Source organism: Notothenia rossii (genome assembly GCF_949606895.1).
Source record: "Notothenia rossii genome assembly, chromosome: 9".
NCBI classification, from domain to species: Eukaryota; Metazoa; Chordata; class Actinopteri; order Perciformes; family Nototheniidae; genus Notothenia; species Notothenia rossii.
In genome coordinates, this window is record NC_136907.1 from 27,237,616 (window position 1) to 27,359,511 (window position 121,896).

At 42.0% G+C, this 121,896-nt stretch overlaps 2 protein-coding genes and 1 long non-coding RNA gene across 4 annotated transcripts; 2 read left to right on the forward strand and 1 right to left on the reverse strand.

The window, feature by feature from the left end:
* Window positions 1–44,867: 44,867 nt before the first annotated feature.
* Window positions 44,868–46,891, forward strand: LOC307017810 (uncharacterized protein; the record flags this gene model as incomplete). Its single annotated transcript, XM_079647617.1, has 4 exons — window positions 44,868–45,813; window positions 46,056–46,133; window positions 46,381–46,468; window positions 46,568–46,891. Coding segments are annotated over exons 1-4 (492 nt in total). The 5' UTR covers window positions 44,868–45,811.
* Window positions 46,892–47,011: 120 nt separating this feature from the next.
* On the reverse strand, window positions 47,012–51,010 carry LOC307017813. Its single transcript, XR_013802261.1, has 3 exons — window positions 47,548–51,010; window positions 47,239–47,434; window positions 47,012–47,146 (listed from the first exon to the last, which is right to left on the reverse strand). It is a non-coding gene; the product is annotated as an uncharacterized lncRNA (long non-coding RNA).
* Window positions 51,011–61,539: 10,529 nt separating this feature from the next.
* ar (androgen receptor) lies at window positions 61,540–120,092 on the forward strand. Of its 2 annotated transcripts, none has more exons than XM_079647608.1 (8): window positions 61,540–62,613; window positions 82,628–82,779; window positions 82,883–83,002; window positions 103,131–103,409; window positions 106,060–106,204; window positions 111,475–111,605; window positions 111,695–111,846; window positions 114,267–120,092. In XM_079647608.1, exons 1-8 carry the CDS (start codon window positions 61,568–61,570, stop codon window positions 114,423–114,425), a joined length of 2,184 nt encoding a protein of 727 aa, XP_079503734.1. In that variant the 5' UTR covers window positions 61,540–61,567; the 3' UTR covers window positions 114,426–120,092. The 2 variants fall into 2 exon arrangements, with proteins under 2 accessions (XP_079503734.1, XP_079503735.1); XM_079647609.1 differs by having other exon boundaries at window positions 82,886–83,002.
* The last annotated feature ends 1,804 nt before the right edge of the window (window positions 120,093–121,896 follow it).

Sequence of the window (121,896 nt, forward strand, 5' to 3'; positions counted from 1 at the left end):
ACACTAGGCAAGGTACTCAAAACCACCTCTGTGCGTCTTCAGGACCACATTGCCATGATGACACACACATGCAGACTCAATCGGTGAAAACAATACCAGCGTTGCTTTAGCAGCTGGTAATAATGTGCTCTGAATTAGCTAAGAGTGACAGTTTAAAAAGTATGCAGTTACCTAATTCATTATCTCTTATGCGCTAACCTATTATTTAATGTGCTTCAAAAGGACATGAATATCGCCATCATCAGTGACCAGTCCATCCCAGGATCTGACCATACGATGGCAACCATCATGGTCGAGGGAAAAAAATGAATGAGCAAGCATTCTGCGTTAAATGTGTTCATACTGTTTAAAATAGTGACTGTCGGCAGAGTAAACACCTTTGTTACATATTTTGTAAAGTTGATGTATGTGATCTGTAGATTGGTGGCCATTGAACGTTTGTAACTGTAGCTTTACAAAATCTTTACAGATTTTACATATTTGGCACTGGTTTTAAATATGCAAAGGCCTCTAACTTCGATGTGATGGCAGCATTTATTTGCTGTGTGCCCATTTCCCATGCTAATATGGCTAATGTGTTTATTTATTATTTGTGGGGCAATTTAAATTTGTGTTATTTATCTTTTCTTTCAAGATTTAAATGAAGTTCAGCGCAAGTTCTTCCAGGAAGACTGGGGATGTTTCTCAATCGTGAGTATGCTTGGTAGCACATGTCTTCCGAGCGTCTTTCTTCAGAAGCGCGGCAAGAATACTTCCTGGCATTCGGAAAACAAAGAGTGGAACTAGCTAGCAAGTGTGCAGGTTGTTACAAGCTGGCTCTGCTTGTAAGATAAGGACAACAGTTCCACACAGGAGTTGCCCAAAACAATCATTTATTTTAACTAACAGTGTCTACAACCAACAATAAAATAAACAGAAGAGCGTTGTCCTGCTCTACCGAGCAGGGCAGCTAAGAGAGAGCGAGAGCCTGTTCTGCAGCCCTCTTATATCCTGGAATCAAGGGCCACAGGTGAGTCCCATCACTACTGATTTCAAGAAACACACAGGTTACAGCAGCACCACCTGATGGACAACCACAGGGTTGTCACAAGGTGTGCGTCATATGAGAGAGACCCCGCCTTACATTTTCCGCCACAGATTTGGGGAAATTGGTCTGTGCGCAAAGCCTTGTGGGGATTTTAAGACCGCGGAGTCTACACATGTGCAGCCTCGAAATTTCTCCAAACGAAGTACGCCGGGCTCGGTAGAATTCCAAGTATGCTGGACATTGGAACAATATTTCGGCGGCATTCGATGACTCGCAATTGAGAAACACCCAGGGTGTGTATACATTCACTCCGCAGCTGCATATAATCAGCTCTTCGGGCGTTCTCTTTAACCTATTACATTTCACCTCATTCTCCAGCAGCCAATCACCGTGCTGCAGCCAAACTTTAAAATGGTTCTCCTCTCTCCTGCAGTCAGCTGTGATCTCAGGTTTTCATGCACCTTATCTGGCGAGCGGCCCATAGGGGCGCTAGGGGCGCCGCCCCCCCTCTTCCCACATTTTAGATTGTCATTAAAACAAATATGTATTTAAAAAAATAAAATAAAATAATTTTCATTTTTATTTTTAAAAAACAAGGTACATATTATATAGTTGGTATCAGAAAAATTTATAATCTACAATAAAATCTCGTTTAAAATTGTGTTACGATTTCTAAATCTTTGCCCGTGTATCATTACCCTCTCTCGTCTGGGCTCTGAGAAAAGAGCCCTAAGTGCAGCAGCAGCCAACCAAGTGCTGACTGTTGCTACCTGAAAAGTACTATGCCGCCGAAGCATAATTTCAGCCAATCAGCGTCGTCCGATCTGATGGTCCAAGGGCTATAATTTCAGCGCCCGGCCCAAGGCAGTCTGTGAGTTTTTTTGACTCCTATCCACAAACCGTTCTCACTCCCAACCCGTCACATGTTGACAGACGGTCAGGGCCCTCCCCGTCACTCTATTACGGACAGGGTACCCCTTAGAAGTCAGTTTTCCACAGGCTCCCTATAGAACACAGGATAGAATTTAAAATTCTTCTTCTCGCCTACAAAGCCCTTAATGGGCAGGCGCCATCTTACCTTAAAGAACTCATTATACCCTATTGTCCTACTAGGGAATTGCGTTCCAAGAATGCAGGGTTGTTGGTTGTTCCTAGAGTCTCTAAAAGTACAATGGGAGCCAGAGCCTTTTCTTATCAAGCTCCACTTTTGTGGAATCAGCTTCCAGTTTGTGTTCGGGCGGCAGACACCCTATCCGTTTTTAAGAGTGCGCTTAAGACCTTCCTTTTTGATAAAGCTTATAGTTAGGGCTGATTAGATTCAGCCCCTAGTTTTGCTGATATAGGCTTAGTTTGTCGGGGGACATCTTACTTCTTCCTTCTCTCTGTCTATACCTGTGTACTCTCATGTTCCGATTAACCCAGTTTCCCCAAATTTCTTTCTTTTTGGTGTCTATATACGCCGGGATCCGGAGTCATGGATGATCCTGCGGTCCTGTGTCATCGATCGCGAGTCCTGGATCTTGAGTCGTGGCTGTGGTCCTGGATCATAAGTCCTGGATGGATATCCTCGTGGATTCATCTTCCTATTATACACACATGCATTTCCAAACATTTGGACTACCTATGTTGCAAATGTATTATCTTTTCAATTTACACACGGCATCTATTGCACGTCTGTCCGTCCTGGGAGAGGGATCCCTCCTCTGTTGCTCTCCCTGAGGTTTCTCCCATTTTTCCCGTTAAACTGTGGGTTTTCTCTGGAAGTTTTTCCTTGTACGATGTGAGGGGCTAAGGACAGAGGGTGTCGTATTGTCATACTGATATTCTGTACAAACTGTGAAGTCCACTGAGACAAATGTAACATTTGTGATATTGGGCTATATAAATAAACATTGATTGATTGATTGATTGATTGATTGAGTTTTCAACGGGCAGGGCGTCCCATTGACTTGCATAGAGCTCCCTGAACGTTGGTAATAGAGGAGTTGGGATCGCGGCGAAATGCTCTCCGCAGATCCATTCTCACAGCGTTTATCAACCTTTTTCTTACTTAATATCAAGCCACACTTATTGTTTTTACTTCTTTATTTTAATTGTATAATTTAGGACTTTTGTTGTTGTCAGTTATGGGGAGAATAGGGGCTCAGAATACTGAAATCTGTATTGTTTCATTGTTTTTTCCTTCTAATTTTGTATTATTTTCTAAACCACACACTGTTATTTACTCAACAATAACACATAATTATCCTTGTGTTTATTTATTTGTTTTGATTAATAATCAGCTCATAGTAATTGCTTTAGAAAATGTTACACCCGACAGTAAGTATTCTCTCCGCTTCGCTTGACAAACCCCGAGATTGTCCTCAAGCTCTGTGAGTGGATGTTTGAGTGTGCGCCGAGGGTTACGCCGAGCGTCGAACAACACTTTGAAATGGGATGGAACCACGGCAGACTGTCCAAAACTGGATTTGAACGGGTCCACCCCGTCCCAGGGTTCAGACGCAAATATGGCAGTAGCCATCGATCATCTTAAGATAAGATATACTTTATTGATCCTAAGTTGGAAAAATTTGCGTTACATCAGCATGTGTAACAGTTGTAAATATGCAGTGGTGTTTATTTGTAAATCCTTTAGTATAATCACACAAATTCTGTGTTTTATATTTAATAATTCTGTGTTCTTTATTTATTGAATATTCAATACCTGACAAGGTCGGAGATGAAAAACTTGGGTCGCAGCAGGTTCCTCAACAGTGCATTACAAGACATCTATCAATATGTGTGTATACCTCCACCATTAAACTGTCATATTCTGCACATTTCTTAGACTATCTACATACATCTTATAAGAGTATAATAAGTATAATATCAGTTAAAATAAGTGCTTAAACATACAGTAGTTGTCACAAGTTAGACACATCTATTGTTGTTTGTTTTGGTTTGGCTCATCTTAACTCTCCTGTCATTTCAGATCCCGCCTTCCTCCAGGCCCTTGTAATCAGCTCACTTCCCTCACCTGGTCTTCCCAGCCCTTCCCCTCACCTGTTACTCATTCCCTCATCACCCCACAGTATTTATACCACCTCACTATCACTTGTCCTTTGCCAGATTGTCTTTTCCGCCAAGCTCTCCAGTGTGTTATTCTCAATCTAGATTTTTGTCCTACCCGGTTTTTGACCCCTGACTGCCTGTATTCGGATCTTGAGTTCCTGCCTGCTCCCTGTTTGGTTTTGGTTGCCTGTCTGAAGGAATAAACTGAACATTGCTAAAAACTGGTTGTATCTCTGTCGGAATAAACTGAACATTGCTAAAAACTGGTTGTATCTGAGTCGTGCTATTGGGTTCTGATCTGTACCTGTGATCGTGACAGTAGTTAACATTGGAGGAAAGCAATATAGGCTATTAGTACTTTGTCAGGATTAATATTTATACCCCCAAAGCATTTTTATTATTCAAAATGAGACCTTAACCTAAAGTATTCTTTAATGTTTAAATAAAGCCTTATTAGTTTGTCTGTCTATGTCTCCTATTAATATCTAATAATACAAATAATACATTTCAATAACGTGTTTTAGCCACCAGGTGTCCCTTTCTATCAGCTGTGCACCGTTATGGTGTAAATATACCAATATACCGATTGGATCAAATATAAAAGCCAGCCGAATTAGTGTTGATACTGCGAGGAGACTTATATTGTGAAGAGAAATGTAAGATTTTGTTTAATTGCTGATATATTTATGATCCACGTCACATATTCAGTTTTGGCGGCAGTTCTTCCTGTTTGTCCAGAAGTCTTCTTACCAGGGCTCTATAAATAGCATGAACGGCAGATATGTAATATTTAATGCAGCCGAACCGTGTATTAAATGCCGTTATGTGATGACCTCCAAAGAGAAAAGCAAGCAAACTCGGAATAAAGTATTATTTTATCTTTAAAAAATGTTTTCGGATTTCTCATCAACAGGAAGTCCGGTTAACCAAAATGTCAGTGCGGAACAATACCCCAACCCATAGATCCGTGGGTGAATAATGTCAATCACCACATTACACACCTCCCTTCACATTTAAATTTTAATTTACATTAAAGTATTTCGTGAGGCCTTCTAAAATGTTTTTAAATATAATTAGGGTTGTAGTTGAAGAGTTTGTAACGGACAACGGCACGTCCATTAATTCCACTACCACACACATGGATTAACATCGATTTAATACGTTAATGTAGCCTTTGTTTCTGCTAAAAGAGGTTTCGACCAGCTGGGGCAACAAGAAAATCTGTGAAATCGACGGGTGTGACTATTAAAAAATAAATAATTATTATATTAATATTGACAATAACAATCAACCGTCGGGGAGCGTTCTCATGGCGTCTATTATCAACGCTATGGGAGGTCTATGAAGGTCTATGGAGTTGACCATCGGAAATCATCCGTTTGTTTCATCAACATCATCGTTGATGATGGGGATTCATAGCTAACCACACTGAAGATAACATCACCAGAAGTCATAATTTAAGGGGTCTTTTCTCAATCCTTTTTACCGGGGGAGCAGCCCCCCGGACCCCCCTAGTATTGATTGGTCACCATTTCCACAGCCCCATCTAAAATATTTTCCACCAGCCGCCACTGCGCTTATCATATGGCATTGGTCAATAAATGTTCAAACAAAATGAAGTCTCTCCTGATTGAAACATCATGTGTTGAAATAAACTACTGCAGTTCAAAAGAAAAAGTGAATTGCCTAATATTTTTGTAGTCGAATTACTTAATTTCTTTCTTAAAAGGCAAAAACATGAAAAAGCTAAAAACAACAACTATTGTATACAACATATTTGAACCACCGTAATTTATAAATGGTTGTCAACTTAAAAACGTGTGTTCAAAATGATGGTAATTAAGTACATACAACTTAAAATTCCTTTTAAAACATGCAGTAAAACTAGTTGGAACAACTTAATTTTTGGAGTAATCAACTTAAAAACTTGTGTTTATGCTAACAATTATTAAGTAAGTGCTAATTCAAAACACCTCAGAGGAAAAGCCTTCTCCCCTAACTCAAATAAGTTTGTTGGTTTAACAAAATTTCATTAGAAGTTGTCATAACTCAATAAACATTTATGCAAACTGTTGCATTGCTTTTCTTTGTTGAGCCAAAGCATTTGTTTTTAGAGTGTAGCTCTATCAGAGACCAGTGCATGCCTCCCTGCTGTTGGGCCTCCCTGACCTTGGTAACAGAAGCCCATAACAAAAGCTTATTATGGGCTCCAAAACAATACTAATATTTACTGTTCACATCAAATGAATGCAGTTTTGTTCAGTTAATGACTAAAATGAAAGGGTGGGGGCAGGGGCGCTGCAAAACACTGGCGGCCCAGGCAGAAGAGACTTCTTTGTGTGTGTCCTTCCTGATCCGACTTTAACCCTCTGTTGTGCACCGACAGAAATGTTAAGTCTATGTTTCATGTTTTGTTTAACCATTTTCTGTCTTGTCTCCCACTTCCTATCCTGGTGTGTGTCTCCCGCCCTCATCAGCGTCAGTCCCGCCCCTGATTGTCCCCACCTGTGTCTTGTTACCCTGTGTTTAAATTCCCCTGTCTCCCATGTGTTCTTTGTCAGTTCGTCTTGCCCTGTCCTCATGCCAGTACTCTGCTCGTCATCGATTGCTTTTTTTCTCAAGCCTACGTTATGCTTCTGAAATGTATTGAAAGTTTAATTCCATACGTTGTGAGTGATATTTTGTTGTACCTTTTTGGACCTCGTAAGAGTATTTTTTCTTTTGTATAACTTTTATGGAAGAAATAAAGTATATTAATTATACTTTACCTCTGGCTCCCGGGTCTTGCATTTGAGTCCTACCTCTGAGTACCTTGTTGTTAAAAAAGTCCAGACTAACTGAATTAATTTAACAGAAGCCAACATCTCCTTTGCTCATTAACAATTTTCCATAATACATGATACAAAACATTCAGTTTATTGGAAATATGTTTAGGATGTCAAAGCAGGAAGGTAGTAGCCATTAGGTCAACCAGCAATATGATTTTAATATCCTGATGAATTGACCTTTATTTGTATATTTTAGTCCTGCAGTTCAAGTACTTTTTTAAAGTATGAACCGTGTGTTAAATGACAAAACAGTAGACTTTCTAATGCTTTCTTTTTCAGACAAAATTTATATTATATTTGACTTTGGTACAACATAGACCTTTTTTGATATGTTTAGGTGTTAAGAGTTATTAGCTCATATCCCATGCAAAAAAAATCGAATTACTTATTAAAAGTAATGAAAAGGTTCAGCTTGCTTTAGTTGGAGAATTTATTAACTGTATAATTTTCAGATGACTAAAAGAAAAAACAAAATGTCCCTGACAAAATTGCTCATGTGTTTGCTAGGTTTACTGTACTTATACCGTTAGCATTGTTCGACAGGTTTGCATGTATTTACATGAACATCCAGGGGTCGTAAATTGCTGAATGTTTTGCATGCTAGGGCTTTCCCTGACATTCAACACATGTGAAACAGATGATGGACCTTTTTGTTTTATAGAGTGCTGTAGTTCACTTGCCTTGCCTTAAAGATTTAATGTTGTGATTCTTTTTATGCACAGGTATAGATTTTGAGTTGGAAGAACAATGACACAGAGACATTTAGGTGTGACTAAAGCTTAAGTTACTGGGGTTCCTTTTTTTTGATGATCAATATGTTACACATTTTGTGTGAACTTCAAATTACACTTTCCTTTTAATACTGTAGATACATAAATGAAAATGCATCACTTCCTGTTAAAAATGATTGCTGATTTGCTCTTTGATTTTGGGTTAACAAGGCCTTTAACCTTAATTGTTCGAATAAACCAAAAGCTAAATAATGTACTGTTATGATCTGATACCCTCCATTTGATTTGACAAGGAAAAGATCATCTCAAAAATCTCTCTGTGTAAGTGTATGAATTATGTTTAATCTTTAACATTGAAACCATATTTAAAATGTTTTTTACAGGCAAGATCAAAATGGAAATCTAGTCTTATTTTTCGTTATGTCTGCCAATAATACAGTTGTTTAGGTAAACTTGGAGTCTTTCAAAATTACAAAACATATGGTACATACAGTACTTTGACTGTTTATATGGCAATTAACAACCTACTCCTTTCTATTTATCCATTTCTTCCCCTTCTTTGGTAAAATGGGCAAGAAGAGCTTTGTGTCTGAGAGTGCACACACACCATCATCAAGACTGAGATTAAAATAAGACTGAAACTGTAAAATGTTTATTGATGAAGGTTGTATCGTCTGCTGTGAAGGATTTGTGTTATTGGAGCAGAGCGACCGGATTAAGATAAAAATAATTTCCAAGAAAAATGAAACTGGAAATCATAATATTTATTAAATTATACTAGAATGAGAATAAATACGCTTTTTGATGATTATCTATGTTTTGACTGCAGGTATGCAGGTATGCAGGTACTTTTTGACTAATTTGAGTTTCAAAGTCCCCTCCAGAGAACAAGAATGACCACATTAAAGTTGACAGAAATGCTCATTCTTGTTGTCTGGAGAGGACTTTGAAACTCAAATTACTCAAAAGGTACACAGTAAAAGTAGTTCATATTATGTTTGCAAGAAGTCTAAGAAGTACTAAGTACAAACATGGCAGACTCATAAACTACTTATGGAAGAAATGTTTTTTTTATCCCACATCAAAGTTAGACGAAAATGCTCCTTCTTGTTGTCTGGAGGGGACTTTGAAACTCAAATTACTGAAAAAGTACACGGTAAAAGTAGTTCATATTATGTTTGCAAGTAGTCTAAGAAGTACTAAGTACAAACATGGCAGACTCATAAACTACTTATGGAAGAAATGTTTTTTAGACCAAATTAAATTTGACAAAAATGCTCCTTCTTGTTCTCTGGAGAGGACTTTGAAACTCAAATTACTCAAAAAGTACACAGTAAAAGTAGTTCATATTATGTTTGCAAGTAGTCTAAGAAGTACTAAGTACAAACATGGCAGACTCATAAACTACTTATGGAAGAAAAATATTTTATCCCACGTCAAAGTTAGACAAAAATGCTCCTTCTTGTTGTCTGGAGGGGACTTTGAAACTCAAATTACTCAAAAAGTACACAGTAAAAGTAGTTCATATTATTTGTGCAAGTAGTCCTAGAAGTATTAAGTACAAACATGGCAGTTTCAGAAACTACTTATGGAAGAAATGTTTTTTATCCCACGTCAAAGTTAAACAAAAATGCTCCTTCTTGTTGTCTGGAGGGGACTTTGAAACTCAAATTACTGAAAAAGTACACAGTAAAAGTAGTTCATATTATGTTTGCAAGTAGTCTAAGAAGTACTAAGTACAAACATGGCAGACTCATAAACTACTTATGGAAGAAATGTTTTTTAGACCACATTAAAGTTGACAAAAATGCTCATTTTTGTACTCTGGAGAGGACTTTGAAATTCAAATTACTGAAAAAGTACACTGTAAAAGTAGTTCATATTATGTTTGCAAGTAGTCTAAGAAGTACTAAGTACAAACATGGCAGTTTCATAAACTACTTATGGAAGAAATGTTTTTTAGACCACATTAAAGTTGACAAAAATGCTCATTTTCGTTCTCTGGAGAGGACTTTGAAACTCAAATGACTGAAAAAGAAGACAGTAAAAGTAGTTCATATTATGGTTGCAAGTAGTCTAAGAAGTACTAAGTACAAACATGGCAGACTCATAAACTACTTATGGAAGAAATGTTTTTTATCCCACGTCAAAGTTAGACAAAAATGCTCCTTCTTGTTCTCTGGAGGGAATTTTGCCATTCTCAAAAAGTACACAGTAAAAGTAGTTCATAGTATTTGTGCAACAAGTTTATGAAGCAATAAGTCCTACAATTATTCTCATAAATTACCCTGTTCCTGAATCGCAAATAATAGAAATGAACCACATGCCATCCTTTACTTTGAAATCCAGCTTCCCAGAGTTGTTTTATTGTATTACCGTAAACCTGCAACTAATCGCGCACTCAAAATACAGGGGCGGCTGGTTTGACCACGCAAAAGTGAAAGACGGCTGGCTTGACCGCAGTGATATGAGGCTTCTGCATTTCAACTGCAGCGCGGAGCTCGCTTTAAGCGTGCCGAGCCGTGCGGGGCCCGTTTTTGGTTGCGTTTCCACTTGGCCTAGTACCGGCTGGCGGGTCCTAATTCACAGTTTTTCTGGCCCCATAAAATCGTGGTTCTTGGGCCAGGAACTACCAGGCTGAGTCGCGCTGAGTATGCTAAACTAGAGAGAGAATCGCTGGCAAGGGGGCTACAACTACAACAAGATCAACATATTTGACCGTGATTTAATTGTAATACACGTTTCAAAATGAGGCCGAAGTAACAACATACTGATACCGGTTAGTAAAAACCATGAATTAATGCTTTGACAAGTCTGCAGACAGGCGGCAGGCGAAAAAAACCTTTTAAAATGCGTGTTTTAATGACTCTGTATACTGCAGGGTAGCTTGTGAATTGACCAACCCACTAAAGTCTGATGTAAGTCTTGATTATATTTCATATAATTAATCCAACAAGTCCTCCAACTGCTGCTGGAGAAGAAAGATCAGGGGGGGAGGGGGTGAGAGAGCTGTGGTTGATGGGCTATTAGTTGTGTAAATACACAGCTGAGAGCTGCCGTTTCATTCGGACTGTTTAAAAAACGGTAACAACGGACTATTTTTCTTAGCGGATGCATGTCAATTTAAATCAATGCATACAACTATTTTTTAAATCAATAAAAACATTTTCTAAATCCATAAAAGCATTTCAATTAATATTGGGAGTCATGTCGTTACTTTGTTGAGAATGTGGCCATGTAATAAGCGGGATAATTTGCAGCGACTTGTTCCTTATGGGGAAAATAACACCCTTCATCCAAATGAGGATCCCTCCGCTAGGCTTTGGGATCCTGATCGACCGACGAGGCTCTATCAAAATATAAATATTTTTGGTGAATTACTGAGTTTAGGCACGTTAATAACGTTTTAATGAAGTTGAATTCAGTATATTCATATGTGTCAGTGATTTCATGTCAATTCGGCCAACATAAACATAAATGATCGTGGTGAAGATGATGATTAAATTAGGATTAAAAATCGAGAGCCGGGCTGCATTTCCTCCCGTTCGTTTTTTTCGAATAACAAAATTATTTTGTTAAATAACAACATGGTGATGTTTTGTAAATGATTACATGTCTCTTATTTAGCACAGTAGTATGATATCCGTGACATATGGATCTTAACAAAGTTCCGCTGTACATCCAGCGTACTGTATCTGACTTTATTTCACATGAGCTCCAGTGTGGAACCCCATTGCACCCCCTGGTGGATCAATGATCCATTGCAGCTGGCTTCATTATAATTACATTTATCTATCACGGGGGCGGTCTCAAGTCAAGCTGGAGGTTTTCCCTTAAGCGAGGGCAGATCACGTACCAATCACGGCCCTCGCGTTTCAAACTGTCTGAAATGAATCGCTACATCTGTAGGTAATATACGTCAAAATGGCTTCAAATGTATTCAGTATTGTATGAACATGTTTGAATTGGGTGGTGGACGTCACATCCTCCCGGGAAGATATTTTTTTGAACATTTTACAGTAAAAGGCTTCAATCTGGTGCACTTTGAGCACACAATTACTAGAGACCTGATCTAGGAGGCACAACTCTAAAACGCCCATATGAAAAAGATCGGTTTACATTTTAATAATCAAATAAGTATATGAACATAACCAATAACCTACCATAGCCAATAACAAATAAATGTAGCTTATTTTATTTTTGTTGTTCATTCATATCGTATTTTACCTAGTTAACATTTATTTATTTATGCATATTTTTGTATCTCTCCAACTTTAAACAATATTTTTGGTTAACTGTCCTATAGTATACATTGGAATGATTTCAAACCTGTTTTTATTTATCCTAATAATTATAAAGGAGTGTCTTGGAAATATGTGTTTACATAATTTGTGGTCAAAACGTTTGAGACCCACTGAGATAACTTAGACTAAAGTGAACTATCTAAACACTCAGAGAGTCCTTAACCTCACTGTGCCTCTCAGTCTGACAGGAGAGCTCTCCTCCACCCTGGTTGTAGAAACATCTACTTCTTATATCCGTTAGCGCAGCTAACTCCAGATTCTAATAACAACAGCGCCGGTACTGGTGCGCCCTCTCCCTTGCTCGCTCTCTCGCTACCACGCTCACACTTTGGCTGTGAGCTGCGGGTGCCAGATAAGCCAACATCCCCCACTTTCATCACTTACAGCGCCCACCGTACAGGGCAAATTAAACGTGTAACCGGGGTGAAAAGGGTGTTACATTTACTTAATTATGAATGTTGTTACATCAAGGTCGAAAATTTGGATGAGCGCCAACGGTCAAAAAATTTTTTCCCTCCCAGAGCTAAAGCGCAGCGCCCCCCAGATCTGGCGCCCTAGACCGCCTATGCCAGAAATTGGCCCTACCTAGTACATCCTACAATCCTAGTCTCAAGATTTAGCAAAAATACAACTTTATTGAACATACAGTAACACAAATACTACAAATCCACATAAGAAACAATGAAGAATTAAAAAGGGTTGCCACTTATTATTATTTTAAGAAAAAAAAAAAATTAAAACTTTTTTTTTTTTTTTTGGTACCTGGCTGGCGCCCCCTAGCAGCGGCGCTCATATTTCAGCAGCGGCGCTGCGCCGCCACTATTTGTATAACTTTCACCAGCTGATTCCGTGTCATCCTTTTACATGTGTTAATAGTCAAATTCCAATAGTTAAGTAAACTATCATAATCATCCTAATGACCACAGTGGTCAGTCCACTTACCCAGGAATTTTGAGTTGAACAATTACAGGAATATTATGTCTTTATGTTCAAATAATGTAAACATATTTTAGTAAATTGTTACCATAGAACATTTGCATAATTTCTTTAACATAAAACATGTTATCCTTCTTTAAAATAATAACATTCTGGCAACATTAAAAATCTAACTTGCAGCTGAAAACGTTTTAAGAATAGTAGGGCATAATGTTCTAACAATGTTATCAGAAACATTTTAAGAATGTTTTTAGAGAGTGTTATCCTACCTTTCAGAAGAACATTCTGGGAACCAAACAAAAACTTCCCGCTGAAAACGTTTTAAGAATAGGAGGGCGTAATGTTCTAACAATGTTATTGTGACCCATACAAAGTGGGTGATCACAATGTTATGTTTATATTTAATATCATTTTAGAAACCTGTTTAACAATGGACAGCAGGGGGCAGTAGATGGCAGGGTAACACTGCCGTAAAGGGGTTTGTTGTGATTTGCGCCTGCCGTAAACGGACTGATGTGGAGACGGTGCTGCCGTTGGCTTGCCATTCTGGCAAGACCCGCCAAACGAGCAGCTAAGGATTTTGTTGTTCATAATTTCTCCTGTTTTGCAGGTCAGTTTTGGATACATATTGTCACAAGTGTTATAAATATCCACGGTAGTGTTGTGTCACGATGTCCTAGTTTTTGAAGTGGTGTTTGGACGTTGTTTATAGTCTTCAAATCTGCGTAGGAGACTGTCTCGTGGTTGCTGTGTGCGCGTGTGTGTGTAATGGCGGTCGCTATTTTAATGTAGCATAAGCTCTTTGGTCAAAGTGAATGCAAGTACATGTAATTGTTTACAGCTCCTGTACATTTTGTACTTACATATTTTCTGGGTTTATATCCTAAGTATTTTGTGTGTGTGTTTTGTATTATCTGTATGTGTTCTATGGTCAGAGTTAATACATAAATGCTTGTGGGATGTTAATGCTAGCACAGATTAGATTCTGATGCTTTACCTGGGAAGGTATTTAAAAGAGTTTGATTACAACATCAATATCTGAAGAGAGAAATTCTTAGTTTAAGTCATGGTGTTTATTTCAAATATATTGAAGACATGAATATATATATATATGGACAAGTGTTTATATTGAAGACAGAAAAGGGCATTAAGAATTGTGTGTGTGTTGTGTCAAATGGTTATGGACATTAACAATTGTGTGTGTGCCAAATGAATAATAAATTCTGGCAAGACCCGCCAAACGAGCAGCTAAGGATTTTGTTGTTCATCATTTCTCCTGTTTTGCAGGAATACTATCTGTCATCGCGCCCTGCATAGCGGGGCCTGTTACAGATTCTTGGGGGCTCGTCCGGGTTTAGCATCGTTTGAGACGACCATATGCTGATCCAGTAATATTGGACCTAAAGGACCGGACTGACGACGTGTTGCCGGAGTGGAGGTGCTTCCAGTTAACGACTCAAGAGGTAGAGAGACCAGATTAAAGGGGATCTACGCCTAGGAGTGCAGAACTGTTTGCCACAGTTGCCCACAACACACAGGATGGCTAACAACGAGAGGAAGAAACTAAGCTGGTCCATCAAGAAAGGACTTCATCAGCTAACAGCAGATGAAGCGTATGAAGTTGCCACACACCTCGATCCAGTGGAAGGACTTGACTCATCAGAGCTTAACAGGGACGACGAGGAGGGCTGTGTTGAGTATATTGCTGCAAATATGAACAGTATTACTCTACTAAACCTAGAAGATGAGGGAATGTCAATGTTGTTGTGTCTACAAGATACTGTTGATTTGATTATTGCAAACCGTAGCAGTGGTACAGTGTGTTCAAAAGAGGGTGAAATTGATACTTCTGTTAAGTCACCCATGATGTTATTTGCTACTGTTAACGCTAATCAACAACTTGAGCCATTAGACAATCCAACTGAGACTGGCATTCATGACAAAGACATACAGAAACTGTTAAGGGGCTTAGAGGAGGTGCAAAACAAACTTCAACACAGTGTCACCACACCTAGTTCAGATAAACCGCAACGTCACTCTAGCCAACCCAGTAAGCAGCATACACCTAACTCACCACCTAAATGTACAGAAGGACTCTCTAATCCCACCCGAGAGAGCATGATTTCCCTTAAAGATCTTTCCCTTCTGCATAGAAGGGAGTTTAAGATTCATGGAGGGCAGATAACTGACACTTCATCAGACATTAGCTTTAACAGCTTATGTAAACAGATTGAGGAAGGCTGCAGAGAGCAACACACTGACGACGAGATCATTAGAGCGGTGTTACGCATAGTAAAGGGTGGAAACTTTAAAGACATGCTGACAAACAAGGAAGATCTTACAGTCACCGAGCTGAAGAGTTTCCTGCAGTCCCACTTTGGCGAGAAGAGCAGCACAGAGCTCTTCCAGGAATTGATGTGTGCTAGACAGCATGAAAATGAAGCTCCACAGCAATTCCTATACCGCATGATAGGACTGAAACAAAAAATAATGTTCACTTCCAGGCAGGCAAATGCACTTATTAAGTATGATGCATCTACACTGCAGGGTGTGTTTTTGAATGCAGTCTATCAAGGCATGGGAGAGAGACATGAGGATGTCAGACGGGAGCTGAAACTACTGCTTGCTGACCCCACTGTGTCTGATGAAGCTCTGTTAAGGCAGGTTATCAAGACTACGATGGAAGAAAGTGAAAGAAAGCGCAGACTGGGATGCAGTTCCAACCGCAAGTTAACTCAAGCACACAGCATACTCGCTGAACCTGAAGAGATACTCAGCAGTGTGGGAGAGACTAAAATCAAAAGTAAGGATAATGTCATCCAGAGATTGAGTGCTCAGGTTGTGGCTTTAACACAGGCAATGGAAACACTGAAACAGCTATCAACAACGACCCAGGTGCCTGAGGGGCGACATCAAACCACCCACCAGTGTTGCTCTGACAAAACCAGACCAGAGAAGAAGACCAGGAGACCGTATGGGTGCCCACAATGCATAGCTCAGGCTCAACCAAACTGTAGCCACTGCTTTTTCTGTGGGGAGGAGGGTCATCGTGCTGTAGGCTGCTTGAAAAGACAGAAGCAGGCGGGAAACGGGCACCGGTCAGGGCAACGGGACGACCACTGACCGACCCAAAGGACAAGTCCCACCCCCAGGAGGTTGCAGCAGCAAGACAAAGCACTGGTCATACACCTATCAACACGCAGAAAAATAACGAACAACACCCAATCAAAAAGATAGCTCCGTTAATTGGCCGAAAGTCGCTATTGAGATGTAGCATGAACGGTTACGCCATAACCGCTCTTTTAGACTCTGGGGCCAATGTGAGCATAATAGACAGTGCTTGGAAAGATAGATACTTACCTGGATAAGATATTAGACCCCTCAGGGAACTCATGGAGGATGATCTCTACGTGACGGCTGTCACAGGAGATGCAGTACCTTATGAAGGATGGATTGAAGTGGTAGTAAACCTGCAGGGAAACGATGATCCGGACTTATCTATTCGAGTGCCTTTCCTAGTGAGTCGAATAAAAATAGACAGACCAATAGTTGGTTTTAATGTCATCCAGGAACTCTTTAGGAGTCATGAAAGTAGACCCAAAGTTATATCTATCCTTGTCAACTTGCTTACTGGTGCTTTGGGGATTGACAGTGCTATGGCAGAAGCTATGGTGAGTTTCATAAAGACTGAGCAAAAACAGGAACAACAGAATGTTGCAGTAAAGATAGGCAGGAAAGAAGTCACTATTTATCCTGGCCAGGTAGCTTATATTAAGTGCAGGGTACCAGTAGATATTAGTGAATCTGACTCACTTGTGCTTTTCGAACCCAATCCCGAAGCTACACCACTGGCACAGCTGAGTGTTGGAGAAGGACTAATGGCGATCCAACAGACAGAGAGACCTTTCGTAAAGGTGCCTGTGTCAAACCATTCCAGAAGTGCTGTGACTCTGCCCAGCTGTACTGTTCTAGGCAACATCGAAAGCATTGATAGAGTGATAGAGACAGACAACCCAAGCAGCAAGGACAATCAAGGCCAGGCAAATATAGCCAGTTCTTCCACATCACCACACTCTAACAGTGACAAACCCACTTCTGCACTGTGGCACCCACCTGTGGATGTCAGCCACCTGAGTGATGAGCGACAGATGAAGGTGGAACAGATGTTAAACGAGGAATCGGCAGCCTTTGCTAAAGATGATGGGGACATAGGCTGCATTCCCAGCCTGCAAATGTCCATCAACTTAAAGGAAACCATCCCAGTTCAGCGCACATACAGTGCAGTGCCCAAGCCCCTTTATAAAGAGGTTAAAGAGTACATCCAAGACCTGCTTGTAAAAGGGTGGATAGTTAAGTCCAAATCTCCGTACTCAGCTCCTGTAGTCTGCGTCAGGAAAAAGGATGGGTCCCTAAGGTTATGCATCGATTATAGAATGTTAAACCAGAAAACAGTAGCAGACCGTCACCCATTACCTCGTATCCAGGAACTCATTGACACCCTAAAAGGCCAAAGCTGGTTCAGCATTTTAGACCAAGGCAAGGCCTACCACCAGGGCTACACTGCTGAAGGATCCAGACACATGACGGCGTTCATCACCCCTTGGGGGCTGTATGAGTGGGTGAGGATACCTTTTGGACTCTCCAACGCCCCTGCTGCTTTTCAGCGCAGCATGGAGGAAATGTTGGACTCTCTGCGTGACAACTGCTGTATCCCTTACCTCGATGACATCCTCTGCTACTCCGACTCCTTCACAAGCCATGTTGAGGGAGTACGTCAAGTCCTGAGAGCCTTGCAGTCCCATGGTGTCAAGCTATTGCCTATTGCTGTGGTCCTGGATCATAAGTCCTGGATGGATATCCTCGTGGATTCACCTTCCTATTATACACACATGCATTTCCAAACATTTGGACTCCCTATGTTGCAAATATATTATCTTTTCAATTTACACACGGCATCTATTGCACGTCTTGTGAGAGGGATCCCTCCTCTGTTGCTCTCCCGGAGGTTTCTCCCATTTTTCCCTTTAAACTGTGGGTTTTCTCCGGAAGTTTTTCCTTGTACGATGTGAGGGTCTAAAGCAGTGGTTCTCAAAGTGGGGGGCTCCCCAACCCAGGGGGGCGCAGAGGCATGACAGGGGGGGCGCAAAAGACCAGGAGGAAAAATGTTTATTAAAAAAATTAATAAAAAATAAAAATTCATATTTTGAAAAATTATTGATTCGAAAATAATATGATACAGTACTATTACGTCTGGGTCTCTGTGTTTCATTAAAGCTCGGCTCTGTGTGTGTGGAATGAGCCATTTTGTGTGTGTGTGCGCGCGAGCGAGAGAGAGAGAGAGAGCGCACCGGTACCGGAGATCGTTGTTGTTAGCTTCTGGTGCTAGCGAGCTACGCTAACGGATATAAGGAGTTTTTTCAACAACAAAGTGGAGGAGAGTCCTCTCTCTTGAGAGACTCAGTGAGCTAAAGGACTCTCTCAGTGTTATCTCAGTGGGTCTCAAACGTTTTGGTCACCATTAATGTAAACAATTATTTCCGAGGCAGACGTTTATATGATCATTATAGTTATAAAAAAATAAGAGAATAAATGAAGAACAGGTATGAAATAGTATATGACATTAAAAAAAGAATAAAGTTTAAAAGGGTGATTTGTAAAATATCCATAAAGAAATAATAAATCTGTTTACAGTTCTGTTTCATATGGGTGTTGAGAGAAGTATCCATAGATCTTTTCATTTTGCTCTCAAAGTGCACCAGATTGATGCTTTTAACTTCAATATTTAAAAACAAATCTTCCCGGGGAGCTTGCCCCCGGACCCCCCTATGTGAGGTCCACACACCACCTATAAAAATAGCACTTTACCCCTGCTTACACCTATATGCCGTGAACTGATTATCGAGCCTTCATTGTAACAGTCGGGTACACTGGGTATTTGCGTTGTTTGATTGTTGCAGTAGAATATTCCACTGTAGCGACCAGTACATTAATGGGAAACCCTAAATGTTTGAGTACCCTCTATGAAACGTCAAGCTACCCCACAGCACCCCAAAATAAATCTCTAACGCTACCACTGAGCCTGACTATTTGTGTTGGGGGGGGCCCGACTTTTTTTTTTCTCCAAAGGGGGGGCCTGACAGAAAAAGTTTGAGAACCACTGGTCTAAGGACAGAGGGTGTCGTATTGTCATACTGATATTCTGTACAAACTGTGAAGTCCACTGAGACAAATATTGGGATATATAAATAAACATTGATTGATTGATTGATTGATTGATTGATTGATTGATTGAATGAATTATACAAAAAAAGTGTTTTTATTGCTCTTGGGGCATGAAAAACAAGATTTGAACTTTAGTTTTTTTTAATCTAGTTTTTTCAAATAGATTTTTATATGTCCACTCAGGTGGACAGTATGCATTCAGGGTTTGAAAAAATGATAAATAAAGATGTGCAAACTTAAAATTGCATTATAATAACATAAGTATGTTGATTTACGGCCAAAAAGATATTGCAGATGAAGTATTTCGCCTCAGATGAGGCCCCTCCGCAAGGTGTGGCCCCCTCCACAAGGTGAGGCCCCACACAGTCTGCATGATCTGCCTGTAGGGAGGGACGGCCCTGGAAACAACAGCAGCAGTACCAGTACGAATTGTAGTTGAAATATAGCCAGTGATGCATGACGTCCACTGTAGTGGACAGGTGGTTAACCATGATTTCCTGCAAAGATAAAATCAATACTTTGATCATTTATGAATTATATGATTCCTTAGTTGTTACTTGATGTCACCACATTTATTTATACCTGCAGGGGACGCTTTCCATAAAAGAATTGGCAAGATATAGATGGGTGACTTGGTCCATGTGGCTTTCTGTCATCCATCTTGGTTTAGAGACATGTATCATGCACTTACACTGACTTGGCACTGAGTAGCAGTGTATGGGATGATGCAATAGGGTCCTATGTAGTGGCTGATTGTGCAACTATCAACAACTTGTGCAAAAAAAATGCATATACAAGAAAACACATTTTGAATAGCCGTCCACTGTAGTGACCTCTATGCATGAAAGGGATCATTACTCGTTATTCTCTACTACTAGTTAATTAAAAACTGTATATAATTGCTATTTTGCACATCCCTTTCAAGATTTCAAGATTTTCAAAGGCTTATTGACATATCATATACACATCAGGCTAGTTGCACAAGATGGCGTCTATCAACTTCCGGCGGCTGGGTGTGAGCCCGAGTTTCCGGTCTTCGCCATCACTCACTGTAGGCTCAGTCATTGGTACACATTTATTTATAAAGCTATGTTGGGCAAACTCCCGTATTACATCTGTTCACTGATAAAGCAGAAAGTTGCAAGCAGCTATTGTCTGAGATCGCATGATGTAGTCTTGTTAGATGTGCCAAGAGTAAAGACTGTCTTAGGTAAGACAGCTTTTATGTGCGCAGCTCCACTTGCTTGGAACAGTCTACAGCTAAAATTGAAATTGAGCAATTTTATTTCTCTGAATGTTTTTAACTGAAACTATGGGTATTTGTAAATGTTGATAAGTATGTAAATATGTTGTATGATATCCTCTATTGTTTGTTTTTATGTTGTTTTATGTTTCATGTGGAACTTAAATTGCTGCAGGTCTCCCTTGTAAAAGAGATCTATGATCTCAAGGGACCAATCTGAATAAATAAAGGTTTGAAATGAAATGAAACATTAGTGTACCACACAGAGGTCGCATTAACCGAATATATTCCGTCTATGACGGATTTTTTTTAACAATGACGGAAGAATCTGAAAGCAGTCCGTCATTTTGACAGATTAGAACAAACACAGAACAGCGCCAACGTTTCCCCTCAGCAGGGCTGCGGTGTTATGCCGTTATGTCGTTTCCAGACCTAACTTTGACGTACAAATCATTGAAATGTCTGGGAGTTTTTGCTTTACGCTGTTGCGTGCTCCCGCGAGGTGCAGTGGGCATGCATAACACCGGTGTTGTGCCAAATTATGCACTCCCGGCGTGAAATGCACCCCTTGTCACGAGAACGCGCATTTGAAAATGATACATTTACACCTTAAAACGATGCTTAAAACGAAAAGTAAACGTCCAGGGTTTTTTAATGGTAATTGCAGTCGTTTAGTGGTAGGCTAGCAAGTCATGATTCTTGTGTTTAGACTTTTCGCTCCGTATTTTGATGGTTGGGGTGTTGCAATATACGTTGGTCAGGGGGTGTGACGCTGACACATTATTTGTTGACGCACAGGTGGCCCGAGGGGACGACATGAGCCGAGGGACCAGCTACCACTCAACGACTCACAGTCTGAAAATGACCATTAAAAAAACCTGAACGTTTACTTTTCATTTTAAGGTCTAAACGTTTCATTTAGAAATGTGCGTTCCCGTGACACGGGGCGTATTTCACGGTGGGGGTGCATCATTTGACACAACACCGGCGCTAACAGTTTACAACCAATCAATAATCTTCTTTGTAAACATGACACAAGGTGGCGCCATATCCATGTCAGTGAATGTACTACTTTGAATTTACCCTCTGTATGTGTTAAGTAAATAAAGTTGTCTTGCCTTGAATGAAATTCACGCAACTCTTTACCAATGACTGAGCCTCCGTACAGTGAGTGATGGCGAAGGCCGGAAGTACTCGTGCTCACACCCAGCCGCCAGAAGTTGATAGACACCATCTTGTGCAACTAGCCTATTAATGAACAACTTGGGTCACAGGTTCCTCAACAGTGCATTACAAGACATCTATCAATATGTGTGTATACCTCCATTAAACTGTCAAATTCTACACATTTCTTATACTATCTACATACATAAGAGTATAATTAATGTGTATTAATATCGGTTGAAATAAGTGCTTCAACATAGTTAACATTGCAGGAAAGCCAGTGCTTAATTTGTAAATCATAAGGTGCCGGAACGCAAAGTACATATGACAGCTCAGGGATGACGAGACGCGTACAGGTCCCGGAACGTATACAGAAAAGGTGCTGAAAACAACATGAAAATGTCCACTTGCAACGCTGTGGGACTTACAAGCCTCAATTTCAAATAGTATCCATGGTATAAATGTTATGACGATAATTTATAATTTTTTAGGCTAGTACGCACAACATAGGCAAATGCCCACATCACCACGGGACTTCAGTATACAGCCAGCAATTAATTTCTCAACAGGTTTAACGTGTAAAAAAAATATTTATTAGGCCTATTCAAAGATTGGCACGGCGGCCTATTAATAGACAGTATGTTTGCTCACCATATTTAGTTGTTTAAAACACCCCACATCACGAGCATGTCCGGATTGTCCTCTATCTCTTTTTTTCTGCTTTTACTGCGTGTGTCTGTGGCAGTTCTGTGTCCTTTGGCCACCCAGGACCTCACGTACGGGACTGGATTGAATTTAGCCAGGGGGGGTCCAACAAGATTTATGAAGAGTAAAGATGACATGGTAGATGTGAGCAAAGAGCTACGGTTGGGAGTGCAAATCAAGTTCATTTGAGAAAATCCGCGCTCACATTCAGCACTTGCAATGGGAATGCTGTTGACAGCAACAAGTAACTCCATCAGCTCATCGGGGGTGTCTTTACCATCTGAGTCTCTGTACGTTCTGTAGGCCCGTATGACTGCGCGCGGGTTGGCAATGTTGAAGCGCTGACACAGTGACTCGACCTCAGTCTCTCCATACAGCGCACCTGCGTCCTCGGGCCAGTATTGTGCGTAAAGCACCTTCAACTCCTCAATGAACTTGTTATATCCAGTTTTATCTGGCATCCGGCCTCCTTGAGATAACATACGGTCCTCCAAGTTCTTGGCCACAGTTAGAAAAAACTGACCTGTCGCTGGACGTCCCACACTCTTCTACGCTCAATGCGCTCTCCTCTCCTACTGAATCTTCCTGCTGTAAGCCAGCTGATGTCGCGGTTCCGCTCGCCTCTTGCTCCGGCTGTTGTACCGGGCTAGTTGATGCCAGGGTACCCACCCGTTGCTGTTGGTGGTCCACCTGGCTGACGGTAGCTGGCTCCTGTTCCGGCTGGCGGTGAACCTGACCCGCTGCCCGGGCTTGGTTAGCTGTCGGTTAGCTAGCTGGCTAGCTGTTGCGGCGCTAACCTCCTCCTGGTTTTGACCATCAACATGACCGCTGCAGCTGCCCTCGTCGCTGCTTGTGGAGGCTTTTCTGACTCGTTTTGAAGTGTCTATTACCTCTTCCTTCTTTTTGAAGAAAGACAGTAAATTTAACTGTCTTTTTGACATGCTTGCATTGAATCACCGTTTCTTCCTCTCTGCGACGTGCTCCTCATGTGGCGAATTTCAAAAGTGAAAGACGTTTGTCCGTTGGTCCAGCTTTTCAGTGCGTCAACACAGATCTCCGACTCTTTCAAATCTTAATCCTAATAAACGACATTAAATTCTTGGGATTTTTTCTGTAAATTAATATCTGCATATTTTATTTCATTTTAACCATTTTTTATTTTTATTTTTTGTGAGAGGTACCGGATCTGCCCAAATAGGTGCCGGAACACAGGGTGGCCAAAATGAAGAGGTGCCGGATCCTGTTCCGGCAGGATCCGGCTCAAATTAACCACTGAGGAAAGCAATATATTAGACGAAGTACTTTGTCAGGCTTAATATTTATCTGTAGATAGATACCCCCAAAGCTTTTTTCTTATTTGAAAGAAGACATTAACCTAAAGTATTCTTTAATGTGTTAATAAAGGTTAATTAGTTTGTCTGTTTTGCACATCCTCATATTCATATCTTTGTGTCATGGTTTTGGATTTTTGTTTTCATTTTCCACCTTTTTGTTTTGAAATGATTTCCTCCTTGTGTCTGTCTGATCCTACTCCCTGTGTTTGACTTCCTGTCGTTAGTTTCCCTCCTGTGTCTGCTTGTACCTCATTGCGTTCACCTGTGTTTCTGCCTCCCCTGCCAGCTGTGTCTTGTCCTGTGATTACCCTTCTGTGTATTTAGTCTTGTCTTCCCCTGTGCTCCATGTCTGTTCGTCGTCATTTCATGTCCCTGTCACCTATGCTTGTCCGTGTCTCCTGCCTGTTCCCGTCTGTAAGTTTGCTCCTGTCTGTCGTGCTCCCCGGTTTTGTTTCTGTTAATTAGTTTCTTGTTTTTTCCTGCCTTCGGCTTTTGATAATAAAGCTCGCTTTTTGTTACATTACCTTTTTTTGTCCTTTTTTAAACTGCACTTGGGTCCCATTTTCCACACACCCTGACAGTACGAACAGAAGTGTATGGACCCAGCAGTTTTTTCCCCTCAAGAGTTGGATCCACTGATGTACACTCTTGAGTATATTTTTTACAAGTGGATGAGGGTGTCTGCAAGAGCGGCCAAGGAGGCTGCCCTGAAGTAGGCACGCATGGAGGTGGCCAACAAACCCTGGCTCTGGAGCTTGTTGCCCGAGTGGCTAAAGGTTTATACAAGTAGCCCTGAGTGCCAGCCTCAGGCCTCAAACCCCTTCTTGGGATCCCGCCTTGCCTTAGGAGGTCCACGGAGCCTCCAAAAGGTCTCTAGGAGACGCAAGGCCAGGATTCCAGCCGTGGCTCCAGCAGCCATGGTTCCAGCCCCAGTTCTGGCCCCAGCAGCCATGGTTCCATCCTCAGTTCTGGCCCCAGCAGCCATGGTTCCGGCTCCAGTACCGGCCCACACAGCCATGCTTCCGAGCTCCATTACCTGGCTTACACAGCGAGGGTCCAGGCTTCTGTCCTGTACCCAACAGCCATGGTTCCGGCCCCAGTTCTGGCCCCAGCAGCCAGTTCCGGCCCCAGCAGCCATGGTTCCGGCCCCAGTTCCGGCCCCAGCAGCCATGATTCCGGCCCCAGTTCCGGCCCCAGCAGCCATGGTTCTGGTTCCGGTTTCGGACCCAGTACTGGCTCTCCGGCCGACGCCAGCCCCCCGTGTCCTGTTGGCGTACCGGCGACCTCCAGCTTCTCGTCTCCTGTTGGCTCTCCGGCCGACGCCAGCCCCCCGTGTCCTGTTGGCGTACCGGCCGACTCCAGCTCCTCGTCTCCTGTTGGCTCTCCGGCCGACGCCAGCTCCCCGTGTCCTGTCGGCGTACCAGCCGACTCCAGCGCCCCTTCTCAAGTCCCCTCTCGAGTCCCCTCTCGAGCCCCCTCTCGAGTTCCCTCTCGAGCCCCCTCTCGAGTCCCTACTCAAGTCCCTACTCAAGTGCCGTTGGAGGTTCCGCTGGGGGTCCTGCCAACTCCATGTCCTGTCCCGTTGGGGGTCCCGCCGACTACTCTTCTGCCGGGGGTCCTGCCAACCCTATGTCCTGTGCCGTTGGAGGCCCCGCCAACTACTCTTCTGCCGGGGGTCCTGCCAACCCTATGTCCTGTGCCGTTGGAGGTGCCGCCGACTACTCTTCTGCTGGGGGTCCTGCCAACCCTGTGTCGTGCCGTTGGAGGTTCCGCTGGGGGTCCTACCAACTCTATGTCCTGTCCCGTTGGGGGTCCCGCCGACTACTTTTCTGCCGGGGGTCCTGCCAACCCTATGTCCTGTGCCGTTGGAGGTCCCGCCGACTACTCTCCTGCCGGGGGTCCTGCCAACCCTGTGTCCCGTGCCGTTGGAGGCCCCGCCGACGATTCTTCTGCCGGGGGTCCTGCCAACCCTGTGTCCTGTGCCGTTGGAGGTCCTGCCGACTACTCTCCTGCCGGGGGTCCTGCCAATCCCATGTCCTGTCCCGTTGGGGGTCCCACCGACTACTCTTCTGCCGGGGGTCCTGCCAACCCTATGTCCTGTGCCGTTGGAGGTTCTGCTGGGGGTCCTCCCAGCTCCATGTCCAGTCCCGTTGGAGTTCCCGCCGGCTGCTCTCCTGCCGGGGATCCTGCCAATCCTATGTCCTGCTCCTCTGGGGGTCCCGCCGTCAACTCTTCTGCCGGGGGTCCTGCCAATCCTATGTCCTGTTCCTCTGGGGGTCCCGCCGTCAACTCTTCTGCCGGGGGTCCTGCCAACCCCTTGTCCTGTCCCGTTGGAGGCCCCGCCATCACCTGTCTCGCCGGGGGTCCTGCCAACTCCCGGTCCTCTTCTGTGGGGGATCCTGCCGGAGCCGGTCCCACCGGGTCCTGCCCGGCCTCCGGAGCTGTCTGGTCTTCGCCCTCGAGCCCGGCCCCCTGAGAGCCGCGGTCTTCGCCAACGAGCCCGTTCCCCTGAGAGCCGCGGTCTTCGCCCTCGAGCCTGGCCCCCTGTGAGCCGCAGTCTTCGCCCCCCCCCCCGCCCGAGACCCCATCCTTGATCTCTGCCCTGCCCCCGGGCCGTCCGCCCGCTGTGCCCCTGGGCTGTCGGCCCGGGCCCGTCCTCCCAGATAAGAAAGCCCACTGCAACATTTAACACCTGCATTTTGTACTTTTTTCTTTCTTGCCAGACTTACTGCCTTGCTTAAGCCGGTTGCAATGAGTCTCAAGATAGATTTCATAAGCTGTGCTAAGTTAAATGAACTTCTTAACCTGCCTCCTGATGTTGGTTCAGTAAATTGTAGAAATTATGCATGAACGGTAAAATGGCAATATTCCAATGCATGACATTCTAATGTTCCATTTGCTCTGGCTTGGGCCTCAAAGGATCCATGGTGAGAAACCCAACATGCAAATTACATTTCCCTGCATCATTCTTTGGCAAAACTTCACAATACTGTCGCTATTAGTTTTTTCGGATAGTATAAAAGGGCTTAATATTACCCTCATCCTCGAGCTGAAGGAGGGTGGAGATAAAGGCGGGAATGTGTGGGAGGGTCGAGAGAAGAAAGCAAGGTTCCTGAGAGGCAACATGCCAAGAATGAGACATTAGAGTTAGACTGTCTCCTGGTGAAAAACAGGAAAATCTGCAAAAGTGAAAATCCAAGGTTACAACAGCATGGGGGGTTCCCAGTTTGGACTTACTTCACTGGGGAAACCTCAGACATCTTTAGCAAAGTGTTGCATGATTAGGTACACAAACATTTTATTTATCCAGATGTTCCTTCATTCAACTGAAGGTAATGCACCTTAGAGAAACGAAACAAACATTGCTTTATCACAGCAAAATAAGGTTTTTCAAGTTTCACCTCCTTAAACTGGCCTGTATAGGGCCTCTTCTCTTCAGGCTTAATGAGCTGAGCCGACAGGCTGCACTGCAGAGATGGTTGTCCCGGACAACATCAAGGTGCATTTGGATCAAAAGGAAGGATCCTTGGCCTGCATGTGCTGCTTGGTAACAAGCCAAGGCTTGGTCACTTGAGGGATTTTAATGCGGTAACACCCTGAAACAAAGTGGCCTCAGGTTGCTGATATTATAATCTTATAAACAGCATCATATTGGAATAACCAACCCAGTCTCACATCTAAACGTGTAATAACTATGTTGGTCCACAACTTGGGACGTAGTATTTCTACAAAAACGCCTCTGAAATTGTAGGATCCCTATGTTTTTTTTCACCATTCATTCCAATGGCTGGCGTCTATGTCACCTGATCTTCACATTTCTCCCTGCAGAAAAAAAAACATGGCCGAACTTCGTTTTATTCTCGGTGTAAAATGCCTATTTTAAAGTTAGTTTGGCCATTAAAATGCGTTTTGATGTCATTTGATGCGAGAAATATGAGTTGTTATTTCAGATTATGTGTGCAGTGGATGTACATGATCTTTAGTTTGCTAGTTATTACGAAGAATACTTCAGGAAATTGTGTCTATACAACGTTTTCTTTGTTACCAAGGTGGTTGCTAGGGACGCTGCTATCGATATTATTTCTGTTATGTTGTGTAACTGTTTAATGGTGTTATCTTTATTGCTACCCCCTTCCCCGTCAATGTATGGTGTTGGTCCACAGCGCAAACGTATTAGTTTAACGAAATCCGCATCTAAAATGGTGGCATAGATACGTTATTTTCCCCTGTGCAATTCCAGTCTCACATGTCACATCTCACATCACATCGTCATACACTGATAAACAAATACCGGAAACAGACCGAAAACACTTTATTCCGAGTGTGCTTGCTTTTCTCTTTGGAGGTCATCACATCACGGCATTGTAACACACGGTTCGGCTGCATTAAATGTTACATATCTGCTGTAATTCTCTATTTATAGAGCCTTGATGAGAAGACTTCTAGACAAACATGAGGAACTGCCGCCAACACGGAAAACGTGACGTGGATCATAAATATATCAGCAATTAAACAACATCTTACATTTATTTTCACACAATACATCTCCTTGCAGTATAAACACTAATTCGGCTGACTTTTATATTTGATCCAATTGGTAGATAGGCTGTATTTACACCAAAAACGTGCACTCCTGATATAAAGGGACACCTAGTGGTTAAAGCATGTTATTGAATTTCATTATTTTTATTATTAGATATTAATAGGATCCCTATAAAGTATATTCATTACTCGTTATTCTCTACTAATAGTTAATTAAAGACTGTATATAATGACTATTTTGGACATCCCTTTCAAGATTTCAAGATTTTCTAAGGTTTATTGACATACACAAACGGTGTAGTTATGCAATGAATGAAAAACTTTGTGTATACCTCCAGCAATGTTAACTATGTTGAAGCACTTATTTTAACTGATATTATATATATGTACTATACTCTTGTATAAGATGTATGTAGATAGTATAAGAAATGTGCAGAATATGACAGTTTAATGGTGGAGGTATACACAAATATTGATAGATGTCTTGTGATGCACTGTTGAGGAACCTGCGACCCAAGTTTTTCATCTCCGGCCTTGTCAGGTATTGAACAATCAATAAATAAAGAACACAGAATTATTAAATATAAAACACAGAATTTGTGTGATTATACTAAATTAATGATTTACAAATAAACACCACTGCATATTTACAACTGTTACACATGCTGATGTAACGCAAATGTTTCCAACTTGGGATCAACAAAGTATACCTTATCTTAAGATGATCGATGGCTACTGCCATATTTGCAAAATGTGCCTCTGAACCTTGACAAGTGCATGTTTCAGGCTTATCAATTAACAACAGGAGGGGTCACATAAGACCAGCTGTTAAATAAAGCTCTTCTGACCTTAGCTGTCATGTTGGTATATATTAATGCTGCCCATTATGGGCACAAGCAATTTTCACCCATTTATTAATTATATGTTTTAAATTTGAGTGTTTCCTATCCCCTAAACGGACATTTTAGTGAGCCGGACTTCCTGTCTCCGCCGGTCTTCGCTTGTGTTTTGAGATGCTAAATAAAAGTCTAGCTTGTACCTTTGATACCCCGCCTCCGACTCCCATCTCTCGGCACAACACTATGCCACAATTTTAGATGCGGATTTTGTTAAACTAATACGTTTGCGCTGTGGACTAACACTATGCATTGACAGTGAAGGGGGTAGCAATAAAGATAACACCATTATACACAACATAACAGAAATAATATCAATAGCAGCGTCCCTAGCAACCACCTTGGTAACAATGAAAACGTTGTATAGACACAATTTCCTGAAGTATTCTTCGTAATAACTAGCAAACTAAAGATCATGTACATCCACTGCACACATAATCTGAAATAACAACTCATATTTCTCGCATCAAATGACATCAAAACGCATTTTAATGGCCAAACTAACTTTAAAATAGGCATTTTACACCGAGAATAAAACGAAGTTCGGCCATGTTTTTTTTTCTGCAGGGAGAAATGTGAAGATCACGTGACATAGACGCCAGCCATTGGAATGAATGGTGAAAAAAAACTTAGGGATCTTACAATTTCAGAGGCGTTTTTGTAGAAATACTACGTCCTACGTTGTGGACCAACGTAGTTATTACACGTTTTTTTGTGAGACTGGGTTGGCACAGCGCAGCAGCATGTCTGTGAGGCCCCGCCCCGCACGCAGATGAGAGAGAGATCTCTTTTAAAATATATTGAAAGTTAGAAACGGAGATGGTTCGATAAAACGTGCAAGATAACGTTTATGTGGCATTTCTTTATTGTCGAAATGATGACATTTCATAACGGGATAAAATCAAAGTGAATGGCCTGCTGCTGCTGAAGGCATGGGGCAAATATAACTGTCCTTTGCCTAATTTATAAAGTAAACCTTAGCATCTCACTAGCAGTGGCAACTGCAATCAGTTACAGCTGCCCTAAATCTGTAGCCAAGTCTAATAACACCAGTGTACACGTTGCTGTGTCAATGCAGATATTTATTTATTAATTATTTGTCTTTACTAGTCATAATACACCTGGTTTATCGTAGCAAGCAGTGGAAACTCCCCTCAAGAAGCAACAATTGCCAAGGGCGTTGCAACCCTCACTCGCTAATATTTCATCATAAATATAGCACGTTTTTTTATTTTAGCAAACCATGCTCCAAGTAAAATTGAATAGAAATGATAATGTATAATCTTTTTGAAAAATAGAGATCGAACATCAGTCCTGTGTACAGATCAGTTCGATAAAGTCATGCCTAAACAGCGACATTTTACACGATAAATACGGGTTTAAATAGCAGCATTTGCCACGGAAGGCGAGTGGCAGCGACAGTAAATCTTCTCTTACTCTGGCATCTCGTGGCAACTCCCGTTGAGCAGCGGCGGATGCCTCGGCAATTTGTGGCATCGGTGGCATATGCCGGAAGTACTTGCCACAGATGCCACGGAGTAGTGGCATCTGTGGCATATGCCGGAAGTACTTGCCACAGATGCCACGGAGTAGTGGCCTCTGTGGCAGGTGCCGGAAGTACTTGCCACTGCCTGCAGATGCCACGGAATGAGCCAGGCCCTACTGGAGAAACGTAGATCTTTTTGTAGAAATACTACGTCTCCCTGGGCTCCTGAAGGGGACTCTTTAATCTTGCTGGGAGACTTCAACGCACATGTGGGCAATGATGGAGACACTTGGAGGGGAGTGATTGGGAGGAACGGTCCCCCTGATCTGAACCGGAGTGGTGATCTTTTTGTAGAAATACTACGTCCCTCCCCTCTCGGAAGAACCAGCACCTTACCGTGGTAGAGAGGTTCGTGTGCCCTGATGAACCTGGGGACTGTGTTGTCTGGAACCTTGTGTTCCTGGTAGGGTCTCCCATGGCAAATTGGTCTCAGGAGAGGGGCCAGACTAAGATTGGTTCACAAGACCTCATGAAAGAACAACAAAGAAGTGAGGATACCCGGCCCGGAGGAAGCCCGGGGTCCCCTTCTGGAGCCAGGCCCAGAAGGAGGACTCGTCGGCGAGCGTCTGGTGGCCGGGCTTGCCACGGAGCCCGGCCGGGCACAGCCCGAAAAGGCAACGTGGGCCAGAGTCCTGCATCGGGTCGGGTATCCGCGGGTACCCGACGGGTGACCCGCAAAAAAGGTGATTTGCGGGTGGTATTTTTTCAAACGCTTTTTTCCGGGTTCGCTTCTGGGTAAAACAAAGATGATGCGGGTCCGGTTGCGGGTGTTGCATAATAAATATATTTAAACAATAATAATTTAGTTTAATGTTTAAATCCTCAGACCTCTCCTCCGCGGTACCGAGCATAATCATAACCTCTGCAGTGCATCTATCTGCTGCTGAGCGCACCCCATTCTGAATGGCTGAGGTGAAGCTCTCTATAGCGGAGAATACAGCATTTTCAATAACTCTTCCTCAAGAGCGAAATCCAACGTCTGGGAGGCTTTTGGTGTCATCCTAGATGGAGAGAATAATCAACATCCCAGGCTTTTTGAGCCAAATATGCAACTGCGTGTGTTAATAATTGCACGTTGTCACTGCTTATATATATGCGGGTTCGGGTCGGGTTGCGGATCATGTGCCGGCGGGTCGGGTCGGGTTGCGGAACTAATTGGCAATATGTGCGGGTAGCGGGGCGGGTTCGGTACTGCACGTCACGGGTGCGGGGCGGGAGCGGGTATTGAAAATCAGACCCGTGCAGGACTCTGACGTGGGCAACACCTCCGCTTCTCCGTCCCGCGGGCCCACCACCTACGGGAAACAGCGATGGGGTCGGGTGCGCTGCCAGAAGGGTGGCATTGAAGGCAGAGGGTCTCGACGGACCAGACCCGGGCGACAGAAGCTGGCTTTGGGGACGTGGAACGTCACCTCTCTGGGGAGGAAGGAGTCGGAGCCTGTGCGGGAGGTGGAGCGTTACCAGTTGGATCTGGTTGGGCTCACCTCTACGCACAGCGTCGGCTCTGGAACCTTACTTCTGGATAGGGGTTGGACTCTATTCTTCTCCGGAGTTGCTCAAGGTGTGAGGCGCCGGGCGGGTTTGGGGATACTCACAAGTCCCCGTTTGGGTGCTTCGTTGTTGGAGTTTACCCCAGTGGACGAGAGGGTCGCCTCCCTACGCCTGCGAGTTATGGGGGGGAAAACTGCTGTTGGGTGCTTATGCACCCAACAGCAGTTCAGATTATACGGCCTTCTTGGAGACCCTGGAAAGATTCCTGTATGAGGATCCTGAAGGGGACTCTTTAATCTTGCTGGGAGACTTCAACGCACATGTGGGCAATGATGGAGACACTTGGAGGGGAGTGATTGGGAGGAACGGCCCCCCTGATCTGAACCGGAGTGGTGGTTTGTTACTGGACTTCTGTGCTAGTCATGGATTGGCCATAACAAACACCATGTTCGAACATAAGGATGCTCATAAGTGTACGTGGTACCAGAGCACCCTAGGCAGAAGGTCCATGATCGATTTTGTTATCGTATCATCGGACCTGAGGCCGTATGTTTTGGACACTCGGGTAAAGAGAGGGGCGGAGTTGTCAACTGATCACCATCTGGTGGTGAGTTGGGTCGAGTGGTGGGGGAAGCCTCTGGATAGACCTGGTAAGCCCAAACGTGTAGTTCGGGTGAACTGGGAACATCTGGAGGAGGCCCAAGTTCAGGCCTTCAACTCACACCTCCGGCGGAGCTTTTCGGGCATTCCTGTGGAGCAGAGGTGCCCAGTACGTCGACCGCGGTCGACCAATGCTTGTAGATCGCGAGTCATTCATAAAAAAAAAAAAAATCCAGCTCCGTTAAAATAGACAAAACAGGTTTTGATCCCTCCTCCCTTGGCCTCCCTGCCACTTAATTCAGGAGTTGACTTGATTGACAGAAAAAGCGACCTATTGCTTTCCAGTCTGTTAACCCAGAATGCAAAGCGATACAAAATCAGTCAAGAGCCGGGAGAGACAAACAACAAAATGAGTGCGGGAACGAGCAAACAGCTAAAGACATACCACTTCCACACAGAATGGGAAGGAGAATCTTTTTGGTGATGTCACATTCAAAGGTTATTTGCCTTATTTGTAAAGCAAGCGTCGCTCTGCCAAAGAAAGGTAACGTGGAGAAGCATTATCGGAGTGTTCACAAGGCATATGACAGCGACTTCCCTCCGAGTAGCGAGATGAGAAAGAGAAAGGTCATGTATTATTGCTACACAAACATTATCTCTTAGTCTTAGTGTCGCCAACTCGTTTCTAACATGCAAAAAGACAAACAAATGCGTCTATGGTCGGTGTATTTTCTATCTTTCCAATCCAGAAGAGATCTCTCTCTCCCCCGTCTGTTTGCAAGGGGGCGGGGCAGTTTACACACACGCATCTGCTACATGCAGCAACACACGGAGGAGATGGTGGAGAGAAGCGCTCCAAGGTGTGGTTACATGTTACCCGTCTTGAGGTGGACAATGCTCGTCACCAAAAGTGTTTAGCATGTAAGGGCGGTAACACGAGCAATTTCTCTAAACATTTAGCAAAAGTGCACCACATTCAGACGGAGGAATGCACCGGGTTCGACTATCTTTCTAGTAGCTCTGTGGCCCCATCCACGAGTAACGTTTCCACGTCAGGTGTTATGTATGCTAGCAGCAACACACGGAGTTAACTACATTATACAAACATGGGTTAATGATTAGAGGTAACTGAGTTATTTATTTTGTTAAAGTTTCAGCTATTCTGTTTCCAGTTCTGTCATAAGATTATTTAATAAGATTTGTTAAAACATTGTTGTTTCTTTTGATGTGAAATATTATTTATTTAATTCAAATAAAAAGCAATGTTAATTTTGTTCACAATTTGTTAAGTTAATTTAATAATATATGTATTTTTGAATCAAGTTTTCATCTTTATTGTCTTCATTGTTAGTTTCCACATGCCTAAAACAACCTCAAACTAAATCTAAAAGTTGATGGCTAAATAAGAGCGTTTGAGAAATTGTGCAAGGCACACAGTAGTAGTCCGAATAGTCGATTAATCGTTTCATTAATCTATAGATTAATCGATAATCAAATTAGTCGTTTGTTGCAGCCCTATTGTAGTTATCCCATGTAAAAATAAAAGGTGTTATTCAGCAACCCTTGCAATTTGGGATTTTATTTTTGGTTGGTAGACCTCGGTTAGCTGGTCATTTCAAAAGTAGCTCACCAGCCAAAAAAGTGCGGGCACCCCTGGTCTAAATTGTACCCCCCACGCACCCTCTTCATGAGGGACGCGCATGGAGTGGATGAAAGTCCCGACCTCAGCACAGCACCAAAATTGCTGGCTTTCAACCTGCCCTGCCTGTGTAACTGCCACTGAGGATTTGTCTGCTGTCCTACGGTGGCTGTCTGGATGGCAGCTTAATGGTCTCTGCTCAGTCGCATTGAGGCAAGAATCGCCTCAAGCCCCCGACCCCCATGCTCCTTCACCAGCTCCGGCACGTTGAAAATGGCCTGATGTTGAGGCTGCAGCTCTGGCTCAGGTGACAAAAGCCATGCCATGACCCGCTGCGCCCCTCAGTGCAGACCTGAACCAGTCTACTTCCTCAGTGGCGATGTCTCTGGCTAGTGGGTTGTATGTCTCTTGCTGTTGGTAGAGTTGAGACACCGGCTGGACTACTTTTGAAGTGCCAGGCTTCCTCCACTGGCACTCAACTTCTGTGGAGCTGATCTGCCACATGGCAAATATTGCCAATGCTGCAGCGTGGCTGCATTTGTACATCCTCCGTGCACAACTACAGACAGGGCTCTGCATCGCGCCATCCTCTCCCATGTAGATCTGTACAAATAAAGTAAGTACCATGTTTGTTAACATGCTATAATAGATTGAATGAGCAATACAAGGATGGTCCAGATCTGGGGGTGGGAGGGTTTATTTTTCCATAGTTTTGTCCTCTTGTCTGATTGTTGTTATTGTTTGTTTTTTCTGAATTTTTTGTAATTTGTGTTGTATTGGTTGTGATTGTACATTGTATTTTTTTTAATGTGTATTACATTTTTGAAAAACATTTGATCAACAAAAAAGGATTTGTTCAGGATCTAGACTCAGTGTGTAGTTTATGAATTAATCAATGCTCTCTACATTAGGAAAACACATACCAGTGTACCAGAGGGAGTCACACACAGCTGTGCCTAGATAACCAAACAAATTGACAAGATAACCAAAATCCTTGAATCTACACACAGCAAATAAACTCAAATGACACAACGAGATGTAAAAAGGAGATCACACATATAGTCGATATAAAACTGGCCGCTTCAATCTGAAGAGCAACTAAAACAAAACACGGGAGTGTACCTTGTTCTTGTGAACACTAATGTTATCCACAGCATACACACCCGTATACAGTACACCCGTTCTAGGTTCTGATTGGCTCTCTAGGTTGGCATTCTAGCTTCTGACTGGCTGTCCATGTTGTCAATCACAGCCGTGGTTCATATTATGCTAGTCGACTCGTAACATCGCTAAACTTTTTTTCTTGACGGTTTTCTCAGTCAACTAATGCTATTGATAACAGTAACATAAATTAACACAGCCCTGCACACTGCAGTCATTATATGCCGGGTCTGTGGTTCATCATCTTCTTTTTCATTTTCCTCCTTATTGACTGACATTAACCTGTTAACATTGCACTCATATTACTCACCGAAACCTTGTAAAGCCGGTCCCGCATGCTGGCTCTTACAGAACCAACTAACTCCCCTTTCGTGTATGTACAGCTCTCAACGTGCCCAGACTTGGAGTGATTTTCACCTCGTTTTATACTTTTATTCTCATTCTGAAAGAATGAGGTGAAATGTGCAAACCTGACGGCCATCTTTGTGTTGGTGACGCGTATTGTGCGGGACCAGAGACATGTAGTTCACTGAGCGGCTTAACACAAAAAAATGTGTTACTTCACAGTTTTACGACACATTTTAATTTTTTTTACTTGCAAAATGTTCTTTTAAATTGACAAACATCATATGTGTCATTCGTGGCACAATTCAAACGGGATCAAAAGATACGTTTTCTCTCTCCATTGAATTCAATGTATAATTTTCCGCTTCCGGGGTCCCATGGAGGCTCCCGGAAGGGGAGGGACTTCGCCTCTCTATTGAGGCCTAGCACCAGGGCCGGTTCTAGACAATTTGCTGCCCTAGGTGAGATTTTAGGCGACATTTTATATATAAAGAATAAATGAAAAATCTCTACAAAACACAAATACACTGCAAAAACAGAAACTTATTGACATAGGTAATATATGTCAAAATGGCTTCAAATGTATTCAGTATCGTATGAACATGTTTGAATTGGGTGGTGGACGTCAAATCCTCTTGGGGGGTCCGGGGGTATGACCCCCCGGGAAGATATTTTTTTGAACATTTTACATTAAAAGGCTTCAATCTGGTGCACTTTGAGCACACACTTACTAGAGACCTGATCTAGGGGGCACAACTCTAAAACGCCCATATGAAAAAGATCGGTTTACATTTTAATAATCAAATAAGTATATGAACATAACCAATAACCTACCATAGCCAATAACAAATAAATGTAGCTTATTTTATTTTTGTTGTTCATTCATATCGTATTTTACCTAGTTAACATTTATTTATTTATTTATGCATATTTTTGTATCTCTCCAATTTTAAACAATATTTTGGGTTAACTGTCCTATAGTATACATTGGAATGATTTCAAACCTGTTTTTATTTATCCTAATAATTATAAAGGAGTGCCTTGGAAATATGTGTTTACATAATTTGTGGTCAAAACGTTTGAGACCCACTGAGATAACTTAGACTAAAGTGAACTATCTAAACACTCAGAGAGTCCTTAACCTCACTGTGCCTCTCAGTCTGACAGGAGAGCTCTCCTCCACCCTGGTTGTAGAAACATCTACTTCTTATATCCGTTAGCGCAGCTAACTCCAGATTCTAATAAAAACAGCGCCGGTACTGGTGCGCCCTCTCCCTTGCTCGCTCTCTCGCTACCACGCTCGCACTTTGGCTGTGAGCTGCGGGTGCCAGATAAGCCAACATCCCCCACTTTCATCACTTACAGCGCCCACCGTACAGGGCAAATTAAACGTGTAACCGGGGTGAAAAGGGTGTTACATTTACTTAATTATGAATGTTGTTACATCAAGGTCAAAAATGTGGATGAGCGCCAACGGTCAAAAATGTTTTTTCCCTCCCAGAGCTACCAGCGCAGTGCCCCCCAGATCTGGCGCCCTAGGCGACCGCCTGTGTCGCCTATGCCAGAAATTGGCCCTACCTAGTACATCCTACAATCCTAGTCTCAAGATTTAGCAAAAATACACCTTTATTGAACATGCAGTAACACAAATACTAAAAATCCACATAAGAAACAATCAAAAATGAAAAAGGGTTGCCACTTATTATTATTTTAAGAAAAATAAATAAAAGTAAAAAAAAGATTTTTTTTTTTTTTTTGGTACCTGGCTGGCGCCACTATTTGTATATAGGGGAAACACTGTGCATTTATTGAATTAGTTTGATATGTGTGTCTTCACTTGCAGAGAGAAGCAATCAGCTTCATGGACTGCCTTGCATCACTCCAATAGTGTCCAGAGCTGGCTGCCATTACAAGTAGTGGTTTGGGATTGTAGCAATGCAGTTGCAGTTGTTTTGCAATGTACTTGATATATGTTGCAATGCAGGCATGTGTTCAATTGTTTATAGACTGCATTTATTTTGTTATTAGACTTTTATAAATCATTTAATTTTAACTAAGTGAAACACTTGATGTGTTATCTTTATGTGTGTGTGTGTGTGTGTGTGTGTGTGTGTGTGTGTGTGTGTGTGTGTGTGTGTGTGTGTGTGTGTATTTACTTAACCCTCCTGTTGTGTGTTCGTTTCCCCCCCTTACTTTGGTGTTCACGGTTAAATTTGACTGGTCCTGTTTTAACTGCTATTACATTAACACAAAAAACATTAATCATCACCACATTTCATTTAACACCCTTTCAAACCGTACATATTGTATCAGACCACTGGTGTACATGAAAAACTGGAGTACATATACAAAGAATAGACACTGAACATGTATTGCGTGTGCCAGGTGTGATCCATGTGGGGGCATGGGCACATGAGGGGGGGGAAACACATTGTGTGTGTGTGGGTGTGTGTGTGTGTGTGTGTGTGTGTGTGTGTGTGTGTGTGTGTGTGTGTGTGTGTGTGTGTGTGTGTGTGTGTGTGTGTGTGTGTGTGTGTGTGTGTGTGTGTTCTGAAATGCACTTCAAATGATCACTATTTTCTTGATTTCCCTTTGATATTTTGTTTAGGTACAGTGTTACTTGCAGCTAATTGATTGATTGTTTTATGGGTATTCTGTGTTGAGATGGTTAATACATATCTAATGTATTTCTAATACATTGCTCTTGTGTTGTTATTTTACATAACTAAGAGTATAGAAGTGTAAAACATAGGCTACGTCAGATTATTCCAAGGGACATACATGTCAAGTCAAGTCAATTTTTATTTATATAGCCCAAAATCACAAATCAGAATGAGGGGGTCCTTGGTGTATTCTCTATCTTGTAAGGGGTCCTTGGCTGAAAAATAATTGAGAACCTCTGCTCTAAAGTACTCGAAAGGAGGGTCAGGCCGATTGTCGAACCTCAGATTGAGGAGGAACAATGCGGATTCCGTCCTGGTCGTGGAACGACGGATCAGCTTTTTACTCTCGCAAGGATCCTGGAGGGGGCCTGGGAGTACGCTCATCCAGTCTACATGTATTTTGTAGACTTGGAAAAGGCGTATGACCGGGTTCCCAGGGAGTCATTGTGGGAGGTGCTGCGGGAGTATGGGGTGAGGGGGTCTCTATTCAGGGCCTTCCAATCTCTGTACTCCCAAAGCGAGAGCTGTGTCCGGGTCCTCTGCAGTAAGTCGGACCCATTTCAGGTGAGGGTTGGCCTCCGCCAAGGTTGCGCTTTGTCACCAATCCTGTTTGTAATATACATGGATCGGATTTCGAGGCGTAGTCGTGGGGGAGGGGGTCTGCAGTTCGGTGGACTAAGGATTGCACCACTGCTTTTTTGCAGATGATGTGGTTCTGATGGCTTCATCGGTCTGCGACCTTTAGCACTCACTGGATCGGTTCGCAACCGAGTGTGAAGCGGCTGGGATGAGGATCAGCACCTCCAAATCTGAGGCCATGGTTCTCAGCAGGAAACAGATGGACTGTCCACTTCAAGTAGAGAATGAGTCCTTACCCCAAGTGAAGGAGTTCAAATATCTCGGGGTCTTGTTCTCGAGTGAGGGAACAATGGAGCGTGAGATGGGTCGGAGAATCGGAGCAGCGGGAACGGTACTGCAGTCGCTTTACCGCACCGTTGTGACGAAAAGGGAGCTGAGCCAGAAGGAAAAGCTCTCTGTCTACCGCGCCATTTTCGTTCCTACCCTCACCTATGGTCATGAAGGATGGGTGATGACCGAAAGAACGAGACCGCGGGTACAAGCGGCCGAGATGGGTTTTCTCCGCAGGGTGGCTGGTGTCTCCCTTAGAGATAAGGTGAGAAGTTCGGTCATCCGGGAGGGACTCGGAGTTGAACCGCTCCTCCTTCGCGTCGAAAGGAGCCAGTTGAGGTGGTTCGGGCACCTAGTTAGGATGCCACCTGGGCGCCTCCCTAGGGAGGTGTTCCAGGCACGTCCAGCTGGGAAGAGACCAAGGGGTAGACCGAGGACCAGGTGGAAGGATTATATCTCTTTGTTGGCCTGTTGGCCTGAGCGCCTTGGGATCCCCCAGTCAGAGCTGGTTGATGTGGCCAGGGAAAATAAAGTTTGGGGCTCTCTGCTGGAACTGCTACCCCCGCGACCCGACCACGGATAAGCGGGAGAAGATGGATGGATGGATGGACTACGTCCCAAGTTGTGGACCAACTTAGTTATTACACGTTTAGATGTGAGACTGGGTTGGAATAACACTACCATGTGCAATGCTTAATTTACTCATATTATTAATTTGATTATAATTATTGATCATTAAGTGTTATCAAAGCTGGTAAAGGTGCAGCTAGTTTTAATGACTTTGTATACTGCAGGTTATGCAAATTTACTCCAGGTGTAACTAAAGTCTGATTTAAGACTCGATTATATTTCAGGGTGGAGATAAAGACGGGAATGTGTGGGAGGGCCGAGAGAAGAAAGCAAGGTTCCTGAGAGGCAAAATGCCAAGGCTGAGACATTAGACTGTGTCCTGGTGAAAAACAGGAAAATCTGTGAAAGTGAAAATCCAAGGTTACAGCATGGGGGGTTCCCAGTTTGGACTTACTTCACTGTGTATTGCCCATTATTACTGACTGCTACTTAAACACTGCAACACCACACTTAAGAGGCTGCTGTGCAATATACCCTTCATACTTTACACACACTGCTATTGTGGTCACTTGCTGCATCTTTCATATGTTCACTTTTATAATCTTGCACCTTATATTTGATACCATGAATACTTATTTGATTTCACTTTTTGTGCCTGCCTTTTTTTTCCTCATGTTACTTAACTACTCTACTCCTTCTTAATTGTTCCTTCTGTCTGTACTGTCCTTTTGCTCTAACATTGTAAATGTCCCCGCTGTGGGACGAATAAAGGATTTCTGATTGAATTTCTACATTTTATAGGTCAATCTTCCAGACTTTGATGTCGACTAATTGACTCAGAAGTATCTGTTTTCAGAAGGGTAAGACGAAATAGTTGATGTTTTCATGGTTGTACTTTATTTGTTGTGAATGAACCTACAAGAGCTGCTTTCACACCAAGTACTTTGTCGTACTTACAATGGCGTCTCGTCACAACCCTACCTAGTGTCAGCAGAAAGTAATTCAAATAATAATTCCCAAAATATGCAAAAGAAATACATGTTAAAATATATTTTAAGATCATGTTTAGTCATCTGATTCGTCTGCACTTTTCCTGTTTTAGTCTCTTTTCTACTAATTAATGTCTACGGTGTGCCTATCTCATAATTCAGAGAGCTGATTGGCTGTAAGTACGTGTGCCGTGAAAAGTTTAGATGAGAAGAGGAGACGAGAGAGAGGAGCGTACAGCGATTCAAATCAGTAAAACGGAAAGAAAATGAATGAAGTTGACGATCTACTTCAGCTTTGGTAAGCAAAATCCTAAGGACTATCTTAACTATTCCTGGGAAAAGTACTCCGGTGTGAAAGCGCCTACTTTTGGCTTTTTTATTTTATCATTAAAAACAAAGACCTCCGGGAAACCTATGACAAAGAGGATCAACATGCATTTGTGTCTTTTTTTGAACAAATGCATGCTGGACAATGGATTTGAGTTTGCCTGTTTCGATGTTGTTGTTGTTGTCATAACTTGCAGATTGTCGTGTTTCCTGCGGAAAGACATGGAAGAGTGGCATATTTCAACAGATAATCCTGGTTCACATTAAAAGTCATGACAGCATACCATTAAGTGGAAAACGTTAAGCCTCTACAGACTTAAATTCCTTCCATTGGAATTGGAGCTTTTATGACTTCCTTTATTGTTAGTTTTCTAAAACTTTGAATGAACATTCAAAAGGTGCATTTTCTGACTTATTCTGTGTAATGCTACGTCCCGTGTAGTCTTCTTGTTTCAAGCCATTTGAAGGGATCGAACAGTGATGAAAATCCTTGACATTTGAGGGGAGAGCTGTGGAAAAGGCCAGCATATTTTAAGAGACAAACAGCACGAGCACCGAGGCCCTGCTCTTGTAGATACAGCTCATCTGGAATGGCCGGTGTGTCAGTGACAGAAGGCTGCCTCCCACACCAAGTCGTCTTTTCCCAGCTGGCAGTTTGTGAAATGGTCAGATAAGGTAGCTATAAAAAACTCTGTGAAGGCCATCCTTAAAGAAAAGTTAACATCAGTTCTCAACCTTATGAGAAAAACAACCCTCAGATCCACAATCATGATAAGTGTTGAAACAAATTCCCAGAACCAAGGACAGAGCACGAGCTGGGGCAATGGAGAACAGATGTTCATATGTAAAGGCACATGCGCTATAAATATGCCTTCAACTGTGATGTGTGTTAACGCACACCGGGTCAGAGGTAAGCCCTTTTTCTGATAAATTGTATGTAGGCTACCTTGATAAAACATGGAGCCTTAGTTATACATGCTTTAAAAACAGAATCCAGGTGGCATTACAGTTTTTCAACTCACCTTTTGAAAATGTATTATGGATTAAGTGATGCATTATTAAGGGTGTGTATGTCCGCTGTATCTGAATCATACTCAAATGGAAGTAGGGTTGCACATCATTGGAGTTATACCTTGTTTCATGACGGAAAAAATGTATTGATCGATTGAATTACTCTGTGATCCATTTTTTGGTGGTAGTATTATTTTATTTATATGTTAACTCTCAATAGCATTATTGATTTCCACCATAGCTGGCTTGTTAGGAGTTAAAAGGAAGTAGTGGGAAGTTTTTGTAATCTGATTCAAAGGCCCATATCACAACAAGCCTTTTTTTCTTGCTAGCCAAGATAAACATCCCAATTGATATCCAGATGAACTGTAATTACAGATGCGCCTTGCTAACCAAGTGAGCTAGCTAGTGCTAGGGCTAGCTAACGCTTGTAACTTAAGGTTTGTTTTGCTAACCGTAAAAGTCGAACAATAAATTAACTAGGTCAATTTAGCTTTTGGGGGATGAGAGATTAGGTTCAGATGAGGATAAATTCAGCACTTGTGTGGGCGTTTATCTAGGGCCGACCCTAGACTTTTGGGGGCCCTAAGCGAGCTTTGGCTTGGGGGCCCCCCTCACTCGAGTGCATTCTCACTACACAGAACACGTAACCAACTTTTGTCTTATGATGTTAGCATAAGCACACATATTCATGTGTATCCGGTTCCTTTGACAAAAATGCAATGACATTTCTCCATAGGATTTTGGAAAATAGCTTGAAATAAGGTCGATCTAATCGATAGATGTGTGATTCGAAAATTATAAAAGATGGGTAGACATGTGGATGTTATCCGACTAAACAAAACGTGATCCGTCTCTTAAATGTGTGTCAACCACAGACCTTATTTCAAGCTATTTTCCCAAATCCTGTGGAGAAATTGCATTGCATGTTTGTCGAAGGAACTGGAAGAAGTTTACTTCCGGGTTTTAGGACGCATCACTGCGGTTCTCTATAAGACAGATGTTTATTTCCATTCAACTCTCTGGTTGATCTGGTGTCTTGCCTCTGTTGCATTCACTGAACACGGGAAATGACAATCCTGCCATCCTCATTGAGAGAGGACTCCTCTCTAGTGTCATTATGAGGTTCAGGTAAAGCACGGTTAATGTATTATTTTATTGACTCAATAATATAATACATGACTTTGAGAGTAGGCAATCTAGGCATACTTTATTAACAACATTAATTAAACATACTTATCACAGCGACGGTGTACTGAGATTTTTTTTTCTTTTTCATTTTTTGCTCGGGGCCCTTAGTGGCTGCGGGGCCCTATAAGCGGCCGCTTATGTCGCTTAATGGGTCGGGCCGGCACCTGCGTTTATCGATTCACCATGTCCGTTAACATCCAGTACATCAGCAGAATAACAACCTAAAGCATCATACACTTTACCAATCACATAATTGCCCAAATACTGTGTGAGTGTGGGTGTGCATGCACTCTGTCATAACTAAATAAGTTCTAAAAATAATAATATTTTTTTTATGTAACACTTGTTTTAAAGGTTCTGTTTGGTGTTGTTTAAATCTGTATCACTGTGAGGTCTAGTTAGTTTAATTTACTCCTGGGTACTATATACACATTCATAAATGTATATAATTTATAACTAAAACCATGTCTCCAAGATAAACATTTGTGAAACTTTATAAGGACCCTAACATGTTTGGTTACTTGTTTGGCCCTAAGCTATTTTATTTATGTTCACCCCATCATTTGCTTTTGTTTATATTGATCTATTTATCTTTTTCATTTAAAGTTGAATTGTTATTTGTACAATTGCAACTTTAGGTCAGGGATCACCAACTACATTTGTCCAAGGGCCAAAATGTATCCAATAGACACTATTGCGGGCCAGCGATTTTTATATATAGTCCACAATGCTAGTGGAGCACGCTCAGGTACTGCGGACCGCATAAAGCTTAGCAGACTCTTCACGCTAACGAAGGATCACTTCTAGGCAGGGTTGGGAGGGTTACTTTGTAAATGTAATCAGTTACTGAATACTGAATACATGCTCTGAAAGTAATCAGAATACAGTTAGTTACGTATTCAGATTACTTTTAGAATACTTTTGGAATACTTTCTTTTTCCATAACAGATGGGTATGTTTTGGTGAACAGGAGACACTTATTTTACTGTTTTAAAGGCTTATCAAGAACTCAAACACAACATCTTGGTGTCATTCTGGACAGCTCCCTCTCATCTGCACCCCACATAAAAAACATCACCCGGACTGCATTCTTTGTACTGTCTTAAAACGTTTCCTTGGAATATGTTATGAATTGTAAGGTGTCCTTGGGTGCTTTGAAAGGCGCCCCTAAATAGAATGAATTATCATTATTATTTATTATTATTATTATTATTATCTGAAACGATGTAATAACTTTTAAAACTTTTTCCAGTCACTTGCCCCATGCATTCAGCAGCAGCAGGCATTCACTTTGATTTGATCCCGTTATGAAATGTCATCATTTCGACAATAAATAAATGCTACATAAACGTTATCTTGCACATTTTATCTAACCATCTCCGTTTCTAACTTTCAATATATTTTAAAAGAGATCTCTCTCATCTGCGTGCGGGGGCGGGGCCTCACAGACACGCTGCATCTCTCTCTCGCTCAGACATGCTGCAGCGCTGTGCAGTGTGCACAGTTCTCCCGGTAATGAATATTACATTTTGTGAGGAAACTTTTCCACCAATAACTCCAATAAGTATTCCAAAATGTATTCACTTCAGGTTTACGAAAGTAACTGGAATCAGGTTACTCGTTTTTCAAATGTAACGCCAGCTGAATACAGTTAGCCTACTGTACTTGATTTTTGTATTCTAATTACGTAACTCCGTTAGATATATTCCGTTACAACCGGTTACAACCCAACCCTGCTTCTAGGCTACTGTCCCGCAGCTCCTGCCACTCTGTTGGACTCTGTCGCAGCGGGGCTGCTGCTGTGGAGCGCACAAAGAAGACTGTTCACAACGAAGGATCACTTCTTCTTCAAGGCAGGGAAGGTTTCGCAGTAGGCAGTCTACTGTCCCGCAGCTGCTGCCTCTCTGTTGGACTCTGGTACTGCACCTTACTCACGACACGTTGTAAAAAAAAAAAAATTGGCGGGGGGCGAACGCAGTAACCACTCCGCCAACGCCACAGTCACCCAACTCGCGCGGGCCGGATGAGAATGTCTGGCGGGCCGGATGTGGCCCGCGGGCCGCCAGTTGGTGGTCACTGCTTTAGGTCAATAGCTGTGTCCCAATTCAGCGGCCGCATCCTCCTGAGGATGCATTCGGAGACCGCATACGTCACTTCCGCCAAACGAAGGCTGTCCCAATTTAAAAAAAAGACAAGACTCCTCCGAATGCGGCCCGCAAATGCAGCCTTCTTTCCCCAGATTTAGGGGATACATCTGATGTACACTCCGCGGTCTACCATATCCCAGGATGCAACGGGTGACGGTGACGAATGAGTTTTAAAAAAAAAATATGGCTTGTAACGTCCCATCAACGGCTACAACGGTTTCAGCTGGATTCGTTTTTAAATGTAAGTATGGGGTTTCAACTCACCCAAATAGTAAACGACATGAAAGAAAAGTAAACCTATTTAATTGGTGTATTTAAATATACGGGTTAGATGTCTTCTTTATATTACATACATAAAATAATATGAAGTGAATATTTCTAAACCCTGTTTGGTTTTCATATTGTTGGGATTCATTAAAGCTAATTTATTTATTTAACTGCTTTTGTTATACAAATCTTACTGCAACAATTTTGTTTTGATAGGGAGCAATTTATCCAGATGCGCGGGGAGAATGAAGCCCTCTTCACGGGGGCCAAATTCTCCGCCAGCATCGCTTGGAGGTAAGGCACAATATCCACTTTGTATGGTTCTTATTTTATGAATCATCCCTCATTTCATACAGTCCATTCTAATAACACAACTAGTATATGGGACAATGCCTTATTTCTTTGTTTTATTTGTGTAGGGATGGCTCCATGCCACCACTAAAAACAGAAAGAAGATTTCTTCCTAAGTGTGTGTGTCCTTGTGACATTGTTATTGTTTTATTCATAATACTAGATTTTTGACTGCTCTCTCTGTAATTAGGACGGTTTTGGAAGATATGGGCCTGCAGGGAAGATTTACTCCCCTGCAGGCTAAGAAGAAGTGGGACAATTTAAAAAAAAGATATAAAGTATGTGAGTTTTACAAGTTAATAAACACATTTGCTGACATTTGTTTATCTGCTGGTGTTTTTTTTTGTACTGCCATGATTGTTTTACTCTGCCTTTAGGATTGCAAATACCCAGGGTCAGGAGAGGGAGTCAGTGGGAAACCCACTGCTGCAACTTGGCCATGGTTTATCCAAATGGACGAGATATTAGGACAGAGGCCCTCCATCTGCCCCCCTGTCCTAATATCCTCCATGCCAGAGGACACGCCACGGCCAAGTGTAGCAGTGGGGGACCAAGAGGAGGACGAGGATGAGGATCGAGTTGAGGATGGGCTAATGGACCTCATCCGAGAAGACATGCAGCTGCAGAGGGAGGCAGCCCAGGAGAGCAGGGAGAACATCAACAGGCTTATAACTCTGCTAGAAAGATTAGTGGACAAATAATGTAATAAATAAATAAATGCAATGAGCAATATGACATTTATGATTTATTTAATTGAACAACATAACATACAAATAAAGTCCCAGGTGGTGCTGCTGGACCTGGCTGCCACAATTAAGACCCTGGTGTCCTCTGACGGTGGGTGGGGCTTCATTTTGGGGTGGTCTCCAGAGCTGTTGGGGATGCTTCTCTCCACGGTACATCGGATTGTTGGGCTAGGGTTCGCAGGGCGGACGCAATCGACGGCTGCCATGTCACTAAGATGTTTTCAGCAGCGGATAGGAACAAAAGATGTATATAAATATTGCACAAGGTTATTTTATCACAGCTCGTCAATTGTTCTACATACCTTTACTCATAATCGTGGTCACCAGGAACGTCCTCCAGGGCAGACACCTCTGCAGACAGTTGGTCCCGCCAAGGAGCACCACTGACTGCCTCCAACACATTCTCCCCCTCATCCTCCGCTACATCCTCCACAATGTCCTCTTCTGGGGCCATGATGTCGCCGGCCCCAATGCAGATGTTGTGGAGGACAGCACATGCTGTTATGAATTGAAATGTTTAAATTGGCAGAAATATATATATATATATGTTATACCTCATGTCAGATCTACTCTTCAGTATTATCAGAATGTCCTAATGAGTGATTACTTACTTGAGGAACAAAGGTCTGGTGCACCTCCAGCGCTTGCAGGAAGATACTCCTGAATCTTGTTTTCATCATCCCGAAGGCACGCTCGATGATGCAGCGTGCCCGGGAGTGATGGCTGTTGAAGCGCTGGGGCCCCACACCTTGCAGCGGCCGTTTGTAGGGAGTGATGAGGGGAAGTGGATGTTGGAGGCAGGGGTACCCCCTGTCTGCGAGGATATAGTGCCCTGGAGGAGGGTAGAGTGCCCGCCGATAGAGTGGGCTGTGGCGGAGCACTCTAGAGTCGTGGACTGACCCAGGCCAGCCCACGTATGTGTCAATGAAGCGGCCCTGATGGTCTATCTATGGGGTGTGTATCCTGGTCATAGAAAAACCTGTCCAGGACAGGGACGCTTAAATTGATCCTGCAATACAGGGGCCTTGACTGGTAGAGGGAAAGGTTGAGAAAAAAGGGTTAAATAAGTGAAGAGCATTTTTTTTCTGTGTTTATGTGTATAAATATATCTATTGACATGTTTATATATATATATATGTTTATTGATATATACACACACAAATATATATACTATATATTTATATATACACAAGCTATACTCATAGACGTCGGAACTAGGGGTGCGGCAGCACCCCCTCCCGTCAGCCTCAGGAATCACAGGATTAGCCTACGTTAAAAAAATAAAAATAAAGATTCTGAATTTAAACTCAATTTGTCTGACTTACATGTATTTCTTAATACAGATCTTTTGATGTGATATGCACCCTGCCTGGCTCAATACAGCAGCCTGGCTGGCATGGCATAGCTGTTGCTATGCAGACTGCATCTGACAGCTCACTGTGACGTTGGCCTATGTGTAAAAAAAAAAAAAAAAAAGTAGCGGGAATTTTTTTTATGTTTGCTGTGTTCGCGGCTCTCATTTGTTTTTAGCATATGCATAGGCTACATCAGGCATCCTCAAAGTCCGGACTCCGGTCCGGATCCGGACCGAACCACAACTGTCTCTGGACTCTGAGCAAATTATACTTTTCATATGCGAGACATCGCCACAACGCAACGAGTCAAAATGTTCCGCTGTGTCCAACAACAAACAGCGCTCTGCATGTCCGACTGTTCCACTGTCTGTGTGTGTCTGTCAACACATTGGTCCAATCCCATTCAGCATCCCGTCAGAGTTGTTTCCCCCCACCAACAGTCTGCGAATCAGAGGCACAGTAGGGCGGGTCTTCGCGGAATGCGGGTGGGAAAAATGCGTGTGTTTAAAAAAAAAAAGTCAGAGAGTTAACAGCTCATCTAGTTGCATCTGTACTGTAGAGCTCTAGTAGCCTAGTTTCACCTACTGGGGTGGCATGGGGGGGCAACTGCTACCCTCAAAATAGGCCTTGCCACCCCAGCTGCCACCCCAGTTGGCAGCTTTGTTTTGAAAGAAAAGTTGTGGCTCATCGGAGAGAAAGTCTCTAATGTCCGAGTACAAGTGAATGCAGCACAAGACGCACGCCTTGTAACCCCTCCCCCGGCCCTGGCGCGAGCTTGGAAATATGATAGGCGGCGATTTCATTTGAACGGTACGGCGCAAAACGAGAAGCATTCGGACCCAAGTACTGAAGGAATGAGGTATTTGCGGTCTGCAATGACAGAGAAGAGCCTGTCAGGTTGGCTGTACTCAGCATTGAATCAAAACGCACTAAAGCTGTTGATCTTAATCAGTGTGTGAGGCGTTTTGCTGAACAAGATGGTAATCGCCGCATTCAGCTGTAAAAGACATGTCAACTTGATGCTCTGCTCACGGATGAGCATACAAAACTGTTAAGATGATGACCTTACGTGTGTAAATATATGTTTTTCTTTGTGGGGGTCTGCCCCCAAAAAACAGTTTCAAGTCCTGAGAAAGTCAAATAAGACGGTGTGTAAAACTACACTGCCCAGCCAAAAGAAAGTAACCACTTTGATTGAACTAGGCCAGTAGGTAAGGGCTTTCCACTGGATCATAACTGAAGTATAAAATAATGCATGACTGAAGTGATGGAGACCATGTGTGAAGGCAAACTAAAAGAGGAAATAACAGGTCAAATCAAGCAAATCCCCCTCTCAGATTCCCCAGCAACCAGAAGAACATAAATACTGGCTGGTGATTTGATGAATCAGCTTTGTGATGGAATACAAAAAGCACAGTGCATTTCCTTAGCTGTGGATGAGTCCACTGACAATGCTCAGTTGCTGGTGTTTGTGAGTTTTTATGATGAGGCAAAGGGGGGGTTTGTTGAAGATGTTGGGCCTGACGAACCTCAGTGGACACACAAGGGGGCAAGACATTTATAAAGCAATAATGGGAATGCTGAATGAAAGAAGGTGCGGCTGCCTTTATTCATAACTGCAGCTCTTACACTGCGACCCTGAGGGATCAAGCACAGACACAATAACAAGGAAAACTGCTGCATACAGATTATTTTTGTTTTTGCAACCTTGTGTTAAGAATCTTGTTGTAATTGTTTAAAAGTTTGAATGACCGTAATAAACGGACCTTTGTCTTATTGAAAAAAAAATGTTGGACCTTTAAGATTTGTATTTGAGTACCCCTGGGCTACATGATTTGAGTTCAACTACGCCAGCTAGAACTAGCCTATGTCTCAAAAACGAATTTCAGATTTTTTTACAAATCCGCCCGACCCAGCTAAACGTCCGAGAGAGACACCTAGAGGCTGTGTGCCAGCAACCGGACAGCAGCAGCAGGCAGCCGAAGGGCCCGGCGGCCCTCGGCCTCTTCCTCCCTCCCCAGCGCCACCACCAGCACCCGGTGCTAGCCAAGAAGAGGCAATATCATGCAAACCACCACAGGATTACAATTTTCCTGCCAAGAAGTTGGGTGAGAACTTCACTCGTTCCTGCAAGGCCGCCTGGTTCAGAGAGTGGCCGTGGCTGGAATACATCGCGGTCAGTGATGGCATTGTGTGTGGTGTGTGCAGGTCAGCTGTCAAGCGCAAGTTGGTCGGGTCAGAACAAGCTGACAGTCTGTTTTTGAAAGATACGGGCTTTTCAAACTGGAGAAAAGCAAAGGAGAAAATCAGAGACCACGAGAAAACACGCATTCATTTAGATGCGACTCAAAGATTGGCTGCATTGAAAACTACGCCAATTAATGCGCTTTTGTCTGAGGCTGCTGCTAAAGAACAAATAACAGCCCGGAAAATGCTGGAGCTCGTTTTCAGCAGCGTGAGATTCCTGGGGCGCCAGGGACTCCCTCTGAGAGGAGCTGCAAATCGGGATGGGGTGTTGTGGCAGCTAGTGGTCGAGAGGGTACGCGCTGATCCTGACCTGCAAAACTGGATGAAGAGGAGGGACAATTGGATGTCGGGCAGCATCCAGAATGAAGTTCTGGAGCTGTTTGCCCATGATATCCAGAGGAAAATCGGAGCCAAAGCATCCGAAAGTCCTTTTTTCGGCTTAACTGCTGATGGGACCACCGACGTCAGTGGAAAAGAACAGTTCTCATGCAGTATACAATTTGCAGATGACAATCTTGAAGTCCAGAATTTCTTTCTGGGCTTTTACAACGCTCCAGACACAACCGCCGAGATGCTTTTTCTGTGCATTAAAGATGTCCTTGTTCGGCTAAATCTGCCGCTGGAGAAGCTGAAAGGCTACTGTTTTGATGGAGCCAGCAACATGTCAGGGAGGTTCAAGGGAGTGCAGGCAAGATTAAAGGAAACATGTCCTGACTCCTTGTTTGTCCACTGCGCAAACCACTCTCTGGATTTAGTGTTGCAAGAAGTGGCAAAAGAAGTGCGCCTTGTTGCCGATACACTGAACTTTGTTCGGGAAGTCACAGTTGTGATTAATGATTCAGCAAAGAGAAAAACGTTATACCAGTCTCTTTTTGGATGTGGAGAAGTGATCAACCTGCTTGCCCTGTGCCCAACTCGGTGGTGCGTCAGAGTTGTGGCACTGTCACGGTTGCTGGCATGCTATGGAGAGATGCTGCAGACATTTAGGACCTTGGAGAGTGACAGGATTGTCAAGGGGGAGACGCGTGCCAAAGTGGCAGGATTGCTCAAAAAGGGCACCACTACGCGCACAGTCTTTGGTTTGTTTGCCTGCGTTACCATGTTTACGCCATGTGAATCCGTGGCTCGGTCACTGCAAGGCACCAAAGTCACAGCCCTTGGATCAATGGAAGCTGCCAAACTTCTTTGCCAGCGACTGAACACACTCAGACAAGATGACACCTTCGCTGACCTTGTGGCCAAGACCAAACAATACACAGAGCGCTACAACTTGAAGCCTCCTCATCCAGTGCGCACCAGCAAGACCCCAGCGCGTTTTCGCCATACAGCGGAGGAGGAGGAACGGGAGTTGGAGAACGAGGGTAAATAAATAGGCCTAAATAAATAAATAAATAATGCCAACAGTATTTTAAAATTAATCATAAAGCTCATCGGTCTGTAATGTTGAAAGAATGCAACAAATACGCACACAGAGCGTGCTCTCCAGCATTTGTGGACAGATTTGATCTATCCATAGAAAACGATATCATAGTTCATAATAATGTACTACATCCATGTACGCTTATTTGCGAAATTAGCCTGCAATTAATAATTCATTACAACGGTATCAACTGACTAAATAACGTATAGGCCTACTTTCATAACAAACCATATTCATAATTTGAATTTAAATTGAAAATGTAAGGTTGACCCACCCAGCTTAAATAGGCAGCCCATATGGAAACTATTTGTTGGTTGTTGTTTAACTGTTATATTTAACTATTAAAGAATATCCAAGCCTGTGGAAGAGGGAATTGTTTGAGGCCCTGGACTTGGTGCGCACAGAGGTGGAGCGGCGCTTTGACCAGGAAGGACTCCGCGTAGCTGCAGGGCGAGAGCAGGCAGTTCTACAGGCGGCCCAAGGGAAACGAGTGGATGTGGGTTCCCTGGAACTGACTTCCTTTTCAAGAGAGCAGCTAAGCCTTGAGCTGGACATCCTGAGCGACGTGTGTAGGGGGCGAGAAGTGAAAACCATTCAGGATGTATTGGCCATTCTGCACACCTTGCAGCCCCAATCCCGCTCCATGCTGTCGGAAGCGGAGAGGCTCATAAAGCTCTGTCTGGCTCTGCCCATTTCTGTCGCGGCATCCGAGCGCTCGTTCTCGGCGTTGCGCAGGTTGAAAACGTGGCTGCGCAATACTATTAAGCAGGAGAGACTCACTCATTTGGCCATTATGAATGCGCATAGCGACCTTCTCGATGAATGCGATGTCTCGACCCTGCTTAAAGAATTTATCAGCAGAACAACGGAGAGAAGGTCTACTTTTGGAACAGTTTAAAAGCCCTTACGAGCGCAAAGTAAACCGTTATTTTTCTGAATGTTCCATTAGGCCTATGTTCGTAAAGGCTGTATTATTCTGTTGATTTTCTGAATGCTGTAGGCCTATGTTATCGCCTATTAGGCTACAGTATGTTCCTTAATAAAGGCTTGATTAATTCATTAATTCATTTTGTTTCATACATTTTCGTAACAATGAAGATGCTGCGTGTGTTTATGTAGCCTATATCTGTTATGTATAGGCCTAGGCTATTAGGCCTACGTGTCGAGTTCGTTAATCATTGATAGTGTGAGTTTCCCCCCCGACCCTCCCAGCAAAAATCCCGCACCCCCCCCCCCCCAGAAAATAGTTCCGACGTCCCTGGCTATACTCAACCTGAAATTAAATTTGTGTGTTCATCATGCGCTTGTTTTGCCTGCGTGCTAATATCATTGGTTCTAGCGCGTCGTTCTCTCAGGGCCACCGTAGTTTAGTGATTTTATTGCAGCATACAGCCAACACGTAAATAATCAACGTGGAAGCACATCTCTCGTTGGCTGAAGCATCTAACAATCTTACATTTGACAAATGAATGAATCAACGCCCTGCTTTTATTTCAGAGGGGAGAGTGTCGGCTCCAGAAGTCTTTTCCTGACTCGCCTCTAATCAAATCTGATGTGAGCGCCTCTGAATCCGAGGATCTCACTTCAGGAGGAATCAGTGACTCCTGTAGCTCCCCTGGGACCTTTCACCAAAACGTGTTTTTCCCAAGGTGATAGTTGCAGAGATATTGGTCGTTCAAAGTCCAGTCTGTTGGAAGAGTACACACTTTCAGGGAAATTAGCCAAAACTAACGGACAGTTTGCACATCACTTGGGGTACGACGCTGAAGTTGGCTTCCGATTCAGAGCATCCGATTCGGCAGTTAAGGGGAAAGTTAAGGGACATTTAATGTACAGCGCTGAGCGAACAATCCTCCGTGTTTGAACCTCTTAAATCGCTGCATAGCCGATTTATTTGGACTGGATTATCCCAGAGAGTCTAAAGATTATTTATAACCCAGTTTGAGATTTGTGAAAACTTTATTCTATTTGTGAAAATACAAAAAAGAGAGATTTCAGTGCTTTTTTCACATGTAGACCACATTAGACCAGGTCCTGATCTAAAACCACTTGACCTAGACTCATCATATCTGGACTGGATTATCCCAGAGGGTCTAAAGATTCTTTATAACACCGTTTCAGATTTGTGAAACCTTTATTCTATTTGTGAAAATACAAACAAGGAAGATTTTGCAGCTTTTTTAAAATCTAGACCACATTAGACCAGGTCCTGATCTAAAACCACTAGACCTAGACTCATCAAATCTGGACTGGATTATCCCAGAGGGTCTAAAGATTATTTATAACAAAGTTTCAGATTTGTGAAATCTTTATTGTATTTGTGAAAATACAAACAAGGGAGATTTTGATGCTTTTTAAAAAAATCTAGACCACATTAGACAAGGTCCTGATCTAAAACCACTAAACCTAGACTCATCAAATCTGGACTGGATTATCCCAGAGGGTCTAAACATTCTTTATAACACCGTTTCAGATTTGTGAAACCTTTATTCTATTTGTGAAAATACAAACAAGGGAGATTTTGCAGCTTTTTTTAAATCTAGACCACATTAGACCAGGTCCTGATCTAAAACCACTTGACCTAGACTCATCAAATCTGGACTGGATTATCCCAGAGAGTCTAAAGATTATTTATAACACAGTTTCAGATTTGTGAAACCTTAATTCTATTTGTGAAAATACAAACAAGGGAGATTTCAGTGCTTTTTTCGCATCCTGACCACATTAGACCAGGTCCTTATCTAAAACCACTAGACCTAGACTCATCAAATCTGGACTGGATTATCCCAGAGGATCTAAAGATTCTTTATAACAACGTTTCAGATTTGTGAAACCTCTTTTCTATTTGTGAAAATACAAACAAGGGAGATTTTGCAGCTTTTTTTAAATCTAGACCACATTAGACCAGGTCCTGATCTAAAACCACGATACCTTCAACCTCCAGACAGGGAAGATAGACAAACTAACATCTCTGTTAACCACCTTTGCTTTTTCACTGTCTCCATCCCAACCAAATCATAACGCTGGCAATGTCCTTGATCTCATATTCTCAAGGAACTGCACTACTTCTAACCTCTCTGTAAACGCGCTCCGCACATCCGATCACTTCTTCATTTCATTCTCTCTACCCCTTTCCAAACATAACAAACTAATCTCTTCTCATCCGGCACCTGTCCACCGTAACCTCCGTTCCCTCTCCCCCTCTACCTTTGCCTCATCGGTGCTCTCAGCCCTCCCTTCACCCACACACTGACCTCATTCTCCCCTCTCTTTCCAAGTGAGGTTCTTACCCTCATTACCTCTGCCCGTCCTACCAGCTGTCCTCTGGACCCTATCCCCTCAAACCTCCTTCAGACTATCGCTCCTGATATTCTACAGTTTCTCACCCATTTCATCAACACTTCTCTAACTTCTGGTCACTTTCCAAACAGTCTCAAGGAGGCAAGAGTAAACCCTCTCCTAAAGAAACCCACTCTCAACCCGTCTGATGTTATAAACTACAGGCCTGTCTCTCTCCTCCCGTTCCTGTCTAAAACACTTGAACGCGCTGTCTTTAAACAACTCACTTGTTATCTCCATCAGAACAACCTTCTGGATCCGCACCAGTCTGGTTTCAAGGCAGGTCACTCAACAGAAACTGCCCTCCTTGCTGTCACTGAGGAACTGCACACTGCTAAAGCAGCCTCCCTCTCCTCTGTCATCATCCTTCTGGACCTGTCTGCTGCATTCGACACGGTGAACCATCAGATCCTCCTTCGCACTCTCCAAAAACTTGGAGTTTCAGGCTCTGCACTTTTCCTCCTCACCTCATACCTCAAAGACCGCACCTACAGGGTAACTTGGAGAGGGTCCGAGTCCGAACCTTGTCAATTAACTACAGGGGTCCCTCAGGGATCTGTTCTTGGTCCCCTCCTCTTCTCCCTGTACACAAACTCGCTCGGATCTGTCATTAGCCCGCATGGTTTTTCATACCACTGCTACGCTGACGACACCCAACTAATTCTGTCCTTTCCCCGCTCAGAGAACCAGGTCGTCGCACGCATCTCTGCTTGCCTAGCATACATCTCTCAGTAGATGTCTGCTCATCACCTCAAACTCAACCTTGACAAGACTGAACTGCTTTTCCTTCCGGAAAAAGATTGTCCCACTCTTGACCTAACAATCAACATCGCCACTTCTGTTGTTTCCCCGACTCAGACTGCAAGGAATCTGGGTGTGACCCTAGATAACAAACTGTCCTTCACTGCAAACATCGCTGCTACAACCCGCTGCTGCAGATACATGCTTTACAACATCAGGAGGATATGTCCCCAGCTGACCCAGAAAGCCACGCAGGTTCTGGTCCAGGCTCTCGTCATCTCACGCCTAGACTACTGCAACTCCCTCCTGGCTGGTCTACCTGCATGTGCCATCCGACCTCTGCAGCTCATCCAGAATGCAGCGGCTCGTCTGGTCTTCAACCTTCCTAAATGTTCCCACACCACGCCGCTCCTCCGCTCCCTTCACTGGCTTCTGGTAACTGCTAGAATACTTCAAGACACTGGTACTTGCGTACCATGCTGCGAATGGATCTGGCCCTTCCTACATCCAGGACATGGTTAAACCGTACACCCCAGCACGTGCACTCCGCTCTGCATCAGCCAAACAGCTTGCTGCACCCGCACTGCAAGGGGGACCCAAGTTCCCGTCACCAAAAACACGTGGGTTTGCTATCCTGGCTCCAAAATGGTGGAATAAACATTGAAATCAGGACAGCAGAAAGCTTACACATCTTCTTCAAACTGAAAACTCATCTCTTTCGACTCCACTTCAAGCGATAGAATTACTAACAAAGCACTTATATACTAATAAAGGACTGGCTTATCTAAAGCCAGTTGAGTAGCACTTGAAATGTTTGGCTCTATGAAACCTGATGTACTTATATGATTCTGTTTTCTTCAAGGTTGTATCTTCTGGGTCGAATGTACTTATTGTAAGTCGCTTTGGATAAATGTGTCAGCTAAATGTAATGTAATGTAATGTCTCCTTTTTATTGCGAGATGCAGGGTGTAAAGGAGGTTGTCCACTGTGCAAGTGTTTGTCATTGACACAGTTTGCTGTCCAATTGTTCCCTCTCCTCCCCAATGTGGACAGCATCCCTTTTGCTTTTCCCTTGCATTTGTTTCAGACAGTTTATACTTTTTTCTCTGAGCAGTTGGAGTAGGGGGGCTGAAGTACTTCGACTTTCTTTTCTGCGTTTTACTTCGCTTCTTCCATGTCTCCTCTTGTGACAGAGGAAGTGTCTCTGGTCCCTCAGATTGTCTTTTGTCTTCAACGTATGTTTTTGAAGGATGCACCTGTTTTTTCATTATTGCAACGCCCTTGAGTCTTCCAACCACAAACTCTTGCTGTAGCTGGAGAAAGTCGCCTGCTCTTCTGTGCAATTTGGATGAAAGGATCACTTTTTTTGTTGTGCGGAACCAGTTCTCTACAACAGCATTACTGTCACAGGTTTTGTCAAGATCTTTGAGCATCAGGCTTGTCCAAAGAGGCACAGTACCAGCGTAATGGAGAATTATTTCCACAAGAGTCACAATAATGAGGATTTGGCTGGCATGCTCTGTTTGCGTCATCCTCCTTCCCTGCTTCCTCCTGTGCTTGTGTGACCACCTCTTTGATAGGAGCAAAGAAAGGGGATGATTTTGTGAGAGATCTGTGCATGTCTTCAAAATCAGAAGGTGTGTGGTCTTCATCTTCATTTTTGAAATTGATATTTTCTGACTTCTGTGTCCATATGGCCTCCTGCAGTGCTGAGAGATGTTTCTTGCACCCATTAGTTTCAGTCTTTGATGAAAAAACATGAAATTGACAATACCTGGCCAAATACAGTGGCATTTTGAAGGAGGGCAAAACAGTACAAAAAAAATAGTTTCGTCTCCTTTCTGCACTGAACCATGGACAACTTCATACTGATCAACTTCAGCATGTAAGCAGCACAGCGGTGTATTACTGTCAGCTGCACTGACTGCTGCCCTTGGAATTAAGATAAGGTATAATAAGGTATAAGTTATAAGGTTTTATAGAATAAAGGTTTCACAAATCTGAAACTGTGTTATAAAGAATCTTTAGACTCTCTGGGATAATCCAGTCCAGATTTGATGAGTGTAGGTCAAGTGGTTTCAGATCAGGACCTGGTCTAATGTGGTCTACATGTAAAAAAAGCACTGAAATCTCCCTTTTTTGTATTTTCACAAATAGAATTAAGGTTTCACAAATTTAAAACTGTGTTATAAAGAATCTTTAGAGTCTCTGGGATAATCCAGTCCAGATTTGATGAGTCTAGGTATAGTGGTTTTACATCAGGACCTGGTCTGATGTGGTCTAGATAAAAAAAAAGCATCAAAATCTCCCTTTTTGTATTTTCACAAATAGAATAAAGGTTTCACAAGGCTGAAACTGTGTTATAAAGAAACTTTAGACCCTCTGGGAGAATCCAGTCCAGATTTGATGAGTCTAGGTCTAGTGGATTTAGATCAGGACCTGGTCTAATGTGGTCTAGATTTAAAAAAAACACGATAATGACGTTGTATATGCACGTTAAAGAGAGAGAGTAAACAATAAAAATACGTAAATTGTATTAAATCAAGGAGGCAATTAAAAGCACCCTGCAAACTATTATCCAATGAGCATATTTCCAGCACTTAAACACTTTCAATAACAGCCCATACCGTCGTTCAAGTCCCCCTATCATGATGAATGAAAACAATCTGCGTGTTGATGGAATGTACTTTCTTTCTATTGACGAACACGTCCTCATCTTTTGATGGCGCAATTATTTTTATGTGCGTCCCGTCAATAGCACCGACCACACCTTGCATACCTGCAATTGCCATGAAGTTGGCTTTGATCCTGTGTAGTTGTTGATTGTCCAAAGGACACCAGATAAACTGTTGGATGATATGTGGTCTAGAGAGCGCGCTGATGGTTTGGTTTATGGCACGGCTGACTGATGGTTGCGATATTCCTAAATCGTCGGCATTGCAAAGTTGCATTTTCCCTGTTGCTAAATATCGTAGTGTTGCCAAACATTTTATTTCCGGACTAATGGGGTTATTCCTGTTAGTCGGGGATGTTATTGCATCCCGAACTAATTCCACAACAAGTTTGATACCCTCACGATTTAGCCTATATCTCTTGATCAATTCACAGTCTTCCATTGTCTCCAAAACATTTCGTCTCGCAGCCATTTTCAGATTCTTTGTGAATAGGTTTTACTGAGTTAGGAGTCCTCTCGAGGACTTTTAAGCTCTCCTAAACTTAGGTGCTACTTTTAGGCCTAAAATACTTTGTGAATTGCTCTTAGTGAATAAAATTAGGAGTTCTAAATGTAAGACTGACACGCCCATTATGTTTAGGAGTTTCTCCTAAATTCGCCAGTTTGGAGCTACTTTTAGCCCTAAGATCCTTAGTGAATACGGCCCCTGGTCTAATGTGGTCTAGATTTAGAAAAAGCTGCAAAATCTCCCTTGTTTGTTTTTTCACAAACAGAATAAAGGTTTCACAAATCTGAAACGGTTTTATAAAGAGACTTTAGACTCTCTTGGATAATCCAGTCCAGATTTGATGAGTCTAGGTCAAGTGGTTTTATATCAGGACCAGGGGCTGTATTCACAAAGCATTTTATCTTACCGCTAGGAGTGCTCCTAACTCGCGTTAAAACATTTTACGTAGGAGTTTTTTCTTAAAAGTTATTCACAAAGCCGCTGAGACCTACTCATACTAAGGATAAATCACAAAGAGTGAACTAAGAGTTACGCGCCGTTGCTATGGATTACGTTGATTCTCGTGCATGAGTTTAGAAGCGGTCAGTACGGTGATTGGTTGTTCAGAGAAGGCGGTCTCGGTGAAACTCATCCGCAACATCCCACAAACGAGCCCACTAAATCACCGAAAAACAAGGAAATAGCCTAGGCTAGAAATGTATTCCTATCAAATAGTTATGGACAGTGCAGTTAGCAGAGTACACGCATGATGACAAGTTTGTGCAGACCACGATAATGACGTTGTATATGCACTTTAAAGAGAGAGAGCAAACAATAAAAATACGTAAATTGCATTAAATCAAGGGGGCAATTAAAAGCACCCTGCAAACTATTATCCAATGAGCATATTTCCAGCACTTAAACACTTTCAATAACAGCCCATACCGCCGTTCAAGTCCCCCTATCATGATGAATGAAAACAATCTGCGTGTTGATGGAATGTACTTTCTTTCTATTGACGAACACGTCCTCATCTTTTGATGGCGCAATTATTTTTATGTGCGTCCCGTCAATAGCACCGACCACACCGGGCATACCTGCAATTGCCATGAAGTTGGCTTTGATCCTGTGTAGTTGTTGATTGTCCAAAGGAAACCGGATAAACTGTTGGATGATATGTGGTCTAGAGAGCGCGTTGATGGTTTGGTTTATGGCATGGCTGACTGATGGTTGCGATATCCCTAAATCGTCGGCATTGCAAAGTTGCATTTTCCCTGTTGCTAAATATCGTAGTGTTGCCAAACATTTTATTTCCGGACTAATGGGGTTATTCCTGTTAGTCGGGGATGTTATTGCATCCCGCACTAATTTCACAACAAGTTTGATACCCTCACGATTTAGCCTATATCTCTTGATCAATTCACAGTCTTCCATTGTCTCCAAAACATTTCGTCTCGCAGCCATTTTCAGATTCTTTGTGAATAGGTCTTACTGAGTTAGGAGTCCTCTCGAGGACTTTTAAGCTCTCCTAAATTTAGGTGCTACTTTTAGGCCTAAAATACTTTGTGAATTGCTCTTAGTGAATAAAATTAGGAGTCCTAAATGTAAGACTGACACGCCCATTATGTTTAGGAGTTTCTCCTAAATTCGCCAGTTAGGAGCTACTTTTAGCCCTAAGATCCTTTGTGAATACGGCCCCTGGTCTAATGTGGTCAAGATGCGAAAAAAGCACTGAAATCTCCCTTGTTTGTATTTTCACAAATGGAATAAAGGTTTCACAAATCTAAAACGGTGTTATAAAGAATCTTTAGACTCTCTGGGATAATCCAGTCCAGATTTGATGAGTCTAGGTATAGTGGTTTTAGATCAGGACCTGGTCTAATGTGGTCTAGATTTTAAAAAAGCTGCAAAATCTCCATTGTTTGTATTTTCATAAATAGAATAAAGGTTTCACAAATCTGAAAATGTGTTATAAAGAATCTTTAGACCCTCTGGGATAATCCAGTCAAGATTTGATGAGTGTAGGTCTATTGGTTTCAGATCAGGACCTGGTCTAATGTGGTCTACATGTAAAAAAAGCACTGAAATCTACCTTTTTTCTATTTTCACAAATAGAATAAAGGTTTCAAAAATCTCAAACCGGGTTATAAATAATCTTTAGACTCTCTGGGATAATCCAGTCCAAATAAATCGGCTATGCAGCGATTTAAGAGGTTCAAACACGGATGATTGTTCGCTCAGCGCTGTAAATTAAATGTCCCTTAACTTTCCCCTTAACTGCCGAATCGGATGCTCTGAATCGGAAGCCAACTTCAGCGTCGTACTTGACGAGGGAGAACACACACGGGCGGTAGTGAGCGCACCCAGCATGGCGCTACAAAGTGAAGAAAGTCGGGGGTATTTAACCAAAAGCTCAACAGGAAACGGTGTGGGCAGCCTGGAAGAAGCCGACAATGCAGACGCTAACATGTACGGCCCCGGACACGTTGATCCGCTAGTAGCCTGTGACATGGAGCAGTTCCGTCAGACAGCTGCTGCCACTCCGGAGGAGCGGTCAGACGCAGAGAGCCGTGTGGGCGACAGCTCCTCTTCTGCTTGCGCCACAATCTCAGAAACAGCCAGGGAGCTGTGCAAAGCTGTGTCCGTTTCTCTGGGACTGGCCATGGAGTCCTCTGACACAGGAGATATGGACGCTGCTCTCCATGACCAAATGCGAGGAGAGTATTTGTTCGGATCCCTGCCTCTGAACTGTCCCGGAGCTCAGGAGACAGTGGCGGAGTACGCGCGCCATGACCAGCACTCTCTGCACGGGCAGAAGCAACTGGTGGAAATGTTCAAAAGTTCGGAGACTGACTCGCGCCTGCAACAACTCACCTCCACTCGGACATCTGCGGAGGAGCCACACTTCGCGCTGTGCGAGGCTGATGGCATTACTTCAGAGGAGATAGATAATCTGGACACGACAAGTGCAGCCTCTTGTCCTTATGCCACAACTGCGCCAAACAACTTGGCACACTTCGGACACGCAGCCGTGGAGCGACCGTGCCGAGGCTACAAGCCCCCCGACGAGGAGAGAGACTTTGGGGAAGCTATGGAGAACAAGTTCGCGGGTTATCAGTCGGACCAATACAGCGTCAAAGTGAAATGTGAGGACGGGGAAGCTGGCCTGGCTCTGTGGGACAGTAGTTACACTTTTAATGAGAAGTACAACTCGCAGTGTTGGGGCTCCAGGCCTTGCATGAACGCTTACAGCACAGGGGCCAACACCGCTTTCATATGTCATCCATATGAGAGGAGCGCCGTGCGCCCGGAGCAGTGGCACCCGGGCGGGATGATGAGGCCGCCGTATCCAAACTCCAACTACATGAAGCCGGAAGTCGGTGAGTGGCTGGATGTCGCCTACAATGACACCAGGTGAGCTATAACAATGCACATAATTAAGACGATAATAATAGGTTTATATTACATTGTCTTTCTTATTAAATGGGACTTTATGCCATTATTAATGGAGCAGAGACGGGTGAGTCTCTCTGACTTCTAGAACATATTGCACTCTGATCTTAATTCATTCAAACAGATGTCCAATGTGAACCGTATGTGTGACCTTAATCTGATCCCAGACATGGGCATATTGAGTGTCACCTGTTAAGTAATCCCTATACATTATAACAAAATATAATATACTCTACATCATCTTAACCCAACTTTAGCACAAATAAAAAATAATGTAGTCTCTCCTTGTGCATTCTTATTTTAGTTCTTCCTGACAGAATCTTTTTGTTTAATTTAACAACCAAATGTCAAATGTAACAGCAGGGGGGCTGGGGGAATCATGTTTTCTACTGCACCGACAGCAGAGGTATTTTATGACATTATCAGGTTGCTTTTATTAAATATCTTGCAAACTAAGTTCTGCTGCATTTCGAAAACACATATTTGTTGTCTTGCTAGTTCCAATCTTTGCAGTTTAGATGCATATGCCCCCAATAATTTTTTTATATTACTAAATGAAGTTCTTTCATATGATTACTGGATGAAATACATTTTCCACTTAGATGTTCCTTTAGTTTGAGTTTTTCTAAAAGCCATTTTAACGATGTGCTTAATCAATTTTAACAGTATTAAAAAAACAATAAAGTAATAATATCTTTCAGTTAAACATCAAATCTATAATGTAACTTTCAACAATTATTTAGTTTGGCCTTCATCAAACATAAAATACCTTTCAGTGTTTGGTGATTATAATTTGTAATAATTAAATGGCTCCCATGAAAGAAATGTCTCTGTGTGAATGTGTTCTCTGTCTTCTAATACACGCCAGCTTTGCTTGCCAGGATAAATGTAGTTTTCTTGTGAGAGAAAAAGTTTGTTGAATTTATTGGGTGATTTCATGAATAGACCAGATATGACTCCACAGAATACACTCCGAATGGACCTAAAGCCATGTTTGCCTACAATCGGTTTTAAAGAGCATTTGATTTTTACTATTGGGTTTGACAATTGATTTGAAAATGATGCCCTCAATCATATGTTGACTGACTTCCACATGTGTACCTGAGACACAGTGTACTGCAGCTGACCCTTATCACACATTTGACCTAGTTTACCTAGAGGCAATAGACACATGCCCGTTTATTTCTAGGTATTTTTGATGAGTCGGTCCTCATCATGTGGATTTACATATTATATTATATAAATTGGTATTTTCACATTGTTCTTGTAAGATACGTTTGTTGTTTTTACATTGTTTTACATTGCCAATTGTGTTTGTTGACTTGTGAAGCCCTCTGAGACAAACATGATTTGTGATTTTGGGTTATATAAATAAACTTGAATTGAATTGAATAGTTGTTTGGACTTTTATAGCTACCATCAGTTCTCCTAGGATTTAAGAAAGATAAACAATTTCATTTAGCTGCGGTTTTTATCCAAAGCGTTCAAACACATCAATATCATAGAGATACCTAATAATTTGTTGTTAAGCTTATTTCCCATGGACACTTGGACACTACATTTGATTATTTAATTGATGCTCTGCTGTTGTTACGAAGTTAAAATAACAATCTGCCAAAAATATCCCCTCCACCATGAATGAGTTGTTGCATCGTGTTTCTACTTATCATGCAGGGTGTGTACGAGGCATACAAAAAAATGACTTAAATACACAAAGAAACAAAAGCCTGGGTTAAAATTTAGAATCTGACCTGAAGCAGGATGAGATGAGCTGGTATAAATACTGTGGGGGTAATTAGGGATTAAAGGTGCAAAGTCAGATGAAAGAGTCATGGCAGCTGCTGCTGAGTTAGGCCTTATGTGTGTCTTAATAATATTTGAAAAAAATCAGTGCAGTAGATGAATATGCAGTTTATCTCAACATGCAGAACATGAACACTTTACTACAGATAATGCCATCTGAGGAAGACAACAATGGGTTTTACAAATGTTTGCAGCTTATACCCCACCTCACCACACCAGAAAATTATTAAACTCTTTACTCCGCTACGTCTGTTTGACAGGTCCATTCACTTTTCAGAATAAAAACTCCTTACATTTCCTGTCCAGTTAGAAACATGTGTTTCCAAGTTTGGTATTTTTCTAATGTGATTATTCCGACAGATAGATTACATTAGATACAATCAAATTATAGGCTACTTTATTAGTTCCCTAACGGGGAAATTGTTGCTGTCACAGCAGCATGGAAATGCATTGTGCATGAGTGTAAATAGAATATTAAAAAAAACATTAATACAAAATAAAAATACAAAGACGAATATAAACATAGAACAATATTAACATTATACAAGTGTGCAAAGTAATTGCAGTTTTCAAACATTTTAAATTCAGTGATGTAGTGTTAGTATGTGCAAATTGTAAATAACTAACTTAATTAACTGTTAATGTTCTTTTATGGTTTTAATCCGTTTTCAAACTGCTTTCAACCCTCCTGTTGTGTTCGGGTCAAATCTGACCGATTTACTACTTTCATCAATCATAACTTTTTTGTTTTACATTCGATTGCATTAAGGCTTTATGATATCCTTCACAGTAGACATTTGAAAATACAAAATTGCTGATCACCACTTTCATTGAATTTTGGTTGATTTAGTCAACTTTGTAACACCGATGTTGTTCCCGCCATAAAGAAAAGGAATTAGTAACCATTCGGATTAGATAAAACACACACACACACACACACACACACACACACACACACACACACACACACACACACACACACACACACACACACACACACACACACACACACACACACACACACACACACACACACACACACACACACACACACACACACACACACGATGTGTTTCCCCCCCCCTCATGTGCCCATGCCCCCACATGGATCCCACCTGGCACACGAAATACATGTACAGTGTCTATTCTTTGTATATGTACTCCAGTTTTTCATGTACACCAGTGGTCTGATACAATATGTACAGTTTGAAAGGGTGTTAAATGAAATGTGGTGATGATTAATGTGTTTTGTGTTAATGTAATAGCAGTTAAAACAGGACCAGTCAAATTTAACCGTGAACACCAAAGTAAGGGGGGGAAACAAACACACAACAGGAGTGTTAAGTAAATAAATCACACAGCTGGCTGAGTTCATGACATGGCCGTTGAGTTTAGTGACTCATAGCTGTCTGTCACCACATCATTGATCTCAGTTGTCTTGGACAGAGATTTCATTTCCTGGAATTTTGAAACACTTTTTAGGATTAGGATTGCTTTGGATGGTCTGTGCTTTATTAAAACTGCTACACAAACAGACAGAAGTGATTCATTTTCTTTTTAACCAGTTTGAAGACTAACAGGGGCAAAGAGCAGAGTGAGAAGGGGTGTGTGTACGCTCCTATCATCTGTGTGTGAAGTCAGGTGAATTATATCCAGAGTGGAGTAGGAGCACTTACCCATGAACAGCGACCTCACATTTCCGCGAGAGAAAAGTACTGTAGAGTGATTCAATAAAAAAAAGCTAGTCAGTGATACTACTGGTGCAGAATATGATGGATAACCCTGTCCTCTGACCAAAGAGGAACTGCATCCAATGAGTCAAATAAGAAAACAGATATTAGATACAGTTACTTCAACTATTTAGCTCCATCAAACAACGCTTAGCGTCCAGGCTCACATACTCACTCTAATTACAACATTTAATCGATGTATATGGCTGCTTAATTAATAGAAATACTAACTTAATCGCAATATGGACAAGTGCCATATTAAGATCGCAGGAAGCACAATTCATGTAAAAGGCTAAACAATAATAATACAGTTTTAAAATTGAAGCTGCAGAGATTCAGATCTTCTTAAAAAGGACATACAATGCTCGTTTTCAGGTTCATATTAGTGTTTAGTGTTTTTACTGTTTCCATGCTTTAATGTAAAAAAAAAACCTTAATTTTTTTCATACTGTCTGTATGCGAAAAATACTGACCGCTTTGATGTGATTGGTCAACCGCTTGAGATGTCCAGCCCCTTAATGTGCAATGTGTTGGAGGCGGTTCAGGAAGGGGAGGAGAAACTTCCTCTGGAGGGAACACAAGGATTTGAGCCTTTGAAACCCATTCACATGCTCATAAACCTATTCAAACACACTACAGAAAAGCAAAAACCCTCCTGTTATTTTTAAATTCTGATGACAATATTGTTGCACAATGATCATTTAGTCCAATATTTTATTAATCAATTGTCATTCTCAGTCAAAAATTATCCCACTAAGTTATTCTTTCCCAAATTGGGCAGAAGTAGTGCATGCTGCTTAAGCAAATGTAACACAATTAGGGAAACAAATGAAAATCAAACAACCTGAAGCAAATGGAAGGAAGGAAGAGTTTGAAGCGGCTCTCTTAGAGTAACAACCATGGGAGTGTCTCCTCCTCCAGCCAGGGTCCTTAAGCAGCGCTTTGCCGCTGATCCTGGCTCTGCGTGTTCGAAAGAGATGCTGCTTCTTCTTTCGAGGCCTCTCAGCTCTGAACTCCCTGCCTGAAGATCTGAATCAGAGAAATATTTTCCTCAAACATTTTCTTCTTAACCCTTTCATTGTCCAAAAAATATGTATTTTCTCCAGTTAAAGTGCAGTCAATCTGATATTCTTTTCTTTTGATTATTTACGGTGAAAAGCAAACATCAATACTGATATATTTAATTAAATGTACAGCAAAATAACATTACATTGATCATACAGACAACAGCTTATAATGAATAGACTATGCATCAATGTCAATATTCCGTCTTTGAAAATAAACGTTGACCATTAAAGGACCTTTCCACTGAATGGTAGAACATTATTTGAAAAATTGAAAGTGTAACAGAATAGAACATATTTTCAAAATGCTGATTCTAACATCTAGCAGATATTAAAGCTCAAGATGGTCTCAAGTTTCTTAGTATTTCAAACACACTGTTATACTGCCAACCCTTTTTCTTGTTATTTTTTTTGCCCATTTTGTTTTGGGTTTTAAATGTCAGATTGAAGACCTGAAATATTTAATACAATTTTGACTGGTTTGGTGTAAAGCAGTTATTGCACTCTATATGGTTCATAATTATGAAGTGCATTAAAAATAATACTGTTGCATAGAAGAACACACAGAACTGGTAGCACTACTCTGCTGCTTTGATAAAACACCATTAAATTAGATTTTACTGACTTTTACAGTTTACACAAAATGGTTCAGTCTAGAATAGAAAACAATGATCTGTTTCACTTTGTTTTTCACATGCTGATCCTCACATGTAAATCTGTAATTACAGTGCTGGTATAGATTTATTTTCGCACTTTTCCTGCCTTTGATGAAACCCCCTGATTAAATTATGCATTTAATTTTGATCAACACTAAAAGACATGTCTGTGTAGTGCTATAGCACACTGCATCCTCTGGACTGGACTCAAGTCTTTTAGGCCTTCACTTCCCACGCTGACTTTGCTGAATTTTACCATAACCATTCTATCAGGCTATATCAAAAATAACTCAAGACAGTAAAAATGTTTTACTACCATATTCTGGCATAAGCCTCTCAATGTTGCCAACAGATCTTCACATGCAGATTTTCTAAATTGTTATGTGTTATGTTATGGTGATGGATCCCAGACCACAAACACATCTGATCGCACAACACACTCTCTAGTCGGAATCAGATCTCCATTGTTTATAATACTGTAGGGGCGGAAACTGCAAGAGCTAAACCTGGCAAAATAATTATTCATTATGTAACATCAGTTGCTTAATTTATTCAAATCGTTTTGGCCTACTGTTCTCTGTCAGCGGGACACTGTGGAGCTTCACCCCTTGACTCTATGTCGGTGAACATTTGATATCTGAGTCGCACGTCACTGAGGCAACGTTGTGTCTGAACCTTTTCCATTCTCTCTGTGTTCAAGGCTGAACATGTGCTCCCCCCCCTCCCGTACACCCTGTTGGCTGCTGTGTTGCTGCTGAAATCTTTCCCCTCTCACAACCACACTCTGTCTCGCTTTCCATCACTAAGCTGCAGGGTTCTGGGGATAGATTTTGTATTTAAAACATGAAAAGCAGAGGTAGGAGAAGTACTCAGATCATGTACTTGGGTAAAAAAAAGTACCAGTTTAGGAATACTCTGTTACAAGTACTGAAATGTTACTCAAGTAAAAGTACAAAACTATTATCATCAAAGTATACTTAAAGTACCAAAGTAAAAGTAGTCATTGTGCAGATTGGTCCATTTCAGAATAATATGATATGTTTTATAATTATTGATCATTAAAGTGTTATCAAAGCTGGTAAAGGTGCAGCTAGTTTTAAAGGTCCTATGTCATGCTTTTCCGGTTATTACCCGTCCCCTTGTGTGTTATGAAGGTTTTATGCATGTAAACTCTGGCTTCAGGCCTAATCACTCCACAACAACTGCCCTACTTACATTTTCGAATGACTTGTAATCTGCTGCAGATGATGGTGAACTCACAGGCGCTATTTTTATTGACTTGACAAAAGCCTTTGATTTCGTTGATCAATATCTGCTCTTGGATACACTTCACGGCATTGGCCTTTCTAATAATACAGTGTTATGGTTTAACTCGTACCTTCACAGTAGAAAGCAATGTGTGGTTGTTAATGGAGAACAGTCTGACCTGTTGATCCAACAAAAGGGTGTACCCCAAGGATCAACTCTGGGCCCACTTCTGTTTTCTATTTACATAAATGATTTATCTTCTTGTCTCATTAATTGTTGTACTCACCTTTATGCTGATGACACTGTCATATATACATCCAAATCTGATTTTTCACAAATTCAGATCTCTCTTCAATTGGATTTTAATATCTTAGAGGACTGGCTATCAAACAATAAACTACTGCTTAACAAAACAAAATCTTATACCATGGTCTTTGGTACCAGGCAGAAGCTCAAATCTAAACCTAATTTAGTAATAACATGTAAGGATTGCACTTCCCTGCATAAAGTTGATAGCTTTAAATATCCTGGTGTATGACTCCGAACTTTCATTTAAGCTACATATAAAGCATGTAATACAAAAAGTCAATTACGGAATCGGTGTCTTACACCGCTCTCCCAATTGTTTTACGCTCAGTGTCCGAAAGAGAATTGCTTCTCAACTTATTCTTCCGATTATGGACTATTGTGATGTTGTCTACCAAAATGCACATAAATCAGATCTTGCTCCACTCAACATAGCCTACAACAGACCATGCAGATTTGTTCTTGGTTGTCCTTTTCGTACACATCACTGCACAATGTATAACCAACTTAAATGGCCTTCTTTAAATGTAAGAAGACACACACATTGGCTTCAGCTGATATTTAGATGCATTTATCTTAACAATCCCCCTTATTTAAAGCAGTGTTTTGTACCCTACTCGCCAAATCATCAAGTGAGACACTTGATTTATTTCTCTGTCCCCTCTGCAAAATAATCTATTGGCAGAAGAGCGTTCATGTTCAAAGCCCCAACAGACTGGAATACTTTACCTGCTGCTATTAGATCTCTTGCATCATTGGGTATGTTTAGACATGCATTATCATCTCACTTTCAACTGGTCTGCACTTGTTATTGATGAAACTGATATTGATGAAACTGATTTGCTCGACTGTCTCTCAAATTGTAATGATTTTAATGATTGTATGTATTACTTGAATTTTACTTAACAGACTGTACGTGGTTTGTCTTGCTTGTCATGTTTTGCTTTTTGTCTTTTTGTTTATGTATGTCTGTAAGTTGTTGCTATTGTCGGGACCCCCTTGAAAACGAGATGGTGCATCTCAAGGGGTTTATCCCAGTAAATACAATTTCTATATAAACGGTCTACAAAGTCACAAACCCTAAAAGTACACCCTGTAGCGAGTACAACTCTAACACAGAAAAGATCGGTCTATGCTGCCCCAGAACGCCTCGTTGGAGACTTCTCTTTTTCTATTGCTTTCTTCCTGGGTACAGTGACGTGCCCATACCCAAATGGACCAATCCATGGAGCTCCTCCTCACACACACACACTCTCTCAGCAGCAAAACTGTGGCGCGCTGGGGGAAATTAATCCAGCTCACACTGTCCGCTCCTCGCAGCAGCGAGCCGCGCAACGTCCCGCCAACACGGCACCCAGACCCCATGCAGCAATCTCATCGGTTTGTCCTTACTGGTGTCATTTTCTGGTTGCTAACGCCATTGTAACACATAATCACTTATGTTCCACTGTAACTGTGGTAGACCATAGTGGTAGACTCATCAGAAAAGATTGGGCGAGCTGACCAATCAGAGCACAATTATTATGGGAGGAGGGGGCAGGAGCTCCAACAAGCCGTTTAGGACAGAGTGAATACACACACTATACAGAGATGCTGTATGAGAAACCAATGTGAGTTTGGAACATTGAACAATATAAATCTATTTTAGTATACCTCAACAATGGAATTATGATCAGTAGAAATGGCCATGACATGGGACCTTTAAAGAGCCTGTGACACGAGTTTCCCCCATCATCCAAACCCATCAATTTGAGTAAATATTGTCCCCTTGAAAACCGTTACTGAACTGATTTTGGATATTTGTACTTTGATGACCATAGATCTTCTCAGGGATTCTTCAAGTCCCGCCAAATTATGTGTGACGTCATTGCGGGCACAGCGCTCCCAGCTGCACCATTCAGGATCCCAGCATCTGCATGTAAACGCACGATGGGGCACACAGCAGCAAGCTCAGACAGCGATGACAGTTTAATTTTGAACGTGTCTGAGAGCTCATATGAGGCTGAAGGATCGGTTTATTTTGTATCTCTTAGAAGTTTAAGAATTAGGCGCGTCAATATGGGCGATCATACGGTCATGTAGCCAGTGGTGGACTGGGACTAAAAATCAGCCCGGGATTCTCGACCGGCCCACTTCGGTACCACTAGTAAATTGTCAACGGGGGGAGTGGGGGATGTGCTAGTGACTTATCCGACCGGCCCACTTCGGTACCGGCCCATCGGGATTCGTCCCGATGGCCAGTCCGCCACTGCACCCAGACCAGCCCACGTAAACTGTCAACGGGGGGAGCCTCGCTGCGGGGAAACGGTGGACCTAGTGTCCCGATCGGAGTGGGAATAATAATAATAATAATAATCCGTGCATTTTATCCATTAATTTCCCCAACATTGTGGTAAAAAAAAACACACGTTTAATCCATGTTGGTGTACTACTACAACCAGTGGTGTAGTGGGGATGTTTTTACTGGGTGGACGGGGTGGTGGGTGGACGGGAGACACTATGGACGCGCTCGTGAACTGTCAACGGGGGGGGGGCTTGGGGACCTCTGTGTCGCCTGTCAGCGCAACTTACATGATGCCGTTTAGACAATATAATAATAAAGGGCGGTGCCGGCTGTCAGCGAACCGATCCGGCCTTTCTGCGCGACTATCACTCAAATGCGGGACATAGTCTCAATGTTTGGGACGCGGGACAAATAATAAAAATGCTGTGTGTGCAGTCCCGCACAGTGCGGGACACCTGGTCACCCTACACACACAGTTCTGCCCCTCACACACACACGCTTCAAATCAAGTTGCATAAATGCTTGAGCTACGTTTTTATTATAATTACTGTGAAATCTGCCTATTATGTTTTCGTCATTATTACAACAAACACACACTTGCAACTGATAACACTGGCAATGATTTTAGATGTATTAGACTATTAAAAAAAGAAATCATGCTTCAAATAAGTGGGGGTACGGCGTACCCCCGCGTCCAACGCCCACTACACCACTGACTGCAACTACAAAAAGCTAAGGTTTGTTTTCTCATCAGGAAATGCAGACCGGCTCAAACAAAAGATTTTTAAATCATCATCCTCACGATCATTTAATGTATCATATGTTCGCCGAATTTACATGAAAGCACTAATAAATGTAGTTTCATCCACTTGAGTTTACAACTACAAAAATAATCGATTTATTTTTATATCATATCCGATGGGAGGAAATTCAGCAGCTCTCACTACCGATTTTTAATCCTAATTTAATCATCATCTTCACCACGATCATTTATGTTTATGTTCGCCGAATTGACATGAAAGCACTGACAAATATGAATATACTGTAGTCAACTTCATTAAAACGTTATTAACGTGCCTAAACTCAGTAATTCAAAATTTCTATGCATGACAACACACTTTGTCCGTGTTTGGCTCTCTCGCCGCACAGTGAAGCGTTCCCGCATTGACGTCACTTCCGGCTTCCCCCAAAACCTCAAAATGAGTCGAAGGAATTTCCCCGCGATGTTCGAAATTATTGATATTTATCGGAACGGTATCGCTTTTTCTTTTTTAAACTGACGGTTCGAGATTACTAGTAGCCCACTATTTCATTGCACAACAGTTGTTGGGTTCGTGTCACAGGCTCTTTAATGACTTTGTATACTGCAGGGTATCTTGTGAATTTACTCCAGGTACTTTACTCTAAAGTCTGACTTAAGTGTTGTTATATTTCACATCATTAAACAAAAATATGTAAAGTAACTAAAGGTATTAAATAAATGTAGGGGAGTAAAAGTACACGATTAACCTCTGAATTATATAGGGGTAGAAGGACAAAGTAGTGTAAAATGGAAATACTTAAATAAAGTACAAATCTCTCAAAATGTTACTTTAGTAAAGTGCTTGAGTAAATGTAATTAGTTACTTCCCACCTCTGATGAAAAGTTAGTACTGTATGGACATGAGCTTTTTCCTAAAACATGCTATTAGCTTTAGTAGATAATCTAGACAGAATACACACAAATAAAATAACTAACAAAAATGAATAATTACATTGATACATTCAAGCTGAGGAACATTGACAGTGGTTATCTAATGACAATACATTATCCAGAGTGCTACAGCAATTAGTCCAAAAAACTAAAAATGAGTCAGCATTTGTGCACATCTGGTTCCCTCGTTTTGAGGTCAATGGGTTTTCTGAATGGGTTTTTGGTTAGATGGTTAGAATAAGTTATTAGGTTAACACAATACTTATTTATGTTGTGTTTTACCATTTGATTTATGGCAGTAAATACAACAAATAAATACCCTACAAGTGTATTATTATGTGTTTTTAGTCACTTAATGAAAATACAGATATTTTCTGGGACAATAAACTGACAACGACAAGCTTCTTTTGTCGAAGAGTTCAATATTTCACAGGAGTCACACAAATATGTTTGCTGATTGGCTGTGGGTACTCTGGCCGAGTAACATTTTAAAAACTACCAACCTTAAAGAGGCTCTATTATGCTTTTGGGGGTTTTCACTTTCCTGTGGTGTGTTTTTATGCATGTAAATGGTCTGCAAAGTCAAAAATCCCAAATTTCCCTCCAGAGGGAGTTTCTCTCCCACACACTGCCTGAAATACCTCCATTAGACTCCTTTGTTTACTTCCGCAACATAATGACATCACTATGTATCACTGGCGCTTCTATTGGCTAGCGCTCCAACACATTGTACGTGATACGCTTATGGGCGGTACTCTAAGCGGTTGACCAATCAAAACAGAGACGGCCAGCAAACCAATCAGAGCTTTTTGTACATTAAAGCATGGTAACATGTTGCAGTAGAGACACTAAATACAATAACGTTATAAAACCTGAAAATGTGCAAAACAGGGCCCCTTTAAGTTTGGCTGCAATGCACAGATTGCATGTCAGTGTAAGCAGTACTTCACTCGTCCCCTGAGGTAATGCGGTGTAAACTTCATCCTGTCAAATACTGTGACAGAACACTTCTCCTCCCTTAGCTTAGCGGCGGTGACGTCATGTTGTGTAATTTACAACCCAACTGACGCTTTTTACTCCTGGCAAAATCCTTACCACAGAGATTACTCTCTAGGCTAGGGTAATAAGAAATCCAATGGAAAAAATAAGATTGGGGTTTTTTTCAAGGGAATTTTGGGTTGACCTACAAAATAACTTCATCCAACTCAATTAGCGGATATGATACCATAGTTTCTCAAACATTTTCATACCAAGGACCACCTAACTCCCCAAATATCCAAAAACAAAAGGCCTGCTTGCCACTCCAGCTTAACCTTCTCTATATCGCTTCGTTCACACATTAAATCAGTGGTTCTCAAAATGTTTCTGTCATTTGAACAGGTGGGCCTTTTCAAGCCCCACCTGTTCCTCATCGCTCCAATAAAATGGTAGGCCAAGCTTAAAATTGTCAAATGTATCGTTCTATAACAGGGGTCTCCAACCTTTTTTAGGATGAGAACTACTTAAAAAAAATAAAACAAGTCGTGAGCTACTTTTACTTTTTTTTGCAATGTATATATTTAGCAGATTTTAACATTATTATATAGCCATCGGGAGATTCGGGACTTTTCCTGGTGGGCCGCTGCCGTTGGTTGGCTGTTGCCATCGGTGGGCCGCTGGCTCTGGCATAGGTGGGACGTGGACTTTCACTGCGCCGGTACCGCATCCGCCGCCGCAAACACCCGGCGGCTCCGGCGCAGCGGCGCTTTGAAAGTCGACCGCCGTTGCGAGTCTCCGGCTGTAACAGTCCACTACCGCCCGTGAGGACCCAGGTTCGATTCTGGCCTGAGGTCCAAAAAATGTATTTTAAAAAAAAAGAAGAAAAATCTCCCGTTCATCGCGTCCGTTTGCGACCCACTTATCACATCCCTGCGCCCCACACTTTGAGAAACGCTGCATTAAATCAACAATACAAATACAACTACGGATTATAGGCGTTTCAAATGCGATTTAAAATGCTCACAGGTTTTACACCTCTTATGAAATGTACTACATTTATAACGGAGTTTATGTCCGAGCCAACATCGTTGGCTACGGAGAGAAATGCAAAATACACCGCGTGTAGTATGACACAAACCTCCGCTGTGGATTTTCAAAACAAAATACAGTAAAACTATCGTTGCAGGCCCAAGTTTAACTCTCTGAGGTCTTAGCCATATTTTCACATGTTTTTGTCAAATTTGCTATTAAAACATGAACCTTGGTGACCATTGGGCTGGCCTGCATGCAGGGGCGCCGCCAGGGATTTTGGGCCCCATGAAAATATATCAAATTGGGCCCCCCCACCACCAGGCCCAGGCCACGCCAACCAAGCACAATTGCTAACCACACCTCCAGAACCCAACCCACTCATTTATGCTTTAAATAACTCCACCTGTACAGGCTTGCATCTATCTTGTAGTCCAATACTAACCGCACAATATTTACTGACAGTGAGCTGTGAAAATATAACACTGCAGACGTGCAACATTCTGCTGCAGTAGAATTCACTATTTGATATAAGACTAACATTCCTGACAATAGACCTCAACAGTCATCTTTTATGGTGTAAATGCCTTTTTAATAATAACATTTATGAATGGAACATTCTCAACATGAATGCATAAATCCAAATAAATATAACATGACCTCTTAAATTAAAATAAAGTTAACATTACCACCAACAAAATCATTTATAAAATGCTATAACACAAAAAATAACATAAGCAGCAGATTTTAAAATTAAATATACATACCAACTACAAAATAAGCAGGTATTAAAGTGGAACACAACGGAAATGTAAATGAAAAGGCCTTATGGTGGTGCCAAATCAGAGCCTATTACCTGTTCTCAGTCTTTTTCTCAACATGCATCTGAGTCCTTGCTCAGCCTTACTCACCAAGAGCCCAGCGCCTAGCCTTCTTACAGGCAAAGTCACTGATTAAGTCCTTGAAGTCCAGCTTTCTAGCTAATTGGCTTTCAATGGACAGCATGGCAAGACTGCAAAACCTGTCCTGAGACATAGTGGACATCAAATAGTATGTTATCAATTTTAGCTTACTGAAAGCTCTCTCACCTCCTGCAACAGTCACAGGCAGTGTGCAAAATATACGTAAAACAATGCACACTTCTCCAAAAATGCTTTGCAGCTGCATCTTGTGAATTGCATTCAGGAGACCAAGAGGGGACAAGCTAGTGTGGAAAGTGGCAGCATACACAGTGTTCAGGTGTCTTACTTCATTTTCAAACTCAGGTGTAAGATCTCTTGAATACTTCCTGATCAGTGGTTGGCAAACAGAAGGGACTTTATCCTCAGCAATCTGCCCAACTTTCAGAACAACAAAATTCTTCCACAATACATTGAGTGCTGCGGAACCTAGTGTTTAAGTTGCATATGATCTTGTCCATTGCAGTAAAAAACACTGTGTTGCGGAACACCGTTGCTGCACTGTCCTGATCTGTCTTCTCTTGAGAGGTCTCATCATGGAATCTCTTCCTTTTCCTCTTGCGACAGTGTTCCATGCTAAATTCAGGTGCAACATCCATTTGAGCAATCAGTGTTGCCTCAGACAGGAGTGACTCCCATGCATCTCTAAGAGCCTGTATCTCTTCCTTTAAGTCTCTGATATTGGCTGTCTCTATGTCGAGTGAGATCTTCCCAGACTGGAGAATTGTATTCCTGTCCTCAATGCATTGCAGTACTTTTAGCCAGACAGTGAGGAGGACAATAGCATTGAATGATATGAAGTAGGTCTTCAGCCCACTAGCATCTGATCTGGCCTCACTCGTGAGACTGCATGTCATGAGTATGCTATCAAGGGCCTCAATGACATCAGGTAGGTGTCTTGCTACAGGTTTAACAGCGTGGATCCTTGAACTCCAGCGGGTATCGGAGAGGCGATGCAAAGAGCAACCTGTTTTCTCTTTGTAGATGGCCCATCGTGCTGGACTGGCACTAACAAGTGTGTAAAGGCGATTGATGCAGCCAAAAATGTTGACACTTCTGTGCTTGATTCTGCAGCATGCAAACCTACAAGATTTAGGGTGTGGGAGGCACAAGGTGAAAATGTAGCCAGATTATTTTTTTTCAGTATTTGGGTTTGGACTCCCTTGACTTTTCCTGACATGTTTGCCCCATTGTCATATCCCTGCCCTCTGCAATCTGCAATGTCTATCCCTTATTCTTGAAGCATATCTTCAATCATCTCGGCTATCTCACTCCCTGTCTTTTTGTGGAAGTCCTTGAATTCAAGGAACCGTTCAGTGATCTCCCAGTCATCAGTTTCTTTGTTACAATAATTCACATATCTTATGAGCACAACATTCTGCTCAGTATGTGAAATGTCTGGTGTAGCATCACAGATCACTGAATAATAAATAGAATCCTCCCTTTCCTTTAGAATTGTTTTCAAAATTCTTCGGCCACATAACTCAATGAATTCATTTTGAATGTCAGAGCTCAAATATTGTGTCAGCCTGGTTCCTTTCTTTTTGTCCTTAACTTTTTTTAAGTGTTCATTCAACAGTGGGTCGTAATGAGCTAATAGCTCTAGTGTGCCTCGGAAATTGCCATTGTGAATGTCATTCAGATCTTTGGTTTTACCCCTGAAAGCTAAATTCCTTGATGCCAAGTGCAGTGTTACATCCAGGATTCTCTTTAAGAGAGCTCTATTTTTCTCAGTTTTCTGCTTCTGCAACTGACAGTCAATGCCGCTAACTTCCGTTACAGATTGATGCAAATTCTTCCACTTTAAGTAGCAGTCTCTGTGTGCCTTATTCTTCTCATGGGCCGGGAACTTATCATACATATGACGCCACTTCACATCAGACATTTTATATCCATGTTGACTGTTCAGTACACTAAGGGAAGGTCTTTTTTGTTCATGGGAGAAAAGCACACATGGGATGCAAGATAGTGCATTAGTGCTTTTGCTGTGAATCACCCAGTCTCTCTTCACCTTTTCTCTTCCATTGGCTGCCTTAATATACTGCAAGTATTCTGGGAATGCCTTTCCTTCAGAATCCTGTAGCATGTGTTGGTCTTCATCTCTTGTTGTGGCCAATTTCCTAACTATAGACTCCCTGTCCATATTACGGTAGTCATATTTGCTGGTCACAAAGCTGGGTCATTTGACAGAAGATTTTCTTCCACAGAATCTGTGTTGCATAACTTGTCATTTACAGCTTCCTCACTTTGTCTGTCTCTTTCCTCACTTTGTCTGTCCCTTTCTGTGCACCTTCTCTTGTCTTTACTGGAGCCTTCATCCTTATCATCTACACTGGTACTGCCACTGGCACTGTCACTGTCCTTCACCTCTTCCTCCACTTCCACACACCTTCCTGACAAAACTGAAGAGGGCCCTGGCTCTGTAGAGTGTACATGACACATATGATAATATATTCTTTAATATAATAATATTAGTATTAATATCATAACCCAAATGTCGGTGATGAACATTTTATTTACCTAATACAGACTGATCACTCAACGCTTCAAAAATCCTAAATAGGCTAAAGCAGTTTTTTATATAGATCATTGGCTATGTGGGAAAATACTGTGTTTGAAATGTATAATTTAAATTAGATGTTAGCTTTTTGTTTTGATATATATATATATAAATATATATATATAAATATATATGTGTTGTATTCCAGTCTCCCTTCAGATATGTTAAGTGGCATGTCATTCAACACAATGCTGCTCACCTCCTTCAGTTGGGAGAAAAGCTGGTTCAGGTTCAGCCTTATGGGGGGGACAGGGCTGCTGAGCCTGAAGATGGATCTGTTGGTCCTGGCACCAGGGGCAGGGACAACTTAGTATGAATAGCTGATAAACATGTGCCTGCATTTAATGTCAGCTAAAAGAGCAGTGAAATGAAAAACCTCTGAATTTTCTGTGAAGATATTAACAGTAGCCTACTTAATGTCAGCTTAGTAAAAAAAAACATTACAATTTACAATGGACTACGCTTAGCTAATGGACCACACCCACCTTTTCTGGTGAAAAACTGGGTTACATACTGTCGCCCTTTAGTCCCTCTCTTCTGTCTTTCTCTCCTTTCTGTTCTTTTCTTAGAGCCTGACTTTGTGAGTCGTTGAGACATGTTACAACCATAGGTTACAACCATAGACTACAACACACGTACACTACGTAGGCTACTAGCATCCCTCCTCACATGCTTTCACTCTGCTAGAAAGTGCCGTTTCCGCGTTTGGAGGCAGGAGTCGCAGGACCAAACCATTACATGTAAATAGAGGAGGGTGTACAGAGGCTTTGGATAATTAACTTTTGGAAGAAAATAAGTTAAATGAATCGTAAGTTTAGTGAGTAGCCTACTACGCAATATAACGTTATATTAATGTTAATTATTGATGAAAGGGTACTTAAATTTTTTTTCTTAATGTTTTAAACATTTTGGGGCCCCCTGCTAGTCACGGGCCCTTAGAATCGTCCTAACCTTTCACCCCCTGCCTGCATGGTCTGCCTGCAAAACTAAAATAAAAAAACCTGTATGCAGCTCCAACAACAGCCTCTGATCATCAACAGACTTCATGCAATGCTTCATTGGATGCATATATTAGATAATAATCTCTATCTAACTCCTAACACATCTAAATCGATATTCTTGCGAGAGTGCGGAAAACTTAAATGTATTTATTTATTTCAAATGTGAAATGTTACCAATATACTCACGGACCACCAGTGGTCCGCGGACCACACTTTTGGCAGATGTCTACTACAGTGCGGAGCGCGGTTTAAGCGTACCGTGCCCGGCCCGTTTTTGGTTGCGTTTCCACTAGGCGTAGTTCCGGCTAGCGGGTACTTTTTCACAGTTTTCTGGCTCTCCAAAATCGAGGTTTTTTCCGGGCCAACAACCGGGCTGAACTAAACTAGTGAGAGAATCGCTGGCAACTACAACAAAATCAACATATTGTAACGTTCACAGATGGAGTCGGAAACAGTCTTCTAGTTATTAGGCTTTAATAACTCTTATTTTCTAGATGATCACAGGTACAGGGATAGCTTGTGGGTTCAACCTCACACACTCTCTCTCCACTCACACACACACTCCTATTTATAACCCAGACTACGTCACAACTTCCCGCCCTCCCCCGTCTGCTCCCCCAACCGCAGGCCCGCACCTAGACCAGCATCACTGTGCAGCTCTGTGATTGGCAGAGAGACGGGGGATGCCTGAGTGACACCCTCAGCATCCTATCAGGGTCGCTACAATATTTTACCATGATTTAATTGTAATACACTTTTCAAAATGATGCCGAAGTAACAACATACTGATACCGGTTAGTAAAAACCATGAATTAATGCTTTGAGAAAGTCTGCAGACAAGACGGCAGGTCAGAAACCTTTTAAAATGCGAGATTGGCTAAGCTAACGTAGTATATGCTCCGACCGTCCACACTCATAGCAGCGGCCTACAGACATAAATAAACCAGCGACTGTATTCGCCATGACACAGACAGTCTGTGGTTTGTACTTGTTTAACTTTTGTCTAGTTTCTGAACAGATATATGAGGAGCTTTGAGCTTGAGTGCTAACAGCTAACAGCTGATGTTGGTTTTGTGTTTCGCATTGAAGATCAGGGCTCGACATTAAGGGCTGCCCGATGGCCCGGGGCCATCTAGTATTTAGCTCGGGCAATGAAGCCTCACCTACTGGTTGCCCGATCGGGCAATCTATTATGCCAGTATTATGCAGCTCGCGGATCCAGTAATGAGTGACCCGACAGTAAAACTAAACATATCTATAACTAGTTTAGGTAGTTTGAGAGGTAATTAAAATAGCTACGTGTGATATTCTAACCTGAAGTGTGCGTTTTGTCCGCTCACCGCTGCATGTGATCATGCAGAGCTGCGTGTCGACTCGTCAGCAGCAGCTGATCTCTCTCTCCCTTCAGATTAGACTTCACTCGCGTTTATGTCCATATCGATCAGATCCAGCTAGTTCTAGCTAATGATATGACTACCTGCTTATTAAAAGACACCTAAACAATAAGTGTGGCTATGCAACCGGGTGAGGCCACAAAGTATAGCGCAGCATTATGCATTTGTTTACATGCCCACCGGAACCCCAAGGCATTACCAACAGATCAACGCACAATCAACCCAGACAGGACATCTCTTTCTCCACATTAAGTGTTAGACATTAGAATTGACTATTCTTGTCTGTCACATACTTTTCTTGTCTGTCACATAAGTGGCGTAACTGAAGCGGTATTGCGCTAAAGGGAAATTATTTTGACCGGAGAGATTTAGATTTGCCGGCTAACGGGAACTCTGACGTCGCCATTTTGTGTGCTTCGCGGATGCGCTCGGCTCCTCTCGACTGCTGCTCGGGTCTGCTCGGTCAGCTTCCGGATGAGGAGGCATTCGTTCGACCAACTTACAGTAGATAACATTACAAACATTTTTAACACGGGCCATAATAGTGTAAATAATGTTTGTTTTGGCAGTTATAACTGAATGTTATGTTTTCTACTTTTTTACATCTGGGAAGGCATTTGCCTTCATCAGATGGAAAGTGTCTTCACCAACAACTTAAGTATTTCTTATAGCTATGCAGGGCATGCAAGCGAGCTAACACAAACAAGAACAAACAAATAAGTGAAATGAAGAATAACATTTAAATTGTACAATATAATATTGTGGTGGTTAATCTTATAATTCAGTTTAGAGAGAATGCACCAGACAGCATCTAAGACCTGCAAAAATCTAAATTTTCTAGGGGGAGGCCCCCGAAACCCTTCGTGCCATTTTGTCCGCGCGCATTTTTCAGGGCAATCTCTATTGGGCTCAGGGCCATCTGTAAATTAGCTTAGATGGCCCACAGGGCCATCTCCCAAAATCCTTAATGTCATGCACTGAAGATGACGTCACGGCTCCGCCTACACTGCGTTATAGATACTACCCCAGTTCATAAACAGTAATGGAAACGCAGCATAAAGTGAGCCTGTCCTAACAAGGCCTAACGAGGCCTAGTCATACCGTACTAAGCAGAGCGAGGCCCTGCAGTGGAAAAGCGCCATTTGAGAAACCCTGCCATAGGGTACATGTCACACATAAACACAGGTTGAGCAACTTGTTTATCATATACAAGTGTCTTGTAGTTGTGTTCATGGTTTATTAAAGTCATGTTTCATATTTTTGACTGCAGGGTTGAGCCTGGCAGAGAGCACATGTTCCCCATGGAGTTCTTCTTCCCGCCACAGAGGACGTGCCTCATCTGTTCAGACGAGGCCTCTGGCTGCCATTACGGTGCGCTCACCTGTGGAAGCTGCAAGGTGTTCTTCAAAAGAGCAGCAGAAGGTAAAACCCAAACACCTGTGTTTTCAACCTGTTGCATTTTATTTCAACTTATTTCAACCTTCAACAGAATATTTACCAGCATCCTCTGTTTTCTCTGTCCAAGTAGGCAAACAGAAATACCTGTGCGCCAGCAAAAACGACTGCACCATTGATAAGCTCAGAAGGAAGAACTGTCCGTCCTGTCGGCTGAGGAAGTGTTTCGAGGCTGGGATGACTCTCGGAGGTAGGATAGAGACACATACTAAAATCAGCTTTTATTTTATTGCAGGTTTATTATAACGCTGACATTTCTATTTGTATTACCTGGTATTAGTCACTTCAGAAATAGGATGTGTTCCAGACGAATGTGCATTTAAAACCCATTCACATCTCTGCAGTACGATCAACTCTGTGCACTACATACTGTATGAACAAATCACACTCAGGAGAAAGTCCTCAAAGTGAAACTAGTAATGGCTTCCCCAGACAGAGTACTTTATTCACTCTTCACTGCACATCGTTGCTGGATTTCTTCAATTGCAGCATTATCACAATAGGGGGGTTACTGATAATGAAGCCCCTGACTGAGCTGCCATGCAATTTAGGCATCTTCCATTCACTTCTCCTTACTGTCACCCAGACCTGTTCGTCAGGCTTTAAAGATTGACATGTAGTGGACTAATTTTAGTCTTGTGTTCAATTTTCACTCTCTTCCATTTTTCTCATTCTGTGGACGGTGGAAATTGTACTGGAAGCAAAAAGCTGACATGAGACATGTGAATTAAAGCAGCAGACATGCTGGTAATTTTGCCACCAGTCACCGTCAAACCCATGGAGGGAAAGTGTGTTCTAATGATGCGGGGAAAAAAAGGCACACTTTTTCTAGTTGTGCCTAAGAAGAGCCTCTTTCACTCATGTTCTCATCCTGGACATGTAATTTACTAGCGGCATTTCACAGGAAAAATGTACCACAATCATTTGCAGAAGTGGTGTCAGACGTATTATACATTTGGTCTATTATCCCAGTAGGTTTTCACTCAAAATACTGAAATTAAAGGAAGTTTCTAGTTCAAATAATTTCACTTTTATTGACTTATTACACATTTGCTTATGTATTTGAAGATATATAAATTAAATGATAAATAAATATTATCATTGAATTTTTTTTACTCTTTGTATTTCAGAAGGTCTGTCACGAAGCAATGAAATCGTCTGATTCTTGCATTTGGCATCTGTTCAAGACTTGAAGTTATTATAAATTGCTCAAAGCTTCACATTTTATAATTAGAATTCCATATTTTTCCTGAAATGTTAATTACATCCACAAATAGAGGCCAGGTAGGGAGGCTGCCGTTGCCTTACCATGATCGCTCAGTCATTTAGCAGAAACCTGAAGAGGCCCGCTGCACATCTGCACTTATTGCAGAAATATCTCGAAGATGTTATAATACTAAAAACCTTTTTTCAATTTTTTACATCAACCCTGTCTTACACAATGGTTCCAAATTGTGTTCCCAACCCAGAGTGTACCCTTGTGTGAGACATCGTCCTAAGCTGCTAGAGCTTCTGTTTCAGCAGCAGCCGGGGAGGGTTACTTAATGATTTACTCAAGCTGCTATTCTTCCAGAGCCTCCTAATGGAAAAAGCAGTAAGTGATGTGGGACGGTCCTGGCACCACGCCACTGTCAGTTCAAATATATAACTTATTTAAAAATATATATATTGGGGTTTTTCATGAAATGGTGACTGAATGTCTATTGCTTTTTAAGCCTGTGCCCAGTCGATATTTTTATGGAGACCTGGTTTAAAAAAAACGTTTGTGATGAGCAGTAGCGTGGCGTGGGGAAAAAATTAGGGGAAGCCAATAATACGTCCTTTCTTTTGGGGTTGGGGGGGGGGGGGGGGGGGGGGGGGGGGGTGTGGTGGTCAATGTAATAACGTAACCAGATGATTGATTACAGCGCCCGGTATCATTTTACACACATTTGTATCATACAGATGCAGGACTTACACACGCCTGTTATCTGACCGACAGGTCCGCATGCACTCTCCAGCCGAAACTCTAATAAGCATTCATTCACAAACTAAATCAGGAGACCTTCAACGTTTTACGTCCGGTTCGCTCCTTTGTTCCTCGCTGTACACAGCTCCAGTTTGGGCATTGGCCTGTCATCAGATTGTATTTGTTGTTGCTGCTGCAGCGGAAGTTTAGTACAATTATTTTTGATTAAATCCTCCAAATCTCCACCCTCCATAATTGCACTTGCCTTCAGTTGCTTGCTACTTTTTAACAGCGGTGAGAGTGGTGTAGTGACGCCAGAGGCGCGGGAAGGTATTTTGAGTGGGGATGCTGAGGTGCTGGACTCCAGTGAACACAAAATTACGGGCACTATAGAGCACGCACAAAAAAACTCCCCACACGCAATCACACAGTAAACCTGCGACTGTTACAATGAAGGCTCGATAATCAGCTCACGGCATATAGGCAGGGGTAAAGTGCTATTTTTTTACGAGTGGGGAGCGGACCTCACCTCCTCTAGGGGGGTCCGGGGGGATGCTCCCCCGGGAAGATTTTTTTTAAATATTGAAGTTAAAAGCATCAATCTGGTGCACTTTGAGAGCAACATTAAGAGATATGGATACATCTCTCAACACCCAGATGAAACACAACTGTAAGCAGATGTTCTTTTTCTTTATGGATATTTTACAAATCACTCCCCTTTCAAACTGTATTCTTGTTTTACTGCCATATAGTATTTCATAACTGTTTTTCCTTTATTCTCTTATTTTTTTTATAACTATAATGATCATATGAAGGTGTGCCGCGGAAATAATCTTTTGAATAATTTTTGACCAAACCGTTTGAGACCCACTGAGATAACTTAGACTAAAGTTAACTATCTAAACACTCAGAGAGTCCTTTAGCTCACCTGAGCCTCTCAGTCTGAGAGGAGAGCTCTCCTCCAGCTTGTTGTGGAACAAACAGCTCCGTATGTCCGTTAGTGCAGCTAGCTAACCAGATGCTAACAACACGGTCCCTGCTGCTGGCACCGGTCTCTCTCTCTCTGCCCCTCTCTCACACACACTAAATGCGCTATTTCCGCACACACACAGAGCCGCGAGCTTGAATGGCACAAGCACACTTTTATTTCCATGCAACTCTCTGATTGGTCCGGTGTCTTGCCTCTGTTGCATTCACTGAAAACGGGAAATTACAGTCCTGCCGTCCTTTCTAGTGTCTTGATGAGGTTCACGTAAAGCACGGTTAATGTATTATATTAATGAGGTAGAATTGTCCGGGGCTACAGAAAAAACATTCGGGGCAGGCCAAAATATTATTTTACCAACAATGTGGAATTTATTGGCTACGTATTACACAGATTATGCACAGCGGGAGCAGCAATAACCGTCAAATAATAATTCAGACAGGGGAGCTCCGCACCCCCTGTTTGTAGATGTAGGTGCATTAATAAACAAGGCAAATCAGGCTGTGTCTCAACGCCGTGTATTCACATTAAGCAGGTAATCATACAACTGGGCTAGAGTCACGTGAGGCAGATATATATATAACACAGGCACAATACGTCCACAGGGTGGAGCTGCAACCTAGCCTAAACCATTCTGTAACATCTCCCTTCCTTTTGTTAAGTAACAACACAGGATCAATACTGCCATTAAACTGTTGACCTTTAAACAGAACATTAATCAAATGATTTCAACAACAAATAGTGCACCTAGCAAAGACACTTCAATAATAGCTGGATCAGAACACATCAGCAATAAACTCAGAACAATCAATCACATTTGTTTTACAATCTCTCCACTTCCTTTTTTTTTCTTTTTTTTTTTAAATCTTTATCGTCCATGTGTGTTTGAGTGCGCACAGTCCAAGTGTGTGTGTGTGAGTGCGTGTGTGTGTCCTAGAGGTCAAGTCTGTCAGGAGGTCTAATCAGCCGTCCGCTCCGGGAGAAGGCCCGGCCCTGTAACTCACGGCATGGTGTACCCCCAGTCTGCGGGGAAGACCGCGACGACCTCGGGGGTGATGGCCTTGGAGACTCCTCGGGGACGCAGACGACCTCTCTGGCGCTCCCCCCACTCGCAGGCTGCTCCGGGGCCGATTCTGGGAGAACTGACGGCTGGAGAAGGGCCGCCTCTGCTGGTCGAAGATCAACCCTGTTGCGCCGATACGTGGTCCCCTCCACACCGACCAGATAGGACCGGAGTCCCAACTGCTGAAGGCACACACCTCTCCTCCATCGGCCCGTCCTGTCTCCTGGGAGCGGCTTCATCCGTATGGGCTGGCCGACGTTCAGCTCCGGCAGATCCTTGGCAGATCTGTCATATGTCAGCTTTGCTGCTTGATGTTTCACTTTCAGCTTGTCAGGAACACCCGTGACGACCTGAGGCACCAGTAGCTGGTCGGCCACAGGGAGAAGGGTTCTCAGTCTCCGCGACATAAGCCGCTGTGCTGGGCTGCAATGCATACCCTCAGTGGGCGTATTTCTCCAATGCAATATGGCCCTCCAGGGGTCCTCTTTGGCACGGTCTGCCCTTCTGCACAGGCTCTTTACAATTTTCACTGCTGACTCCGCTTTGCCATTAGCCTTTGGGTGCCTCGGTGAGGACATGACATGCTCAAAACCCCACTCTCTCGCAAACGCCCGGAACTCCCCACCGGCAAACTGGCCTCCACCATCAGAAATGGCCCTGTCTGGGACACCGTAGCGTGCAAACTGTGCCTTGCATCTACGGATCGTGGTGTCCGCTGATAGGTCAGGGAGCAGGTCGATCTCCCAAAAGTCAGAATAATGGTCCACCACGAGCAAGAAGTTCTGTGCTGCGTAGCTGTACAGATCCATGCTTACTAGCTGCCAGGGACGTGTGGGGAGCGGGTGTGACATCATAGTCTCTTTCTGTTGTTCGTGTGCATACTCATTGCACACAGAGCACTTTTGCACATAATCCTTGACTTCCCCTTGCATACCGGGCCAGTAAAGTGTATCACGGGCCTGCCTGTAGCACGCCTCGCCCCCCACGTGGTTGTAGTGGATCCGTCTCAGCATTTCCGGGCGCATAGCTTTTGGAATGATGACGCGCTGACTCCTGAAGAGCACGCCATCCTGTGCACTTATCTCATCTCTGACGGCCCAGTAGTCCCTGACGGCTACAGGGGTCTCCTCTTTGTGTCCTGGCCATCCCTCCAGCACGACAGACTTAAGTGTTTGAAGACACACATCCTCCTCAGTGTGTGTCCGAATCTGTGCCAGGCGTTGGCTGCTGACATTTAAATAGTCTGCCTGCTGAATGGCCGCCGTGTCACACTGCTCCTGCTGCATGCTGCAGACCATTTCACGTTGGTACAGTGTGTCTGTTCTCTGTGGCGGGGTGGTGGCTCTGCTGAGCGTGTCACTTATGTACATCTCAGGGCCTGGCTTGTATACCACCGCAAGGCAGTAATTCTGAAGTGTGAGGAGCATGCTCTGAAGGCGCTTTGGCGCACTGAGGAGGGGCTTGGTGAAGATGGACACCAGCGGGCGGTGGTCGGTCTCTGCAGTCACATCACCCCTCCCATATAGATAGTAGTGGAAGCGTTGGCAGGCGAATACGATGCTCAGGCACTCCTTTTCAATCTGTGCATAATTTTGCTCTGTTTGGGTCAATGCCCGGGAGGCGAATGCGACAGGCTGTCCCCCTTGAAGCAAGCAGCAGCCCAGACCCGCCTGACTGGAGTCGCTCTGTACGGTGACTGGCTTGCGGACGTCATAGTACCTTAGGACTGGCACCGCCGTGACCAGTGCCTTGATTTCCTTCATGGCGGCATCATGTTTGGGCAGCCAGTGCCACATCACATCCTTGTCCAGCAGTCTCCTCAGCGGCTCACATACCGCTGACAAGCGTGGCATGAATCTGGACAGATAGTTCACAAATCCGACACACCGCTGGACCCCTTTTGCGTCTGTGGGGTTTGGCATGTCCAGCACCGCCCTGACTTTGTCAGGGTCAGCCTTGAGGCCCTCCGCGGACAGTATGTGGCCGTGGAAGCGGACCTCCTTCACTCGGAACTGCAGCTTTTTCAGGCCCAGTCTCAGCTTTACTTCCCTGCATCTGTCCATCAGAGCGATGAGGTTTGTGTCATGGTCGCGATTGGCCTCATCCTCTGTGTCCCCACAGCCGACTACAAGGATGTCATCAGCTATGGGCTCAATCCCTGTCAAGCCAGCCAGCAGCTCATGCTGCTTCCTTTGATACAGCTCCGGGGCAACTGACACACCGAAAGGAAGTTTCAGCCAGCGTTTCCTACCCCACGGTGTCCAGAATGTTGTCATCAGGCTGCTTTCTTCATCCAAGCGGCACTGCAGGAATGCATCACGTGCATCCACCAGGGTGAATATACGTGCCTTTGGCAGCTTATACAACACGTCATCTAAAGTGGGCATAAGGTAGTGGGACCGTTTCAGAGCACGGTTGAGATGCTTCGGGTCAATGCATAGTCTCAATTTGTCTGGCTTTTTTACTATGACTAGATTGCTAATCCAGTCCGTGGGTTGAGTGACTGTGGTCAAGTGTCCCTCCTCTTCATATCGATCAAGCTGAGCCTTAACAGCTGCCTTGAGGGCCACTGGAACGTTCCTGGGAGCACACTGCACCGGTGTCACAGTGCTGTCCAGCTCAAAGTGAATATCACCAGGCAGAGACTCAACAGGGCTGGTGAACACGTCGTGGTAGGTGCTGACAAGACACTCCTTGGTCAGGTCTCCCTTCCTGCAGTGCTCCACCTTATTCAGCTCCTCAGGAATGGTGAAGCGTATCAGACCAAGTCTCTCACATGTCTCACCCGAAAGCAAGGGCCTCTGGCCAGTATGCACGATCTCAAAGTCCAGTCTGTGCGTCTTACCCCTAATGACGCATTGTGTGCTGTACACACCTAATGAGCTCATCCACTCACTGTTGTATAGTTTTAATCTGGTGAGACTCTTCAGAAGAGGCGTTCTAGACGCCAGTCTCGTCTTGTCCTTGATGCTCATCACATTGCAAGTGGCTCCAGAGTCGAGCTGGCACCTCTGAACCCCACTTTGCAGTGGCAGGTTGACAAACCACTTTTTACCTTGAGTGTTCACAGCCCCCACGCTCTCCGCTGTGTACACGTCTCTCTCATCGCTGTCCTCCAGTTCCCCTGGCAACGGGTCATCCACAGCATTCAACTGGCGTGCCTGCTGGCCTCTTTTCATGCATACTTTTGCAAAATGGTTAGCAGTGCCACACGAGCGGCACGATTTACCAAAAGCAGGGCACAGGTCCCGCCCACGCTTGTGCCGTGTGCCACAGTACTTGCATTCGCCAGCGTCTCTCATGCTCTGTGGTTGTGCAGATGTGTTGGTGGACTCGGATGGCCTGCTGGCAGACCTCCGTCCATATCGCTGTCCTTGTGTGGCATTAACGCTGTCTCCAGGTCCAGAGCTGCCCAGTGACATGGTTTTTAACTTGCTGTCCATGACCTCGGCTGCACGGCAAATTTTAATGGCCTCGTCCAATTTAAGGTCCTTTTCCCTTAGTAAACGACGTCTAGCACCCTCGTCAGTTATCCCGAGAACAAGCCTGTCCCTTATGAGTTCATCTTTTAAAGCTCCATATTCACAAGAGGCAGCCTTTTCCCTCAGCCTGGTAGCAAACGCATCCAAGAGCTCTCCATCCTCTTGTTTAAGGTTGCCAAAAACGTACCTCTCAAAGATTACGTTCTTTGCGGGCGTGAAGTATTGCTCCAGTGCCACCAGTATATCACCCGCATCCTTTTGTTGGTCCGCGGTGAGTCCCAGGTTGTGTTTGTAAACATGGCGGCAGTCGTTCCCCATTAGCCTCCTTAGCGCAGCTGCTTGTACCGGCTTTTCTTTCTCGCTGAGCCCGGTCGCAAGCAGATAATCCTCAAATTCTGCTCGAAAGCTCACCCAGTTGCCGTGGATGTCCCCCGCCATCTTCATAGGCTCCGGAGGTGGGATGCTGGATGCCATTGTTCCAACGTGACGCTAATGCTAACAGGCTAACTGAAACTGCTAAACCTCACCAAAACAAATAAATGCACGCCGTCTCAGCGACGAACAGTAGCATGCAATCCACAGCTGGGTCCTATTTGAGCTTCTGACACCATGTTTGTAGATGTAGGTGCATTAATAAACAAGGCAAATCAGGCTGTGTCTCAACGCCGTGTATTCACATTAAGCAGGTAATCATACAACTGGGCTAGAGTCACGTGAGGCAGATATATATATAACACAGGCACAATACGTCCACAGGGTGGAGCTGCAACCTAGCCTAAACCATTCTGTAACACCCCCTGCCTGCCGCTAGGGGGTGCTGCAGCACCCTCAGCCCCCCCCTTCCCGTGCCCATGAGTGACGCTATCTATCTTCTATCGATTAGATTTATGATTCGAAAATTATAAAAGTAGGGTAGACATGTGGATATTATCCGACTGAACAAAACCTGCATTTACCTAACAGGTTCGTTTACATTTTCCAAAATCCTATGGAGAAATCCCATTGCTTTTTGTCGAGGGAAACCGAGCGCAGCTTACTTCCGCTTTTTGGGACGCGTCACTGCACCACTAAGTTGATGCGATTTGATTGGATTGTGAGGCAAGGGAAGCCAGCCGCCTCTGGCTTCCCTTGGCATGGCCCTGACCAATCACAGGTTGGCAGGGGCATGACGTGAGCCTCATCTGATTGATCAATCCCTCCATTCTTTTTCACCAAGGGAAGCACATTTCGGCTGGCCTACTCTCGCAACAGAGAGTGCAATCTACTGTTTCACCATAACATCTAGAGGGGCGCTGTTTCACTCTTTGTAAAATACTCAATGAGAATGGGGGAGAGACGGGCCGGCAGCAACACAGAACAAAGAATTTCCGAAACTAAACGAAGTGTTTTTATTTATTTATTAAAATTATAACTACAATCCGAGAAAACAGGGGAAGCCTGGCTTCCCTTGGCCTCCAGGAGAAAACGCCACTGGTGATGAGTAAGCTTTATTTTGATTTGATTTTACAAATTAAAAGGTTACAGGAACAGTTCACATTACTATACATTGTTTAGCATGCTAGAGTTACACAGCTACACAAAACCACAACATATATGGCTGTTCAACCTTTACATTTTTTTTTTTTAAATCAATGAAAAATAACCTGTAATATAGGGTTTTAGCTCATATGAAACTAATGCAACAGGCCTTACAATAGTTTGGCCTGTTTGTAGCTACCTGCATGTTTATTGCTGTTCTGAGTTTGTATCTTCATGGTTTATTGCACTTATTAAATAACTGGATAAAAAAAATAAACATAGAATGATTTGCCAATTAGTGTTTTGTCCGCTAACATCATTACATTTAAAATGATCTATTCTTCTTTGGCATTATAACAGGGTATTGGTAATCAGTCAGTGTGATATTAGTGTACAAATGTGTTTATGTAGTAATAATGGAGAGAGCTTGTTGAATATAAAGTGCAACCATAGAGTAATATCCTTATACTCATTATATTATATAACATTTTTAATAAAGATTTAAGGGGATATTGTAAGAATTCTACTTTAAAAACCATCATGTCTCATGTAAAAACTCTTACCGTATACAGATTAGTGTTTTTATGCATATTTCTTTAAATAATAACAATAACTCAGGGCTGGGTAAAAATTCAATATCAACTGTCCTAGTTTAGTGCTATGTTGAATAAAGAACCGTAATTAAGACTTAATGGCCCTAGCTTTCCAAAAATATGTCACTGGAGAAACAAGTGTTTTGCATTTTTCAGAGAAACTACAATTATTGGTTCCAAGAAAATATTCTTGCATTTCATATTTACTTTTTTGGTCAAAATTCAACAGATTAACCTATCCTTGAAGTCGGCATTAAAAGTATTAGTATTAAGAAAAGAGAGATCATTTATGAACAATGAAGTGACATGTGACTCTCTCTCCAGCCTCTCTGCTCCCTCACACCCAGAAACACTCCTCACATCTGTGCTAATGATGTAATGACAGTGACAACCTGGACACCAAAGTGAGTAAAGTGGGATCTGCAGAGGCACATATTACAAAGGCGTCTCAAGAAGTGAGGAAAAAAATACTAAACTGACTGTCGAGACAATCTAGTCCCTCCTGGCACCTACAAAGAAGGTTAGGATAAAGATGGTGATTATAATGGTGATGAGACGGGTAATGACATATCAACAAGGCCAAAAATGTGAGAATATATATCACAAATGGGATAATATATTGATTTCAAACCATGTTAGTGGGCTGACAATGTCAGCATAAATTATTTTTGAAAATCTAATACATGAGAATCAGTTGATTGTTACTATTAATGATCTGAACATGCAGAAGAGCTAAAATGATCACAAAACATTGTCAACATTCCTTTTCCATGTCTCTCTCCTTTCCATAACCTGGAGCCTCTCTTCCATCTTCTTGAGTCTCTCCGTCTTCTTCCTGTTCATTACTCTCTCTGTCCTCTACTCTTTCTCTTTGTTCAATCTCTCCCTCATTGTTCACTTTTTACTCTGGCTGCATGTCGCTCCTGCCAGTGAATCAAAAGCAATTCAGCCATTTAGTTCATTTCATTTGTTTGCATTTTTTTTTTTTATTTAAATCTGTTTTGTTTGATTCTCAAAAGAGAACAAAGATGTAAGCAAATTGTGTTTTATACAATTGTATGTTATTATGACATCATAATAGATGTATGTTGTTTAAAAATTATGCCTATTGTCTATATTGTAAATGAAGACCAAGTTATAGATAGATAGGTGGGGTTATTAAGCCTACATTCCTTTGTGTGACTGTACCTGCAGTTCCTCCTGACTTCCATCACTTTCTCTTTCTCTCTGCCTGTCCTGTCTCGTCCTTACCAACGCTGAGCTTCGACTAACAAAGTGTTTTCATTATATCTGAGTCAGTTTAAAAAGAAAACAATACAATGTTATATCTTCAATGTTTTACTCAAATTGAAATGAAAGAAAAGCATTACAACGTGTGTTAAAAGGTAATCCTTCTGACATTGGATGAATGTAATTAACTTTAGCTCTCTAGCTAGTTTATTCACGCAATTTAAACTAAAGTTTAGCCTCTGGAGCTCTCCTCCCTGGAGAACAGAAGCACAAGCAGCCCGCTGGACTCAGATCTCTAGATACCTCATCACTCCTCCGCTGCTCAGGTTCAAGTCCGGGGCCCTTTCTCATTTCTCTAACTCCTCTCCTCGACTCCTATCCTCGAGACTTAGTCCCGCCCACAGGAGATGCCAGCGGAGGAGCCGAGGAGGGGAAGCAGCAGGCGGTTAGTGTAATGAGAACTCCTCTCCTCTGAGCGGTCATTTTAAAGAGACGTCCATTAATGATGACAGGAGGCACAGCAGCCCTCTGTCTGATGGCCAGATGTGTTCATGACGACTTATATATTTACTTTTAATTCATTCACAGTGCGGTATAATGCGACACACACACACACACACACACACACACACACACACACACACACACACACACACACACACACACACACACACACACACACACACACACACACACACACACACACACACACACACACACACACACACACACACACACACACACACACACACACACACACACACACACACACACACACACACACACACACACACACACACACACACACTTTCAGAATCAGAGCACTCTCATAATAACGTAACACTATCAGACTGGATATATCGCCCCCCCTCTCTGGTCGCTACAATGAGGGAAATAAATTACGGGCCAAAAGTTTTATTTACCAGTATTAAAAGTAAGCAGGGGACACCAAACCAACTAAGACCTGTCTGTCCGCTGCATCTACGCACACACTGTACCACACGCATCTGTACCACACGCACCTACAGCTCCTAAGGTCCTAGGTCATGCAGACTCCTGTTGTTTCTACACGGACCACTATTGCGGTAAGCATGTTGTAACTTCCGGTTGTTGTTATCATCTCCGGGTATCCTGTGTGCCTATTCTGTTGCTGATAGCTTATTATCTTAACTTAATCGATCGTTTTAAAACTCTTGATCACGGCAACTGCCTGACGTTGTAATCACACGTTACTACAGCTTAAGCACTCACAAACTCTCCTTCTCTTAGCGACTGTAACTCCACAGTTGCCTACACTCTTTTCGGGTTTGCTAACGGTAGCTACTTTAGCTTGATAGCTAGCCATGGCTCTTTCCCCACCCTCGGGTGCTATTTCTTGCTCTAACTGTCTCATGTTTGGTTACTCCCCTACCTCCTTTACTGGTACCGATACATGTGTTAAATGTAGTATAGTTGTTAGGTTGGAGGCGGGAATCATAGCCATAGAAGCCCGGCTCCGCATCTTAGAAAATAACTCAGCTACAGTAAAGCCCATGTTAGCCGGTGCGGACCGGCAAAAGGTAGCTCCTCTTAGCCGTCCCCCGGCAACTCCCGAGCAGCAGGGAGAATGGGTGACTGTTCAGAAGGGGCATAACGCGAAACCCGCAGGTCCCCACCAACCCGTTCACGTATCTAACAGATATTCCCCACTCAGCGAGACACCCGCTGAGAAGCCAACTCTGGTTATTGGTAGCTCTATTATGAGACACGTGAATTTAGAGACCGAAGCGTCCACAGTCACATGCATTCCGGGGGCCAGAGCGGGCGACGTTGAGGCGCATCTTAAACTGCTGGCTAAAAATAAACGTAAATACAGTAGGATTGTTATTCACGTCGGTGTTAATGATGTTCGTTTACGCCAATCAGAATGCACCAAACTTAATGTGGCGTCGGTGTGTAGTTATGCTAAAACAATGTCGGACACCGTAATCTTCTCTGGTCCCCTCCCCAATCTGATCAATGATGACATGTATAGCCGCATGTCATCATTTCAGCGCTGGTTGTCTTGGTGGTGCCCAGCAAACAATGTGGGCTTCGTGAATAATTGGACAGCCTTCTGGGGAAAACCTGGTCTGATTAAGAGAGACGGCACTCATCCTACTTTGGAAGGTGCAAATCTCATTTCGGCAAACATTTCAGGGCTCTGTGGACTTAATCCATGACAAACTGGAGTTGAGACCAGGAGGCAGAGTCGCAGTCTTACACGCTTCTCTGCGCTCTCTCCTAGGCAGTCATCCATAGGAATCCCGAACCCAATAAAATACCCAATATTAACGGTGTGTGTGTCTGCCCAAGGACAATTTAAGGTAAAACCTAATACAGGTGTCATACATAATAACCTAATAAAAGTAAATGTAACAACTACTACAGTGCAACAAAACAGGAAGATTAAATGTGGTCTCTTAAACATAAGATCTCTAGCATCTAAAGCAATACTGGTAAATGATTTAATATCAGATTATAATATTGATATATGCTGTCTCACTGAAACTTGGTTGAGACATGAAGAATATGTCAGCATAAATGAGGCCACTCCACCCAGCCATATCAATACTCATATTGCCCGAGGCACGGGCCGAGGAGGTGGAGTTGCAGCAATCTTTGACTCAAGTTTACTTATCAATACTAAACAAAAATTAAATTATACCTCCTTTGAAAGCCTCATTTTCAGTCTTACGCATCCGACCTGGAAAACTTTGCAGCCAATCTTATTTGTTACAGTGTACCGTGCACCAGGTCCTTATTCAGAATTCTTATCAGAATTCTCTGAGTTTTTATCAGCTTTGGTTCTTAAAACAGATAAAGTAATTATCGTAGGTGACTTTAATATTCATGTTGACGATGATAAAAATAGCCTTACTGTTGCATTTAACTCTATATTAAATTCTGTTGGTTTCTGTCAGAGTGTAAATAAACCAACCCACTGCTATAATCACACTCTTGACCTTGTTCTGACTTATGGTATTGAAATTGAGCAACTATTAGTCGAACCGCATAATCCTGCTTTATCCGACCATTTCTTAGTAACTTTTGAAGTACTGTTACTAGACTACAAAGCATTAGCCAAAAGCTCCTGCAGCGGAAACCTATCTGTTAGTGCTATAGCCAAATTTAAGGAAGAGATTCCACCAATACTTAACTCGATAGCATATCTGCATGTAGGGGAAGAAACTTATACAAAATGTACACCACCCCAAATTGATCATGTTGTTGATAGTGCTACAGATGCGCTGCGAATAAAATTAGACTCTGTTGCTCCTTTGAAAAAGAAGAAAATAAAACAACATAGATTAGCTCCATGGCATAATGCCGAAACCCGCAAAATAAAGCAAAAGTCGAGACAACTTGAAAGGATATGGCGTTCCACTAAACTTGAAGAATCTCGTTTAATTTGGCATATTACACTCAATGAATATAAGAAAGCACTGCGTAAAGCGAGAGCAGCCTACTCCTCTTCATTAATAGATGAGAATAAGAATAATGCAAGATTTATTTTCAGCACTGTAGCCAGGCTGACAGAGAGCCACAGCTCGACTGAGCCTTCTATTCCCATAGCACTCAGTAGTAATGATTTTATGTGCTTTTTTAACGATAAAATTGTTACTCTTAGAAACAAAATCAATGACCTCTTGCCTTTAACCAGTATAGTGTTATCAACAGCTCCCGGAAACGTAAGTTCTAATATTACACTAGATAGTAAACTAGAATGCTTTTCAGCCATAAACCTTGAACAATTAAATTCAATGATTCTCTCTTCTAAACCATCAACGTGTATCTTAGACCCGATTCCAACTAAGCTGTTAAAAGAAGTTTTTCCATTAATTAGCACTTCTTTATTAAATATTATGAATATGTCTTTATTATCAGGCTATGTTCCACAATCATTCAAAGTAGCAGTGATAAAACCGCTTCTTAAAAAGCACAACCTCGATCCAGAGGTTTTAGCCAACTATAGACCTATTTCTAATCTTCCGTTCCTCTCAAAGATTCTTGAGAAAGCAGTCGCAAAACAGCTGTGTGATTACTTAAAAAACTATGATTTATTTGAAGATTTTCAGTCTGGCTTTAGAACACAACATAGCACAGAGACAGCTCTGGTTAAAGTCACAAATGACATTCTAATAGCCTCTGACAAGGGACTTGTCTCTATTCTTGTCTTGCTCGATCTTAGTGCTGCATTTGATACTATCGACCATGATATCCTATTGCAAAGACTAGAGCACTTAGTTGGCATACAGGGAACTGCATTAGGCTGGTTTAGGTCCTATCTATCTGAACGCTCTCAGTTTGTACGTGTCAACGATGAATCTTCCATGCAAACCAAAGTTAGCCATGGAGTGCCACAGGGCTCAGTGCTTGGACCTATTTTGTTCACCCTATATATGCTTCCGTTAGGCAATATTATAAGGAATCATTCTGTAAACTTTCATTGTTATGCGGATGATACTCAACTATATTTATCAATCAAGCCTGATGAAATTAATCATCTCAATAAAATTCAAGACTGCCTCAAGGACTTAAAAACGTGGATGACCTTAAATTTTTTGATGTTAAACACGACCAAAACTGAAGTTATTGTACTTGGCCCGAAGAATCTACGAAACAAATTATCTAAAGATATATTAACTATGGATGGCATTAATTTGGCCTCCAGTGAGACTGTAAGGAATCTTGGTGTTATATTTGATCAGGATTTATCCTTTAACGCCCACATAAAATCAATTTCAAGGACCGCCTACTTCCATCTACGTAACATTGCAAAAATCAGGCATATCTTGCCTCAAAACGATGCAGAGAAACTAGTCCATGCATTTGTTACTTCAAGGCTGGATTATTGTAACTCCTTATTATCAGGGTGTACCAAGAAGTCAGTCAAGTCGCTTCAGCTGATTCAAAATGCTGCAGCTCGTGTACTAACCAGAGTTAGGAAAAGGGAACACATTACTCCTGTTCTGGCTGCCTTACACTGGCTCCCTATAGAACACAGGATAGAATTTAAAATTCTTCTTCTCGCCTACAAAGCCCTTAATGGGTGGGGGGGGTTGTGAACTGTTAGCGCCGGTGTTGTGTCAAATTATGCACCCCCACCGTGAAATGCGCCCCGTGTCACGGGAACGCACATTTCTAAATGAAACGTTTAGACCTTAAAACGAAAGGTAAACGTTCAGGTTTTTTCAATGGTCATTTTCAGACTGTGAGTCGTTTAGTGGTAGCTGATCCCTCGGCTCATGTCGTCCCCTCGGGCCACCTGTGCGTCAACAAATAATGTGTCAGCGTCACACCCCCTGACCAACGTATATTGCAACACCCCAACCATCAAAATACGGAGCGAAAAGTCTAAACACAATAATCATGACTTGCTAGCCTACCACTAAACGACTGCAATTACCATTAAAAAACCCTGGACGTTTACTTTTCGTTTTAAGCATCGTTTTAAGGTGTAAACGTATCATTTTCAAATGCGCGTTCTCGTGACAAGGGGTGCATTTCACGCCGGGAGTGCATAATTTGGCACAACACCGGTGTTATGCATGCCCACTGCACCTCGCGGGAGCACGCAACAGCGTAAAGCAAAAACTCCCAGACATTTCAATGATTTGTACGGCAAAGTTAGGTCTGGAAACGACATAACGGCATAACACCGCAGCCCTGCCCTGGTGTTCAGATTTTTCCGTCATTGTTAAAAAAAATCCATCATAGACGGAATATATTCGGTTAACGCGACCTCTGGCTGTCATTGGCTGAGATAAGTCCGGCCGTGCGTCACGACTCTTTGAAACATCTCTGTTCCCGGAAATGCATCCGCGAAGGAGCCATGGAGGACCCATCAGTGTATCCTCGGTTATAGCTCCTCCAGAGAGCCTCCTCGACGCTCGATCCTCGGTCTTCGAAGTGCATTTCGAGAAATGAGATGTCCCTCAACATGGCACGCTGAAATTCATATCCGGGTCACTACCGGAGGGTCGAGGAGGGGGATTTGATGAAATGAGAAAGGGCCCGGGCTGCGGTGGTTTGTTGATACATGTCGTCTTCTTCTGTTTGCTTTAATCGAGGCTAAGTAGTTATGCAGCGCCCCCATTGGCAGTAAATGGAAGTACTACAAAATACCCCGTTTAGTATTAGGCCTATTTCACAAGTTTTGTTAAATACACAGCTCGAAAAAAATTACCGAGGTCCGGACCTCGGTGACCTCAATGGTGGATACGGCCATGACCACAGTGGACATTACCTTTGAATTAATTTGTCTGAATGTAATTTGTGATTGCAACAAATGCCGCGCTTGAATCGTTTGAATGTCAATCTCCCTTTTGTATTGGCTTCAACTCAAGCCTGGGGATTTTAAGGTGAGCTCAACCCAATCTATTTACTCTGCACTCTACAAAGGTCAGGAACCTGTCTGTGTCACAGTTAAGAATCCCAAGCCGGAGTTTTTAATTAACCATTTTTATTTCAAATGTTTGTCGTTGGCTCAGACTTGGAAAATGTGAGACTTGCCAATTATCTTTCATATATAATCTGCAATTGTCTTTCAACCCGGCTGTTTATGAGAAAGACTTAAGTTGTTTCTATAACTGGCAATATTTAATATGTATCCAGCTGAACTGCAAAGCCAGGCTGCAGTTTTAATGAAACATTCTCTACACAGAAACTGAGAGGAAAGGGCACTGATTTTTACGGTCACTCAACGTTTATATAATTGATAAGAAATTAAGAGTGAAACTTCCTCTGGAGGAAACTTTAGGTTTTAGCCTTTGCAGACCACTTACATGCACACATATATAAAAACACACTACATGAAAGGGAACACCACAGAAAGCACAATATGGCCTCTTTAAAGATGTATTATGTCTGTGGAGACTGTCACTAGGTTAAAAGCTAGTGACCAGAATACATGTTAGTTCTTCAATGCGTTGGGCAAAAAGACACATTTATATTTGTCTGTTACTCAATCTCTGGTAGAGCCGTAATGAAAAAAAAACACGCTTAGTTAAAGTTTAACTGTTGGCAACTCTATAACTTGTAACTTGTATCTGTTTAAAAGTGTACTCGGTAGAGAGCAGATTCACCTTCCAAACAAAGTAGAGCATTAGGTCTTTGAGCATACAATCATAAATATGCACAAAGAGATTTGGCTGAAGGGTCCCGTACTATGTGAGATCATCAAGGCAAACAGACGGATAACACACACACTGACCGGACACACGAGCCACCCCCCACCACTTAAAGATAATAAAACAGTTATTTGTTGGTCTTAGTCCAGACTTTTAAGAACCACATTTATTTGGGTGCTGTTCAATTATTATTTTCTGATTCAGTACCTAATGTACATGACACTATACCCCTCTAATACCTTGCTCCCATTGCTTCCAGGAGAGACTTAAAGGTCCCCTATTATGCAAAATGCACTTTTTTATGTCTTTTATACATAAATATGTGTCCCCGGTGTGAAAGGAGACTCACAAAGTGTCCGTAAATACAACCCTCTCTCTTTTTTTCCTCATCCACATCTCTAAAAATGGGGCTACAACGGACCTGATCCAGATTTGCTGCGGTCATGACGACATTGCTAAAATATTGGCTGGCTTTACGCCCACGGCCCATCAGAAACGTCGCTATCAGAAACAATGCGCGACATGTTTTGGAATTAATATGGTCTGTGTTTACATTAGCAAGCATCGCTAACACTCAGAGCTAACCTGCACTGGAGAGAGTATGAGTAAAAAAGCCGGATATAAAAAGGTACTGTCCTTGTGGTAAACCCGCAAGAAAAAAAGCATTTGAGCTCCATACTGTTTCAGAAGTAATCCTTGATTAGGTTTGGAACATTACATGGCGTTTCATCACGGCAGCATTTTCTACGTAACATTAAGTTTGGCTCTATTTCTGCTGTAACAACGTACATTTCCCCTCTGTGGGACTAAGTATTCTGATTCTGATTTAGCTGGGAATCTGGGTAGAATTCTCCTGCATAAACATGCATTAAGCTACAGACCCAGAATCAGCACTTCTCTAACAGGGCTGAAGTAGAGGGGTATGATGCATGGCTAGAATGGGTGATCTGTTTGGTATTCTGAGCAAAACACCTATAATATATGACTACAAATAGTATAATAGGAGACCTTTAATTTAACAGTGAAATGAAGCTGTTGACATGATGGTGCACAATGAAGTTTTAAAATGCGAACAGACATTTTGAACCCATCGTGTAGTTATCAGCACAGTCCAGAACTGCTCACTATGTAAGGGATATTGTACAACACATACTGTGATACGTACTCGAGGGGAATGGGGTAGGAATGAAAGAAAATCTGTCAGCCTCAGAGAGAACCGTTTATAACAGCAACGATGTTTTACGTTTACAGAGATATTGGCATAATCCAATGGTTTAACCCAAAATATGTAAATGCCAATGGTTTGTGGGTTCTAACATTTAGCAGTTTCCTGAAGACTAATCGCATTTGTGGGGTTATAAATTACAGATTTATCATTACTCAAGGGGGCAGCAGATTTGTTTCAGTATTTGGCATTTGTTGTCTCTTGATACCTATTTGCTCTGCAGTGCATGAGGAATACAAATGTAATGTTAATATGCATGATTATTGAGATGAATGGTTCAAGAAAAAAAACGGTATTTTTAAAACTGCAAAACCTCCCCGGGCGACGATGTAATAAGAGGGGCTAATTTCCAAGTATACCTGTACATCAACAGCGAACTCTCATTCATGAGCACATGCCTTTCCTCCAGATGAGACTCATCTGTTCAGAGAGTTCTCTTTCAAATGGAATATAATTTAATATATCTGACGGTATTAGTATATCAGTCTGGCTATTGTTCGGTAAAATTGATATTTCTCTTGAAGGTTACTTAAAACCCGCAGATGCATTATGAGACATTTCCAACAGATGATTGGAAAGTGGAATTAAATGAAAACTCAGCACAGTATTTTTAGCTGCATAGTTTCCTATGTTCAACCAACAAAATAACTGCTCAAAATATGTATACTGTATATTTACATTGTGTTTTTCAGCAATGAGAACCAGCTGAGAAGAAGTACTTTGATTTTTGATTAAAAGTTCAGTGCTGATGAATATATTAATTGTACTGGTATCTATGACTGTGATTGTGTTTTCTTAAAAAAGGAAACTCCTCTGATAACACCAGAGCTTGTCATTGTACAAACAACCTTTTGCTGTAATTGTCCCAGTTAGGCAGTATGGATTTCTTACAGTCAATGGCATAAAAAGCCATTCTGGCTTCAAGCAGTCTATACAGTTACAACAGCTGGATTTAAATTCAATCAAATATGCAATTTGTTACATTTTCATTTGCAAAACACCTTGTGAATTGGAGTTTAAAAACCAGGTCACATTGTTATGAGCTAATTGTTTGACAAAGTAGCATATACCTGATAATAATAACTTAACTGTTTCTTGATCGATTTCATGATTTTGTTTATAGCACGTAAACTAAAGAAGATTGGACAACAGAAAAACCAAGAAGAGGATCATCCTATTCAGGAACACTCAGAGGTCATCCAGAACCCCGCTCCTACTTCAGGCCTGAGCTACAACTCCCAGATGGTCTTCCTCAACATCCTGGAGTCCATCGAACCGGAGGTGGTGAACGCAGGGCACGACTACGGGCAGCCAGACTCCGCTGCCACCCTGCTCACCAGCCTCAACGAGCTGGGAGAGAGGCAGCTGGTCAAAGTGGTCAAATGGGCAAAAGGGTTGCCAGGTAGGATGCTACTTACATTTTTTGAAACAATGTTTTTATTTAGCTTCTTAATGCTTATCTTTGTTCACCAGCTGCTCGCTAACGCAGAACTGCAGAGTCAGGTGAAAACGCTGTGTGCCCCGCTTTACGTACAAGTACATTTTTGATTTATTGGGCTTGGCTCAGGGTGTGATTGGTCATCTATCAATTGAAGGGTCAGTGGTTCAATCCCCAGCCCCTGCAGTCAACATGTAGTGTCCTTAGCAAGCTACTGAACCCCCAAATTACTCTCAGTAGAAGTTATTTTTAAGTCGCTTTGGATAAAAGCAGCTAAATATAATGTACTGATTATATCTTTTGAAGTACTTTGAGTCACGAAATGCGTCCCTGTATAATAACAATTATTGAGTATGTTTTTGCATGGATGAATAAATAGAACCTGACAGTGTTGGAGGTGGTACCCCCGTTGTTGCTCAGTGGTGCATGAAGCCAAAATGGCCTGACACAAGAGCAAAATAACCCGTATCTGGGCCCATGGAGCATGCGCACTTGACTTTTCCTTAAGCCCCGCCTCCAATCTCCCGCTCTCAGGTCAGTGAACTGATTGGATAGGGAAAATAACTTGATTCAGCTTTTAGACCCTTATGATTTAAATAAGGGCAATAAAGGTGTCCGTACTGGGTAGTTGATTTAGTTACAAAACATTTGGAGGGACCTGGGCAATTCCTGGCGGATGTCATGCTTCTATTTCCAGCTTATTGATAGAATAGTGCTCACTTGGATATTCAAAGGCTTGGATAATATTGTCGCTTTTTCCAAATATGTGCATGTCTATGACTTTATCTCTAACTTCCTTGCTTTCTCTGGTCTGGTCAGCTGTTCTTGAGAGTCACTGACCAACATTAGTTAGACTTAGGAGGTTAGGAATCAATTATTTGCGTAATTTACAAGCCACCTGAAAGATGTGTGTCATCTGCATAGGTATGGAAAGAGATGGTGGGCCTCCTGATGACACTGCCAAGTTGATATAATATTGAGATCAAAAAGTAGCGGCCCTAAAATCTATCCTTGGGGAACTCCACAAGTCGGACTGTCAAGATAAATACGTTATCGACCTTGCTGTCACTGAGGAACTGCACACTGCTAAAGCAGCCTCCCTCTCCTCTGTCATCATCTTTCTGGACCTGTCTGCTGCATTCGACCCGGTGAATCATCAGATCCTCCTTCGCACTCTCCAAGAACTTGGAGTTTCAGGCTCTGCACTTTCCCTCCTCACCTCATACCTCAAAGACCGCACCTACAGGGTTACTTGGAGAGGGTCGGAGTCCGACCCTTGTCAATTAACTACAGGGGTCCCTCAGATCTCTCTTCTCGGTCCCCTCCTCTTCTCCCTGTACACAAACTCGCTCGGGTCTGTCCTTAGCCCGCATGGTTTTTCCTACCACTGCTACGCTGACGACACCCAATTAATTCTGTCCTTTCCCCGCTCAGAGACCCAGGTCGTCGTACGCATCTCTGCTTGTCTAGCAGACATCTCTCGGTGGATGTTTGCTCACCACCTCAAGCTCAACCTTGACAAGACTGAACTGCTTTTCCTTCCGGAAAAAAGATTGTCCCCCTCTTGACCTAAAAATCAACATCGGCACCTCTATTGTTTCCCCAACTCAGACTGCAAGGAATCTGGGTGTGATCCTAGATAACAAACTGTCCTTCACTGCAAACATCGCTGCAACAACCCGCTGCTGTAGATACACTCTTTACAACATCAGGAGGATACGTCGCCAGCTGACCCAGAAAGGTTCTGGTTCAGGCTTTCGTCATCTCACACCTAGACTGCAACTCCCTCCTGGCTGGTCTACCTGCATGTGCCATCCGACCTCTGCAGCTCATCCAGAATGCAGCGGTTCGTCTGGTCTTCAACCTTCCTAAATTCTCCCACACCACGCCGCTCCTCCGCTCCCTTCACTGGCTTCCGGTAACTGCTAGAATCCACTTCAAGACACTGGTACTTGCGTATCATGCTGCGAATGGATCTGGCCCTTCGTACATCCAGGACATGGTTAAACCATACACCCCAACGCGTGCACTCCGCTCTGCATCAGCCAAACGGCTCGCTGCACCCTCACTGCAAGGGGGACCCAAGTTCCCATCAGCAAAAACACGTGGGTTTGCTATCCTGGCTCCAAAATGGTGGAATGAGCTCCCCATTGAAATCAGGACAGCAGAAAGCTTACACATCTTCCGGCGCAGACTGAAAACTCATCTCTTTCGACTCCACTTCGAGCGATAGAATTATTAACAAAGCACTTATATACTAATAAAGGACTGGCTTATCTAAAGCCAGTTGAGTAGCACTTGAAATATTTTAGCTCTATGAAACCTGATGTGCTTATATGATTCTGTTTTCTTCAAGTTTGTATTTTGTTGGTCGAACGCACTTATTGTAAGTCGCTTTGGATAAAAGCGTCAGCTAAATGCAATGTAATGGACTTATTTTACAGGTGGATATGACCTTGATCCTTTCTGGTGACCTCGAAATTGCCCGTTGTGTATACTTGCGTGTTTGTGTAACTAAGAATATAATAAATATTCAAGCCAACATGATGCGATGCTTAACAGTTTCAGGAACATTCTGAATTTTCTCACATCTCAATTCCAATGTTCTCCTTAGGTTTTAGAAATCTCCATGTGGACGACCAAATGACTGTCATTCAGCATTCTTGGATGGGGGTGATGGTGTTTGCCCTGGGATGGAGGTCCTATAAGAACGTCAATGGCAGGATGCTTTACTTCGCCCCGGATCTTGTGTTCAATGAGTATGTACACGTTTGATTTATTCAGTTAAATGACAGTGTCTGAATTTTTTTTTTATCTGGTTGTGAGTAACATGCTGCGCTCCTCATCATATTAAGACATCTCCTTCAGTGAGTGAGCCTGTGCCTTCGTACCGCCACTGTGGTACACAATAGAGTTCTTCACCCCTTTTTCTCCCCCATCTTCCTCTCATTTGCTTTCCTACTCATGCTCAAACACAAAGACATCTCTAGAATTTTCTGAATGTGAAGTAGAAATTGTTGCAGGCTTTTTAGGACCCTGTTCATCCAATTTCCTCCTTAGGTGTTCTTCTGTTACAGTGAGATTAAAGGGAGGAACATTAGTCTCCAGTAGTCAAACTCTCACAGCACTGGTGAAGCTGATTCAATTTTGAATATTACTCCTGACAGAAAACAGTGCTCAGGTCTGACTGAGTGTAAGTGAGGAATATTAATGGATAGCAGTCAGTCTTTAGTTTGGATTTAGTTGTAATGAATCTAAAAGGCAGAAATATATTCAGACATAATCATCAAGATGCAATTATTTTCTCTTTTTAAATTACAACTTATATAGTTACCATATGTATGACTTAGTTACCTTAATGTTTTTGTAAATATATTGTAACAGAGGAGGAAGAAATAGTGTTTTTTAGTATAATTTTAGTTTTGCTTAGTTCAGTACCATCTCACTGATATGCTTATTTTTAATTAAAGGGTGATTCTAGTGATTTAGTATGGTACTCCCATAAAGTTGGCAGACGCTAAGAAACAGCAGCATTCCTGATTTTCAATCCTTACATCCAAACACTGAACCTCAAATTATTTCCCGCAAATCCCCTATATGGTATTTTCCATGAAACCCTTCAGTCAGTGACGGCAGTGGCTCAGTCAGTAGGGGCTATTAAAGAGGGTTTCATCCTCAAATTCTATCTCTGATCACATTATTTATGCACATGTTTGACTGAGGTACACTTAGCAATACTAAATTGTAAAAATAATATATACTATATAACAAGTAAAAGTACAAAAGTATTGGCATCAAAATATACTTAGGTGACACAAGTAAAAGTACTCATTATGCACTATGACCCATTTCAGAATTGTATTTATTTAATAACTGGTTTATGATTATTAATGTTTTAGAGTGTTTTTCCCACAGCTGGTTAATTTAGAGCTAATTTGAATTGCTTTGTATTATGCTGCTGGTTGTTTTAACTTTATCAAAGTCATTTAATAATTGATTGAAATGTTGTATTAGTTTATAATCTAACATGCGTCTCCAAACCCCAAATAACACAGATTAAATCACTTTGACATCATTATGGTTATTGTGCCAGACCTTTTAAAGCTCTTTCCACATGCATTACTCTCTGTGGTCAGTGTTTGGTTTTACTCCCACCAAAAGGGTTGGACAACACGGGGCGTAACCACTCAGCTTTAGTTTAGGATTTATGCTTTATGTTAGTTTTAAAGTTAACTTCCTCCATACAAAGTTAGGTTATCAACCTAAGAGAAAACACATAATACACAAATTACATAAAACATACACCACGAAAGTCTGTCACCATAAACACATATTTAAAGAGCAACTTGCAGGTTAGAGACACCAGTGAATAAATGTGTAGGAAAAGGATGAATACACTAGATTTTCCCAAAAATATACAGAAATATACACTACAGTGACATCTGGCGTTGTTTTTGTAAGAAAGGTTCACTTCCGCATAAAAAAGCCTCGGCACGTGACCTCCCGCGTGTGACGTAACATGGGGGAAACAAGGAGGAGAGCGGCCGGTCTAACGTATGAATAAACATGGATCACAATGCTAGTTTTATACACAGAAGAGGTTGAAAATATATATTCGAATGCATATGATTATAATTATGAGCCTGCTAGGCGTCCAAGAGACCAGGAGCAGCCAAGGATTAGAAAAAATAACGGCCATCGGAGAGAAATGGAGCTTTGGTGTGTGGAGAACCAGTGGAGAACAGAGCAGCTGTCTTAGTGAGTGACCGGCGTTAGCATGTTAGCTAACGTCACATCACAACATTGTAAAGTTAGCAATCATATATCAGGCTATAACTAAAGTAGTATTGATAATATAGTAACGTTACTGGCAGGACTGTTGATACTGATCCATAACAAAAACTAATGCGCAAGTATCAGCCATATCTCGCGTTACCTAATGCAACTCCACACTACGGTGCTGTGTACCAGAGGGGAGACGCGAGATACGGCTGATACTTGACGATCTGGCGGAGAAAGGTTGTGGAGCCTCCGTTGATATGCCGTTGTAAATGGCTTGATGGAAAGCAGGTGTGTAGTCGGGGGGGGTGCACAGCTGATTGCAGCAGGTGAGTGGAGGTTGAGCCGGGAGCCAGGAGTGACAGCCACCACGCACACACAACACAGACAGGGGGAAACAAACAAACACAAAGGAGACGGCTGGAGCAGTACAGCCACCACAGCGTTACCTAATGCAACTCCACACTATTCTTGCGGTGCCGTGTACCGGAGGGGAGAGGGAGCAGCGAAGGTGGGAGAGAGAGATCAGCGAAGGGGGGGAGAGAAATGTAATACGGCTTCTTGTTAAAGCTGTGGAGACGGAGAATGTGCTGCAGGGAGGTGGATGCACAACGCACCCAGGAACGAACGCTAGCTCCGGTCCTTTTCCCGTGAGGGAAACTGTGGACTCGATGCCCTGACAGGCTTGAGTTTGTGCAACCTGCACAAACACAAGCTCACCATGATTACAAATGATGAAATGCAATGTAAAACTACCGAAAAAATACCAGCTCACTAAATCACAACCGCTCAAACCAACTACAAACTACTACCGCGGATTGGGCAGAGAACGAGTCCGAGAAAGTTCACTCCCCCATGTGACGTAATATGACGCGTTTGACGTATGACGTTAAAAAAAAGCAGTTTTAAGTAGCAGAGCTCAAAACGGCTCCTTTTCCACTGAATTCCTGCCCTTATGTCTTGTAAAACATATCAAATCCTGCATTAACATTTTTAATTGTAATTTTCAGGCAAGGTTAAGCATAAATGTAGTAAAAAAAAAAACCTGCAAGTTGCTCTTTAAACCAAACACTCACCGGCTGCCCGTGTGCCCTGTGGCTGATCAAAACATGACTGACAAACATTTCAGTGGCCCTTTTTAAGATGGCTGACGGTCCCTCATCAAATGAGTCCCAAGGGAAACAAAATATTGGAACCAAGGTTCCCTCCCAACTGAGACCTATTTTGCATGACAATCTGCACAACTAAACCAGTATATTAATGCTTCATGATTGAAATAAATAAATAGAAAATAAATGAATAAACAACCAAAATTAACTCCACAGTCAGTGTACTTAACCTGCTGATGTATTTAGTGAAGTGCGCCTTTAATCATTTATTTAATCATATTTCACAAATGTTATATTTTGCTAATCAACTAATTCCATTGCATCTTTATAGTATAAATCATGCATTTTAAAATAAATAAAAAAGCCATTTTGCAAAAGCACTGATCACGCAGCTCTCAATGACGCATGATTATTTGCTGACTGTCGCACTAAACTCGATTTTAACAGACTATGTTGTATAATTTAATTTAGACTGAAGGTTTAACATTTCTACATATTAAGAGGAATAAATAAATACAATTAAAGAAACAGAAAAGAGAATGCAAACAGTTGATGACAAATAATGTTGCATCCTGACTCATACAAGCGTGTAAAAACTCAACAACATATTAACAGGTTATTGATTATTGTATACACTGATTTATGCACACTTACCTTGCCTCACACTTCTGACCACACCCATTCCAGTGATGTCACAGCAGGTGTGTATCATAGTTGAGCTGAAAAATGTCTGTGTGTTCGCACTGGGCATACAGCGGGTGGAACACATCATGGAATCTCAAACAGATTCAAGTTGGGAGCTTGGAAACTAATAAGAAAAAGTTTCATACAAAGAAAGAAGTGAATTCATATTAAGTGAAGTGGATTAGAAGCTCAGATGTGGAGGATGGAATTAGGGCTGGCGGAGGCCATATAAATCAGAAAGTTGTAGGTATTTAAATGAAATGTGGGCATGAAGTGTTAATGGACTGAAGGGCTCCTTGTAATCTTTTAGTTGTGTTGCTTACCATCTCCTGCCAAGTCTAAGAAGGGCAAAACCCCCGGCACATCTTCGTAATTGGAGACTGAATTAAGGAGAAATTTAAGGCTTTTTCATTCAACTTAAATTGCAGGTGTACTTAATGTATACACCTCATATTTAGAAAATCCTATGCATACAGTTCTGTGATTTACTTTAATTGTTTTTAGTTTAAATATCTTTTTCATGTGATAAAAGAGACGTGCTGTGAGAAATTGAGTCTAGGTTTGTTTACAGAAGCAGGTTGTCATACAGACGGGTTTAGCTGTCGGAAAACTTAAAGGAAACAGCTACATGAGAACTATTGATCACTATAGATCCCTTAATTAATTCAGGTGCTACTAAAATATTAACAACTAATACAGACTGCATCTTTAATCATAGTAAATAAAATCGCCGTACCCATTTTCTAAGTTGGATCTTGGAGGTTTTTCACAGAATCATCTTTCAATTCAAAAATGTTGCAAGACGAAAAGTTAGTTGACCTTTTTTAAACCCAAGCATCAGCCGGGCATGATTTGCTCATATGTACTTATCCAGAAACGTTTCAAATAGTTTGCGTATACGCTGGTCTGAAACTCTGCCTCCATTTACAGAGGGATGGAGAACATTCATTTCTTTCTTCACAGCCTTAGAATATGATAAAAACTCGTATTCATTGTTCATAATAACGCAGAATCATTTCATTAGACTGAACAGAGAAAGCGCACCTTGATCACGATGTCTATTCTCGTCTTCTCCCGAGCTTATTGAAATAACTGAAGATTGTTCAGGCAAGATGAACATGAAATATCCCTTCTTATAATATTGCACTTTAATTACTAAAACACTACTGAACTTTATAGCCAATTATAGAGTACTAGATTCTAGTGTTACAGAGTTGTGGGTTTTCAACATCTTGCTCCAAATGTCAAAGATCACCCAGCAGAGATCTGTATTTTCATAAATGTTCCCATTACAGCATTAAAGGATACGGAGCCCACCTCTGACATTTTTACCTCTGCAGAAGTTACTCATTACAGAATAAATGTCCGAGGTGTAAGGCAATTTGTTCGTCCGCCTCTCATGGTTGGAACATTTATTTTATTTCACATTTGTCACCCTGACCTTTTCACACCCGCAGGAATCGGATGCACGTTTCCAGCATGTATGAGCACTGCATACGGATGAGACATCTCTCCCAGGAGCTGCTGCTGCTGCAGATCACTCACGAAGAGTTCCTCTGCATGAAGGCGCTGCTGCTCTTCAGCATCCGTAAGCTCTGTGTCCTGGGCATCAACATGTACCTTACCCCAAACAAATGTCAAGGTTTTAGTCTTAACCATTACTGTCTTTTTCTCCAGTTCCTGTTGAGGGTCTGAAGAGTCAGAAGTACTTCGATGAGCTGCGCCTCACCTACATCAACGAGCTCGATCGCCTCATTAATTATGGGATGGCCAACAATCGTCCTCAGAGGTTCTACCAGCTCACCCGACTCCTGGACTCTCTCCAGATGGTGAGACACTGCTTTAATTCACAATATGTCATTTTTAAAGCGAACTGTCAGTTTTTTGAATTTCAAATGTCTTGGTATGCTTGTTGTAGTTGTATATACAAAATGGTGTATATTACATCAATCTTTATTTAATACAATATTTATATTTTCTAAGATGACTTCATGTTGTTGATCGAAGTGGTCATCACTTGATGCATTCCATATGTAAGGTATTTTCTGCATCGTATTAATGAGGCCCTATTGTCCTTTTTTTGGTCTTCCCTTTCCTGTGTGTTATGTTTTTGTGCATGTAAATGGTCTGCCAAGGCTAAAATCCCTGTGTTCCCTCCAGAGGGAATTTCTATCACACAATCTCCCCCCCTGCCTGAAACGCCTCCATTGGACTCCTTTGTTTACTTCCATTAAATAGTGACACCACTACGTAACACTTATGCTTCTATTGGCTTAGCGCTCCAACACATAGGCCCTTTCTAATTTCTCTAACTCCCCTCCTCGACTCGACTCCTATCCTCGAGACTTAGTCCCGCCCACAGGAGATGCGAGCGGAGGAGAGAAGAGGGGAAGCAGCAGGCGGTTAGAAAAATAGAACTCCTCTCCTCTGAGCGGTCATTTTAAAGAGACGTCCATTAATGATGACAGGAGGCACAGCAGCCCTCTGTCGGATGGACAGATGTGTTCATGACGACTTATACTGTATATTTACTTTTAATTCATTCACAGTGCGGTATAATGAGACAATAACAGGCTACAGATGTGGACACACACACACACACACATATATATATATGTATATATTAATATATAAATATATACAATTTCAGAATAAAAAAAAAAAAGCACTCTCATAATAACGTAACACTATCAGAGACTGGATATATCGCCCCCCCCCCCCCCCCACCTCTGGTCGCTACAATGAGGAAAATAAATTACGGGCCAAAAGTTTTATTTAAAAGTATTAAAAGTAAGCAGAGGACGCCAAACCAACTGAGACCTGTCTGTCCGCTGCATCTACTCACACACTGTATCAAACACACCTACACCACACACACGCACCTACAGCTCCTAAAACAGGCTACAGCCGTTGTGTATTTTATTATGTGAAGCACTAAATGGTTTTAGAAAAATATCGACTCTTTGTTTGTAGATATCTACTAAACTAAAGCAAATAAAGAGATTGGGCCTGTTATACTGAGTGATATATATTATACACACTGCTCTGCTTTCTGCACGGACCTCACAGCTGTTCTCTCTGTAAACATCGCGTTGCGATGAGAGCAGTTAATAAAATAATATCCAGGGGATGCATGCAGAGCTGTCTTTGGCTGAGATAAGTCCGGCCGTGCGTCACGACTCTTTGAAACATCTCTGTTCCCGGAAATGCATCCACGAAGGAGCCGTGGAGGACCCATCAGTGTATCCTCGGTTATAGCTCCTCCAGAGAGCCTCGTCGACGCTCGATCCTCGGTCCTCGAAGTGCATTTAGAGAAATGAGATGTCCTTCAACATGGCGCGCTGAAATTCATTTCCGGGTCACTACCGGAGGACCGAGGAGTCGAGGAGGGGGATTTGAGGAAATGAGAAAGGGCCATAGTATGCCTAAGGGGCGGGGCATCTCTCAGCAGTTGATAAATCACAACAGAGCCGACCAGCTAACCAATCAGAGCAGACTGGGCTCTGGTTTCAGACAGAGGGTGAAAAGAGGTGCTGCAGCACAGGCAGTATGAGAAAAATAAAGAGCTTTCTGAACATTAAAGCATGGAGACATGAAACAGAAGAGGGACTAAATTGTAGTAAGGGATCATGGGACTTGTCTTCACCACCATTGCATTTAGATTCCCCTGGTTCAGATTTCTTCAATTTTCATAAATCAGTAGATTTTCTATAGGAGCAGAATTTCCTGCATGACTCTCTCCGCCCCAAAAAATGTAATCAGTGATTAAAGCTGGTAACAACAGTGAGTGCCGCTAGCGTTTTTTCATCTTGTTTTTCTGACAAATTAAGATGCAGACATTGATAAGTAAAATACCCAGTTTAACCAAGTCCTAAAAGTTTAATATTAAAATGTGAAAAAACTGGAGCTGGAGTCAATTCATGACAGCTTCTGGCACACATTCACAATCAATGTTCTGTGTTTGAAAATAGTTGGAAGGGATGTTGTGTGATTTATTAGGACACTGAAAAGGGATTTAAGTTAGAATAAGGGAAATCTGGCAACTGAAATCTAAAAACTTCTTCCCTTTTAATCAGGGTTTTGAAAAGGCTAATGGGTGAGGCGAATATGATTCAGATCTCTTATCCTCATTTTCCTATAGCTTTAGATGGGTGTACCATTTATTTTTAATGAGTCATGTTTCTGAGTCATTGTCGAAACACTGCTTGTAGTGAATCTCTAAAACATGGCATTTGTTATTCTGTTTCAGACGGTAAAGAAGCTCCACCAGTTTACATTCGACCTTTTTGTCCAGGCTCAGTCTCTCCACACGAAGGTCAGCTTTCCGGAGATGATCGGAGAGATCATCTCCGTCCACGTACCAAAGATCCTGGCAGGTTTGGCTAAACCAATCTTGTTTCACCAGTAGAAGGATTTTTTTTATTTATCAAAAAGTGACTCATCTTTGCTACTTACGTAAACCTTAACGAAGGTTCTGTTTCCCCACATCGTCAGTTTAAAGCCCTGTCCTGTAATCATTATTTTGTTGTTCAAGTTTTTTGTATTCCTTTTAGCAATAACTGTGATTGTTTGTTCAGAACTGTTAAAGCTTTTATCTGAGCCGCCGCGAGGCCTCGTCTGTTGACAGCTCCGCTTTCAGAGATGTTACTTTATATAAGTCTGTGTTTCATGATTACAGGGCACTAAAAGTAGCAGGGTTAAAAAGTTTTTTCGCATGTGGCATTAAAACACTAGACAAAGTATTAACTTTACCAAAAGAACAAGAGATGGCACAAATAGCAGATGAGAATTGGATAAGGAAACAAACAAATACCTATACCCTTTTACTTTCCAAAATCTCTGCTCAAAATTGCACACTGATAACGATTCATGCCGAATCAAGAATATATCTTCTGAGTATGTAGATGTTGTGAACGTGAGAAATACTCTTTCTCGTAAATAAGCAAGACCTTTTGAGGATGATTTTACTGGACATACCCAGGCATCCCAAAATGCATTGCAGCTCTTCAAACTTTTCATTGACAGAAGGCGGTGCAGACAGTTAAAATAAATAACCATGAGTAAAATATTCAAAAAATTCACATATTAACTTAATTGAAATATCAAAACATTGAAATTCCCTTCAAATAATACTGGAAAATATTAAATTGGGTGGATTTGTATTCAACTGTAACCGGGGCGGTCACACTGACAAACTGATACATTGACTTTAATTAAATGTATTCTATCAACAGATTCCACATTACTGTATTTGGTTGGTTGAAAACAATAATATTAAGTTTAAATAAGTATTAGGTTCAACTTAATAATATTGCTTTCAACTAACCTAATACAATTATGTGAAATGTATTTACATAATACATTAAGTTAAAGTCAACGTTTCAGTTTTTTCAGTGTAGTTGTTGATATATGCACCTATTTGATGCAGAGAAGAAGAATTGCTGCACTTTTCTACAGTGGGAACAATCTGCTGGTAATGGCACACCTAATTGTTTATTTGTCAGTACAGTATAGTATGCACTTCATAAGGAGTGAGTATGTAACGTGCAGTATGTAGGTTTGGAGTTTGAACACAGCTCCAATGCTGCCCTCAGGCGCATCTACTTCTTTTCCTGCTTATGAATGTAGTTAGTACAATTTGGTGGGCATTTAATTATGTTGCCGTATTAGGACTACTAAGTTAACAAAATAAATAAATGACATCACGAGCTGGGGGAGAGAGAGATATAAAGAGAAAACCTGCAATGGTAACCACACTTACCATTTATTATGTCGACAGTGGATGCCCTAATCAAATATACTTGCATGTTTATTAAAAACATAGTGTGATTTGATACATCAATAATGAAATACTTGTGATTTAAGGCCAGAATCACCATATTATCATAGCAGTTGAGCTCAATAGCAATTAGGCCTGTACAGAAGAAAGTTTGGTTCAGTTTCTCAGCATCAGGATCAACGACACAATGGAAAAATGCTATGTTGCAGCTCCTCACCAACTAATGTTGATCAAAGTGAAGTTTTGGTTCCTTAACCAAAGAAAAAAACCGTAATCTCAAGTTTTCTTCTCATAAATATGTGAATTACATTTGCAGAGAATATCCAAGTCTCTCAGAATATTACCCCCTCCCATGGCTCAGTAATTTATTCATGTTTACCTTCAGAGGCCCTAATACGCTGTTTAAGAGCTAAAGTGCCTTAAACACAGAAATTAAGATGTACCTTTAAGATAACTGTTATCAAGCTTTCTAATGAATGGACAAAATCCACTCCTGAGACAATCAAAAATAAGGAAGTCAAGCATTACAAGACAAACTTGATGTCCTGCATCATACTTTAAAACATCATATTGTCCTGCTGTGAGAAAGTACTGTAGTTTTAGTTCAACATGTGTTAATCCAAGATAAATCTACTGAGGACAATTGATGTCTTAATGAGAAACTCAAAAGTGAAATTGAAAGTTAAGGAAAACTAGGTATGTAATGATACATTACATCATTGTTGCCACCACTTTGACTCACATTTTCACATCTCACATCAAAACATAACAACAGAAGAGTAAACTCCCCTGCAGCTGTTACTCCCTCTAAACAATAAAGAAACAATGTTTGAATTAAAATAAAAAACTAAACTAAGCTTAGCAAGATTTTTCAATTCTGATAACATTATTATTAACCCATGTCTATGATGCATTGATAACATACTTGTACTGTATGATTATAGCTATGAGCATTCATGAATATAACAACTATGTAAATAATTCATTATAACAACAATCACAACGCATAAAGCATGATCTTATAAGCGTAATGACTTATGAGGTCAACTATCATAAAACGTTATTATTGCTTGTCATTCATAAATCGTTGAGTTCGGGTCTCCCGTGACCCGTTTCAAGTTAAAATTATATAATACAATTGTATTGGAACAAGGCTTCATGATATCCTCCACAACAGCTATATAAACACTAAAAAACTGATTTTGACCATTTTAGCAAAGTCTGAAGGTCTCTAAAAAAAAAAGTGTATAATTCGGTTTTCGGGTCTAGGGAGACCCAGCAGAAATGTTTTGGGTGACTCGGGGTCAAATTTGGCCAAATCAAGATTCATCTTTGACTTTAGACACCCCAGCCCCACCCCCTTCATCCACTGTAACAATATTAAAACTTTTTTTGGGGAGATTCTATTCTAATATTAGTCTATTATAGTCAGATAACGTAATGATCCACTGACTTCACTATAGGGAATATAATGAGTGAATTGAATCACATGTTTTACTTAAATATGTGGTGCAATGTTTTTTGGGGCCATAACAGGATTCTATGGTTCTGAATGCATAATAAGTTAGTTATGATGTAGTTAAAACAATATTGGATGATAGTCATTATTTTTGAGTGTTTTGGACTGAGATAAATCGTGGGTCAAAATGTACCCGCGAACACCATGAACGGTAACAGCTCTTGAACACAACACAAGGGTTAAGATTCTTTATGCAAGGACAACATTTTTATATAATTCCCATAGTTGTAAATACAGTATGAACTATAAATTAAAACATTCAGTTTGTTGTTAACTATCCTAAAATCCAACATGGACCACTCGTAGTGGCTAATAGTCACATCAAAATGAATGATTATAATGCCTTAAAATAAGATTATAATTTATTACAGCTATAGGAATTATAATTCAAAATGATCCTTGCAGAAAAATATCAATGAGTTCATAACAGCAATTATGAAGCATTATGATACTGAAACGCGTTATAAAATGTGTTGTGATTATTGTTAAAATGCATTATAAGTAGTTATTAGAACTTGTAACATTAATTACACAAGGCTTTAACATAACACTAGTATTTGAATAATGAATTATAGAAATGGCCGTAATAGAAAGTGTTAGCAACATTTCCCCTAGTCATCACCATTTGTTCTTGCCAAATTCTGAAATCAAATATCAAACTCAGTTATAAAACATATAAAACACAGAAGGATGGGAAATTCCAGCTATGACTGAAACAAGTTACATTTTAAATGGTACGTCGCCATTGTTGCACTGTATCCCCTGAACACACCGCGTGCTTACTGTCGCTGATCCTAAAAGCTTTTCTCCTCACACTGGCAGTACATGTGTAGAGCTGTTTGCTGATGTTAGAGCATTAACTTATAAATATGTAGAGGGTAAACTTGTTCTGGCCGACACTTGGCATGAGTGAAATTAGAGAAAATTGGACTGTAAGCTGCTTTTATACTTTACTCCTCCTTACTGCCTTTTTGGTTTTAATTGTGCATTGAATAGGTATCAAACCTCCATTCAGACTCTTTTGCAGCTACTTTAAAGCTCATTAAGGCAAAGCTTACCCTTTAAGATTAATTAATAAAACTAAAGTTGTGTTCACTCAGTCAACGGACAGAGCTATCCCTAACTGACAGCACGGAGTGACGCGTCCTGCTGTGTGTAGCAGCAGCAGAGACTGGCAGACACGCAATGAGAATTGGATTCAAAGTGCCCGCGATATTAGATTAGGGCAGTCATTTTCCAACAGGACAACAAATAGAAACGTGCAGCCAAATTAGAACTGGAAGGGCTTCTGATGCACAATCTGAAAGGTCCTTGAATAGCCCTGCCAACGCTTGGAGTTCAGAACCAAGGAAAAAAATCTGTGGAATGCCTTGAAGATAACTCAAAAACACTTGAGTAAAACTGTTGAAAAGCATTCAGTCATGGAGCCGAATTCTATAATCATTTTTAGTTTTTTATTTAAAGAACACAAATTGAGCGTATTATGTCACTGAGCACATACAGCAGAGCGTGAATCACACTGAAATAGTATCTTGTCAGTAAATGAACCAAACGTGGAAAGGTTAGCGTATTTATCATCAGAACAAACAAAACTTTATTAACGTAACTTCAGCTTACGTCCTGCAGCAATGCTTTATAACTCTGTAAATGCAACACTTTTAACAATTCTACAGTTCTTTCACTAGCTTGTAGATGCATGCATTGTGTGTGTGTATAACTGTATTCATCATTTTTAGCTTTACACAAAGCAATGCATGGACATCCACGGAAGTCTCTCCTGTGTATTCTGTCATCAATCAATGCATGAGCCATCTGTCAGGAAGCATGATGCCATCTTGTTGTACAGTAACAAGCTGGCAATAACCGCCAGCTTCAGTGTTTTGTTTCAGACCCATTCACTAACGTCAGCTGTGCGTCAAAAGTACTTTTCTTCATCTGCAAGTTAATATCTTCATATTGTCTTTTTATACAATGTTTACTAAATGAAAATGAACGGAGGGGTGGACCAATCCAGGTATCCATGAACATTGATCCCACAACTTAAATAAATGTGTCTACCGTTATTTAAGGAAGCAGTAATGTAAAGTAAAGCAGAGTGTGATATTAAAGATACAGAAATGTCCTTCAAACATGTTCCGTATATCATATATAAATCTAAACATGTAAAAGAACTGGAAAACGACTCATCCTGTGTTACCCTTGAAGACTGTTCAATACTCTTTTTTTATGCATGCAACACATTAAAGGTAGCACTGTGTGAGTAATTTATGTTAAAATTGTCATTGTCTTGGTGATATTCCTTTAAGTAACAACATAATGGTAAACTTTTGATTAAATTGAAATATTCAGAAATCTTCTCACAATTCCCAAATGCACTATATTGTAAGACTGTTTTTGAAATGAACACTGGTTTTAAATAATGTTCTCATTTGTAATGCTGTGTTAGCTTTATCTGAAGGCATTGCCAGTCAATGAACCAACCAGTTGCTCTGTTCACTTTGATTATGATTGAGTCACAGTAGGCTACAGTGTGTGTATAATGTTCATGGACATTAGTTGGTACACTGTGTGCCCAATGTACTGCATATTAACCTGGTTCTTTGTACATGCTAGAGTATCTGTTTAATGTCTGTTTTGGTGTCCCAGTTCTTAACTTTTAAAGACAAGTCTTGTAGGATTTATACCTTTTGTGACTTTGTGTTTTTCAATATGTGTTTTTATCAAAGGTGTAAAGCTGCATCGTCTTTTAAAGGCAATTAAAAATAATTCTGACTCTTTGTTTGAAGTCATTGTACTTGATATGAAGTGGATATTTAGTAGAGTTTCAAAAAAGGAATTTTAATTAATCTCAGACTTTAGTCATGAATAGGCTTTTTTCCTTTTTAATTATTTGGATTCCAACATGCAGGAAAGCTGGGCAAACGGGGGGATTTAACAAGGATAAGACCCATTAATAACACTCGTAAATGGATAAAAGTGCCATATCTGGTAAGCACGATTTAACAAGTGTCAGGTGGTACTTCTTGCATTTCCAAAGTGAAGCAATACTGGAATCATTTTGCACTAAATACATGTTTAATTCATCTTGGACATCCAGTAAACAGTGTGCTTGCTTCAGTGAGAACACACACTGTTTTGTTCTTGTGTGGATGCTCCCCTCATCAAGAGTCTTGCACTTGGCCGCATATTAATTTGCAGCTCAAGGTTATTTGAATTGGCACGAATTTGCCAAGGGAGTTTCCGCCGGTGACTTGTGTGGGAAAAGAAGTCCAAGTCTTAATACTGGGGCTGCACATTAGCAAGACATTCTGAAAAATTGAGGAACAAGCCGAATGTGGAATGGAAAGTTTTGAGGCGGGGTGGCGAGGCTCTAACAGGTGGCGAAGGTTGGAATGTGGAGGAGGCAAAGAAATTGCTGAGTCAGTTTAAAAAGGGTTTATTAAAAAGATGGAGTTATCTGACTGAGTGCATAATGCAAGGCCGAAACCATAGTCAACATTGGGGGGGACCAAAAATGTAATCAAAATTTGAATACTAATTTCCTACTATTCTAAAGGAAAATATATAAAAATTCACTAACACATGGGATACTTTAAAACCTGTTAAACCCCATAAAAACAACAATATTCACAAAACTGTGTCTCAGGCATGGGCGAAGGAAGCATCCTCAATGTGGGTGGGACAATTTGACGGGGGGTGTGTGGGCAGGTGGTGGACCTCAGTAGGGGAGTCCGGGGGCATGCTCCCCCGGGAAGATTTTTTTTTAAATGTTGAAGTTAAATGCATCAATCTGGTGCAAAATTAGGGACTAAATCTATAGATGCATCTCTCAAAACCTCTCTCTCAAAACATATGAAACAGAACTGTAAACAGATTTACTTTTTCTTTATGCATATTTTACAAATCACTCCCCTAGCTACTATTCCTGAAAAGTTCGGTTTTAACATCAGAACTACAAGTTATTTACACAAAGAAGCTAAACCGGAGGGTTCATTAACATTACTGTAACCCACTTAAACCAAGGTTACAAGGTTAACAAAGCTTATTGGTTCATAATGCCAAATCCGCCAAGTCCCGCCTCCTCACTCAGGTTAGTGAGGGCACGTTGAAGACGTGTGTGTGAAGGAGCAGCGTCACGCTGGAAGAACGGAGACACTTTTGATCATCATATGCAAAAAACTGTGCAAATTGAGAGTTACCGGGGCGGCGGTGGACCAATCTCTGAGGCTGTTGCTGGAGGTTGGAGCTGCTTTAGAAAGCGGGAGTTTTCATTAATTGTTTTATTTTCCTCGGTGAGTGAAGCAACATGCTACATAATAGTTGCTGCCTGCATGCTGCGGGCCTCGTGGTGTGTTAGCCACCTAGCTCTTTTGAGAGTTCAGTTAAATTTAGCTAATATGAGTTATGGTTGATAGTTACAGTAGCTATATAGTGTGTATTACTATACAGTGCTAATAAGCACTAGACATTTATTTCGTTTACTACAATCTTTTGAGCATTAATGTTTAAACTGTAAATGCTTATCTTGATCTACATTTCATGAATTCATGGTTATTGACGTCAGTGTGTTTTTAGTGCATG

Excerpts from the sequence above, each read along its gene's own strand:
- ar (XM_079647608.1), top strand. The coding sequence starts at position 61,568 with ATGGCGCTACAAAGTGAAGAAAGTCGGGGGTATTTAACCAAAAGCTCA. Across the intron at positions 83,003-103,130 it reads GGCTGGGATGACTCTCGGAG|CACGTAAACTAAAGAAGATT; the intron begins GTAGGATAGAGA and ends TTTTGTTTATAG. Across the intron at positions 103,410-106,059 it reads ATGGGCAAAAGGGTTGCCAG|GTTTTAGAAATCTCCATGTG; the intron begins GTAGGATGCTAC and ends TGTTCTCCTTAG.